Raw genomic sequence first — 144,179 nt, forward strand, 5'->3', positions numbered from 1 at the left:
CTGTTGGTAGGTACTGACCACTACATACCAGGAACACCCCACAAGACCTGCTTTTATATGGGATATGTGAAAAGAACCATTCTTATTTTGCTGGGAAATAAAAAATATTATCATTATCATTATCATTATCACTGAACAGGTGTGCTGTGGAGACCATGCTCCCAGGCAGCGTAATACTCTGGTACGACAGTTACTCCGCTCAGGACCGCAAGCTCTGCAGGAAGCAGTGAAAGCAGTACCGGACATCACAGGCACGCAATTCTTAGCCGCTTAACACATTCACACCACACTATAAAACTTAGAATGCTTGAATTTTATATAAGGGAAGCTTGCTGGTGGGCATCCTTGAGGAATGACTACAGCTTCGTAACCACACTGCGCTATTCTGGCTTCTGGGTCACATGCCCAGCATAATTAATCCGAGGTCCTCGAGTTTGCATTCCTTTAACATTACAACATTATAATATAGTTCATGCTTAAATTAAATAACGTTGGTATAAATCTATTGAAACACCTATCCCAATTCATAATGAACGCAATAATACAAAACGACAGGGTTGAAATGACAGATATTATTTTATTATTTTATTTATTATTATATAGGTTTTTAATAAAACCGTAGTTTGAGTAATAACATTTGGCGTACTTATGCAACACACACGCGCGTCAGCTAAATGTAAATAAATGGCTTGCTTGATCTGGATGAAAGCCGAGCTAGAGCAATGAAAAACGGTGACATTGTTAAAGTCAGCGCCTTGCTATAGCGTTACAGACCGTCGCAGACGTAAAGAGGTGCGTCAGTAAGTCAGTCACGCCGGAAGATGGCAGCCAGCGCTCGCGAAAACGTGCAGCCTTAAGTGAATGTTTGAGGAATGCCCGGATATAATCACGAACAGCAACACTGACAGCAAGGCGATCCAGCAGCAGTCGGCTTAACGAGTCGCCGAAAACAGGTCCTTTTAAGTAATCGATCGTCATTTCTTGTGGGGAAAACAGCAGCACACGCAACGATATCGTAAGTAACAAAATTCAGGTTGCAGCTCGATCAGAGGAGTGGTGTAACCGTAAACGTATGAAAAACGTAGTTTGTGCTAGTAAAGGAAATATCCGCCCAGAATTACCATACTGTTTAGTTTGTTATATCTCCTGTTCATTTAACATTTTGTGTCGTTCAGGTTTCAGCGTGATAGACGGCTGATGGACAGTAACCGTAGCTGTTTCTCGATGTGAGCGTCTCATATTTGCATAAATAGCAAACGATCTCTTCCTATATAACAAATGGCGAGGAGAACTAGCTGTCAGCAGCTAGAAGGTGGTGCGGATCCGCGGACTGTGAGCGGGTCATGTGACCCCAGGTGGTCACGTGACCGTGGGCTCAACGTGCGTGCGGCTGACCTGCAGAAATGATGTCCTGCACCAGCAAACAGCACAGGACCATAACATTTTTTAAGCGAGGAAAGGACAGTCGATTTTGTTGTTTAGGCAAGCAAAAATGAGCTACGGTTACGTGTAGAAATGAAATATAGCTATCGAATTCTTTATTTCTTTATGGCTGACCTCTTCGAGTATAAGTCATATTTATTGCAACGTACATGGATGCTTATTTCACTATTTAATTTTATTTTTTTGATTAGGAAGAGACTTGTGTGCAAGTACTGAACACGATTTAGGAAACCGGAGATACCAAGAGCAAATGTAATTCATATCTCCAGATTCAGATGTTCGTTGCGCTGCTGTTTTTTATGGAGAGCATCGATCAGGGGATGATTGAACCTCAAATATTAGTGACGTCGTATAGTTTTTCTCTTATCTAAACATCTTGTTGTCAGGAATCCCACTGAGGTATTATAGATAGGTAGCCTTTATTGTCCTATAAAGATATTTGTCTTCACAGCCTTTTCCAATACAAAGTACATTACAGACCTCTAACATGTTAAACGTTAGGCGCAAATACATGAAATGGCACACATAAACATATACACATAATATTGTTAGGCTGTAAAATTGAATGTCAGTTAGAGTTTTAGTACCACCGATAAGAGACACGCACATCCTCAACGAAGCAGGTCTGTTAATGAATATATTGTAATTTAAAATTTTCGTCTTTCCAAAAACATCACCCAAGTGTTTTAATGGGGTTTTTCTATCATATTGCATATTAGCTGTATTACCGTATATATTTTTGCGCATGTATTTCCATAGATTTTACTTTTATACTATGTTTCATTTTCCATTGTCATGTCGATTGTTTTTGTTATATAAAAGATTTGGTTTTAATACATATACATGGATATACACATTCTGAACGACAGAGGTGGAAAATTCAGGTCCAGAAAGTTCCAATCCAGACCAAGATTTTGTTTCAACCAACTAGTTGAGCACTTTTTCCACCTCAACTTAATGGTTAAAAAAAACTGCCTGTTCGTTATGTAGCGCGATAGATTTATTTGTTAAAATCTCTTCCCCACCATTTTTTGACTGCCGTGTGGTACAAAGGCTACCCACAGATAGATCACCCTTACAGAAAATGTGATGTGGCACTTTTATTCTGTGAGGTTAGCCACTGTGATTGGCTGCGTAAGGTTGCACGTTGTAATTGAAATATCAGTCAAGCAGGGAAAATACTCGTATTTCATTTGGTTTGTAGCGTCTGTCCGGCTCGGTGTTCGCCATCACCATTTGTCAAAATGATGTACATAAACGTTGGGAGTGTGTAACTGAAAAAAAAAGAAATGTCAACCACAGACTTTGTTGCAGATATATATTAAAACAGCATATCTAACCTGTATGCAGACAGACGTTAAATTACGTCAAGATCAATTAGCATATAAATAGCAACATGCAATCATTCAAATATCGTAAATGTGTATCCTTCTGCATTACAGATTATATATAAACAAATTGGACACCTGTCAGTCCCATAACTCAATATTTACTGAATGTGTATGGCATTTAATTCCACTTCTGTGCCTAATCACCAATGTAGTTTGATTTTTTTTATTTTTTTTGCCGTTTCACCTGTTTGATGTGAAGCGAATGTTTGGTGAGAATCTGATCTCAGTCGAATCGATTTCCTTTTGTTCATTGGCACATAATGGCCGACTCGCCACATGCGTAAATAGTCGACCCGAAGCATGAAGAAAACGCAGCCAGCAGCTGAGCTGTCTGCCCTTTTGAATTCCACCAGCCATACGTACATGAATACATGTCTGTTGTTAAGAGACCTGCTTATGAGCTTTTTCTTTTCCCGTTCCCCCAGCGACACATGGAATCAATATCAACACCCTCTCGTTGACCTGCTTCCTCTTACTGAAATGCGTCCTGTTGTTGTGTTGCCCTGTTTGCTTGTTCATTCTGTTGCTCAATTACTGAAGAGAGGTGAGCTTGTCTACGTCCCCCTTCACTCTCCTTACTTGCCCACTGGCTCAGCTGGTTAAACCTCGGAGAAGCAGGAGATGCTGCAGTAGTGGCAGGGAGTCACGCCCATTTTCTGCTCTCTGCTGTTCTTCAGCGGGCTATTGTGACCATCTGACTTACAGGATGTCTCCTTCCACTTGTAGACCCTCTCCAGGGCCCCTTCCTGTGTCTGTATCGGACCCAATCCTTATTGAAAAGGGACCCTGTCTGTAGTGGAAAACAGCGCCTGCTTTTCTTCACACTGAGAGGTCCTATGGCTGTTATGTCGACTCGTACGCGTGTGTGTATCTGTTTCGCGTGACATGCATTTTAACGGCGACACTGGCATAAATGTCTTTGCAGGTTTGTGGGTAGGTGGGTTGTTTCTGGGGCCTGCTTTTGAACTGTCTTTCGGGGCATTTTGGCCTCTGGCTTTTTGAGCTGGTGCTTTATGAGTCATTTCGGTCCTTGCCGGGGAAATCCCAAGTACAACTTTCACAGTCGTGCTTTGAGAAGCTTTAAGGGCAAGTGATTCTTAAACTGTTGTCGAGCAATGGTATCATAGCTCTTACAGGGAGCAAAGTAAGTATTCGGAACCCTATTGACTGCATAACTGTCTCACAGTTCTACACGGTATCTAAAATTCAGCTAATTACTGAACTGCACGGTGAAATTGGGGATGAGGCCGATGGCACCTTTTCCTTAACCGCCCTCTCCACCACCCACTGAAAATGGAGAAACGCTGCTCTAAATAATCAGCTAGTATTTTGGTGTTTCCCACTTCCTGCAGGTCGGTTAACTCCTTGCAAACCTCAGAAATGCTTCAAATTCCAGTCTTTGCCTTCCATCATTATCTGGTCGTCTGAATCGTTTGTGAGGGAAGATGCATTGAGCATGTTGACCCAGAAAACTGACTGCATGTTGCATCTGCTTCCTTACTTCTTCATTATCAGTAGATCCAGGTCAAGGCTATGTTTATCTTTGATTCATTTTGCATACCATTCTATCCAAAGCATTGTTTGTTTTTGAGAGGTCAGACAATCTTTTGAGCAATTAGGGCCTTGCTCAGGGGCCCAACCCTAAAATCGCACTTCCAGCCTTGTGATTTGAACCAGTGACAGTCCCATTACAGACACAGTATCCTAACCCACTGAGTCACACGCCAAAATAGTCGTAGATCATCGGTGTTTGTGTGTCAATATATCTTTGACTTGTCTCAAATGTTTCCCCACTTCTTTGCCACAAAAAAAATCTGTGGAAAAAATATTTAATTAAGCAATGGCAAATTTGTAGTTTCTTGTATGCATCTGTTATTGGAACTCAACACTTCTTAACTGAAATGTCCTCATCACTTGCAAACTGTATGTGTGAAAATTAGCTGATATGTTTTACCATCATCGTTCTTCGCTGGTAAGGCTAATCTGTCTGTGTGGGCTGGGTAACACGCCTGATTTGAAGCTGTTTTTAACAGCCTTGGACAATATTGTCCAACAGGATGGTGTTTAGTGCATTAGTTGGACCTGCAGGAAGCTCTGTGGGCTGCATGTCACTCTTGTTTTGCTTATAGGGAAGGTTTCACAGTAACTGATGGGAATTACTAATGAGTCTGCTGTACTATAGCTGGATCAGTGCTCTGCCTGTTGGGTATATTACGCTAAGAAGGAGAGCATTAGGGCGCTGCTCCTAATCGACTCTGTTTATAGATCTCCGAAGGATCTCAAATGTGAAACGTTCAGTCGTATTCCCGTTAAATGTCGAATGAGCTGGATTCCTCTCAGAAAGAGAGCGACGTGATCTCTGAAATATTCACAAGGCTGAGAAACAGTGCAGTTACTGGTTCACATCTGCATAGCTTAAGATCCTTGGCGTATTTGTGCAGGAATGGGTTTGGATCGTTTAATGAATGAGCTTATGGCTCATTGAAAATGATGATTTCATTGATTTGAAAACAGGTTAGCAAAATAGTGCAGCTTTAACAATCTGACACGTTGTGAGTGGCTCCATAATGTGCTTTTTTTAGAGCAATTTACATTCTTTTGGTTCCATTTCGTTTGGTTCAATGTAGCTCAAACGACTTATGAAAACACATACAGTGCCATTATTATTTGTGTGGTATTTTTATTAAAGGCCTGGACTTCTAATTTTGTTGGGTATTATTTGATGTTGTGAATGTGCTTGTAACTTTGGCTGGGATTCTTACTGGAAGTGTCCAGTGTATCTTGTGTTTAATCTTGTTTTCTCACTCCGTTAGTGACCATTGAAATAAACACCATCTATTTTCACAGCGTCGCCTCTGGGAAAGGTGGGGGGGGGTGGGCTAAAGCTTGATGGTCACCTGCCGGAGTAGCTCATGGATGAGGAAGAGCTCCAGACTGATGAAGAGGTCGGAGAGACAGTGGCCGATCACCGTTCCATAGGTCATGTGTCCAGTCACCGTGGCCATGAGGCGGGGCAGGAAGTCGCCATGACAATGCACCAGAATGTCATGGCCGACCATCAGGAGGAAGACTTGGGACCTCGGGAACAACTAGGTAACTCACAGGAAATCGTGCTCACTACAGCCTGAGCTGACTGGGTGGAAGGTAAACCTCAGAGGCCAGGCATCCAGTTTTTAGATAAAATAATAAGAAACCTTTAATGGTTCCGATATATGCACAGAAAGTCCTCTTCAGGCATGTAAACAGAACCCCATGTTTTGCAGTGCAGAATAATCTTCCAGAAGTGGCATGGTGTGTGTGTGTTTACAATTATTACATTATGGCGACCACATTTCCCCACAACGTGATAAACAACAATAACTTTTTACCAGTGAAAATGAGAAGGAGAATTCCATATGGATGTATAGAAGTTAATCTGCAGGCCAAGTTAGAGGACCAGTCAAAAGCTCGCTGGAAGCAAACAGTCTATATTTTTCTTTAATTGGTTGTGTAAGATAAACACAGAAACATGAGCAAACAAGATGTAAGGAGTATCCAAGCAGTATGAGGACTGAAAATTATCTCCAAATCTTGGATTCCTCAAACAAGTCACCATTTGTCTCCCGGAGGCCATCGTTTGATAACGGCTTCAAGGCATTCGGTTAACGAGTTTCAGCAAAGAAGCTATTACACAGCCGTTCCCAGAGGGGTGGGGTTCTCTCACGGAGCACTTTGTTCTGAGCCTTCTGTCTAGTCTGACCTGTTCCGTCAGATTGAAGTGTGGAGACCGGATAAGCCTGGTCAGTAGTTCGTTGTCATTTTGCTGCTTTTGACCAACGGTTCCAGCAGAATTTTACGGTCTGTTGTGGGTCGTTGTCTTCCTCAAGGATGAAGGGTCGTCTGATCCGTAGTTATCCTGATGGAATGGCTCACCGTACACTGTCATAAAAAAAGTACCAATTTGTACCTTTAAGGGTACATTATTGTGTCACTGGTATGCCAAAGAGTCTGTCAGTTGTAGATGTAGGTCAATGTACCTTTTTAAGGTACATAAATGGAACATTTTGTACAATTGGGGGTACATTAATGTTGTTTGTACCTTGGGGAACAAAAGGGTACCAGAGCTGTACCCTTTTTTCTACAGCATAGTACCAGAGAGAGGCAGTGGAAGGGCGCAGGGTGGCACCAGCCTTTTTAAAATCTGATTGGCCCCTTCAGCCATCTCACTGCCACGCCCATGCTTGTCAATAGGAGCCACCCACCATCCCTGCATCTTACACAGAGCTTTCAGGCAGGTTTACTCAGAATCAACTAGCACTGTCCATCTGATGGCTCTTAGACCGCGAAGGCCAGAGACACTTGTGAGGAGGTGATGATGTCTTCTAATGAGCCTTATCTCATGACAGAACCCCTCCATGCGTAACTCTTATGCATCACACTGACTATGGTAAATGGTAAATGGACTGTATTTATATAGCGCTTTTCTACTCTTACGAGTACTCAAAGCGCTTTACATTTCATGCCTCAGATTCACCCATTCATACACCATTGCTTTCATCATTGCCTGCTCTTGGACTGACTTGCTTCCTTGTGTTCTGTATTGTGTGTCTGCAGTAGGCACCATCGGGAGCTGTCCATCTCTGTTCCCATCTGGTGACCCCGCCCCTCTCGGACCCAGCCCTGCCTTGTTGGCGTGGCTGAAGGAGTTGGGGGAACACAGTGACCACAGCCTGCTGCCTCTGTCGCTGCACCAGGTGTGTCTATGGTGCCGTCTGTATGTGCGCCGCATCTAATGCAAGATGCACTCCGGTTACGGTGCAGGGTGACTATTCTTTATGCCTAATAACCCTAGGCTTGTGTTATAAATTAACAGTGCACAAATGCACGTTTTTTTTTTAACGGAAACAAATCTATTGTAATGTGTACAAAATTAGGTTTTTTTTTCTCATGGAAATTGGGAGCTCGTCACCGTTTCTGAGATTTATGATTGCTCTGAGTTTAGATTGAGGGGGTGTATATATATATATTTTTTTTAAAAAGACGAAGGTGTTCTGCGATGCTCGTGATTAATTATTAAAATAGTAATACATTATGTAGGAAAAGGTGGTTTATAATTGGCATAGATAATATCGGCATCTTAGATTACCAGAGGTTGTACTTAGTATGTGAATAATTAATGATAAAATTAATAAAATTATATATAATTTATAGAAATAATAGATCCCCAGAAAGGATCAACACATCAGTAAACTAATACTAACAAGATTTTGCCTTCATTAACACAGCATTGGCTGTGATATCCAGTGAACATGTGCTCTGTTTTGAGGACGCTCCTGCCCATTGCTCTCATTGGTCGGCCTTTTCATCAGCATGTCGTCATGGAGGAATTGGAATGCTGTGTGTGGCGACGTTTCTAAAAGCAGAATTCTTGTTTGTCTGGGTGTCCCATGTGTATGGCACCCAGCTCTGTTACGCCACAGCAAATCAGAAGCTTGACACATTCAGATTTTTTCAGAAAATAAACCCTGCCCTCAAGTTGCCGGAAGACTGATAAATGTGTGACAGCTGAATGTTTTGTTTAGCTGGTCACCACCAGCAATGTTTTGAGTCTTTTGGCTGCTGGCATGAGGTCACAGATGATCAAATCTAACCTGCGTAGAGTCATGGTGTGAAAATGAATCTTCAGTTTTGCAGATACTGAAATCCTTTCTCCCTGTTTTGAGAACTGTGATGATGACTGATGATGACTGTCACCAGCTCTGAAAACATCAGTATGCACTACATCCTCTGTTATAGAGGTGCAGTAGGAATTGGAGACCTGGAAACACCTTAGGTTAGGAGATCAGAGTCTATGATTTGAGTATAAAACGGCCTGTTGTGATGGCAGGTATGTGTGTAGATTTTAAACGATGGAACTGGTTTGAAGAAGTTAAACCAGAGAATCTGCTTGGATTAGCTGCTTTATACACAGAGGATGGAGGAGTTCAAGGCTCGCATGCATTTTTTTCTGTGATGTTAATGGTCTCCCTCTCACTCTGCTCTCTGTGCCACGTCACTCTTTCCGTCTGTCCTCATCAAGGTTGTGCTTCAATGTGAAACCTTGGAGATCTGGATGTAACTTGACCTGCTGTGCTCCAAGCTACCATGTTGCTGAGCTGTTCAAAAGCCTGCAGACGACAGTCACACCCAGGGGTGGAAGGAAACCTTGTTACCGAATCTATCCAGCTCATATTTTGCTCGCACAAAATACTTATTTTTGTCCTTTTCAGGTTACTTTCCTCTTTTGTGCGATGAATGGCCTTCATACTGACAGTTGCTATAATACAATAACTTGTGAAAATCCACCATCCTCTAACCTCTTATCCTGCAGTGTCACTGGACTGGGCTGGGGACGCCCCTTATGGGATTCCTGCAGTGACTCATAAATATCCGAAGGTTTAAACTGTCTGGCAATCTTATAAGTCAGAAATTGTGTGCAAATCTATAAGAATTTCACCTAGATTGAAATCTGGGTAGATAAGTTGGTTAGGCTTGTTAATCAGTTTCAAGATCATGTAAATTACATCAGATCATGTTATTGTTACACCACTTGACACTTAGTAATGTGCAGGCGATTGAAACGGTTGTGTGCAAGTGTCACAGCAGCAGCAACGAACAGTGCAATTGGAGGGGCTTAAAATGGTAAATATAACAGTAAGTAGTGTGCAACTTTGAAACGCTAGTTACAGTAAATATAATGGACAGAGTTCAGCATCGGCCGTTTTCCTTCTCCTTTACCTGTAGGTCTTTGGGAGGAGGACAGGAGTACTGCTGTGTTTTTGGCCATTGGAATCCAGCTGTATGCACTGCGGGGCTGTATGCACTGCGGGGCTGTATGCACTGCATTTCTAACGGTGCCTCTTGCTCTTTCAGGTGGCTGAGGCCTTCTTCCTCGAGAGAGATTGTATCCTTCTCATCCACTGCCACAGTGACAGTCTCATTCTCATCCACAGTGACACTTTTTCTTTTTGACCACATCCTTTCATTCCTGCTCTTAGAGGATAGTCACAGTTATCCATAGTGGTTTTAATTCAGCTGTTTTTTTTTTTTTTTTTACCTAAAACTGTTTTCTCATTGGTACGATTAGCTGTCATTCACTGTTTAGTTAATGCTGACTTTTGTATTCGAGCTCTTGCCATGTATATCAATGCCAGGTCATTCAAAAGATCTTGTAGTCAAGATTCAGATTGAGAATACTTTATTCATCCCTGAGGAAATGTTGTGGCGAATAAAGTAAATAAGTAAAAGATGAAAAAGTATGGAGAAAAAAAAGTTTCAAAGTTCAGGAAAAAATGCCGGAGCAGATCGAACTGCACTAAACTTCCAGAATGTGGTCTTCTGCAGGTTAAACAGTACACTAAAGTAAACATGGGAAAACATCTGCCCAGTTGTTGTGGCGTATGTGTCTCTTGGTTCATTTATAGCAGATTGACATAAAGAAAAGAAAGGGAGGTTCTGTTCAATAGACATTAGATCACAATATTACATTTATTTTTAAGTATTAGACCTTAATGTCGGCTGTAATGTTCAGTCTTTCAGTCTTCGGGGTGCATTAGACTCTGTCTTGCTGTGTAACCAGCTGGGCTGTTGGCTTGGAGAAGTTCTGCTAGAAGAATCCGTTAGCAGCTCAGGGCCTCGGGGTCTTGGAAGAAGGCCAAAGTGATCCCAAATGTGGGTTTATAGAGGGTGTGGTCAGGTCTTTAACCTGCGTGCAGAGAAAACTACCCAGTCCTGTATATGATTGCATCAGGTGCAGCGTCTTTGTCAAAACCGAGCGCCGTTCTGTGTCGTGTGATGCATAAATCTGCGATCTTACTTAAAGCAACAAAGACCAGATGGAAAGTAGGAAAGACCAACAGACCAGCGGCACTGCAGAATCTGCCAGCCTCGAGGTTCCCGAGGTTTTGTTAAGAGCTGAGTGTTTGGTCCTGGCTTTCATTCTTTATCTGCTTTCGTATATAATTTCCTCTGCCCAGCCCCCCCAACCCCCCCCCTCCAACATGTGTTCCTTGTTTACTTGGGCGTCATGGAAACAGTCACTGACAGTGTGGCTACAGGCCCTTCGTCTAACGCAGGGCTTTTTATTCCTGTCTGAATGTATGTATGTATGTAAATGCGCTTCTTGCTGCTGTGGTTGTTTGTTGGTTTCTCCCCGTACAGCCTGGGATACCAGTTCAGCCGCTTTTGAAGGCCACACGCTTCGCCGCTCTGGGACACTCGCCGAATGCCTCCGCAGTGCTGTTCCTGGCCCAGTTCTGGTCCAGTTCCTCTTTTTAGGGCGTTTTCCCGTGTTTTCTTTCTGTAGCAACTCGGAACGTGTGGCTGTTTTTGGTGGCCAGCCAGTCGGCTCACGCCTAAGAGCTCAGTAACCCAGCCCCCTCCGAGAGGAACTTGGAAAACGCCTTCTCGAGTTATGGCAGCGTCGTGTCACAGCTGAGCAATGTTTTGCCATTTTTGCTAAACTCCAATATAATAATAATAAAAAAAGTTTCCTTCTTGGTTTTTGTGAGATGTTACTCATTATATTCTGACAAGGTTACTTTATACTCCTCCTCAGGTTGGAAAGAAAAATACTATTAATGTCCTGGTCAGATGATTTGATAGTTACTCACAAATTGACGTTTTTAAGAGTAATTTCTTTTGGTATGAAGCTAAAGGTGATTATATTTGACATATAAAATCCATCCATACATACAATAGCTGCATATTCTGGTCCGGATTGTGCAGTATGTAAAATGTCCATCTGTTCATTTTTCAACAACTTGTCCCGATCAGGCTTTCGAGGGTTAGAAAATGCACGTTTCCTTAGGTTTAAACATGGGATTGGAGTGTGACTCATTTGTTTTAGCCTGTCACACTCTTTCTTCATTTGAAACAACACCTCCTCTGCACCCTTTTCCTTGACCAGACCGTCCCACAGATGAATGGGCAATCCGCTTCATACAGCTGGAGAGGCTGTACCACGAGCGGCTACTCTCTAACCTCGCCGCCCTGCAGGAGCAATGGGGTAACGTGATTGAGTCATTCTTATCATCTATTGCCTATATTGTTGTTCTACACTGTGCTGCACCAACTAAAATACAACACTCCTGGAACTTACACGAAAATATTCTGAGGGCAGAACAAAAAAAAAATGCAAGGCAAGATGACCAATCAAGTTGTAGAGGAGGTGGGTCCAAGCAACTAGAGGAGGCGGGATCACACATCTGATTGGTTGGTTCTGCCATCTGATCAGCATGTGATTGGCTGTCTGTCTGTGCCAATGATTTATTATTATTTTTTTTTGTTTGTTGCTGCTGTTCAAAAAACTACTTCTCTTGAGGATGATTTAATATGTCCATTGCAGTTAGACCTTGTAGTGGCCTTATGGGATTATCATTTCAAGAATAAATGCATTAGCTAATCATGGTCCACATTTGGAAGGGTCATGTTGGGGCTGGTGGTACGGCTACATGGGACTCTCTTTTTTTCTTATACTTCTCTCACTGGCTTTCAGAGAGCCAGCTCAGAACCACTGGGTCACTGGAGGCTTCATGCTCAGAGAACCTGGACACGCTGATCCGCATTTGCAGGACACACCTGAGGTGAGACACTTCCCAAATATATAATCTGGGGTTTCTTACTTGAGTTTCACTTGCAAGTAGGGTTGCCATATTGGGTGAGACAAAGAAGAGAGTGTCCCCGAGGATCATAATTTTAATGAGTTTTCACATTCACCCGCCAATCAGGCAATACTTCTCGTGAATATTAATGAGTTTTCACATTCACCGGCCAATCAGGTAGTACTTCTCCTGAATAAGCTTTCTCTAAACACCCATCTCTAAACGAAAATTTGCATTTGGGGAAACCCTGATGTATGGCAACCTTACAGTTAATTCCCGTTTTACTATCTACACACAATTTGCACAATATAGAACAAAAGTTACAAAACACTAAGCTGTGGATTGTTAAACTTCAGGCAAACAACGAAATTCACTGTTCACATGAAAACAAAAATAGTGTCCAAGTGCCAATGGTTTCCAGAAGCTGACTCACTCATAAGCAGCGTGACACATTGTGCATATTGTTTAATAAACAATTACTAAACATATGTACGAGCCTTGCCCATGCTGTGTGATGATTCCGAGTGGCTGCCGTATATCGAAAAGTGGTGCCTTTTCCTTTACTTGGTACTTCACTGTAACTTGTAACACTGGGTTATATGGGTTGTAGCGCTAAATCCAGACAAACTGCCTTTAGAGGGGCCCAAAAAGAGGACGTGTTCGGGAAAACCCGGACATACGGTAGGCCTACCTGTAAACCCAAATGGTTCCTCTGCAGATGGATTACGAAGTGCCCACATTAAGATTTTAAATGGTTTCCTTCCTGCAGTAAGTAGCTGTGTAAACCTGCTCTTCTGAGCATTGCTGTGAAGACCAGTGTATGAATAATGTTTTGTTTGTTTGTTCGCAGACCTGTCCTCAAAACACCACAGGTAGGGAATCTGTGACCATCTCTACAGAGTGTTGTTGTGCATGTGCAGTGACAGTGGAGAGATTCTGTTCTGTGCTGCGCTTCTTTCTTGTCTTGTTTTGCTGAGATGGGCCTCCAACTTGCCTCCTCAGCATGTCACTGGAGGCAAAGTCCTCGAAGGGGATGAACCAGAGGCCAAGGCACACAGCGCAAGTGAGCACAGCCGTCACTGCGTGGCGGTTACTGGAATCCAGTGCTGCCATACCTTTCACTTATAGCATCATATTAGTAAAATATTCCTATGAAAACCTGTTAAGTGGCAAATGGATTTTTGATTTACTGTATAGTCTTACTTAGTCTTCCGCTTCTGTTGTGTTTCAGCCACTGTCTGTGTTTTTTAGATGGAATATTTTGCAGCAGCAAAACCGATAACTGCCCCTTGGATACCAGGCTAGCTTCAAAAAGTAATAATAAATGGAAAAATAAACGTTATTGGCTTTAAAGCAAATGTCAGCATAGTAACCTACCTCAATCCTATATGCACGTACAGTATTATATGTATGTTGTTATTTTTAATTGTGAGGAATAGTTTTCTCGTTTTCATTCCTTGTTTTTTTCCCACTCGATTGTTTAGCTCATGGTACTATTTTCAAAACTCTTAATTGTGAGAAGTTCCTGAAATTGCTAAACCGTTCATCCTGATAAATTTAATTATAGTTATCCAGTCTTTACTGGCCCGTGATAATTGGTCCGAATTACAGGTTATGGGAAATTTTTGTTCACAAAGGATTCAGGCCGAAAAGGTTCTGTTAAACCCAGGAGTGTCAGGATGTCCTTCCAAACAGCCCCAAATGCATCTTCGCACCTTTGCGGGTCTCCACTGCATGTCGTACTTTTCTCACTGGGTTAGTTTTCGATATCCCTGCTGCCCCATCTTGCTGTGTATGATATGCATTACTCGGGATGCAGTGCCCCCCATCCCCCATCGCCATGCCACCAATAAGCAGGCCTGAGGATTTAACACCTGCTTTTACTTGTACAGCCCCCACCCCTGATCATACCTCCCAGTGGAATGACCATCTGTTGTTGATGTCCATTCTGCAGCTCCTCTCCCAACTCTTTGCCACAGGCAGGCATTTTGTGTTTTCTGAGGTGAAGACCGGTAGGAAATCGAGCACTGCGCTCAATGTGCCATTGGGGGTCGTAGTTTTGGTGCTGGGATGTCCAGTTCTTTCTTGCAGTGTCCTACACAGTGTTGGCTATCCCAGTGCTGTGGAAGGTACAGAACCACGCAATTTGTGGAATTTTCCACCATGGAAGTGTAAGTGGTGGTTTTGTATAAGATTGAGTTGGAACTTTGAACCACTGCTTTCGTTTTGAAAGGACTCTGGACTCTCCCAGATTACAGTTTGGTAATTTATGACTGACTGGCTTGAAAGCTGCGACATCACATCATATCAACATTACTGTAGGTTTTTTTTCCTGTCATATGTTTATGTTAGCTTCAGACACAGTGAGTGGGTTTTAATAGAGCCTGTCAATGAGCAAAATTAAGCCGTTTCTCTGTATTGTCGTATTGTGAAAGCTTGTAGCATCTACACTCAATGGATTTAGCAGTCACATTGTGCGTTGAAATTTTAAGATCTGTCTATAACCAAAATATCACCTCCCGCTAGTTGGTGTTGGTGTCTTTCCAAAGTATGTTAATATAGAATCAGAGATAAAAATCTGCCAACACAGAGCTCAGCCAATCGAGGCCAATTGAAAACTTCCAGTTCCCAGTGTCCATTTTCTAAAAGCACATAGCAAATGTAGTTTAAAATGTCTGAGGGTTACATTGATTCTTTGCTAGGCAAAAGCCTTAGGGCTTGCAAGTTGAAATCCTGAATTAACATAGTGGCAAGTAGCTCAGAATTTTTGGAGAAGGTAACTTGTCACACGTCAGATTGTTATTGTCCGGTGTGAAGCTGTGAATAAAGTTGAGGTGAGTAATCTGAAACCAGCAGATGGAGACTGGAGGGATGCTGGGTGGAGCTGCGGGCCGAAGGCGGAGGAGAAGCCTCGGGTAACAGCACCTCCTTTGTCTTGTAGGCGGCACCGTTGAGATACCAGGACAGCTAAGAGTGGAAGCGGAGGTTTCCCCTGTACAGGCAGAGGGACGGGATGCCATCACATCCAGGCACGAGGAGGAGGGGCCTTGTTCACCCAGCCACACCCATGTTCAGAGAACTGACATGCCCACTACAGCGGTAACTGAAACACCAGCTGGAGTGGCCGGTAATAAGGAAATCCTGCGCGGGGTAGCGGAGCAGGAGGGTTTCCTTGGTGACCTACTCGCGGGCGGCCACTCGCAGCAGCATGAAGTGAAGGGACAGGTGCTCCTACGAGGTGGATCTCTCTCGGCGAATCTGGCAACCGCAAATCACGCCCCCGAGGCAGGCAGCCAGGTGGACGGAACGGAAGAACAGCGGACCTCACGGGGTCACGACGGGCCCTTGGAAGTGGGAGAGGACGCTATGGTGATTAATGGGAACAGTGACAAATTGGCTAGTGAGACAGCTTCCCCTGTGGTCATAAAGACGGACCAGCCTGTGCCAAAGGAACAGGAAGAGGAGGCGGCGGAGGCTGCAGAGGAACAAGCTGAGGTAGAGGATAGTGAAGAGCAGGAGGAAGAAAAACTAACAGATGGCGAGGCTTTAGAGGAGGCCGGGGAGGACGGCCAGGAGGAGAACGGACTCGAAGACGACATGGAGCAGGCAGAGGCAGGACAGGACTCCCTGGATGACCTGGCGAAGCGCATACAGGTGGAGGAGGTGAGGAGGCCTACCGCCTCATTCATGTTCTCCGCCTTTATCCTAGCACAGGCCGAAGCTTTTAGCGTGACTTTATTGTACCGCTGCTGCCGCGGAGAACATTCATGTGTCGTTTGCGTCTCTGATTACACTGACATTATGTAGCCTATAACGCTGTTTTTTTCATTGTGACGGGTTGGAAGGTTTTTATGCATTATTTACTAAGTCTAGGTTAAATTTACCCATGACCGGTTTGTTCTTAACTTCAACTTGGGTTATGTTTAACTAATTTAACGCTTTACGCTGCACTGTTTTGTTCGTTCTCCCAAGCTAAGGTGGTTCTCTGCCTGCATCCCATCTGCACTGCATGCTTTGACTCTAGTCAGCCTCGTCTAGTCCAGGATACAGTTGAGCTTTCTGTGGCACAAATAGGCAGTGGCAATTAATCAACTGCCATTCGTTTTTTTGCACACATTCACCACTGTGCAGTGCGAGGGCACTGTACTGTATGTTAAAGATCAGAAGCGGTCTTATAGTCGGTGTAAATTTATTTAATACAGACCCTCCTCACTTAACGAGCAAGTTTCATTCCTAGGGCTAAGTCATTAAGAGAATTGGTCAATAAGTGAGGAGCAGGTCTTTATTGCTATTTCAAGCATACTGTACTGGTAGTGGGTTTCTTAGATATCTTCAGATATCGTTTCAATATCAACTTTGCACCATTTATAATAGTTTTAGTATGCTTTGTAAGCTTTCTCATTTTCTTTGTTTCATAGCACCGTGAAAGTTCATTCTTTTGCCTTTGCACCTTCGTGAACCATTCAACATTCAGGTTCATACCCTCTAGGTCTAATATAGCTGCATGCACTTTCTTGTACTATGTGCTGCACAGTAAAGTACTAATTTATAGACAAATTATGTAGTCTTGTAGTATACAAACGCTAGCGAGTGGCTCAGCCTCTGTACCTGTGACTGAAAGGTCGTCGATTCACGCCTGGCCTCAGCACATTTGTAGGTACCTGGGCATGGTCCTTAACCCCCAATTCCCGGGGCATGGTCATGTTTGTTCTCATGGGGAGCAAGATGGGGGAGGTGAAAAGAAAATTTCCCCATGGGCATCAATAAAAGTGTCGTAATAGTGTAGTGCATATTGACCGACTGTGGGAACAAGACTGAGACTGAGAAAAGGAGATGAGATGAGATGCTGAGCTGCCATCTCCGTGACCAAAGTTCTCGTACAGCGTACAATACTGACTGGTCTAAGAGCTGGTCATAAGTCCAGGTGGTCGTTACACAGCTAGATCGTTAAGTGAAGAGTGTCTGTATTTAGCAATGTCCAGTGATAGCCCATTTTACTTTAACGTATCGGGAGCGAAGGGGAATTTAATATTTCATTAAATGGCAGAATATGGTTACTAATTTGACTATTTGAAATGTGATTTGATGGTGGAGTTGACATAGTTTAGGGTGGCCGATTGTGAATATTAGCACTAAAGGTGGTGCTGAAGCTCTGGGAAAAGACACAGCTTGAAAAAAATGTTTCTGGCTCATGTGACTGAGCATGTTATGTGTGTGCAAAAAAAAACCATAATTAAATCAGCACCTCCATCCTGCATCTGGTCAGAGTGGAGATTATCAGCTAGACTATGGTGTGTGTGTTTGTGTGATGACAACATAGGGCTCCTGAGGATTAGGGTCAACTCGCCATGCTGTGTGCTTTGCGGCCCACTGGTACCAGAACCATACTACTACGATTATGCTACACTCATGGATTACATTGCTGTGGTCTTTTATCCTTGTATAGTTTAAAACTCGCTGTACCAGAGTGTCCTGCTCCTGATTGGTTGATACCTGGATTTCCCTCCAGGTTTGTGACGCAGTGATTGGCTGACTGTGTTTATTACTCATTAGTGAGCCTGACCAAACATGGGTCTTAAAAGGTTTGAGGAGGAATCTTGCTCGGGGGAATGGTTAGAGAAGCAGTCTGTTGCTACCTGTAGGGAAGAGTAGGCCTTGTTTAAGACAAACAAAAATACCACGCAGGAGTTTACTTGAAGCTAGGTGCTGAATCGTGCTACTTCGGTGAGGCACCTGTATGTTCCCTCCTAGCAAAGGGACTAAACTTGCTCCAGGGTTGAACATGATGTGCGGCTGCCAGGGTAGATTGAGTTTGTGGGGGCCATGACACATTGTCTTGAAAATCCATGACCCACAAAAAAAGCACCGTACTCTACGTTGAAGTGACGACCCACTGAGGCAGCAAGAGGTTTTCATGAGCGTCACAAAGTAGCGCCTGCGTTCGTTTTCACAAGCCGTTGTATTTAACTTTGATATTTAATATAATAAGCTTTACGGTAGTCCGTTCATATGTATGAGTTGTCGGTCAGTCAGCTGTTCTTAACCCAGTGACTGCCTGCATTCAACAAAATACTGTACTCTACACTGACATCAAGTGGTCATAGTTTATCATTGCAGGTATTTTATGCATGTACTTGCAAATCACGTTCATTCTCTAGTGCTTTTAAATGTCTTTGATGTGGTTAAAGGAAGGGTGCCCAACTAATGAAAACATAGTTTGAATCCGTTAATCTGTATTTCACGCTTTTAGCCGTTATCATAACAAACCACAGTATAACAGGTTGCTCTCTCCATTTCTTACCATCGGGTGCTGGTAGCTCCACCAGCTAACACTCAGGTGTTCTTGTCCTTTCCTGTTCTCCACTTTGGCTCTCTGGGTCCTCAGATGGCCCCCGTGGATGGTCTGGTGTCCATACTGAAGAGGAGCCCTTCCCAGGATGGAGGGATGAGCCAGGAAGATGCAGACAACAAACAGACGTCCAAACGCAGAGTTCGATTCCGGGAGCCCGATGATGAACTTGATCAAGGTGGGAGTTACTGTAGGTCTGTGCTTTGGAGGAGGAAGCTGGGTTTCATGGTGTGTGATCTCTGCATCTGCTGGCCATGTTTGGGGCATCAGGGGTTTTGCTGTGAATAATGATTTTCAGTTTTATTTATGCTTGATTGATGCCAAAGTTTTATGCATTCAAACGACATTGTAACATGTTACCTGTTCAAACCAAACTTAAAACAGTAGCATTTTAAAGTTCATTGCTCAACATTCTTATCAGAATTTCCCATTTGAAATCAATAAAGCAGCTGGGCAGATACCATGGCGGGTACCATGTTCATGCAAAGTCTTGGGACACTTGCTCAATGATTCAGTAAAAATAGTGCAAATTTACTAGTTTTATCTCCCAAAAATTGTTACTTTACTCATTTGTTTGCAAAAGAAGTTTAAGCAAAAGATTCATTTCAAGTAGTAATAAACTGACACTCTATAGTTGCAAAAGACCTGTTCTGAGTTAGAAAGTTAATTGACAAGCAGTGATTAAGTGCTTTTTAATTAATAACAAGTTTATGCATAATATACAACACCAGACATTTGTGTTTACCATCCCATTGGGAGCCAGTGACTACAATTTTAATTAACAGCAAGGACGGAACTGAATGAGTCAGTCAAAATTATGACACTTAAAAAGAAAATGTCAGTCTGGAAGATATGTCCAGATATGTTAAACATTATTTGTCAATCGATTTTTGTTATGAAACCAATAAATCTGCAAGATTTTTACAGAATTAAGCAAACATTCCAAGATTTTCTGTGAGCACTGTATACACTAATGTTCAAAAGTTTGGAATCACTGAGAATTTTCCTTGCTTTTGAAAGAAAATCAGTTTTTCTCGTTAAAATGACATTGACTTGGTCAGAAATATATAGTTTAGATATTGTTAATGAATATTATAGCTAGAAACTGTTGATTTTTAATGAAATTCCTACATAGGTGTACAAAGGGCCATTTTCCATAGAATGTAGGGATTTCATAGGTTTTATTCAAGCAGCAACGTGGTACATTAAATGAAGAATTCAGTCAAAGTCAGCCGATCCTAAAACCAACAGACAGAGGGGGGCAGGAGTGCAAATCTGAAGCGTAACATCTCTCTCTTCTCGTGGGTTTGGCTCCATTTGCAGATGAGGTGGGCGGAGCCTCGTTCCTGGTCTTCCTTGTCCTGTGCCTGGCCACCGTGGTAGTCAGCATAGGTGGGACTGCACTCTACTGCGCTGTTGCCGGCGTGACATCCAGCGTGTGCACGGACTTCTCCCATAATGTGGACTTCTACATAGGGCACATGCAGCGAGGCCTGGAGCTAATAAAACACTGGCTGTCCCCTGGCTCCTAGTGAGACAGCAGAAAGATCTACTGTTCCGTGTGTGTGTGTGTGTGTGTGTGTGTGTGTGTGTGTGTGTGTGTGTGTGTGTGTGGCTGATAAAGAACAGTACACCACAGCAGTAAACATGGACCAACCTGAAGCCTACACTGTGCCTGAAGAATACGGACTCTCCTAACTCTACGTTTTCCTCAAGGGGCAGATAGGATCTGCATCCATAATCTCCAAAGGCTCTCCCCAGGGCTTTGGACCAGAGTGGCTGGTAAATCCTGTTTTTCAACCTGAACCACTAATGAAGGACAGCAATCCTCCAAGAGATGGAGCCAAAAGCAAAGGCCCACTGCTGACCCCGGCCGCTGGGCCAGAGAATGATTGTAGCATTGCTGTTTTTAGCTGTCCTTGTCTCACAGAACTACAAGAAAATCCCCCAGGCCATTTTATACTTTAAGATGCTGAAATCTAAAGATGTCCGAACTTCATAATCGCTATGTCTGGGACTGAAGCTAAAGAGGCGTTTTAAAAAAAATAAGCAATCAAAAAAGACAAATGTAGCCTGAAAGTTGTGCTTCCCTGTTTTTTATTTTATTTGACAAGGAACAGGTATGGTGAGGATCACACTGTAGGGACAGGAAAGCAATATGTGAATCCGGCTGTGGTACAAAGAGCACCTCTGCTGCGGAGCTGCAGACAAGTTCTGCACTTAATGGACTCATTACAGATCTGCTTTAGGGTTATTACCTATTCTATTTTATTTATTTACTGGCCTTTTACTATTTTTGGCTATCACCCCGTTCCTAGCCAATTCATTTGAGTCAGATTTTGAGGTTATTTTTTGTGTGTTTTAATTTTTTTGTTTCCAGTTATATTCTTCATTTTTCTTTTTCTTATTCAGGTTCCATTTTCCAACGACTGTAAATGTGATCAAGATTTATTGATGTTGCATGTTGCACATAACCTAGGATTGAATCTGAAACCAAACTCGTTGCAGAACCTGAATGCCACAGGAAGATAATGTATATGTGTGTCTCATTGCTGTTAGGAGTCTTCTGGCTGGATCAGAAGGTACCCTTAATGTTTGTGTGTGTGTGTCAAAGTGTTTATTTCATGTACTATCCAGGAAACTGAATAGGAGAATGTAAATGCTTTGTGCTTTGTTGGGTATGCAGAGACCAATCAGCACGGGTCTTTAATTTAACCCACTGTGTTTGTACCATGTGCTTCTGAAGTTCTTTATGAGAAATGCTTATGGTGTCATTATGATCTAATCATTTTAATGGAAGTGACACGGAATCACGATAACGAGGTCTTCATCTTCAGGGGAGTTTCCCATTCTACCCCTAAGACGACGACTTATCCAAATACATGTGTTATTGCTCAGTGTAGAATCTTGAATTTATATTGTCCTTGTCCACTTTTGTGGAAAATGTGGTGAAAATATAGTACAGCAATCAGAAGTTATGGGTTTGTATTTTGGCTACAAATACCTTTAAACATACATTCTCCAAATGAAATTGTCTGAAAGTGTTGATGTGTCTTAAAGTATTATTTATGGTTGTTTTTGAAATGTTCTTTCTTATTTTAACTCTGGAAAAAAATTGTTATTGTCAAAATATGTAGTTTTGTTTCTATTGTAAAAAAAATATTGTGGGACATTATGTGGATTTTTTCTTCTGTTTCTCCCATTTGTTTGCTCATTTTCACCAAAAACAGTCAGGGTACCACAGCACATTGCACCCAGAAATCAAGAACACTGGATACCTGGCACAAGTGTGTTGGGTTCTGGGAGGGAAACTCTAGGTTCCTAAGAACTAGGTTGAGAAACACTGGTACAGAAAATCCTCTACAAACGAACCTTCAAGATTTGAATGTGCATGTCCAATTAATAAAAATTTGTCAAAATAATTGCAAAATTAAAAATTGTGCCGGAATTTCAAATTTTGTGACAGCGTGTATGTTACTTACTAACCCTGATGCTTGTTTTTGATAGGAGTTGAGGATTGGGGGAGGAGATAGAGGTAGGTGTGAATACGTATTCTTGATACAGTAACGTAGGTTTGCTCGCTAGGGGATCAACTGACTTAAAACAATGGAAAAAATGGACTCGCAGTTGTTGGCTGCTAAAATGCACCCGAAATCAATAACAAAAATTCAAATATTAACTTTTAAAAGCATTTTCTTATGCAGGAATAGCTGCTTGTGTTCACGTTTTGGTAGGAGCTGAGGGTTGGGGGCTGCAGCGCCATCAGCTGGATGCCTAGGCTAACTTTGCTGGACTTGCGAACTTTTGGACTTGTGAACCCACTCAGAACGGAACTGGTTTGTTTCTTGGGGACTTGCAGAATTTCATTTGGTTTTATTATTCAGTAATGCCCTGTGTGTACACCACGTGTCAGTAAGTAACCAATGAACACACACAGAAGACAATTAAAAATTCATGGTGGTGGCACAGTGGTTGACCTTCAGGTTTGGGTAATCAAATCTTGTCTCGGCTCTTTGAGTGATGAGTTTGCATGTTGGGTAGCCCCTACGATGGCTTGCAAAAGTATTCAACCCTGTTTGAAAGTTACAATTGAAAAAGATTTATATACATATTTGTTCATTCAATATTTTTATCGTGAACTCATATGCTGTAACAATACATTTCCAAAGTCAAAATAAACCATTTTTGTTGACATTTAGCTGGAGAAGAAAATGAAAGAAGAAAGCTTATGTTTGCATAAGTATCCAACCCCTACACCTTAATATCTTGTCGATAACCCTTTTGCTGCAATAACAGCCTTAATTCGTTTTGGGTAATAATGTACCAGCTTTGGACATCAGTGATTCTCCCACATTCTTCTAGCCAGAATTCATAGAGATCCTCTACCGACGGTTGGTGGGGCTGCACCTCTGGACAGCAGTTTTCAAATAGTGCCTCAGATTCTCAATAGGGTTTGACTCGGTCATTCCAGAACATTCACCTTTCTGCTTCTGAGCCATTCCAGTGTCTCTTTGGCCTTATGCTTTGGGTCATTGTCATGTTGAAAGATGAATATTCTCCCCAGCAATAGAATCATAGCAGACTGGGATAATTCTGCAATATTGTGTGTTATCTGTTGGAGTTTTAGAAGCCTTTAGTAGACGTTTTACTCTCATGCTTAGTTTTGAGGGATGGCCTGTGTGTAGTAAGGGCCTGAGTGCTGTGAGGGCCTGAGTGCTGTGAGGTCCTGGGGGTAGTAAGGGCTTGGGTGTACAGTAAGAAGGGCCTGGGTATACAGTGAGAAGGGCTTGGGTGCTGTGAGGAACCTTCCAGCAGTGCTTAACGTGTCATTCTGATTCTTTGGTTTTTTTCTTGCCTTGTGCGTTTAAATGCCTCGAACGGCCATTAACAGCATTTAAAACAGCCAAAGGCTGAGGATGATTTCAGCTCCATGCATAAAACAACTGAAATGACAGTTATTGAACACTTGATGTCAGCATAGAGACTGGTTTTATATGCTTAATGTAACCAAATACATACAAATAAATGCAAAACTTGCACTACATGGAGTGTGACACCTACTTCCAGCCTCCGGCTACAAACCTGAAGTTAAATATCCTGGGCGGTTGTAATTCTCAGAACCTTTAGGTGAAAAACATGCGACAAACCAAGCACAACTCCCATGTTTGCCTCAGCTCACATGCTGAGATCAAAAAGAGCAGAAGCTGCATCCATCTGTCAACCACAGTCATCAGTTTTACCATCAAAATAATCATTCTGCTGAACAGCAGGCAGACGGCCATGTGGTGTTTACAGAACAGGGGTTCGATAAACGTGGGCTATATGCTGTGCTAATATTACTTCCATTAAGCTTTAGTGAATGTAGGGAGAGATTAAGTTTTTGATAGTTTTTTTGTGGCTCATAAATTTTCTGGCAACGCAAAAAAAAGAGGAGAGTGATTCAAATCAGAAATGGATGAATAACAGAACTGTCCTGGCATGTCTGACCTCCAAAACATCACGGTGAAACAACAAATTAGTTTTTTTATTATTATTATTATTTTCCCATCACTCCTCCATGTGAGTGTAAAGCCTTGTGTAGATGTACACAGGCATTTTCAAAAATACCTCCGTTATCAACAAAAAAATATCCGTCCACATGAAAATGCTAAAACGTGCCGCCAAGAACATGCCAAAGCAGCAGGTGGTGATAAAGCTCTAATTGTAAAGCCGTGTTGGCCAATCAAAAGCCTTAATTCCACTTCTGCGAGCCTAAAAACAGCCAATGTACAGAGTGCCACCAGAAAGTAGTCACACCCCTTCACTTATTCCACATATAGACTTATTCTAGATTTGAGCACAGTTTTCTTTTACAAAATCTACACAAAATGGCCCATAACGGCAAAGTGAAAATGTGTTTTCAGACATTTTATTAAATTTATTTTAAAAAATCCACATTTAAAGATAAATGGTACATAAGTATTTACACCCTTTGATATGACATTCAAAATTGAGCTCAGGTGCATCCGATATCCACTGATCATCCTTTGGATGCTTCTAAAACTTGACTGGAGTCCACCTGCGGTAGATTCAGTTGATTGAATATGACTTGGAAAGGCACACGTTTGTCTACATAAGGTCTCACAGTTGACAGTGCATATCAGAGCAGAAACCAAACAATGAAGTCCAGGGAAATGTGATCTCCATTATTCGCAAATGGAAGAAGTTTGGAAGCCCCAGGACCTCCCTAGATCTGGCCGCCTGACCAAACTGAGTAATCGGGGAAGAAGAACTCTAGTTAGAGAGGTGTCCCAATGGTCATTGAGGCAGAGTCCCAGTGGTTCCTTGTGGAGATAGGAGAACCATCCAGAAGGCCAACCATAGCTTACACACTCCACCAATCAGGCCTTTATGGTAGAGTGGCCAGATGAAAGCCACTCCTCACTAAAAGCACATGGCAGCCCGCTCGGAGTTCGCCAAAAAGCACTTAAAGGATTCTCAGAATGTAAGAAGCAAAGTCATCTGGTCTGATGAAGCCAAAATAGAACTTTTTGTCCTGAACTTAAAGCGTCATGTCTGGAGAAAAGCAGGCGCCGCTCATCACCTGCCTAACACCATCCCTACTGTGAAGCATGGTGATGACAGCTGCATCACTGCCATCATCCTGACTGTTATCGCTTTCAATCCTGCAGCCTGTCTGCTTTTGTCGGTGGACTGAAATGTACAGTACAGTCGTCTAACCGAAGCGGCGCAATTCAGCATCTAGCCTCACTTCAGATACTGAAGATTAATGAGCTAGAATACATTTTACATTAATAAACTAAATGACCCGATGAAAAAACACCAAAGTGATCAAAAATATTAATTCAGCTGGTCATTAAGTACACAACTGAGAATTGTAACGTTAACCTAATGCCAAGTCGTCTTTGCCAACCTTATTCGTCGTTCTAACCTTAAACCTAATTCTAACCCGAACCCCAATTCTAACTATAATCTTAATTGTAACCAAAATGGCCAGCCTAATTCGGAATTTCTATAATCAGTTTATAACATTTTGCTTTGGCACTAGTCTTGTTATTAAAACTTTTTCGTGTTTTTGATTATTTTCATAGCTTAGTAGTGTCCTTAAAGTTATCAGTATGAAATTCTTCAAATGAAGGTGATTGGCTTTACATTTGGTTTTATTAAAAAATGTGGGGGTGCACGTCATGTAATACGTGCCCTTTTTATTTATTTGGTTCTGCAGTTCAAACAGCAGCTGCATGATGCGTTATTTTTAAACAAATTAATTGAATGTAATGCTCTGATGCATTGTTGAAATTTTTAACAATTGTCAGGGTTGTGTGTTTTTTTTTTTTTAGGGATTTTGTCGAACCATGGACAGCAAGCTGCCGTGTTATATCCACTGTCAAGTGTTCTCTATTCCGGTGTGTCCATCCACCTTGAAAAGGTGCACAAAATTGAATGCTCCGTGGAGCGTAAGCTCCTAAGTCCTCTCAAATCTGGTAGGTGCAGTGAACCGCCAGACTGCCCAGTTGTTAAAGGACAAGATCTGAAGAACAAGCTTCGTGATTCAAAGAAAGGAGCAGAAAATAAATACGTAGCATTAAAGGGGGCTGCGGATAAAGATGTCGATGAAATTCAGTTGTTGAAGGAGACTGTCAAAGATCTTGTGCCACAGCTGAATGAACTCGGTGCCAAATCAGAGGAGGAACTGGAGAGTTCCTGCTCCCTGCTCCACCCAAGTTGCCCTTTCCAGATGAACAGATTGACAACTTGTCCTCTGATCTACATGAATGGACTTGCTCCAACACCCGGCCAGTACGGTTCATAGCAGATCATTTCTGAATTGGGAAGTGGGAAGAAGGTTGTTGCACTTTTCTCCTGTGTTGGGAGCCCAGGAGGTGCACAGGGTTAAGAGAGCATTCCTTCAGGACCTGGCACCCAGCACCCAGCCCAGAAGGGACTGCCACCTTTTCAGACCTGAGTCCCCAGACAGAAGGGGCTGCATCACACGTTCCAGGCATAGAGGAGGTCAGTGTGTTTCCCTCACTGTCAGTGGGTGCCATGCCTGGCTATTATTCCAAGAAGAAGTGGAAGACCCGCTTCACCAACCCGCTTCACCAACCCGCTTCACTAACATCTCTTGTTCCGGGCCGCAACATCTCTAAAGCCCTGCCTGGGGGAGGCTGCCACGCATCCAGAACCCTGGCTGGGGGAGGCTCCTGTGTCTCCAGGGCCCTGTCCAGAGGAGGCCACCAAGTCCGAGTTTTTAGAGTTCCCTCCCTTGCTTTCCCACCAAATCCCATTCATGCCTCGGCCCTTGGGTTCCCCAAGTCCGTCTTTTGGTCCACATTATAGCCCCTGTGCATCTTGTCTTCTCCATGTGGCTCCAGTTCCTGAATCCAGTTTCCTGTAGAGTTCCCCAATATTGTCACCCTGACCTAACTCCTAATGTTCCGCCTGTCTGTCCTGGTGCCCCCTTTGTTTGGTGCCCTACTCCAGTCTGTCCTGTCCCTGGGTGTTGTTGGTTTCCGAATATATTTCTGTGTTGTCATGGTTCATGTTTCCTATTCTCCATGGTCCTGGCAATACCTCGCGCACCCGGTGTTTGTACATTAGATGAGGGGTACGGTCAGGATCAGTCCCTTTCCTGTCCCCTTTGGTATGTCAGTTCCTCATTTAGCCAGCAGGTGTCGCCAACCATCCAGCTATTATTAGCTCCTAGTGGGTTTGATCCTGCATTGCAGGCATGTGTTGCTCTGTGTTTGCTTCGGCTAGATGTATCTTCTGCGTTTGTTCCTGGGCTGTTCTCTGCTTTAGTTCTTGTGTTCAACCTATCTGCCTTTATTAGACCCCTCCTGGTTCCTTTTGTGCATGATTCTTCGGTTTATTTCATAAGAACATCACCAGTCAGTAAAGAATTAGTGATCAACCATGCCCAGGATGAGCAGATGAAAGATGGATGGATATGTATTATGATGGAGATTGATGTGTGCTAAGGAAACATTCCTTATTATTCCTCCAACATTATCATGCTACCAGCAGCAGCATATTTGACATGAGGCAAGATTTGACTCATGGGATCATCCTATTTGGTGACTGAAAGTTTTGTAACAACAACAAGTACTGGACTGGTTATGTGTTATGGGGTAATGTATCAACGAGACCACCATCTGTTCTTTGCATTCATAAAAAATAAAAAAAGCACTGATTTAGAACTGGAAAGCACATCACTGGACAACTGTGGATGTCTATTTGATAAACATCAAGCCTTTGAAATTATATTCTGGGGTACCTTTCATTTATTGGGTGACTGCAACCACCTGGAAGTTAGCCATCTACATTTTTGCTGACAGTGCAAAGCTGAGGAATCAGAGGAGTATCTCTGTGTTATTAGGCCAAGAATGAAAAGTGGACTCAGCATTTGCTTATACGTTGGCCAAAGAGGCATAAATAAAGGTATTATCTACAGCTTTTGTGATTTGTTGATACTTGGAAGCTGTTTTTTAATTACGCATATAATTAATAATAATTTTACACCTTTCAATGTTATGTTGTGGACCCATAGGAGAGCCCTGTGTAAATGTCCTGCAGCATACTAATGTCATGGCGTAGCAAGATGCAAACAGGAAAGGGATGACTGAGTGACTCCAAGACAAAGGTTTATTGATCAAACTGAACAGACTCACATTGGGAAGACCACAAAATACCTGCACCATGAGGGGGTCAAACACGAAATCAGGGAAAACACAACTAACAGGATCATAAATACATCTGCAAAGGTAACTGGGCGTCACAGGGAACAGAACTAGGCAAATGGCCAGAGTAACAACATGCAGTAACATAACACATAGTAACAAGAACACAATGACTGACTGGAGAACAGCGCAGGAGCAGGTACTAATGAGGAGGGTCGGTGTAGAACAAAAGACAAACAACCAAACAGAATAGGAGCTGGCAAGAAGCAACGGGTGGAGAGACTAATACTGTACTATCGAGCATAGGACTAGGAATCTCTAACAAACACTGAAACTAAGAAACACGAACCAGACACTGGGATAGACCACATTAGGATAATTCACATGGAACAAACTTATTTACAGTACAGGCAGGGCAAACCTATGGCAGAAACAAACCAGAAAATAAACAGTGGGGAAGATGGTAACTTCTGCCCAGCCTCAAACCTATGACCAGAATGTTATAGTCTGTTAGTTACACACCCAACCCATGTGGCAATCTGGGCTCCACGAGGGAGGGGGGGACATGGGATCACCAACGATGCCCGCTGGCCAATACGGGGAAATGGTTAACATCATAAAAAGGACTAATCTATTGCAGTGTAAGGACTCTGCTCAAGGACCCAGTGTAGTAGAATCACTCTGGGCATTCACAGGATTTGAACCAACAACCTTCCAGTTGCTGACACAGATCCCTAACCTCAGAGCCACCGCTCCATCCCTAAGTGTGTCTTACTGTATAAACCTTAAGTCATTCAAATAATAGAAACCTTGTTACACAGTTACAGAGTGAGCATCACTTCCTTGTTTGAGGTGACAGAATAGTAAAGACCGCTTTAGCTGGGAGGAATGCTGTCTAAGGACCTTTTGCCTTTGCGTATCTGCCTTTCCGTCCACTGTTATTCATTATGTGAATCCCCTGTGTGCGCAAAGCTTCACTTTCACACCCATAACCTGTGATACTGATGGAAGCTGTGTTCTTAGCATATCCAGACCATCGATCAGTAGCACGCTGCTACTTTTCCTGAATAACTGCAGTTCCTCCCTTCGCAACAGACACAGACTTGACCTCTTCCATTGTGCTCATCCCCTTTAACCTGAGCTGATTTTATAATGTCGGACAGAAGCCCCCTTTATAGCCCTCTAAATATATTCCTGGCTCTTCAGTCATTTCTGTTGGCTCGGTCTCCTTTGAATCCTCTCTGCTGCTATGATGTAAAAGAAAAAGTGACCTTCAGATGTCACTTGGAAATATGTCAACATTTGTACAACCTCCTCAGCATCTACTGCTATTATGTGCTGCAGTGAGCCTGGTGCAAGATGGGCTCCACCTAGGAGGATCTGGGTGCCATTCAGGGTTCCTGTCTTAAAATAGATACTTAAAAGTCAAAATATTTTTCCTACAGTTAGATATAAGGCCTAAAGAATAAGTAATCTTACCCAGAAAACTAGAATAGAATTGATTGCATTATAAATTATTTAGTATAACTTATTTTGGTTTCCCGTTCAGGGCTTAAAATAAATCAGGACCAGGCTAATTCTACTGAAATTAATCCAGACTAAACAACAGGCTTTCTGAGATGTTGCTTAACTTCAGATTAATTAGTTCTAGACTACAGAGTCTCAGATTAAGGTAAACAAGGACAAATGAGATCATTGTTTGGAAACCTGGTTAATTAATGGTGTACATGTGGTGCTAAGGTGAGGTAGCTATAAAAACCTGTGGAATACTTGTGGAATTAAGCAGTGTGTGGAACAGGAGATGCTAAACTTAACCAAAAACGGATAAAAGCGAAAGAAAACGCTCAAAAAATTTGAGAAGACCCTCTTCAACCAAATTGTATCAAAGTATCCTGTAATAAACAAACATCACAAACATCATGATTCAGGTACAGAAAAGGAGAAGAAGGCGGAATGGATATCCAGTTTGATTGAATTCGGCTCAAATGAAAGAGTAACCAAACAGACAGTCCAACAAGTTCAGGTTTTATTTAGTATTGGGCCAGTCTTACAACTCAGTCAATTATAAATGTGTTATGTAACATAACAGGGTGGGACCAACATGTATGTGCACAGAAATTTTACAAAGAATATTATATAGAACTTCTAATTGAATGTGTATATTATCTTTCAAAGGTCCAATGGAAAAACATGAAAATAAACCTGGAAGAAAACAACTGCTGCTGATGATCAAGAGCATTTCAAGACAGGCGGGGAACCCGGTTCCACCAGAGAACCACGGAAGGTTTTCCAGATGATCGTTTGGACAGTTTATGTGAGGAAACTTTCCAAGAGTCATTCGACGGGACACATCTCATTTAGCATGTGACATCTCACCCAACATACTTAAACGCAAGTCATGTCTTGCTCTCGTAATAAAAATAATGTAATGACCTTAACTCTTGAACTGAAACCTAATACTATATTTTTTTACATACAAAGATGACCTGATCTTGACCCAGAATTTGGGGGGGAGGGGGGCTCAGGGCAAGGTCAAACAAATCCAGCAATAGTAGGAGCTTCCTGCAGCAGCAGCATTAGTGAGCATCCAGCAGTCTCTAATCCAGGCAGCAGGCCAATGGGGAAAAGGCTGACCATGTGTGGGACACTTGTCATAGAGTTCCATGAACGCTAATTACAATGTTTAAAAGAAGACCATGAAGTCAGAATGAAAATTCTTTATCTTCAGTTGTCTATGAAACAGATGGAGAACATGAAGCAGCAGAAGGGTCAGTTTTCTTTGGAACCAAACCTCAGTTAAATCACTTTCTGACATTTGTTTCCTGTATATGCCAATCATTTATGTATCACTCAAGACACATTTGTTATGAGCAGTGCTGCAAAGCAAATGCAGACACATGTTCTCATCCACTTCCTCCTACTGGCACTCTTGTGGATAACTTCAAGCTTCATGGGGTTCCAGAGCCGAAAGCAGCGGCTGGGGAACCTCACTGTCATACCCCATGGGCTTGTGAGCAATCCTCACCTGCTCAGCTGGAAGGTTGCTAGCCTGGGCTCAGTGATGCTGAAACGCTGTAAACTGGATGAGTATTCCTATCTTCACTCAATTATAGCATGACTGGTGCTGGATATCCTGCGTTCTGCACCTCACTGGGGCCTCAGTGGGACCTTCAGCTGGTGCTGGGTTTGTGGCTGCTCACTGTTCATGAAGCTTAACTGCATTGTTTGCTTCGTTCATTTCCATTTGCATACCTGAAACGCGAGCAGAAAAGGAAAAGAGTTTCTTTGTGTCATTCCCTCCCTCAGCTTTGTGGAGACTCCAGCCTCCGGAAAAGAATACAAAATCCCGGCAGCTCCGCCCCTCTCCTTTCTTTCTGTCCTTTATGTATCACCTCGCTTCACCTTGGTGACAGTGTATTATTTATGTTCACAGAATCAGATTGCAAAGCCATCAGTCTTTTCTCTCTCAAAGCACGCTGGTGTACTCCCATTAGATCAACGATGATTTAACAAAAGGTCTGCATCTTCTTTCAAAAGGTGTGCTGGCAAGGAGCTATTAAGTGGGAAAAAAATTAATAATATCATCAACTGTGATGTGATGGCTTGCTGGGAACCTGCTATGTACCACCAGGGAGTGATGAGAGCACCACACAACGTTGGCCACAAGGGGAGCTGACGGGACATGGCTGGCGGCCAATAATATTAAATCCCATGCATGGAAGAAGCCCAGGGGAGGGAGAGAGAAGAGCAAGCTAACCGTGCAGGTGCTATTCTGAAGATTGAATGCAGCCATTACCGGAATCATAACCAGTTTTCATTGGTCAAATAAGGAATTTGAATAGGCTTTTGCTCGAGAGCCAAACAAACAAGGAAATAAACGTAAATAATGGACATCGTATAGCATTAAAAAGCAGGAGTGTGATTGTGCAGCGGATGGTGTGAACGAGACGAGCAAAATACATAGTACTAAGTGCATAACATACTGTAATGGGTTATGATTTGCAATTGATTGACGCAAAGAGTCCTTAGCCTCTCAGGAAGGATACAGTAGCACATCACTCTTCAGTCACTCAGTTGCAGCATGTATGTTACTGCGGGGATGATCCGTGTCATTGAACAGGGCCACAGCCTGTGTACCTTTAAATTCTTGTTTTAACAAGCCTCATATACTGGGAAGGACACATAGGAGATATTCATTTTAACTTTCTATTTCAATATATAGTTGTTCTAAAGCTCCAAAAATACTTTCAGGTTTATGGGATTGTTTTGGCTATAGGTGATTAAATTAGGTTAGTCCTTTATTTTAAGTACATCTGTGGTTTTGAAAATAAATATGCTCTCGTTTCTGGGATTTGAAAGTCATGTTAGGTATTCCCTCGTTAGCATGGGAATGATAAATGCTTGTTTGGACTTTGTCTCTTCTGAGCTGGAATTAAAATAGGTGGATCTGAAATATTCCCATTTGTATTGTTGCAGATGTTGTCTGCTTTCAAAGGTCCAATGGAAATGGTTGTCTGTTTTACTAACTGCCTGCAGCAGCTTCACTGTGATGCGAGTAGCAGGGCAGCTGAAGAAAAGGTGTCGCCAAAGCAGCTCTGACCCATCGAGGCATGGACTCCACAAGACCTCTGAAGGTGTCCTGTGGTATCTGGCACCAAGACATTAGCAGCAGATCCTTTAAGTCCTTTAAATTGTGAGTTTGGGTCTCCATGGAACAAACTAGTTTGTCCAGCACCTTCCACAGATGCTCGATCAGATTGAGATCTGGGGAATTTGGAGGCCAAGTCAACACACTGAACTCTTTTGCATGTTCTTCAAACCATTCCTGAACATTTTTTGGAGTGTGGCAGGATGAATTTTCTTGCTGAAAGAGGCCACTGCCAGCAGGGAATACCATGAAGGGGTATACTTGGTCTGCAACAATTTTTAGGTAGGTGTTACATGTCAAAGTAACATCAACATGAATGCCACGACCCACGGTTTCCCAGCAGAACATCACCCAGAGCATCACACTGCCTCCTTCAGCTTGCCTTCTTCCCATAGTGCATCCTGGTGCCATCTATTCCCCAGGTAAATGACGCAAATGCACCCAACTGTCCACATGATGTAACAGACAATGTGACTCATCAGACCAGGCCACCTTATTCCATCGCTCCATGACCCGGTTCTGACGCTCACATGCCCATTGTAGGCACTTTCAGTTTTAGACAGGAGTCAGCATGGGCATCTGACAGGTCCCATATGCAGCAGGCTGCGATCCAGTGTGTATTCTGGCACCTTCCTATCATAACCAGCATTAACTCTATCAGCATTATGTGCCGCAGTAGCTCTCCTGTGGGACTAGACCAAACAGACTAGCTTTCACTCCTCACACGCTTCAATGAGCCTTGGTCACCCATGACCCCATCGCTGGTTCACTGCTCGGCCTCCCTTAGATCACTGTTGGTAGGTACTGACCTCTGCGTACCAGGAACTCCCCACAAGACCTGCTGTTTTGGAGATGCTCTGACTCAGTTCTCTAGCCATCACATTTTGGCTCCTGTCAAAGTCACTCAGATCCTCACACCTAATATGTACTGGCATCCTAGATAGGTGCCATTGTAATGAGATAATCATGTTATTCACTTCACCCGTCAGTGGTTTTAATGTTATGGCTGATTGGTGTATAAATGGGACACCTTTGGAGGGGGCATTGGAGTTTACCTTGCAAGACTCTGTCTCTCTTCTCTTCGCATCTTTACTTTCACACTCAGTGATAAAAAAAGTTAAGCACCCAGAAGTAATGGTCTGATTTGAATGCAATTTGGTACACATGCAGACCAGCGATGGGTATGTAAATGATTCGATTTGCAAGGAGCTGACACATCTAGCCAACAGACACAGAGGACGCCTCCTAGATGCATTAGACGGCATTACCAGCACTTGACGGAGTTCGATAAGGGTCGCATTGCGGGTTTGCAGAAGGCCGGGTGGTTCTATCGTGCAATTCCTTGGCATGAGGAGCATGCAGATGTCACAGTTGCCCAGTGTTGGAATCAATGGGCACATGGAGGCACCCACACACATTGTGAACTTTCTGGTCGCCCAAGATAAACCACATTAAGGAGGAACGTCATAGTCTGTGCCAAGCATTACAGAACCCCATAACATCTGTGCCTGACGTCCGGACATTGGACTCGCAACAATACCCCGTATCATCCTGCACTGAATCTCAGCGACTGGTATTAGCTAGACTACAGGTTCACCGTCCACTATAGGCTGCCATTGACACCAGGGCAGATATGACTGCGTTTGGACTGGTGCCATAGCCAGGAGGCATGGACTGATGATGGGCCATAGGGTATGACATCATGGTGTGAGGAGCTATAGGGTATGACATCATGGTGTGGGGAGCCATAGGGTATGACATCAATGTGTGGGGAGCCATAGGGTATGACATCATGGTGTGAGGAGCTATAGGGTATGACATCATGGTGTGGGGAGCTATAGGGTATGACATCATGGTGTGGGGAGCCATAGGGTATAAGATTATGGTGTGGAGAGCCATAGGGTATGACTTCATGGTGTGGGGAGCCGTAGGGTATGACTTCAGGTCATCTCTGGTAGTGTTTCGGGGACCATGACAGCACAGCGCTATATCAGTAACATCCTGCACCCGCATGTCTTACCCCTCCTGAGACAGCACCCTGGTACAGTCTTTCAACAAGACAACGCCTGTCCACACATGGCACATGTGTCTATGGACTGCTTGCATCATGTTGAGTTCTTCCTGTGGCCAGCCAGATCCCCCGATCTTTCCCCAATGGAACATGTGTGGGATCAGCTTGGACATCAACACAGACCCAGAACCAGTCTGCAGGATCTCGAGGGCCAGTTACTACAGCTGTGGGCCGACTTGCCGCAGGAGAGAATACAACAACTGTACGACTCCCTTCCACACTGTATCGCTGCATGTATCCTGGCCCGGGGGGGGGGTGCCACATCCTACTGACATGGGACCAGCAGTGTGCCCATTCTGCCAACTCTGTTAACCATTTGATCTGATATTATAATCATTGTGATGCAGTCACATGACGTTTCACCACGTGCAGATTAATTTCATTTTCACCACATCTGGGTGCTTAACCTTTTTCCGTCACTGAGTGTACTTTGTCATGCTGTCTTCTCACTATGCGATCATTAGACTGTTGGCTACTTGGACCATCTCTGGAGATTCCTGACAGCAAGTTGAATCGGTGCTACAAGAAAATGAAGGAACACTTTTTTCATAAAAGCCTCCCAATTTCAGAGATCTGCTTTCAGGCTGCTTTGTTGCTGGGAGGCCCTGATTCTGCCTGTGACGTAAATTCCTTTTGCAGAAAAGTTTTTTGCAGTTACCAACAGCATCTCTAAGAACTAGGTTACTAAATGTAGTTGGGTTAGAACCTATTCAGTTGTGTAATTGTGTGAAAGAAGAGACATTCAGTATCTTCAGTTAGAACAGAGCTATGGTTAGTGTTAGATCTGAATTAAATAGAACGGGGTCAGAGTTAGATAGGTAGGTTGATCGTCATAAAAGTGGGTTTGAGTTCCCTTTTTGTATAAGAAAGGAGGTTCAGCATCCCACTTAGGTTTCAGTCCCCCTAAACATGTAGCAAGGTGGGTAAAAGTCCAGTTTAGAGGCTAACACAAGCTGGATTTCCATTTAAGGGATAAGCTGCTTGTGTAAGTACGCAGCACAGGTAATGAACGCATTGGCCCCTCAAGGGGCTCCAGGCCCAGCGGGCTCAGGGTACGTAACCTTTCAGTGCAAGCTCCAGTCTTCAACAACAGAGATGCATTTTAGCCTTCCAGTGTCAGGGGGATTGAACAGACCGTAGCAGATGCCAGGACTCAATTACCTCATACAGTACTCTTCCCGAGGCCAAGAACACTCCCGGTCCCGGAAAGCTGACTACAGCATGTGGAGAGTGAACCAACTGTCCTCTCTGAGGGGCCAGCACGACGGGGAGCCATTATACTGTGTCACTGCACTCCTTCGCACGGCAACTAGAGAAGGTGATAATTATCAATTTACAATAACAAAACACAGAGTGCTACACATCAGGTTTTACATATAAGAATGTGCCGCTAACAGGAAAAATAAATCTCGCGGGTCCTGGCAGGCGGACGCTGTGAAAGACCCCATCCACCCTCTAGCGGGGAGTGATACCTGAAGTATGTGAAGAACCAAAGGGAAAAAAAACAGATTTTTCATGATGCAAATATCTGTGGCTTTTCTGAAGATCTCAATGCTAATACATGGATGTTTCACACATCGCTACTGTCCGCCTACACAGAAAAACAAAGTCACGTACCTCCACATACAGGTATGGGAAGGAGGCAGCGCACACGGTCTGAGCAGATTCAGACCACGCACTCCCTGTTTCAGCATCTGTGTATGGCTGTGTGTGTGTGTGTTTTGACAGAAAACCACACTGCAGAGCCAGAACTTGGGAAACTGAGTAGAGAATGAGGAAAGTCCCACCTATTCCAGCAAGAAGATCTTTCTGGTTTTTTCCCATTTGTTTTCTCTGCAGCCGAAATCAGCAGGTCTCAATCCATCCCATGACACCTACATTCCCCTCCTGACATCACCGTGACTCTTAGCTTTCGCTAACATATTGCTTCTTAGACATACGGTGGATCGCCGCTCATTCATCACTTCTCGGTAAATTTCCCAGAATGTTACTTATGCCCTGTTTTTGTTAAATCTAAAAATACATTTGCAGTTCTTTCAAGGGTTTTAGCAACTTTTATCACTCTACTTTTATTTGGAAAGAAGTAAAGCATCACATGATCTACCTAAATAAAATAAATTAATAAATTATGCAGCCAAATAACCAAAAACAGTTGTCCAGACTGTTCTTTTATCTAAGATATAAAGAATATCACTTGGCCTGTTTTTTTTCCCTCTGCATAGGCTGTTAGGTCCATGCAGTATTACTCTTGATCACCAATGGCAGAAATGCATTATAGTGTGAGATGGGAAAGCACGGCTATCCTGGGTAGGGGAAAAGTCAGGTGACCAGGATGATTGTCCACATTCAGTTTCTCATCCCCATCTTATACTGCTCAGACCCTGATTCCTGCCCCAGTACTTCCACCCACTGCTGTTGTGTGACATCCATGCTATTTTCTTTCCCAATTCACACAGAAATTGCTTTGCATTGTCTTCATTTTCCACATATTTCCGTGACCCCAATGTCAGCCCTGACCCAAATAAAATCCCTGCTCCTTCTTCAGCCTACATTTCAAGTATCAATTTAATTTCTGAAGAAATATGTATTGAGATCCCGACATTTGCTTTCATCAAGTGCTACGTATAGATGTATAGGGTTTAAGGTGACATCACCCTTCCCATTTTAACTTCTCGGAACTGATATTTTCCAAAAGGACTCTATGCAAAGAATTCAGCCCATTCAGGCCATTGCTCCATTAACAGTCTTCATATTCTGCTTAGATAGTCTATAATAAATTCCCGTATTCAGTTTCAGATCAATGAAACTGGAGAAAATCGATGCTAAACAACATAGTCTGGGGTTCCAGTGGAGGAGGGTATACATACATGGCTATGTTCGAAATCTCCACTCGACAACTATGTACTGTAGTCCACTATACAGTGAGTGTGCCATTTTGTAGTACTGTTCAAATTCTCATCTATAATAAATTCTCAACATTTCGACCAAAATGTGGCACGCAGAAGTTATACCCTACTTCGGTAAACAGACCATCATGCATCACGTGACCATCACGTTTGTCACGTGAATGTCGGAACCGTATTTGAAAAACTGCTCAGTCTGAGCTGTAAGCGTTAACAGTTTTTATCAGAGATGGAAAGTTCAGGTTTAGAAAGTAAAAATCCAGACCAAGATTTTGTTCTAATCAACCAGTTGAGTACTCTGTGACTGTCACTCTTTGTACTCAGCTGGTTGGTTGAAACTAAATCTTGGTCTGGATTTTCTGTCGCTCTGTCGTTTGTTTATGCCACAGAGATAAAAAGCAGACAAACGAAATTATTTTTAACAAAAAATAAATTATATTTGTGTATTACAATTGTGTACTTCTTACGTCTACAGTTGAACCGTAAGTGGTAGTTTAAAAGTTAAAAAATATTGTAGACTTACCGTACTTTTAAAAACACGATACTCTTGATACGTCTAGTACTATTATTATTTACATATTATGCCTTCAATGAAAAAAAATGTCAGTGGGTGACATCAAACGGTCAGATTAATTGTTTGTCAGATGGTAGACATGGAACATATAACATGCAAACTTATTCCAGTTTTATTAATGGCCACTAGATGTCATTATTTTCCTGTACTTTCTGGACGTGATTTCATCGGGGTTCATTCTGAATGATAAGTATACGGCAATATCCGGTTTAAGCTAAAATACAAGGTTAATGTCATGAGGAAACTTAAGGTCAGTGGGACACAAATTTTAACATGCCAGCACATTCCCGAATCTGTATCAAGTATAGGTCTAAATTAATTTAGGGTTATATATTCATATAATATTATTATATAATTCATATAATATTCATTATATAATGAATGAATTTAATTAGTTACTGATCAAGCGCTCAGTGCACTTTGAAATCTGCGTCAATCAATGCCTATCGCAAAAATCTGATTGGATGTGCCGGTGAATTTTAAATTAAGCATTTGTGGTTTATTTTGGATTGGCTGAGTGTTCACTAGTTTTGCACTAAGCTGTTGCAGACCCAAGACCCGTTTACAGTACAGTATTGGGTACAAATTTGGGTCGCGACCCACGGGTTGAGAATTGCTGCTTTAGGTCACAGTACAGATGTGACTCAGCCGGTAATTCGTTGCCATATGACCTTAGCTATCCAGACTGTATAACTGCTCTGCTATGTGTCCGATGGGAGCGTAAAAGGGGGGATTAATTAAGTTATCATCCCAATGACAAATGCCTGTGACCCCACACACCCCCTGCGTGGCAAATGCCAATCTGTAAATTAACGCCAACACTATAATAAATTGCCATGTATTAGGACTCCACAAACAACGATACTGAACTAAGATGTTTTATATATATATGCTGTAAGGGAAGGAGATCAGTCACCCTCCACGCCACAGCGAGCCCAGTTATAGCATGGCTGACCTTCACGCCGGCTTCCCGTATTTCCACGACAGTGCAGCCGGTCGCTGAGGCGCCATTCTTTTCCACTCCCCGGAGTCCGATTGTAGGAGTCTCTGCTCACTTTGCCATTTCCCCAGCCTTCCCCGATCGCCGGTTCCTGCACCATTGAGTCCACACACCCTGTCATTCAGACGGGTCTGTGAGCCTTACATAACCTACTCCCAGTGCAGTCCTCCTGCACGCGGCATTATGTGAACTCGCTTAATACCCGGGGGCTTCTCGCTGCATGCAGCATGAATACATGGCAGGGGGGGCGTGTACATGTGGAGTAGCGAAAAACATCGATTAGGAACAGCGGTTCTTTTTCCACACTTTATTTTTTTTATGTAGTCTTTTTTTTCAAGCTGCCGCCTGCTGACTCTATCGAATTGGGTACAATCTCATTCAGCAGGCAGGGGGATGGAAACGATAATGAAATGGGGTGGTGGGGGGGGGGGGGGTTGGTGGTAGAAAATCAGGGTGAGTGGAGGGAGGAGAGCAAGTGAGCTTAGCTGCATGAAGGGGGGGGTCTGGGGAAGAGATACATCCATCCATCCATCCATTTTCCAAACCGCTTATCCTATTGGGTCCGGAGCCTGTCCCGGAAGCAATTGGCACGAGGCAGGGAACAACCCAGGTTGGGGGGCCAGCCCATCGCAGGGCACACTCACACACCAGTCACTCACACATGCATACCTACGGGCAATTTAGTAACTCCAATTAACCTCAGCATGTTTTTGGACTGTGGGGGGAAACCGGAGTACCCGGAGGAAACCCCACGACGACATGGGGAGAACATGCAAACTCCACACACATGTGACCCAGGCGGAGACTCGAACCCGGGTCCCAGAGGCGTGAGGCAACAGTGCTAATCACTGCACCACGGAAGAGATACAGGAGAAACATATTCGAATGACTGAATTAGACTTTAAAAGGAAATGAAAGCATCATAGTTACTAGTAAGTGTGTGGAGCACTCTTGCGTCGCACAGTCCTCTGCCGTTTGTCAGACACACCAATGCACGCTATTAGCGGAGGAGGCTAAAGAGAGCTTCTTCTAAACTTTTACCGAAGTACATTCAAAAAAACACTGACATTCTGCATTACAGCGTAGTCACTAAGATGGCCTGAAACATCATCAGCACGCAATTCGCCAGCAGTTAAGGGGCTCTCACTGTACGCACAAGGCGCTCAGCACCGTTACTGATCTGTCCCACCTCTTCAAGTTACTGCCCTAAGAAGGTGTCATACTGTAAGTTAATTGCCTTTCCCAGTTCTGTTAAATTGCTGAATGCTGTCTAACCCCTACTCCAATTGTTGTTATTTTAATTCACATTACTGCTTAATATGTTGCTATTGCACCTTATTCGTCTGTGATTGTTTATGTTATTTGTTTGTTTGCTTGTTGATTGTGATTAGTGCACCTTACTGTTCTTTGCCTGTCTTGGGCTTGTTTTATCTGAGTGCATTTGGTGTCTCCGGTGGTGCTTGAACAAATAATTGTTAGAGGCAAACCGGCCTAGTTTTACATGGTATTTGTTATCTGGTATTTCTCAGCTTCCTCATCTGAGAAAAATGCTAATTTCCAATTTGCATTTTGGTTCCTGGAGGTGGACAGCAGATATTCTGTGGGGCTGAACAAGTGCGGCAGCAGCAGGGCTAGAGGAAGCCTTCTGCTAATCAGACTGAAGGTCAATGGAGAGGCTGAACTCTCTGCTGTTTCATTTCATTCGCACGGCACTGCACTGTTCGTACTGTGACAGTACTGTCACGAAAGACGACGGGAAGGGAAGCTGTACATATTTTTTAAGGAATAACACCTGATTTTAATTTGATATTAATCTGGATTAAACAGATGGGTGGCAACAGGAAAAAAAAATCAGCAAACATACATACCGGAATAAAAATGTAAATATACAGTATATATCTTTTCTCATGTTCTGTTTAGCATTTGGCTTTGTTTGTTTTTTTTTATTTATTTATAAGATGCCTTTTTCCAAAGCAACATACTTTTTTGCTTGTAGGCCAAATGCTGAAATCACCAACCCGGGGATTTGAACTGGTAACCTTCTGATCACAGGCTAGCCTGCTGAGTCCCACACAAAAACCTCAAAATGAATATTAAAATAAATTTCTTGGTGGCCTTCACCTGTTGATATATTTTTGCTTTGCAACAATTTGAAACATTTTAAAACCCTAAATATTTCTAAAAGAAGTGCATTTCTTGAAGAAAATATTGCTTCATATCGAGGTATTTATTATATGTACAGTATATTAAAAAAATAATTTGATAGGGTGTCCCACAACTAACTACATGTTTCTCCCACTATGTGAAAGCAGAACATTCCTATGAAATCTTTTGTAAGTTGCAATGAAGCAAAGAAGCAATTACCTTTTATTTATCTGAGAATAATGTCTGAGCATTTCCAGACTGAAAAAAATAGCTACCGCATCATACATGCAACACACATGCAATCTAAAGTAACGCAAACATATACAATGTTTGCATATACAATATGTAAGTGAACGTTTGCAAAGCAGAGGATACCTGTTTTCTACTTCATTCAATCCACAGAAAACACAAACCAAAACACTAAGGTGGTTGCTTAGGCTTAGGTTGCAAGCTGGTTGCTATGTTGTTGCTAAGGTAGTTAAGGTGGTTGCTAGGGTGTTGCCATGGAGTTGTTAGGAGGTTGCTGTGTGGCTGTCAGGTGGTTGCTAAGATATCTGTGATGGATGTTGTTGCGTCGCTATGCTACTCAAGGTGGTTGCTAAGGTGTTGCTAGGTGTTTCCTAAGGTGTTGCTAAGGCAGTTAAAGTGGTGGCTAGAGTGTTGCCATGGTAGCTTATGCAGTACACTGGCTGTGGCATTTACAGTGACTGAATGGGAATCCTCTGAAAAATGAATGGAAGTCAAATGCAGGAACAAGTAAAGAAAAAATGACAAGAATGAGTGCAGAGCAATTCAGCTTTCAGTGCATGTTGGGGAGCATAGCCTAGGTTAGGCTGTCAAGGTAGTTAAATGGACAGTGATCAAGTGAGAAGCCACTGAATAATGAATGGAAGTAAATGGGAGGATGGAAGGATGGGAAAATATGGGGGGAAAATGAGTGAGAGTCAATTTCTCCTCATCTGGCTTTTGCTTGACCTGGCAGCATCAGCCCCTTTTCTTTTCCAGCATTCAGTATTAATTGATGGGGCTGGAAAATGCCCAGACAACGAGAAGATGGTGAACAACTGCACGTCTCCAAAAGCTACACACTAGATTAAAAGTGATGGATAACAATTTTGTGAGTGCCGTCCACCATTTGCACCTATGGACAATTTGGAATTTCCACTTGAGGGGAAACCTCATGGTTACTCATGGAGAATATGCAAACTCCACACACACTGAGTGGGGACAGGGACTCAAACCCCAGTCCTAGCGGTTTTGGCTGATAGTACTTACCACTGTACCGGCACACCACCCCTTTATATCGCAAACACAATAATTAACATTTAAATAGGCAGAGTGACGGGCATCATTCAGGAAGCATCTTCTGCTTCCTGGGATTTAGGCTCCAAGCTTCCTAAGGCTGTGGACTGGATAAGCATTTGTAAAAATAATAAAAAAAGATTCTATTTAGATTCATTATTATCTGGTGATTATCAGTTGAAGATCCCTGTGGCAGGAAGAAAAAAAATGGAGATTTTGGAATTAACGATGCGTGTCTGGGACGCAGTTACATTTCAGTTTTAGTGCAACAAAACTCACAGAGAGTTAATTACCAACGGCATCAGGACAAGTCACAGAGGGAGTGGAGCTTTTGTTAATTTCGGAAAGCAGACAGAAAGAAGGAAATTAATTAATGAAATTAACTCTCCTCACACTCATCGCCAGAAAAGCTTTGGGATAAAAACTTCGATAGACACAGACACAGATAAATACACACTCAAACATGCAAGCACAAACAAATATAAACTCTGTATTCAACATAACCATCGTCTTTTTTAAATCCTGGCAGCATTTAGCTTCTTTCAGTTCATGGCTTGGAGGTCAGAAATACAGGGCAAGTATTTTGATGCAATTGTATTTTGATCATTTCACAAACAAATCATTTTCTTTACATGGGCATCACAGGATCGTCGTCATTAGTAGGCACTGCAGGTTCGAGGGTGACGTGCAGCTTCTGTGACAACCGTCGCAAGTGGGGTATGAGTCATCAGACAGGAGCGTGAACGAAGGACGCAGACATGCCTGATGGACTCACGACCTTAATTGCCCCCTGCCCATATGACACTGTATTACTTCTAACAGACATATAGTTTTTTTTTATACCTGAGCTTGTGTGGGATTTTTGGTTATCAAAATCAGCTATATAAAATCTTTTCTGCAGGTGTTAAGTGAATAACTAGGAAAATATAGCTTTCATCCAAAAGAATCTCTGATGTTCTATAAAGACATCTGAAGTCTCTTCACTTGATTCGACTCTGGAAGAACTGGCTAATTTATCATTTAATAGTGACAAGTAACAACTTTGTGGAGTGTTATTTAGATTGCTTTGCTGCCTTGGAGTTCAAATTAACTGCTACTTGCAAAGTTTATCTATCTAGACATATTGTACATGGCATCATAAAATTTCATTTTAGATTGCTGCATTTCCTAGTTATGTTAATTCAGAAATTCCTATAAGAATAGGTATCCATCCATCCGTCCATCCATCCACTAACCAGTTATTCGTTACAAGGTCATGGGGAGATGGCTGGCATACTGTATATTGCAGATAGCACAGGGCAGAGGGCAGGGGAATACCTTGGATGACATCACAGGGAACCCCCAGTACTTTGGGCAATTAGAGAGACCAAGTCAACTCAGCTGCATGCTTTTGAAGAAGAAGAAGACAGAGCATCCGAGGTACATACAGTACAGGGAGCAGATGTGGGGACAAGACTCAAATGCTCTATATATGAGGAAACATTCCACCCCATACATGTCTTTGTATGCCCTTGTCACACAGGATGTCACGTGTTGTAAACGACCATTTTCTGTTTCTCTGGGATACATGCATGACATCACACATAGGCAAAATCCCTCTGTCATAAATCAACATCGGTACATCCAAAGAGTATTTACCTTAAAATGCGATGAAAGGTTGTTAACCATTACAAATTGGGTTACAGGTATAGAAAGGTTGAGAAATTGTTAAAAAAATACCATTGAGTGCAATCAGTGCAATTATTAAAAACATCAGAGGAAACATCAGTTGAAAATTTACCTGAAAGAGGACACTAAAATCTGGGATACATGTCTTTGTATTGCCCCCTCCCACAGTGGGACTTATGGTATGACAGGTAAGAGAAGAAATAACCCAAAAATCACAGCTTCTGAACTGCCTAGTTTGCTTAAATCTAGGTACTTTAATATTTAAAAATCATCTATCATTAGATGACATGATCTATCATTCTAATCTGCATTATCAGAAGCTTTTAGGAAGAGTTTCTCAAAGGAAGCCATTTCTCAGTGGAGAAATGGAAATACGACTGGAAGCGTGTGCTGTGCTCAGATGAGACAGCAAATGCACACTATTGACATGTTAGGGAATCAAAGAGGACTGCATACAAGGACAAGCGCCTGGTTCCCACCGTCAGATATGCTGGTGGATCATGGATGCTTTGGGGCTGTTGTGTTGCAAGTGGCCCAGGGCCCCTTGTGAAGATCAACAGCATGATTTCCAGGAAAGATTTTAGCCAAAAACCTACCTGCCACCGACAGAAGGCTGAACCATGGCTGTGTATGGGTACTTCAACAAATGATCCCAAATGATGCCAAGTACACGTCTGAATCAACACAGAAATGGTTGCAAGGACACAAAATCAAGATTTTGCAATGGCCATCTTAATCTCCAGATTTGAATTTCTCCATGTAGTTGAAAGGGCCGCCCATCAGTGTAAAGATAAGAATATTAAGGGCCTAAAATTCATACTGTATGGTCCAAGATGCAGTCTAGTTAAAAATTACATAAAAATACTCAGTGCTGTTATCCTTGCCAGGGGAGATTTCACTAAATATTAAGCATGTGGTTGCCAATATTTGTGAAACTTGCATTTTCCATTAAAACGGTAAAAAATGGTCTTTGAAAAAACTCAAATATAATGTGAGACCTGCACTATTGTTTACGCTCAAAATATCACTTGTTGCACGTGTGGTTCATCTTATACATAAATATTAATGTTTATCTCATCTTCGTGAGGGTTGCCAATAATTCTGGAATTCACTGTATATCCTTGGTTATATAAAGCTGCTTCAATGTTTTCATAAACAGCTGGACCCAAATGAAACAAACAAACAACGGCCTACCCATGGCTAAAGTGTTGAACCCATCCTTAATTCTAGGTTAGCGGATAGATTATGTGATTGTGTTTGTTTACCAGAGAGGCGGAAAGTTTACTAGCCACTTCCCTTTCGTGAATCAGGTAGGGGGGTTTTTTCTGGCGAAAAATTCCCGCGCAACGTCAAGGAAAACAAGGATGCCGCACGCCGAGCAGGTTTATTAACTTTAATCATCTCAACTAGCTACAAAATGTCAACCACTTCACAAATTGACAGGAAACAGAAGGAGAATTACTATTCCATGCGTCAAGGACATTGATCTCATAGTTGAATCTAGGTAATCATTCCATTATGGTAGGTATTCGTCTTCTGAATTCTAACTACTCAACATTTCAGCGATTTTGGTGTGCATAGCTCTCAGTACAGAAGCAACAGAAAACTTGAGTTAGCAGTTTTTTGTTCAGGATATTTTTTTTTTTCTTTTCGTTTAACCAAGTAACAAACCACATGGGGAGAGTAATCTAACAAGATACAGTCTTTTAAAAAAGTGTCGTCTCTCAGAAATATGCGCCTTTTGACTTATATTGCATTTTTTTTTCATCATAAAGAGCATTCAGACCTTATGATACAGCAGAAAACCAGTCCCGCCTTTTAGCATTTATTCAACATGTTAAATGAACTGCACATTCATTTAAAAAACAGATTTTTGTGCTACAGCCTTGTCTTTTTCATATATTTATTCACCATAGATCATTTGAGTATTATTTTACAATGATGGTCACAGTCTGTAAATGTATATTGACAGGAATAGTGGCACTATTGCAAACCTTAAGGGATATGACTCATCCGGACTGTGTTCTTTTATCTAAGCATGCTGTCAGTTTGCTGCTGCCATGTTGGACCTGTTTTCATCTTTTTCAACGGGTTTTATTTATAAGATTCTATTATCTATCATTGGTCATGCATAACGGACAAATCACATCACTGGAAGTGCAATGTCTATTACAGCTATGTTTCGCCTAGTTGCACATTGTCTAAGCATGAACTCAGAATGGTGAATGAAGGAGAGAAACTGAGGCCGGCTGTTGTTCTGTAGGTGCTTTTTCAATTAGGATAATTTTCAATATTTTATTTCCTCGTCTTTGTTTATCGTTACAACATCAAAATAGGGAGCATGGCAGTAGCTTAATGGACTGACACAGTAGTACTAAGACGATACTAAAATACTGAGAAGGAAAAACAGTTTGTATAGCATTCCTACAATAGTTGTCATCCAGCAAAGGTATACTGTATATATATATTTATAATATATATATATATAAAAAGAGAGAACGAAAACATCACAAGTGAGCAGGAGCCATCAAATCAGCACTATATACAACCTTTGGAAAGAAAGAGAAGGAGCGAAAGAAATTGTTTACAAGGACCATCATTTAAAAAGCAGACAGACGACACAGAACGACATTTACAATGGGGGAGGGGGGTTGATATGTGCATGTGTGCAAACCTATTAGGTAAATACCATGATAAAAGCATATCGACGCTGCTCGGGGAACAGCGCGGGGGGAAAAGCGCGCGACGCTGCAGTTTAGCCACTCCCCAGCATCTTTGTGGCCCGCTGGTTGGCTTCATCAATCCTGGTTTTGTTGGAATCAGCCTGGGGGGGAAGGAAAAGACAGAATGTATTAAGGGATACTGAATATGGCTACCGGATATATGCATACCACTCATTTTCCATAATCGCTTGTTCAATGGAGGGCTGAATGCTTTGGGGAGTTTTATTCACACAATAATGTTCTGAGGGCGAAACGAAAAATGATTGTTTCAGAGAGATAACCAATCAGACTGTAGAGTGGATGGCTCTAAGCAACTAGATGATGCGGGACCAAGACATCTGATTGGTTGGTCCTGCCAACTAGCCTGGACTAACCTCCTCTACAATCTGATTGGTTATCATTCTTCATTATGCCTTCAGAACATTTTTGTGTAAGAAAACTCCTACCAGCGGGCTGAACCTATCCCAGGATGCAGAAGAATCCACCCTGGATTGGATGCCAGACCATACATTACGAAAAAATCAGAAACATCGATTCACTTAAACTGCCTGCCTTTGGAAGATAGGAGGAAAACCTCTTAAAAAATGAAAACATCCAAATCCCATGAAACAGAACCAGGATTGAAAATGTGCCCATAGCCCTAGAGGAGTCAGGCTACAGTGCTATCTATTATGCTATTATGCTATATTTCTGCAGTGTCTAAAGAGAAATGCCGTTTTCCACGTATTTTGAAGGCAAATCATTCCTAAGAAAGTGAACCGCATGTAGAACACACAGACGACCTAAGAAGTTAAAGGAGCTTGAGACATCCTAGCATGTTCTGGGAAAAAGAAACTTTGACCACACAACCCAAGAGTCCCAGGAGCAGAGCAGGTGGTGCCCTGCAAGTGAGCAGCAACAACCCGAGGTCAGCACCTTCTCCATGATCCGGTCGATCTGCCGGTTCTGAGTGTCGATCTCATTGCCCATGTCCAGGGCCATATGGCGCAGGTTGCCGATGATTCCTCCCACCTGCTCCAGGTTCTCATCCATCTCTGATTCTCGGGCATCGTCCGTTACCCTGCCAACGACAGGACAGACATGCGTCGGCTGTGAGGTCCAACGGAGACTCAGTTAATCCTCTGCTGTAGCTTCGCGCTGTAACAGTGTCTCTGGAGATAAAGCTAGGTCACGAACATGGGCCCAGAGGCCCCAGATACATTTACAGCAGGATACTTTGCTCCAGGAAAAATTCACAAGTAGGTTTTCTTGCCAGTGTATTTACACTTCGAAACTAATTATTCGGTTTGGCCGTTCCTGCAGAAGACGAGAGATCATTCCAACAGAGGCAAACCCCTCCCACCTGCGGATGAAGCCTCCGCTGATGGCCATCTGTTCCCGTTCGTCCACAACGCGGGCAGGCTGGCTGGCCACCACGCCATCCTGGTTATTCCCCCAAGCTTTGCCTCCACCACCCTTCAGTCTGAGTGAAGATGAAGAAAAAAATAAGCATCTGACCTCATTATACCTGACCTCACAGGCCTAAGGTCTAATTTATAGTCTTTTTATGTTTTTTTGTTAATTATCTTGTAAGAACTGTGTCAAAGAAGAAACTTATTCAAAGCTAGTTTAGTACACAGCCCTCCACTTCAAAGATGACCTTGCAGATCTAAGTAAACTGAAGTATTTAATATCACAAGTCTACTAAGTTTCCTCTCCATTAGACTGTGACATAAAAACACAGAGGACAGGCTATGGCAGACAGACAACACAGAGAGACGGGACTGTCACACAGTGGGTACACTGCAGGACATTAGCGAAAAACGGAGAGCAAAACAAACAGGATCAGAACTGCAGCTCTCTGTACAAGAAGCATTTCTAACGTATTACAGCAGTAATCAAGCTCATAGATTGATTAAGTCTGCCAAGTCCGGACCATGGCAATGCCAGTGATGTTGCTAACGATGCTTCTGTATGTTACAGTAATATTACATCAGCGCTTTCAACATCTGCGGGTCTTCAGAATGCCCCAAATAACACCGCAATGTAACATGAGCATAGTTGCACGGATGCACAAAAAGTAAGCAATTTGTCTTTGGAAGCATGAAAGGGGAACGCTGCTATTTTTGCTAATCCACAGGAGGCCAAGATGGCAGCTATCCTACATACATTCAAAGAGCGATTCACTTTGCAGATATCTACTAGGCGATATTAACTTCAACATGTAACATCTTGGTGGCAAAAAATTATGGAAAAACGTTAATCAATAAAATGTTTATGTCTATAGACGTACTAACTGGGGGACTCTGCGCTGATCTCTTTGTCCTGCTGAACCTTCCAGCAGATACTTTCACCCACTACCTGATCTTGGTGATGACACTTATTGAGGGTTCAGCTGTAGACCTGTATTCAGTCAGAATTCTTAGTGAGCTCTTGTTAAAGCGTCATCATACCTGCTTCATACCCATAATGCATGTTTCGTTCATTTGGAACTTGCTAAGGCTAGTTAGCAGCTAGGCTAAGATCCGCACCATGGCAACACACAATGAAACTGCCGCTTCCAAAAGCTAAAACGAACAGAAAAAGCATAAACAGCAGACCACAGTCATAAGTCATATCTTTCTGAAACACAGCACAGGGAACAAGGGATGTGCTCAGCCTGAGCTACAGTAACAAGCGCCCCCTGCTTGCGTTTTCCTTTCTAATTGAGCTGCGCGGCAGTTATGAAGATGCTTCAGGCTAACACAGGGTCATTTTATCTCCTCTGTTCTCTTTTCTTCTCTGTAGCATCCTAAACTATGAATTATGAATCTTCTTGCTTGACCTAAAAATGGAGAAGCCTCCTTGCTGTAGTCTAATTTCAGAAACAGAGTGTCATTTGCTTTCCTACTCTATTTTTTTCCAGAGTATCGCACCTCTAAGTCATATGACAGCAGGGAGAATATCTCTTTAGTATAGCAGAAAACATATCAGGTGATATACATTTATAGTATAGGCACGTTTTATTAAACTTCGCCTTCTAAACCTCGATTGCTGTTGTATGAAACAGGGTTGGATTTAAAAATATATAGTTTCTTTGTTTCCCGACTAGGAATTTAATTGTAGTATAACAATAGTACTGTTTGAATGAGTATGATAATCAGATAAATTAAATCAGCCATCTTTTAGATTTTCTGCTATTTAGTCTGTGATGAATGTTAATTTTTCAAAAGCAAGACTTACAGCACTATAGTAAACTCAAATAACAGGGGACAAGCGGTCTGAGGTCTTTTTATTTTCATGGTATATTTATGAATAACCGAGTGAACTAGAGTTTAAGATAACCGGACTAACAGGGAAGATGAATCAGGAATACTTGTATGAAGTAAAAGACTTTCGTTGGAGTTGACCTGGATAGCTAGCTGTTCACTAACTCCTATCCTGCCATTTTGGCATGAGATAGCTAACCTTTGGATTACATATTAAATCACCTAACAAATAAATAAATATCAGAAGCACGAGGAGGTTGCATCATATTGTCCGTTAAATTGTTTACCCTGGGGATATGTGTGGGGAAAATGAGAAGTATTCAGCCTTTACATCATTGTCATCTTAGAATATCACCTTCATCATCCACATCGTTGTCGTATCCGATAGCATGCATTGCATTCAAGGGCACATCTATCAGTCTAACACATAATGTCAGTGAGGTACATGCAACCTGGCATACAGCAGACTGACCACTTCTTTATCAAGATCATCAGAGCTCATGTATGCCACATTCCACAAAGTAATCTTAGTAAATTATGTTTTTTGTTTTTGAATGGAAAAATAGGAACAAAAGATTGCTATCGTATTCCATTTATTTTTGATGTCTACTGTTAAGCAGATTCGCAAACATTCATGATTTTGATCGTTATTTAATTATCAGGTGATTGTCACCTGCAATATGTGTGGTTGTGTTTATGCAAAAATGAAATCTTCCCACAAGCTGAAATGTCACATTCTAAATTTGGCTGGTATTAATATGAGGTACAGTCAAGGTCAACCATATTGTTTTGGGGACTTAGTTTAGCTAACAGATCTCAATCTGCAAACCAACCAAAGTACAGTTATTATAAATGAAAAACAGTTGTGTGGGTGTGAGGTTTTTTTTGTATATTTTTGGAAAAAAGTAAAACATTGTATTTTTAAATTATAATCATCCTTGATTATGATTTAAGGATAGAATAATTACCTAAATACCTAGAATCAAAGGTATAATTAAAACCAAGAAAGGCTAAATGGAGAGATGTGGAGATATGTCTTTGTAATATAATATGTCCTTTTTACCTCAAGCTATAACAGAAACAGATTAACTGTCTGGAACGAGTAGGGATATGAAATAACACTCAATAGTGTTTCAGGAGAGTAATGATCTAATGACCAAAAATAACTGCTGCAATAAGAGCACATTGACCTTGACGATACGGGCAAAACTCTATGTTTGACTGAATCAAATCTGCACACATGTTGAATGGCATGGAAACATGGGCAGGTTCTGTAATTAGGATGGGCCTGCGGCCCGGCCCAGTCAGGTGGACCAGAGCTGTCCGCCCAGGTGCAGTGGCTGCGAGACGGGGCATGTGCTTGGTCGGCCATGCTAGATGCACTGGAGCTCCCCAAGGCGCCCTGTGCCATGTGATCCCGGTGTCCCGGCCCCCCCCAGCTGGTACGAGCCAGCATAAGGGCAGTGCACATAGTTCAGATGGGTACTCTTAACAGGAAGTGCCAAAGAGTGGACCTTTTAAGGTATTCCCCAGACACAAACACCAGCCCGGCATCATCCTGCTTCAGTGATTTTTACATCATGCAGGTGATGCTTGCATTTTATTCTTTAAACTTTGTATTCAAAACAGACAATAAAGCATAAGGCTGTGAGCACTGACCTGGCAGAGCCGGATCAAGTGAGGGGGCAGGAACACCACGTTGATGGTCACACTGCAGCATGCCTCATTCAGACGCGTACTTCCCCTCGGGGCCGTGCTAAAACCTACAGCCGTAGCTAAGGGATTCTCATGCCTCATGCTGGACATGCCTCAACCCCCACCCCCAAGAACATAGTGTTTCCTGATCCGGTCCTTGGGGATCCACAGACAGTCCACGTTTTTGCTCCCTCCCTACTCCTGGTAGGAAGCAAAAATGTGGGGTGTCTGGCAGGGAGATCAGAGGGAGCAAAAACACTGTGGGTCCCCGAGGACCGGATTGGGAAAAGCTGATGTAGAGGGTCGACCCAACTCGAGGAAAGAGAGGGAAGGATGAGGCAGAACAGGGTAGGGGGCTAAGGTGTCCTTTGCTACGACCTCCCAGTATGACTACGACCGCTATCTCTGTGGCAGGCAAGGAGACAGGCAGGCAGGCAGGCAGCACCTACTTGTTACACGGACAGGAACAGAGACCACAAAAATTTCCTAGATTGGTCAAATTCTTTTCTGCTTCCTTCATGTCCTTATTGATTTGGTCCATTCCTTCCTCGATGCGCTCCAGTTGCTCTGATTAAACACAAGCATTCAATCCCCCACAGAACGATGCACGTGAGAAAGAAAGAAAAAAAGAAAGAAAGGAGAAAAGAGAAGACAAAGAAGAGAAGACAAAAAAACTTCAGACATTCACTGTGACAGAAAGAAAATAAAGGTTTGGACGCGACCACATAAGCAAAGGCCTCTGGCACTTGGTCAGTACCTACTTGTTACAAGGACATACGAAAAGGCCACAGCATTTCCCTAAATCTTTTAAATTTTTCTCGGCCTCCTTCATGTCTTGATTGATATGGTTCATGCCATCTTCAACACGATCGAGTTGTTCTGGTCAGGACAAAGGGATGACAGCAGTGGAATGAATCTTACTGGTTCTATCCCAGAAAACACAGTTAATGAGCACTAGGCAGGACAACTAGAATGCACTAAAGAAGGCCGATGTGCAGGTATGGAGTCGGGAAAGCAGAGCCTCACTATATGGCAGTAACAAAATAAGTAAAAAAAAATAAACCATCCATCGGTTAATAATAAGAATAATAAGAAAAATAAATGTGTTAGCCTTGATGTCATGGCATTGTAAGGATGCTTCAAAAATGAAAGAAAGAGAATTCAAGACATGCACAGTGAGGGTGAGGCCTTGTGGGGACCGTGGCCGTGATCGACCGTCAGCCGTGAATCTTCGTGAATCCACTAGTGCTTCTGTTTGTTACATGGGTTTCATCAGTGGGGGGGATGGGGCTCTGGGAATTCTACCATTCTAGTCGATTAATGGAAGCTTTGAGGGCTCCTGATTTATGGTTGTAAAAGATGTGAAGGTGGGGGGGAGGGGGGTGAGGTTGAGGACTGGAAGCTGAAACTCAGTGATGTAGTGTGCACTTATAAGATCCCTGCAGCACAGCGATGCACCACTCAATTACGTGGAGATGCTGTCCTTCAGAAGATAAATATGACTTTGAGATGCAGAGAAACAGAAGGAGCAGGAAGTTGAGGAAAGAAGCCGTCCCTCTGCACTGGGGGTAAGTACCCTGGATCCGGACTCTCATTCCGCCACTTCCCTGGTACCTTCAGGGTTCTGCAGTTTCACGCTGCACTGTCTCCGGCCTGTCAGTCAGCTTTATACTGAGGACAACCTCCTGCTTTACAGCAGTATTCCTGCGCCCAGCTGCTGCTGGGAAAGTGCGCTACGGGTTTTTCTTGTAACTGTGCTCCTCATTAACTGGCCCTTATGGGGTTGTTGTTTAAGCATTTTGGTCCTGTTTCATCGAAATAAATTATTATCAGCCAATTAGTATAATTAATGTACAAAAGTATGTCAAGTAAAACATGTTCCTGTACGGGGTGGCATGGTGCTGCAGTGGTTAGCACTGTAGCCTAACACCTCTGGGACCCGGGTTCGAGTCTCCGCCTGGGTCACATGTGTGCGGAGTTTGCATGTTCTCCCCATGTCGTCGTGGGGTACTCCAGTTTCCCCCCACAGTCCAAAGAAATGTTGAGGCTGACTGAACTTGCTGAATTGCCTGTAGGAATGCGTGTGTGTGCGAATGGTTCTCCATCCTGGGTTGTTCCCTGCCTCGTGCCCATTGCTTCCGGGATAGGCTCCGGACTCCCCGCGACCCAGAAGGATAAGCGGCTTGTAAAATGGATGGATGTTCCTTTGTTGTATCTAATGAAATGTAGTGTCTGGAAACATCTTGGCCCTACTGCAAGTCCCCAGCTATGGGACAGATTTAGACTGGCACTGAAACAGAGAGATGCAGCTGACATCCCCGTAATCCCCGTGATTCCAGGGAAGGGCTGCTAAGCCCCCGGGACAGCAGGCATGGAGAAGTCCGGCGTGAAGCTGCAGTCTACACTCCATTCTAGTTCTATGTTAATTGAACATTCCAGAACTTGAAGCAAAAGATCCATATGGGGAGGGGCCTCTACAGTCATGGAAAAATATGAGCACCCAGATACAGTCATATATGACAAGTACTGATGTTACAATTTAGTAAGGTGCACATGGTGCTGATGTATTCGATTCAGTCTCGTTCTGATCTTGGGATGTGTCTGTTTAGGGTATTAGACGCTGCAGAATGAAGATCACATGGACACAGCCCTGCTGCTTTGGAGCATCTAAAGTGGCATTTGGACAGCAGAATTTAGCTGAATCACTCCTGCAGTCCCTTAATGGGACTGTAACCTCTGTGGTCCAGACAGCATATGGACAGTTATACCTTGCGTGGGCCGTGGGTCGTCTGTGACTGTTCACCAGATTAACAAAGGGAGTTAAATCTCACAGAGAATCTTGCCTGCTGCCATTTCAGTTTGGGCTGGACTTGCTGGGGGGGTGAGGGAGGGGGTTCCCGTGCCTTTTAGGACAACGTCCAGACAGGGGTAAGACAATGGGGGATTCATATGGAGCTTGGGGAAGAAAGTGAGTTTTGTCTTTACCAGCAGAACTGATCGTTTAAGTTTCACCTTCGACACGTGGCCCTGAACTGACTCCCTGCAGGTAACGTACAGGAATGAACAAGCAAAACTGATCAACCTCCTCATTGTGCAGAACATGGATACCTTTTAGCAAAAACTGGGTGCATGTCACTCAGTCACACAATAACATTTCTTAACAAAGGCATTTGTCATGGTTGAATGTAGCACCTGTGGCAGAAGAAGCCTTATAGCATTTAATCGTCAACATCAAAGCATTATTTACAAATGAAACCCTTCCTGCTCCAAATCGTGTGCTTCAAAATATATCGAATTTAATCGGTTTATGTGCTTCACACACTGATTTAAGTACATGGAAATGACGATATATATCAATTTTTCATATTTTTCTACACAAAAATATTCTACACAGAAAATTAGTCTTGTAAGATTCTCAAATATATATATATATATATATATATATATATATATATATATACATATATATACATATATATATATTATACAAAATTTGGAAGGATTTTACTATCAGTTTTTCATGTGTTTTTTTTCGCTTCCTTAAGGGGTTATCGAGAAGAAAGTCATCCCATATCATTATGCAAAGGTGTCAATTCCTGAAACCTCGTTGTTGTCCTACTGTCTGTATGATTTCTCCCCATGTACAGATATGATTGTTTTTGGTAAGTCTTTTAAATATACAGGATGAGGTTGCAGTGCAATTACTGACAGAGGACTCAGCGCGTCGCCGGCATCCACACGTACCTCCTTGCTCATCCAGCATAACCAAAGTCCTGATACCAGCATCTTTACTCTGTCCCCGGAGAATCACAGCAAAGAAAGGTGCGCAGCGACAGGGAGAGTAACGAAAGGAGAGAAATGAGATCAGCAAACACGCAGGTAACGAAGTACAGAGACAGGTTAAGGATTACGCACGGCACACAGCATCGCACTCCGCCATACAACAGTGTCCTAGGAACATTACAAAACAATAAAAGACATTATAGTGCAGAGTACTTGTTATTTTGTGTTAATCCCCGATGGAGATAAATTTCCCTGCTGTTGAGTAAAGTGTGTAAGCGATCGTATAAATCCGTGCCGGAAGCCGTCTGCTTTGATAAACACAGATACAACTTCGCTATTTATAAACACAGTTTTCCAGACTTGCGACTATAAGAAATGCATGGTGTAATACAGCTGCACCTCCCTCTAAATAATAAAATAACGAGGGCACATGACATACGCGACAGCACAGCCTGAAATACGGCCTGATGCACTGCGTGACTTATGATTTGCTTCAAGGTTGTTACACGCAACTGGAATAAGCAGCACGCTGGTTTCTCGGTCTGTGTCCGTCCGTCTACCAAATCTGTGTCCACGGCAAGGTGGGAACACAGCCGGAATGTGCCGGTGCTCATTAGCGGAGCGCTGAGCTACATCGCGACTTCACGAGCATGCGGTGGGTAAATACGAGGAGCTTCTGTTCGGTGCGGGGGAAACACTATGGGTGGGCCACCGCACGGACACAGTAATGAAGGGAGACGCACACCTCGCTAGCCAGGTAGGTATTTTAAGTCCATATTTATGAGAAGTAGGTAATATATTTCTTGCACAACTGTGTGTCTAAGATTTTAATTGACCTGACTGCTTCAGCACTGCGCACCTCACGTAAATGAAGTGAGTTTTATCGCAGCTACAATGAAATCATGTATTTCTGGCTTAGTCATATTTACCGTATAATGAAAAAGAATTCAGGAAATGCTATAATGGAAATTCAACCCACCTAGTGCAGACCCACCCTCTTATAGAAGAAAACTGGGAAAAATGTCTTGGAGATCGAGCAATGAAGCTTAACTCCAGAATGATTTTTGTTATTTTTTTGGTAACACTTTACTTGAGAGGGCACAAGTAACTTAGCAACTCAGTTGATGCTCAATTACAAGTCACAAACAAATATAGTAAATGTTTGAAATACATGGACCATTATGACTGATTAATGATGAACGAACATGGTATGTATTAGTATGTAACTAACACTTAGTTTCAGTTTAAAGAACAGTTAGTAAGAGTGTACTACTGCATCATCTGTGCCCCCTTATGTAAAGCGTTACGTTTTTCATAACTAAAATATTTTGTTTCCTTTGCATGATGCGCTGTGGTCTGCTGAGTCTGCTCTTTCTTCATTTAGAAAAGGCCTATTAGGTGGTATTCTGGAAATTTCAAGGTGCATGTATGACAAACGCAGTGTCCTTCCAGCTGAGATTTGAAGATGCGTCTTAGGGGAGTCATTATAAAGGCGATAGCCTGCACACTGTGAAGCCCCCCCCCCCCCCAAAGTGGCCTGGCTCCAGCCTATCCCTCTGCTTGATTTCCTGTATGGTTCCTGCCCTGACTATGTGAGAAAGGCTGATGGTTGCTGTTTCCCAAACTGCCCACACTCACTATGGAGGCTCTTCACTGTGAAGCCATGCTTCCCTCCCCCTTTCCTAACATACAAAAATAATTTAGTTTAAACCTGTTCTTATAAAACAAGGTTCACTCAACACTAATGAGCACTGTTACCCTTTACTCATATTTATTAGTTATATTCAATTGGTCTACATGATATGTTTCTATTAGTCAGTGTTCATATCGAATTTGATATACCATGTGACCAGGCTTCCATGTTCTCATCCATCTATGCTATAAATAAGATAATGTCCATCTCTGTAGATGAATACTCTGATTATATCCATCCATCCATTTTCCAAGCCTGGGTTTTCTACTGGGTCGCCCGGAGCCTATCCCAGAAGCAATGGGCACGAGGCAGGGAACAACACATGTGACCCAGGCGGAGACTCGAACCCGGGTCCCAGAGGTGTGAGGCAACAGTGCTAACCACTGCACCACCATGCTGCCCCCACTGATTAGATAATACATATAACCTCGGTGTATTCAGCTTCTTGTTCTTAATCTGCTTAGGAGTTGGCTGGAGACATTGGCTGTTCGCAAGCAATGCTGATCTTTATGTCCCTGTATGATATACTGAGGTACGCCCTGAGGTCAGAGGTGGAATTCAGGTCCAGAAAGAAAAAATCCAAACCAGGGTTTTGTTTCAACCAACCAGTTGAGTATAAAGAGTCACAGTCACAGAGTACACAACTGGTTGCTTGAAACGAAATATTGGTCTGGATTTTTGCTTTCTGTACCTGAAATGTCCGTCTCTGCCCGATGTTATTAAACTACGTATGTCAAATCCATGTCCCATCTGAAAATGCAAAGCATGGTAATGTCAAGAACTGGCATGGAAATTAACATCAAGCTATACAGTATTTACGTGCATAAATTCTGCCTGATCTTCCATCAGGAACGCCAATCTGTGGCTGTGTGAAGCATCAGCACTGCATGCCGAGTCCAGCTACACAGTAACAGGTACAGAGCTCAGTGCTCTTCTAAACACCTCGGTCTAACAATATCCCCTCCTTTCATGATGACTGACTGTGAACCAGCAAGTCAAGAGCAATGCTTGTGTCCGTGAGAAGCTAGCAGGCTCTGTATTCTGTCACTGCTGTCCGGCCTGATGTTGCCATAGGCAACGCGGAAAGTGGACCAGGTGGCAAATACTAGCAGCACCTTCTAGAAAGTCAAGAGTAAAATGTGCATTCTGTGCAAGTCGGAAAATGAGGGTTTGCAGTATAGTGTTAGTAGCTGAGTTCTCGTGCACTGTTATAAAAAAAGTACCAATCTACACCTTGATGGGTACAATTATTTGTCGCTGGGGCTGCACCCTCAAGGGTCCAGAAATGGACTCCGAGAAGCTTTTTTGTACCACTGGGGGTACACAAATGTTTTTTGTACCTTGGGGAACAAAACTGTACCAGGGTTGTATCCTTTTCTCTGACAGTGTATGAGCAGGAAAGGTGTGCTAGATATTCATGCTTGAGACACAGACATCTATGCCTTATGTGACACCCCCGGAGGGCTTCAGCAGCCGCATAGTCTCGCTTTCCAGGCTTGTTTCTTACCTCTTCCACCAGCTGCAGCATCCGGCGAGTGCTCTCCAGGGACTGAAGAGGGAAGATGAGAGAAGAGAAACATTTCAGACTCGTATGCCCCCTATGCCGCAAGCAGGTGCCGAGCAGAGTTCTGCACCAAGAACCAGCAGATGCCTTCAGTAAGAATCCCCACCTGTCACCTCAACACTGCTGCTCGGTCGCAGGGAAAATGGACCGAACACTGTCCGGTTCACCTAACTTAGGACTCACGTAAAGAACGGAATGCTGATTCACTTCTCGCGGTATGTTTGGGCGGCAAGAGTTTGTCTTGACAGTACTGCACATAATTTGAGAAAAAATAAAAATAATCCAAAATTTTTTATGGATTACGTATTAGAAATATATCAATAAAATTGTCTTTTTTTTCAGTCCATGCTTTAGAGTCACATACCGTAGCAAAAGTTATGCATAAACTTGAATACTATGTTATACATGCACTTTTAGATTTAAAATTTAAAATTTGATGGTGCTTTCATTAGCGGAAAGGTATTACTATTATCCCACTGTTATAATCCAATGATAGGATTTTGCATTACTCAAATTAGATCAATCTGCTTCTAGAATTAATTAATTTAACCACTGATTCAATGACTATTCTAATAATAAAAACTTCAATTTTTATGGGTAATTCTACACAGAAGGGGATGTTCTATAATTATGGTTCAGGGAAGATGAATCTTTTATTTTCTTTTTGCATCCATTCCCAAACTGTTACAAGTAATGAAATCAGTATTTGCATGCGTTCTCTGCGACTTCATACAGTATCTCTGCAGATTGTGACCCTCCACTCCCGTAGGAAGCAGCATTGTGTTTGAGACATACTGGCAATGTGCCACAATCAGTTAGCATTTCAGAAACTAGCATGTGCTGACTCCGGCTGGAGGGCTGTGCTCCGCACCCATGCTGTGGTGGTACCGGGTGTGCGTGGGGTCGCGGAACACGCACGCAGAGTGGCAGCATCAGTGGACTGCAGTGGGTGTAGAACTGCAGACCCCTCTGCAGCCAATAAGACCGGGCCTCTGCGGGTTTCAGGGACGACAGATATACTGCCAGATCCTCCTGCCAGCCCCCCGCCCGTATGCAGCCCCCCCCCCCCTAACACCGATGAGCACCCCTGGATTGCGTGAGCCAGCTATGAATCTTTCATGAGTCAAACGAAGCATATTCTCCTGCATGAACGTGTGATATGTCCTCCTTGCTTATTAAAAAATAACACGTTTTTTAAAATGTAGACTTTCCTGCGATACATGGCTGCTTTCTCAGCATGCTTCGTCACACAGGTGGTTGAACGGCCAGCCACCTTGCGAACTGGTTTCCAGGAAGTGCTGTTTTTCCATCCGCAGCATGTTTGTATGGTGAGTCATTTTTATCAGTTGATTTGGAAAAAGTTCTCGGGCTTGATTTACATTGTAAGAAATAATAAAGTTCCACTCAAATGGAAACACTGACTGATACACAAAAGTATAATAATTTAGATAACTGGGTTATAGTAGGAAATACTGTATGTGATAAAAATTAAACTGGGATTTAGTTTGATTTAGTTGATTCATTGGGATTTAAATGTAAAAAACATTTAGCCAAAAAGGGCATTGTAGCTAATTTAACGAAAAATAATACCTCTTACCTTATTACTGTTTACTATTTTTCATCCTCCTAATAAATTAGCATTTGAAAATGTGTTGGTCCCTGAAAGCTGAGGAAAACATTAACGTTAAGAAGCTTTTGCGCAGAAGCTTGCGAATCTGTCCAAGCGACTGACATCACCTTAAGTGACAGTAACAGCTTCTGTTCCTGGAGATTAGCCCTAGCTGGCTTAAGGACAGATATGAAGCTCCAAAACTGGGGAAAGATCATTCAGGCATGACAACCTCTGCAACTGACACTCGATTATCTTTCCTTAGAGGTTATACAATCCATAATCTGGTCTTCTTTAAACGCTACCATAGTAACTGGAATGGATCATCTAACACAGTCAGTTAAAACTAATGAATGTATTTTATGTGTGTTTTTTATACGTGTATGAAAGCCCAGCACTGCTGTGTGAAATGTCTACACCAGCGACTGGCTTTTCACTCAAGCCTGACTTTCAGATGCTGCTCTTGCGGAGCGGTGAATCAGCCTTTCGACGGGGGCGACTCCATGCGTGCTTTCTCTCGGGCTGGGCGGCGTAGCCAGCGAAATGCTGCAGCGTTACGTAAGCACAGGCATCGCTCGCGGCCCCCGCCCTCCCCCTGACACCAAATGCACAGCCCGAGCTGCGCAGTGACCGCAGAACGAGCCGCTTATGCCGCCAACTCCTGGCAACCTGGGGAACAATGAAGAGGGCGTCTTCTGCTGCAACGCAGGAAGCCCCGCCCACCCCAGAGGGCACAGTCTGGAGCCCCATCCCGCCCTCATACACTGGAGCACAGTCTGTTGTTCTCAAAGGTCAAATAGATTCTATGTTTCTTTATTTGCTACATTTTGTCATATTTTATGCAGTATAGTGTCCTTGGGGTTGAGCGGGGGGGTGGGGGGAGCTGCCTGGAACCTATCCCAGGGGCTCTACAACATGACACCCTAGTAAAAATGCCAATGGTTTTGCTTTATTCTGAGTATGTATTTATGCTATATAGTAATATTTATAATAAGCATTTACATCATACATTAATGTTTTATATCACCTTGTAACCGTTTGTCAGATTGGGGATGTTTTGTATCATTTCAGCTTGAGCTTAGATTGTTTCGGAGTGGTCCGAGGTGGGCACAGGGAACCCATCTTCCCAGCTCCCCCTGACGCATTCGGTTCGCAGCCCGGCGGCCTCTCACCTCGTCGGCCAGCTGGTCGGCACGCTGCTGCATGTCCGACAGCTCATTGCGCATGTCCGCTTCGTCCGCCATAGCTGCTGGGTGTGCTTATGCGTGCTCTTCACCAGCAGGCGATCGCAGGGTCTACCAGGGGGCACTGGGAAGACTGGAAAGAGAACACGGTGCTCAAGGTCAGTGTCCAGAAACGACGTCATCACAGAATAATCAAGGGGGACGCATTTTGAGAAATACAGCCAAATATAAAGGAGGTCTAAGGGTAATTACTGTGATAAGACCCACAATGCAGTCAATGATTAAACTGTAACGTAACCCTTCTGCTGTACAGATGAATTTTCAGCTCTCGCCAATGGAATTGCTTCATTCTGGAGGAGCATGTCCAATCACCGGGGAGGGATTTCCCATATGTGCCACGCTTATGTCTCCGGCATTGAACAGTCTTAAGCATTGAACAGAAATGCTTTCCATTTACTATGGCCCAACCCAATGTGGACAACAATCAGCAACCCAAAAAATATTGTGTGTGTGATTATCTGGGCATGTCAAGGGCAGAGATAATGTGCACATCTAAGTGACAATGTACGAGTTGCTTGTTCTCCTATGCAAATGGTAAATATCCGATCTATAATTATTCGCTCAACTGATTTTCATGAAAAGCCTGCACACAGAAGCTCAGGCTTGTCCGGGGTAAACAGTGAGAGCAAGAACCGGCCGTTAGGGCCCCTGCCCCCAGCGGGATTTGGTGGCTGCAACTCATCTGTTTTCAAGAGCAGGTAAAACTGGCTCCAGGGAGGCGGGGGGGGGGGGGGGGGGTGGCTGCTCTGACCTCTGCCGGCGACGACGTGCAGGACCGGCACAGCGAAGAATGAGCCACCCTGCTTCGTGTTACATGGCGCAAGCGTGACAGGCGATTATTCCACCTTTTATGCAGCGCCTTTAGCCTCTGGCAGCCACACAAGCAGATTAACCAGAGCAGGCAGCCACTCTGCGCTATGGATCCTAAGTAGGTCAGCTGCACCGTGTCAGGGAATCTGCTTTGGCTTGGAACGACATCAAGCAAGGAAGAACAAACGATCGCCGGTAACAGCGATAGCACCATGTAGGAAAATAGGAGGATGTGTCAGTGTAACAATAAAATGCATATCCTCTCACTTGTCTGTCCTAAGGATACAGCAAAGTACATTGGTGAGTGGGTTGTAAATATTACAAATCCATCATCCCTGGGTAAAAAGGAAAACCAACCTTCTCAATGCTCACTTACTCTGAAAGGCTAGGGCATTGTTAGCACAAATAAAGGCTTTAAAAGATTTGGTGTCGATATTTTTTATTTGTCTCTCTCCTCGAGTGACTGATCATGTGTTGCATAAAATCCCAGAGGTCACTGGCTGTCCTTTACTTGCTCTAATGCATGGAGGAGGGAGGACTGGCGAACAATCCCCGAGCAAGAGAACCATCAGCAAAGAGGTTTTGGTATCCAGTGCATGGACTGCATGAAGGGCAAGGTCATTATGAATTGAGTTCTGGTCCATTCTACTCAGTACATCTATAATACCTTGAACCAGTAAAACATAGAAATGTGAAGGAAAGGTCCATGAAAAAATCCCAAAAATTCCCAGAATGCTCAGGTATTCACCTGACAAAGGAGTCTTTTAGCAACATGCCCAGAATGTTACACTTTGCTGCCTTATTTCACCTATGAGCACAAATCCTTACAACAATGCCTTCAATGTCAGTGATGGAAACCCAAAAAAGTAATGCTAAATCTTTTATGAGCCACTTAAGAGGTATCAAGCTCTTTCTTTTTTGTGGGAAGGGAGGTCTGTAAAGTAGGGAAATAAACTGCCTCCCGCATCTAATGGATATTCCACACGCTGGTCAGAGCTGCAGCAGGTCGCAGGTTGCATCATCCACCTGAAGCTCTCACCTCTGGGACCAAAGGCCCCTGCAGCCTTCTTCATTCTGTAGTTATTTGACTGCTCTCTACCTAATCTGTATAATATATCTGGATGTATTTTCCTTTTTGGTGGAATAATATTCTAACCGTTCTACCACAAATGGTGTTTTTTTCCATCCTTTAATCAAGCCCATTACATAAACATGTGACTCTTTGTCCTGCCCACCACAATACTCCAAGGCCACATGATATACTGTAAGTCCAGTACAGCACACACAAAAAGATAAACGTTTAAACGCTCCAGTCAAAACAAAAACTGAAAATGAAACCATAAACAAAGATGTGGCAGGGTTTGCTATAACTCCAGAGAAATAAAGAATGATAGTAATTTCTGGGACTAATACAAAATAGTGATATGAGACTTCAAATCCCAAACCTCTCATTGTTTTAACTACCAAAGACTTGGTGAAACTCTGGGGTAAAGCCGAGAGGAAATTGTTAGCTCTATTCGATGAGAAGGAAGACCGGAGCAAGGTGACCTGGGGAGTGTGAAGCTCTTATGGGAGCACGGCAGCATGACGTAAAGCTAAATGGATAGAGCTCAAGAGAAGGGCTAACACAGGCGTTATGAAAACACCAGGATGATAGACCGCCTGCAATTTGCTCTTCCACAATAACCTCATAGGACACATGCAAAATTGATATCTCCAATATCGGTATGGCTCCTTCCTCAAAAGCCCTTCTTGCATAAACGGATTGTCGCTCACAAAATGAGCTGTGGCTGTAATATCTACAGTCCCGGGAGGTTTGACGAGGCATGGCGAGGTTCCCTGAAAGGGTGCTGAAAACACAGAATAATGTCTTGTCTTGGATGACTCTCTGGAACGGAGCTTCTTTGTTTTTATTAATGCCATTTTACGAAAGGCGTCTCGCCAATGAGTCATTCTGTTAATGCCGCCTTAGTTCCACGAGGACGTAGGACAAACAAATGCATCTGTAATGCATAATATAAGGGACAGGCACTCAGTGCCAGTTACACATGGCCAATTACCCAACACGGTTACTCTTACCCAGTGCCAAAACACAGCTGAGAAAACAGCCCGTCATTTTAATCCAAAAAGACAAAGGAGGGAATCAACACTGCAATGTTCCAAGTAAATTAATCCTTTCACTAAGTGGACATGGTATTGTATAGTTACAACTGCAATGATAAATGCATTTTTTTGCGATGAGTGAACTAAAACATAGTACTGACTTGGTTGCCAGAAAAATACCTCAAATAGTCAATTTAACATGACACATGTACAATGTGAAGGAGGCAATGTACCAGAATTACCCAGAATTCCTTCCAGTCCTATTCATGGAATCATGGGCAAAACCCCCCCGCTTGACATTTCTGTCTGGCAAATGCTTGTTGACACATGTAGCATTAGCCGCCAACCTCATGCTGTGCTACCAAGCGATCCCGTGCCTGTCATTTTACATTCTCTGTAGGTACACCGTGAACATATGTGCCTGGCTTTCGGCTCTCACCCCTCTGTCGGCTGTCACCACAAGCACCGATTTGGCTTCAGCAGATGCCGCTAGTCTATTTTTGGCTCTTGTGGGTCACATGTTCACTCGCGCCCAATAAGCCTGTCAACGAGCCATGCCTCCACCCATGCCTCCACCCATGCCTGAACTCTGCCCGAAGTGTCCCACCTGTATGAGCATGTTTGTGAACTCTGGCACCATGTAACAGACTCTTGGCCACCACCCTGCCCAAATTCCATCCCCTGAATTTCATTAAATCTGACGTTTTCACCACTAAATCTATCTTCTATGACCCTCTGGTCATTCCTTACCTACTGAGCCAAGCCAAAGTATGTATACCGCAAAGTATTTATACCGCAAAGTATTTATACCGCAAAGTATTTATACCGCTAATAATAAGATGGAAAACTTGGGCGGGGGGTTGCTGCCAATTCAGATCACATTGCAAGAGGCTTACAAGCAAACTATGAAAATATAAAATTTCATGTCTCCCGACATGAAGGTCGCCCACTGATCCTGGCAGCATGTCTTCATGTGAGACATGATAAACACGAAGGCCGTTGTCACACCTTGCCACCTTCTGCTGACACCCAGCATTATATGTATTTCTGAGGAGTGCCTGACTGCCCGCATGTGTTATAAAGGTTTGCTTGGTTCCACAGACATTATTGCATTAATTATTGCGTGTACCCCATTCATTTCTTGCTTCGTTGTTGAAACTACGTACGGGATATTCTGCAAACAGCGTGTTCAAATCGATGGTATAAAGCAGGATTCTCCAAGAAAAGATATTCGCCCTTGCCAAAGAAAAGATGGTTTTTCAAACATTCTTATTCAGCACTGCAGTGTTATTCATTCACTGACCTAAAAACTGGACATGCACAGTAGCTATAATTAAACACTGCCTCAAAAGCACTGTTAAAGTTTATTGAAGCATCCTCCAACTGCTTGTTCGGAGTCGCAGAGTGTTACAATCACAATGACTATATCTGGACAGAAAGTCATCCTTAGCATACTAGGGGGATGGATTGTTAACTAATATGTCTGTGTTGAACAGCCAACGTATGTTCTGTTACATAACAGCTCTTTTGTTTTATCATTCAATACTTCACATGTGCATATCATATAAGGCCTAAAAGGCAGATTTCTTATACACTTTATGCATATTTTCTTCAATATGCATCCATTTATATGCTTGTTTGTTTATTTAAAGAAGCATTTAACATATGGGCCTTTTAGATAATTTATTTTCAATGAAGAAATCTTAGAAGTTGTTTTCGTTGCGTTAAATTGTCTATGTAGTCTAAAAATCAACCTAAAACGTTGCCCTACCACCACTAGGGAATTATGGTGTTGAAGCCACAGATGATTCCTACTTAGTGTTTAAGACCCAGCATCTGGCGTTTCCAGGTTTATCTATCCACATTTCTGACATCAGGAATCAAAGGACGTTTCACAGCCACTTTAAGCACTTCCCCCTGTGATCAGGGCTCATCCTCTCAGGGCGGCCTGCCTGCAGATTACTTCCCTCTCTTGGTCTCAGTGGCGGCCCGCCTGCAGATGACTTCCCTCCCTCGGTCTCAGTGGCGGCCCGCCTGCAGATGACTTCCCTCCCTCGGTCTCAGTGGCGGCCCGCCTGCAGATGACTTCCCTCCCTCGGTCTCAGTGGTGGCCCGCCTGCAGATGACTTCCCTCCCTCGGTCTCATTGGCGGCCCGCCTGCAGATGACTTCCCTCCCTCGTTCTCAGTGGCGGCCTGCCTGCAGATGACTTCCCTCCCTCAGTCTCAGTGGAGACCCGCCTGCAGATGACTTCCCTCCCTCGGTCTCAGTGGCGGCCCGCCTGCAGATGACTTCCTTCCCTCGGTCTCAGTGGCGGCCGGCCTGCAGATGACTACCCTCCCTCGGTCTCAGTGGCGGCCGGCCTGCAGATGACTTCCCTCCCTCGGTCTCAGTGGCGGCCCGCCTGCAGATGACTTCCCTCCCTCGGTCTCAGTGGCGGCCTGCCTGCAGATGACTTCCCTCCCTCGGTCTCAGTGGCGGCCTGCTTGTGCTCTCAGGCTTCTTTCTGAAACCTCTGGCACTGTCCAAGTACAATAAATCAGTCACCCTGATACAACTCTGTAGCTAGACATCCTTGAAGGTTTAGTCCCAAATGGCTCATTACATCCTGTTTTCAATCTTATATCCCACCTTTACTCGGCTGCGCCTACTTAAAGTTACTGAAGCAAACCAGAAATGACACATTAGGAGTGAAAATATACATAAACCGTAATAAATGCAGTACTCCTAATGTCTGGCGGATCTTCTTTTGACTATAAGCGACACCTGACTGGCGTGTTGTGACACTGGAGAAAGACCTTGGTCGTCCACTGATCCTTGCAGCATGCCGCTCTTCCCAGACATCGATTCACCATTTTGCGCTATCTGGCCTCCCCGCTCGCCCCGTGCCCCTGGTTAGGGGAGGGCAGCAGAGGGGCGGGACCTGTGGGCCGACACCCAGCCCCTGCAGTTCTCACATGCACCAGTGGAGTCACTTCACTGACGGGATCGTTAAACACAAGCACCTCCAACTGCACCCCCTCCCCATTCAACCCCCACTCCTCCAGGACCTTGTGCCGACGACCATAGAGTACGGCATGTGAGCCACGCAGCAGCGTCCCGTAACCTGCAGCGGCACCTTCTTATGCTACATCATGAATAACTTTTTATTTAATGGCAGCAACTGGACATAAAGCTGAGCCGGAGCCTCATTTTAAAACGGGGCCCTTTCACTTCTACACAAAACCACAGGCTGCCCTTATCTAAAACCTCTGAGCAGAGCTGCTACAGGAAAAATATCCAATTGTTTGTATGTGTGACCATGCAGACCACAAAGGGGGTCAGGACTGAATAACAGGGGCCCTAAAGCATTAGGAACATAATTAGATTGGTCTGAGATGAGGGCCCAAAAATTATATGCATTCACGGGGTCCAAAATCTCTAGTGTAGTGTATGTGTAGGGTGTGTATGACCCACCCAGAGATAAATAAAACCCATTTTAATCTTAATCTTAACTAGCAAAGTTCCTGTAGTTATTTAGTTGGGCATCTGCTTGGGAATTAAAATGTAATACAGTACAATAAAACAAAACTTTTTATTCATAAATTACTGGTATACATGCATTTTTTTGTTAATATACGTTTTATATTAGCGCCTCATTTCTGAATAGAGAAGAAGTATGAAAGTGATCCCCTCTCTCAGTTAATGACAGCTGTAGTGTATCACTAAATAATTCAGCATGAGGTAAGAGCAAATGCATGAGAACTCAGCACTTACTGGTAAAAGGAGCTGTACAAACAACTGGAGGGAACATTAATGCAGCAGAAATAAGATGTTCGACACTCTCATTGTGTTACAGTCACATAGCAATCGGGTGCATTTACCAAATTTTCACTGCTAGAACATACATTTCAATGTAACAATGATGGTATTACGAACCACTCCTGATTTAACCGACCTCTTACAGTACAGGAATTATTCGCTTGTTTAATAAAAGATGCAAAAAGAAGCACAAATACCAGAGAAAAAAATGTCTGATTATTGTGGGCCAACCAAAAATAGCTGGTATTCTTTATAAAATTTTATTATAAGGCCAGTCTTGAGAGATTTTTTTTTCTAAATGAAAGGAAACAATTTATCTGCTCAGGAACTTGACTGTTGAATGTTTTCAAATGAACCATATATGGTCTCACACTGATTCGTTTGTCCAGATTTGTTCTTGTTGAAATTAATTCTATAATCATTTAGCAAACAAATGAATGAAACTTATACTTTCTGCTTGGTTAGTCTACCTAACCTTGTGACCAGAGCCTGCTTTGTTACAAACTTACCTCCTCTGCATCATCGTGGATTCAGACAGAATTCACCAACACTGTTATTAAAATAAAAACACTTTGCACCACGAGTATCCCAAAGTTTCATTTAGTAAGACCTAGTGGAGGTTTCTGTTACCCCAAAATATGTAGGTTTTAATGTCCGTCAACATTTCGACCACATTTATTTTTGAGTTAATGTCTTCTACCCAAATAATGAGAACTTACTAGTAAAGGTTAGCAGAGGAATATAAGAAGATCTGTTTTGTACACAATTACTTAGATTAGGTCAATCTTTATTCTGGAAGGACTTGTCAATGACCAGTTCTGTGTAATGTGTCGCCTTAAAATAATTATGTTAATGGCCTAAAGTCTTTGTCATTATATTCTGAGAACGGACCATAGTAAATAGCCGGTTTGACTTTACAGTTGATGCATCGAGACAGACACAGGTGCCATTGTGTGCAGTTCTGCAGGGGATTCTGTCACCAGCGCTTTCATTAGCATTCTGACTGAATGGGTTAGACGGCTTACTTGGTCACAAGCTTGATTCTCTACGGGGTAGAACTGCTGTCATTCCCATGAACTGAAAGGAACCCGGGATGTCAGGCAGCCGATATGACCTCAAGCTAGAGAAAAGTATGTGTTTGACAGTCTAGAAGCGAAATGCTTCCAAAAATACCATGACTGCTACATGTAAAAGTTCTCTTCATTCTCAAAGCATCATTAACATTTGCGATGGTCAGAAGACTATTATCTATCCAGAGGATAGCTAATTATATTCCATAATCAATACCTTGTACATCCATGAGGATATTTTTGAATATACCAAACTATAAAAAATAATCCAGCCAGAAAGCTCTTTTGAGTTGCTTGAAATATTCATGTTAATATATTATTAAATATTAAATTACTATTAAATATTTAAATAAATATTGTATGACCAAATTATTCCTCTTGTATGAACAAAGTGACTAATTTAATTAACTTGCAATTTTTATCAGCGTTGTGTCAGATCTTGTGGATTAATCTACACGAATCCATCATTTTGCTGTACTGGGGTATCTGCTTGGGGGCTCATTCTTAATCCAGGAAAATGTGTTAGTAAAGCAAACAAACAAAGCAAAGAAATCCCTTAAGAGGCCATCATGAAAACGGGGCTATGGTCTGTCCTCCTGGCAATGTGCGAAAGCGTTACCTCCTGTGGTGTCGTAGTAATCACTCTGTAACTCCGGACAACAGGATTTCAGGGAGCACTTGGTAATGAAGCTGAACAAGACAAACATATACTCAAATTAAACTGGCTCTGTGTGGTAATTCAGATGGACGTGCTACACGTAGTGACGAGCCTACTCAACGTGAGTTAGACAATCTTCTTATACGATTATTAATCTTCAAATATGAGCAAACGACGAACCTTCAGTTGGTGATTTAGTGTCACAGAAACATTCTCTGTTATTAGAATGATCATAATAAAAATAAATAAATCCCCTATGTTGTGTAACTAGGCTCAGTGACAAGATGGCGATAAGTCAGATGGAACTGCCCTGTGATATGCCCTTCACGGTTAGAACTGGGAGGATCTGTGCACTTTTTCAAATGCTAAAGTAGTGACCTGAGCGCACAAAATTTATGGAGCGCTCTGTCACAGTGGGAGACTGCTTCTTAATGATGATTAACTCGGAATGAGCAGCCATTTTGAGGCAGGCCTGTAGCGGATGTATCTGCCGTGCCCGTTCCCTCTGCAGATCAGCCCCCAGCTGCAGTGCAGCTGCATTTCACCTGGTTTAAATGCAAGATGCAGAGAAGCGACGGAGGTGCGTATTTCTATGATAGAGAATCCCTAGAAACCACCACGATTCCTAGTCCTGAAACAGGAGTGAAAACCCTACATTTCCTGAAAGGGCAGGTTAGTCATTTAAAGCATTTCATTTGATATCCGGTTTTATGGCAACACTGCCTGCCAAACGTACAGCATTCCAGTTGGTAACACAAAAGATAATCATGTACTTCACCAGCTTCATTGAAACGCAATATGCCATTACTGCTGATAAATCCTAAGTTAGTAACTAGTTATGTAACGTAACAGCTAATCGTGATTGTAATTTCACCATTTCTTTCTTAATAGAGAACTCAACGTGCTAAATCCAGTGCATTGTAATTTAGATACCTCAGCAAACAGGATATCTGGAGAAAATGCATATATCCAGGCAGGCTGAAAGAATGTTTTTCTTGTGTTACTTCACATTTACTAAAGATCCACTATTTAGTAAAGCCATAGGAAGAAGAATCAAACTACATTCTTATGTTTATATTTTAAAATATTCTGAATTTTTGTAAGTCAAAGAAGCATTATAAAAAGGGCTTAATAACATTACCTATGACACACAAAACATGTCGATATGCCTTCACAAAACTGAAATTTCTTTTTTCAATACATCGCCTCAGCTATAGGGGGCACTGGAGAGAAGGCAGAAGCACTATAACCCCTTTATTAAAGTCTATTCCATACAGCATTGATCACAGCACTGCGTACCACTTAATCTAAAGAAGAGAACTGATAAGGTAATGAGGACGTCTCGCTAGCCTCCTGCCTCCCGAAATGGCTCCTGACTTCTCCAACATGGTTCAGAAATTGAATCGGGGAAAGACACCCCTAGAGAACAGCGTGCTTTGCCTGGGATACCGGTAACATGCGTGGCAGCAATCATGGTGTAAATCCTACTAATGATCATCTGTACTGAAGCAATCTGAGCTGCATTAAGCTCGCAGAAGAGACTGCCAAGACCCTGCCCGCCTCTCCCACTCAGAGCCAGCAGGCAGTATCCGGGGGTTTCCCTTGGAGGCTCGCAATCACAGGAGCAATTACGCATACATGGGGTTTCACGGCTGGGTTAGGAATTAGGAATCTGTGTTTATTGGTATTAACTAATCTGATAGTTTAGTAAACCTATATCATGGTAAACTATGAGATAGGCATTCAAACTGAAATGTATAAGAAAGTCAGCTTTCAAAAATGCTAAATTACATGCCACAATGCAGATGTATTGTTTAAATGATTTTTAATCTGTTACTTGTGTATCAGTTTCGGAGACTTAATGAACAATGAGCTCGTGACCTAAATATCAGGCTTCTGTCGCAGCCAAAATACCTGCTGATACACACAAACCCCCCGATCAAAGGTCCGCATTGTTAGTCTTCCCGTGTGTCTCCCCCTTGCTTTTCATTCAAATTTTAACGAACGCCACTGATTCGATTCCACTGACGACAATGAAAAAAAATACAAATCGATTAGCACAAAAATTCGTGTTATACACAAAAATCACCAACAACCCCAAGATATTCGTTCATAGTTTTACCAGATTGCTTTAAATGCTCCGATATTTCATAACAATGCAGCATGCAGCATACCATCTTCAAAGAACTAAGCCCATTAAAACGGTCTGACACCATATTGATTTACTCTGCAGGTACAATAACCCACCGGACCCCTCCCAAACAACCCCCACCCATCATTTACCGGGCATGAAAGATGCAATTACCGGTGATCTCATGCCAAAACGCGTCAAGGATGGGGTTATATTGACGCATCTGCTGGATTACCACATAAACCCCGACGCACACAATGAATGCACATTTATTAAATTAGACACTCCGCCTAAACCTTAGCGTCCTCTTATCGCCGCTGCGCTGTGTCGCAGTTTGCATATCGCACGTATCATCGCAGACCCCGCATATCGCTTCCTGTCTAAGTTCGCCTTCATCTGAAATCGCTCCTTCTACTGCAGCGTCGCTTTTGCATTTCGTCGTATATCGCAATTAAGGCTGCATCAAGTGTCCGTGCATAGTGGTTTAATCCCGACATAAGAGGCGGACGATGGCAGGAATCTAATGCCACAACCTGATTTAATCTCGGAGGAGAATAGCTGTCCCTGCGCAAAATCCCAAATGCTCAACTAAATCCCAAAGCCACGCGTAAAACGGCAGCATATCTAAACGCGAATCCCAATGTTTTACAACAAGCAACTGTAAACATCAAAACAAAGGTTGTTTTTTTTTTTAATCTTTTTTTCTCACTGCGCAAACGGCGATCGTCGATGGGTCGCTGTCCAGGGTTCTGAAAAGCAGAATCCGCCCACGCCGCATTACGGCCATGCGATCCGAGAGCCGCTTCTACTGACGCGTCATGATTGCAAAGAAGCCTGCCGGTCCGATTCAACAAACTGAACTCGTAAAAAATTGACAAAATTTCGTATAAACTACGATAAAACATTGTAAAATTAACTGTATTGCATGGCAATTCTCCGTCCGTGACCCTGAAAAAATAACCTTTTAAAACCTCTTATCATTAATGTTGCATTAATCTATAGGTTAAGGTAGCAAAATGTATTTATTTTGTCGCAGTATTTATTAATAATAATAATAATAACAATAATAAAAAGATATTAAACCGAAAAAGCCCATTGTCCTACCTGAGCCGGTGCTGGGTGGTTTGCAGTCAGTCCCGAGGAGGAAATGTCTGCGTATCTCAACCACGAACTAATGTTACCCCCCCTTTTTTCAAGACTGCAAAGGAACTGCGCGTTGCTGATGCCTCATCAGTTCTTCCTGAATGGAGAGCAGCTCTGCCATCGTCAAAGATGGCCACCGCTTCTGACGTCAGCACCTTTTAATAGTCATTTCGAGGAGGGGCGCCAGCGAGGGCTTGAATCATCATAATCCGCTGCAAACGTAGGGGCCGTTTCTACTTCGTAGAGATCGTTGCAAATAATAATAAATAAAATTGTAATAATTGTAAGTGGCAGCTGAGATTTACTAATAGATGTGCTTGCTTTGCTGGATTTATTCCGAAATGCTGCATTAAGGTTGGGGTTTGTGTACTGCCTGCGGGGGGTATCTCTGCAGACCGCTTGGTATGATGTGCAGGTACGCAGTAGGCCTGCTTACAATTCCGGTCTGCAAAATGAAACGCAGCCCTGTCCAGCATTTCATAGTACATGGCTGATAATAATCTACTTAAAAGGAATTTTTAGGAAAAAGGAAAAAATATTAAAATGAGCAAGCATAGCACCACCTCTGCTAAACAGTGTGCTAGAAATATATGAATGTGGATTTATGTACCAAACAACTAACCTTTAGGTTAGTATTAGCATATAATAGCCTTACCATTATATAAAAAGGGATATTTTGTGGTGAACTGTAAATCTAACCTTTTTTTTTTTACCAATTTTGGCACAAAATAATAATAAAAAAAGAATTTCATTTAATTACATTTCCTGTGAACTCTCAAAGGAGACCTCATTCCAGAATATCAATTTATCCTCCCATATCACACCTTGTTTATAACATTTGCTTTTACGCGGTGAAAGACAAGCACTGGTAAAAATAACAAAAGCGAGTGCTTAATGAAGATCATTTTGCATGTGTGATACTTTCACTGGGTTCATACTCTCTCCCTTCGTCTTTGTCTCCTGGATTTTGTCACTATTGTTTCCTGCAGGAGATGAAGGACTATTTATACCGGCACTATTAAAAGTTTCCTTTTAAGTGTGCATTCTCTCACAGTATCGGCTTGTGAACTCCCCCAGACAGTAGCTGTCCGCAGCCCCTGTATCTTCCCAAGCTTCTCTGTGGTCCTTCCTGCACTCGGTCACATGGTGCTGAAACACCAGTCAAATTATTATGCTGCCTGATTTACTGGTTTATTATACAGTGTTCAGTATCAGGAGGGAGTCAGGAGCTACATTTTGAGCAGTTTATATGTCTTTAAACACCCTAAGTGTCCTCTCTGATCTTAGAACATGCATTATTTATTAGCCGTAGATTCTTCCATGTTGCTGCAACACTCATGACTAAGGCTGCTCTCTCTGCCAGTACTTCCAGTTGCAGACTGTGCTCTAATCTCGCTCGTAGACTGTATTCTCTATCAGACTCCCAGACTAAACCCTCCATCATCTCTCCAAGTCTACCTCCCACTCAGCACTCTCTGCCAGTGCTCCCAGTCCCAGACCGCACTCCCAGTATTACTCCCAGACTGTGCTCTCTATCAGACTTCCCAATCTGACTTCCCAGTCTGTGTCCTTCGTCAGCTCTCCCAGTTTAACTCCCACCAGTCTGCACTCCCAGTCAGAACTCCGAGTCTGTTAAGAAAAATCACAGTCTCTCGAAATGAGCGTCTAGCTTCTCCATTCCCAGCTGATTTCTTTGGCTGGGAAGCAGAGTTATGGGGTATGGGTGGAGTGGGGGGGGGGGGTGGGGGGGGGGCTTATGGGAATGCAGCTGAAGAGGTACAGCTGCCTATGTGTCTCCTCTGCCCCACATAATTCATGTGGCCTGTTGTACAGTTCAGCAGAGGTGGGGAGGGGGGTGCTGCAATGGGGGCGACCAGGCAGTACATCCCGTGCTGAGATGCTGAAGGCAGGATGCTGCTACCTCTCTGCCCCAAAAGGTGCCACCTGATTCCACACACAGCATCTACAACGATCCTATGCACCCATTTTCCATGCCCATAAGTCCAAAGAGGGTTACAGGGGTACTTTACACAGCCTACTGGAGGAGTTATAGGTGAAAAGCAAGGAATAACCCAGGATGGGGCATCAGCCTATCAAAAGGCAGACATGTAGGGCAGGCCGGAGACACAAAACCCAAGTCTCTAGAAGTGTGAGGTGAACATGCTAAGCACAGCACCACTATACTGCCCCCAGTGGTAAAATCATGGAAACTAGTGGTGCTACATAGACTTATTAACATGAAATTATTGTTAATGCACTATGACATTGACGTTTTTGCTCATTACCTGATATGACAGGCATTAAATGCGGAGTGTGTTTGTGTGTGCACATTGACTGACACACGACTCCTACAGTCAGTGGTGACTGAGTCTTCCTCCCCAGTTTCCCCGGCCCATTCCAGTAAACACAGTATACACATCGCAGCATCGAATCTGGATGGGAGTGATGTGTATGTACAGTAAGCTGATGTGAAATAGGCTGTGGATTGTTTGGTCTTATCAAGTGTCTTTGGTATCGAGGTGTTATCAGTGGGCTCATCCTGCTGTCGGATCTGACCTTCTGCCTTGTGGGATTGTCTGTCTCCAGCCAAATTTCAGGCTAAATGCTGCAGGATAACACTGCAACGTCCCACTGCTTTTTCGTTTCTCTCTTACCCATATATTCCTTCATGCCTGAGTATGTTACGTCCACTAGACGTCCATGATGATGTGTTTAGCTCTGTGCCTCATCTGCATCGTACCACGTTATGTCAACAAGGCTTCCCAATTCTGCCAGAACCATTAACATAATGGCGGGGCATGTAGATGGACCTTCATCAGCATAAAACAGCTGTCAATTGTTTGCCAAACGCCACTAACAGTGATGGAGGCAGTGGTGGCATATGGTCAGGGATGCCTCCTTGTAATTGAAAGATTGCTGGATTGAATCCCTAACCAGTAAAAAAACATCTGAGGTACCCTGAGTAAGATAGTGCTTCCCAGGTGCTGAATTAGCTGCCCCCTGCTAAGTCATGGTGTCACATACAGGTATGGGTTAGATGCAGCGGACACATGTTGTTGTTGTTGCATGTAATGTAATGTCAACAATTACAACTAAAGCCTTTCCCTAAACTTCATGTGTCTGACAAGGTAGACTTGGGCCATCATTTATTCAAAGAAAACAAAATGTTTCGTTTCACTCACATTTTACAAGCACGCGTAATTTGCTTTATTTGCCCTTCGCAAACTGTTTCTAAAGCTTTTTACTCTGCAGAAGTCTCATGTCATAATATGATCACCCCTGCAACTGAATAAGTTCATACCATACAGAAGTATATATTGCAATCAATTACATGCATTTTACTTACCTCTGTGTTCAAAACCCAATGACTACAAACTCAGTAATTTGATGCAATTGGACCTGCTTTAGTGATTGAAAAGTGTTTGTTCACTTCAATTATCATAGTCCTACCATACAATATCATGCAAAGTATTGTTGTACATAAGCACATAACTGAGAAAATCTCTTCAATATCAGCCAGAATGTGATCTTGTAGATCTTGCAGTTATATATCCATTTTTATTAGTTATACAACAACAAGCAAATCAATAACCATTCAGTTGCTACAAAGTCAAACACATAAGAGAAAAGGTTCTTTTTGAGCTGGGTTAAAAGCATTAGCCATGCTATGTGATGTAGCATAAAAGGGGATGTTACAAACCAACCGCGAATGGGACGGCCACAGTCACACTGCACCCCTTTGGGAATGCAGAGTCATTTACGAAATGCACCCCAACACATGACCGCGCTGACGGCGCTCTGAACGGCTGCGCATTATCCATTGTTACATCACAAAGAGGAAGGAGGCCGATGATGTGAGAGGACTGTGTGTCGATTCAGGGCTGGGGCAGAGTGCCACTCGGAAAGCGGGGAAAGGCTCTGCCGTGCATCTCCGCCTCCGCCTTTTCTCCTTCCATGCAGATCAAGAGCCCAACATGGCAATAAGCTAAAATAATACGTGACCCTTCACACTCGTGCATTAAAGCCGGATCCCTTATAACAGAATGATACACGAACAGCGGGAGATTCGTGTGCCGTTTCCCGGAAAGCGCCTCTGCAGAAATGTCACCGCAATAACTGGACGCAGTAATAACTGTTTTGCCTTTGCCTGAGAACTACACCAGATAAAACCGGCCATGGGGTGGGGGGGCTAGCGGCTGGGGGGGGGGGGGGTGTCACAGACACAGCAACGAGGGCAGGCAGCTGTGCTTAGTGTTACTGCTGCCCATTGAGTGCACCGCTCTTCATAATCAGAGAGGGTTACATATTAAAATTCATACCATCTGTGAATATTAAAAGTGAGAGAAGGCAGCGATGGGGATGCAGGTACCTGCAGATGAAGGGACGACTGGGGGGATGGGTGTGGGTGAATGTGTGTGATGGGGGAGGGAGAGAAAGCTTAAAGCGGAGTGAGCCGGCAAGGGAGGGGCAAGCATGCGGCAGAGACAGATTCTTGCGGCGTCTGTGACTCAGCAAATCCCATCTGAAACCAAAACAAGTCCCCTTTCTTCCTCATGCCAGCCGGTGAGAATACTAATGAGATCTTCACATAGGTGAGCCGACGTTTATGTGTGGTGCGTGGGATCAGTGGGCTTTTCGTAGTCGACACTTGGGGCAAGTCGTTGAATTTTTCTGCCTGCTGGTCATCATACTCAGAGTACATTGTAATGTGATGGTTCTTTACGGCTGGCCAGCTTTGATCATCATTTGACGGTTCTTTATAGTTGGCCAATTTTGAGCGTACACTCTTGCTCTCAGCGTGACCACGGTCAATTTACCTAATGGACACAAGCTCCGCCCTTCAGAAAGAGAGCACAAGGTCATTTCCTGGTACGATCTGGTCCTAGCGATTCCAGCCACCTCGTTCCACGATCGTTCCACTTATCCCCGACAGAAAATCTGCAAAGTCTCAGTAATGACACTGCGATGGGAAAATCCCACTGAGACGTGCAGGGAGATGTGTGACGGGCACGATGGATTAGCCGCGTCCTCCATCTCACTGAATCCCACACTGCTGGTTTCACCACTGCTCATCACTAGTATCCCCGTCAATCAGATCATCCCCATTGCATTTCACTTACATGCGGAATTAAGTCCAGCATTTGCATCCTCGATCTGCATTATCAGTATTAAAACATCAGAAAATTTAAGGGGTATATGACACAGGGCCCTTTCACTGCCATGTCTGCCCTCTGTGCCAGGGATAGACCCCCTGGGTTGCTGTCTGTTTGGCCAGGCTAAGACACATAGCTTGGGCAGGGGCAGCACAGGCAGCCGTGTGCTAACTGGGCTGCAAAGGCTGAGTGGTGGAAGATTCCATCAGAGCCGGGGGCGGGAGGGGGGGCTGACAGTGTGAGGGGTACTGAGCTTAGGAAGAGAGCAGCAGCGCACCTCCCCACGATCCCGGGCCGCTTGGATCGCAGCGCGGTTACTCCTCCAGGCAGCCTGGCAGGACGCGGCACATTAGCACTGCGGGGCGGAGTCACACGCCCTCCGAGACTCCGTATGTGGCGTGTTGATGCGCGTGCGTGCCAAGGGCCAAAGCGCCGAGCAACCCAGCCAGTCCTGCTGCATGAGTGGGCTCGCATCTGTTCACCGAAGGCGGTGTGAGAATTCTCACTAGTAGACAGAAGATTAGCAATCAAGCCAACAGATTCCCATCCAATACTCCGAGCATATAAGTGTTATCGTCATGGTAGCCAATAAAAGCAGGCTATTATTTATAAAGGTAGTAAATGTATCCATTTTCTAACCACTAATCCTGGATAGGGTCACGGGAATTGGAGCCGATCCCAGGCAGCACAGGGTACAAGACTAGGGTACACCTAGGACAGGATGCCAGTCTATCATGGGGTACAGGGTGGGGTACACCCAGGATATGATGCCAGTCTATCATGGGGTACCGGGCAGGGTACACTCAGGACAGGTTGCCAGTCCATCACGGGGTACCGGGCAGGGTACACCCAGGACAGGATGCCAGTCCATCATGGGGCACATGGTGGGGTACACCCAGGATATGATGCCAGTCTATCATGGGGTACCGGGCAGGGTACACCCAGGACAGGATGCCAGACCATCTTGGGGTACAGGGCGGGGTACACCCAGGACAGGATCCCAGACCATCTTGGGGTACAAGGCGGGGTACACCCAAGACAGGTTGCCAGTCCATCATGGGGTAATTGTGTATGAATATGAGCCCTATTAATTAGGAAGTGAATTAAGGGTGGGGGAGGAGGATGTGAAACAGTGGGAGGGAAAATGGAAGCCAAATGAGCAGGTGGGGCAAATGCCTCCTCTAATCACATTTAGGTGCGCGTTCAGAAAAATCTGTCCCAGTACTGAGCGGTGAGAGATTACTGAAAGCTGCACAGCGGACAGTCACAGCCAAGGTGGCCTGTGGAGCCCAGGTCAGCCATTCGCTCTGTGGCTATCCTGCTATCTTATGCTTTTGCCATCATGACAGAAGCAATCTGTGTAATTTCATCCACAAGTGTTCAAATAATGGAGATTTGCCAAATATAAATGCACAAAAGGTACATTAATACTGAAACATAGCCCCTAGTCACCAGTCTTTTTGTAATGCAGTGCAGCTTATTGTAAACATTGCATAGAGTTTGGACTGGCTACAGTCTGATCCTGGCCGATTCGATTGGCTGAAGGGGAGGGAGGGTGTGGCGGCTGGCTCCAGTCACGGGCACCCAGTATCAGCGGCTGGGCGTCCTGCTGACATCGCACTGCACCGGAGCGCCAGGGTCACACGGACGGCGTGTTTCTGCAGGAGAGCGAGATTTACATCAGGCCCCAGACTGGCGAGGCCGCAGTGCTGCACCTGGGGGCACCAGAGGCCGCCATTACAGGGAGGTGTGGGCAGGGGAAGAAGAGGCCGGCGAGCATGATGGGACACAGCCTCAGGATGGTGCGCTGCAGCTCCTTATTGTGGCTGCACTTTTTAGCTGGTCAATAATCAGCCGGCAGGTGCTGAGAGCAGCAATTTCAGCCACAGCCCCCTGACACACACACACACACAGACACACACACAATTCATACCATCATAGATTTACCATCAGGGCAACTTCTGATATGAAACAATTGCAGTCAAACCGATACTATGGAAAGGAGACACTCAGATTGAGTTACTGAGCACGGCAGTGTTCAGGTTGTTTGCTCCACATTAAATAAGACCCTGTCCTGCCTAAGACCTCTATTAAGCAACAAAGACGACCTTCCATTATGTACTGACTCATAAATCAGTATCTATACCATGCAACTATGAGAGATATAATTATTTATCTTAACTTTCTTGGTTTGCAAGGTTAATGACACATTTTTCACAGAGGAATTCATTGTATTGTTTGCGTTCAATGGATTATGGATTATGGGTTATGGAATTGCTACAAAAAAGAGGGATAAGTTAATGAGAAATAGATAATGGGACAAATTACCTGGATGAGGCCGATGCCCACTCTGAGAGACCCTCAGCATCCCGTCTCCCCCACCCTTGCTGTTTACTTGCTCTAACTTATCAGTATCCGTTTCAGCTCAGATTAAGTATAAGATTTAGTGACCCAACGCCATCCACTGAGCCAAATCGCAGGCAGCGTCCCGATCGCGAGTTTGCTGCAGCTGCATCTTTTCCGACGGACATGAATTATGCAGTTTCACAAATCTCTCTCTTTTTTTCCCATGTGCTTTTGCTCAGATCAGGCCTTTGCAGAAAGCTCTCACTGCAGGGATCCAAACAGGCCATGTGTCCTGCACCCCCCACCCAGGTCAAGGTACAAGAGGACAGAAGCCTACAGACCATGGTAAAAGCATGTTCTAGCCTCGGTGTCAGGGGTATGTGCTGTTTATCTAAGTAATGCTATTCACTGGAAGCAGGTCTCCAGTAGTTGAGAAAGAGGTAAGGAGCAGGCACTGAGTACAGTGTGTAAGGAGCAGGCACTGAGTACAGTGTGTAAGGAGCAGGCACTGATTACAGTGTGTAAGGAGCAGGCACTGAGTACAGTGTGTAAGGAGCAGGCACTGAGTACAGTGTGTAAGGAGCAGGCACTGAGTACAGTGTGTAAGGAGCAGGCAGTGAGTACAGTGTGTAAGAAGCAGGCACTGAGTACAGTGTGTAAGAAGCAGGCACTGAGTACAGTGTGTAAGAAGCAGGCACTGAGTACAGTGCCGCACCCACCACACAACAAACCACCTCAGGGATGAGAATTGAGTTGAGTGCAGCCATGTGGCAGGTGATACCTCAGCACCACTCTAGTCCAAATGGACCAGTGTGAGTTTTTTTCTGGTGGCTGGGCATTCCTGGGATTTGACCCACCAACCTTCTGGTTGCTGGCACAGATCCCTAACCTCAGAGTCTCCACTCCACCCAAAAAAACTATTGAATAAACTGACAGAATAATAAAGATGAAGGAAGAAGTTTCTGTACCTGAACCTGAATCATTTTAGTGAATACATTACAGATATTTTTTAGCTGGTACTGTAATAATTGATAACAATAATAGCAGGTTGTGAGTGAGATGCTCTTCTGCAAGCACAACGGGATAGTTGTTTAGGGCCGTGTTTACATAAAGGCTGAATTCTCACGTCATTGTCATCACCAGTCACCACATGCTCTCAGATCCATACAGCAGACTGCATTTGTGAGTCAGAAAGCAGCTGGCAGTGGCCTTGTGGCTGAGAATGTGTTCTGCAGGTCCTCCAGCTCGACGATAAGGAGGGGGGGGGCGGGTGGGGGGGCAGCTGTGAAACTTGCTGTGTTTGACGTGGCTTAACAAACTCACGCGGTAAGCCGCACTGTACACGTACCATATACCTTATTACAGCACACATCGCTGCTCTCTTCTTTCAGAACTCGCCTTCATGTTGCTATGGAAACAGAGCATCCCATCTCTTTTAACAGAAACCCAATTTTATCCGGCGTTTTTTTTTTCCCGACGAGTGAAACGGTAAGACCTGCCGGATTTGTGCGCGACCACGGAAAGCATCGCGCACTCAGGTGTAAAGCCTTTTCGCATCACGATGGAGGTACCAGCATGCTAATGATTCATTTGGCTCCGGTGCCTGGGAATAAGACGCTATGAAGTATTATGAGGCGTGCTGGGACCGGGATGGACAGGCAGTGTGAATGATCCGCAGTGTGGTGCCCCAGAGCTGAAACAAACCGCAGAGTCAGCGGGATGCACGGCGACGGGCCAGAGGAGGAGCGGCGCCAGCCAGTGGCGGGACGAGGCAGGCAGCTCAGTCACCCCATTGTTTGGCCCGCTCGTCAGGGCTCGGGGCACAAAGGGGGGCTTCGGGGGAGGGGGGGGTCCCTTCTTGGCGCGGGCCAAAAAGACATCCGGAGCCGGCACTGGCACGCGCCAAGAACAAATAGTTCTGCTGCAGTGAAACGGTACCCCTGCCCACTACCGGCCAGCCAGGCGCGATCGATTCATTGCACCACCTCCCTGGCACGTGCCCAGGCGATTTGGGTCCACTGCAGTGCTCGCCTTCAGGGGGGCTTCCCCTCACCCCCCACCTCCCAGAGACTCAATGAGGGAGGTGCCACATCTCAGTAGCACGCAGGTAGGCAGAAATCAACACGCTGGCTGCGCATACACGCATGTCTATCTCTGCAGCGCACACGCTAGCACACATGCATTTACGCAGATGCCTGTGCGTGTGTGTGTGTGTGTGTGAGTGCTTCACAGAACAGATGCTGCATTCTCGTTTCATTTTCCCCAGATCGATGTTGCGATGATCGGATCTCCTGTCTCTCCTTGAGCACAAAGCTGAAAAACGATGCTTTTACACCACATGGGCAGCAAGGTCTTTTACTGTTTCAGGAGCACGGCCAGGCCTGTAATAATAAAAAGGCATAGAGCCTTGTTGCTCTTTGCAAGGAGAGATAATGCTGCAAGAGGCAATTGTAGCGCCCAGCTTGGAGTGTGGAGAAAGGAATCTCATCCATTTCCCAGATCTGACAGTCCCTTTGGCTGTGAAGATCAAATAAAGAAATTAAACAGAACCACAGCAAAACTACCCAGACACAGCAGGTCCACGTTATAGTATTTGACTCAGTGTGCACTGCCCATAGCAGCAGTACATCACTATATTTACTTCCTATATTTGCAGAAACTATTATCCATAACAATTTAAACAATAGTTATTTGTATAGCTGAATGGACATTAAAACTATTCAGGTACTTCTAATAAAAGAAAATATCACCTACGAGATGAGAAAGACTCCGAGTCTGTAACACGAGTTCATCATCAACCCCGCTTCCTGTCTTTAAGTTTGCTCATGGCTCAGTAGGTCTCCACACAATGAGCTTAAAATTTAAGTTGACTTCACTGAAATATATTCAGTGGACTCCTTAGGCTACAGAGTCTGCTTCTTTTACAAATTCAGGACGTTCCATGACCATCTGAATCAATGACGACGTACATTTGGGTTCCACCTTCCAGCTGAAGCTGAGATTAGCTTTGGGAACATTGACATGGAATGGCTTTTATGCTGCTTAGAGAAAACTAGAATTACATTTTCAAGTAGAAGTTGGAATTTAATGCTCCATTGATGATAAGCTTCTAATTATATTTTGTGTCTCTGGAAAATAGGTACTTCATTTGAACTCTTTACTTCCACTTGTTAATCTTAAAGGACATTTAAATGATGCAGGCCTGATTAGCATATGCATTGTCTTGAATATTGGGATCCCTATTTGCATTATTTTTTGTGTAAATATTATATTTTAGTTATCCCCAATTCTCTCACAATCCCCAAAATAATAAATCATTCTGTGCAGTACACAATACTCCTGTCACACTCCTGTTATCTCTTTCCGTTCCTGGGCTGCTACGTAAATGAACATTTATTCATTTGGCAGTCGCTTTTGTCCAAAGCGACACACCAGTGAGGCAGATAATGCTTCCTGTGTGATGGGCTGTGTCTGTACGGGCTTGAGGTTTTAACCCCAGGGCTGTCAATTTGTACTGGCACTGCCAAATCCCGCGCATGTGGAATTACACTTGACCTTCTGATGACTTCACATGTCAGCCATCTTGGTCGGCCATGACATCTGCAGTTTTTCGTTAGCTTCTCATTTGAGTTGGAACTGTAATATTGGATATCAAGTTTAACACAGCCTCTATCCGATTGGGTTCAGTTTCCTATTACAGGGTCAATGCAAGCTGGGTGCCATTCTAAGGAATCAATAGCATGATACAGAGGGCAAACTGGACTGGATGCTAATATTCACGATAATTGTTTCACCAAATAAGGATACGTTCAATCATAACGTAATGTTACTTCATATCGTCTCTAAGCAGTAACAGTTTTAGTAAATTACCCCACAGCTGTCTGTTCTCAGACAGGATCTGTCAGACCCTGCAGCTGCCCGATGAAGATAACATTCTAATGAAGATAATAAAGATGTTTCGATGCATGGCCCTTGGCTACTGCTCCTATGCTTTGTATTTACAAGCAATAGTAGTTAAAATACTGTGTCACGGCCAGGCTCACCCTCTATTGACGTACTTAGCCTCACCTCTATTGACGTTGATCAGATGTGCTATTCATCTGTCGACCTCCCACCAGTACATAACAGAATCAGCTTTTCTGGTATTGATTTGTTCGGCCAGGATTTTTGATTTCGCTTTCAAATCTTTGCCTCTGCTTAATAACATTCAGTATTCAGCTTTTCTTCATCTTTTGACTGTCCCATCCTCCCTCCCCTTATACTCTTTTCTACTGAAAGTTTCTTCTGTCCCCACTAATGGATTTTCTGTCTCCAAAATCCCGTTTCCCACATCCTGCGGATAACTTCCCCTCATCGGAAAAAAAAAAGAAAAACACTCAGTCTCCTGTCACCTTTCACTGTGTCTGAAAGACATGGTCAGGTTTCTTCAATCCAGTATTGCTGTCTAATCACATTTCATTGCAATAAATAACTTTTCAGTAAATTACTTAAGTTTTCATTGGAGATTCACGTTGTAAGATTTTAGACCACCTAACACAATCCAGCCCTTCAAAAGTCAGTTTTATTAAGCTTAAATCACTTTTTTAAGTTCAAGTGCAGTGTCATTTGGTCATCTCTTTTTCCTATTTTAAGATGTCCTAGCAAGCTCTTACACCACCTCAAGCTGGTAGATAATAGAGTAACCTATGCTCATAGAGTAACCTTCCCACAGCGTGAACCATGCACACTAACTAACTAATAGCTAATTAAGTGACTGACTGACCAATTAACCACTGACTCAATGACGTAAAGTATGAACTGCATAGTTTACTATTTTTGGGTCAAGATGACATGGAACTCCAAGTATGTGTCTAGAGTATGTAGAGTATGATGAGTATGTAGAATATGATGAGTATGTAGGGTATGTACAGCATGATGAGCATGTAGAGTATGATGAATTTGTAGGGTATGTAGAGTATGATGAGTATTTAGAGTATGATGAGCATGTAGATTATGTAGAGTATGATGAGTATGTAGAGTATGATGAGCATGTAGATTATGTGGAGTATGATGAGCATGTAGATTATGATGAGCATGTAGAGTATTATGAACATGTAGGGTGAAACTTCAGTAAAGCAGCAGCAGCAAGCTGCATGTGATGCATGAAAAAAAGTGGGAATTTCAGCAAGGACGTGCGCAAAGTCCTCTGACACATTATTAGTGTAGATATTGTCATATGGGAGATGGATTTGCAGATCGATAAACTTTGATCTTGTATGGAGGTACCAGGGTCTCAACATGCACAGATTAAATGGAGTAAAATGTAAAAGCAGAAACAAACGTAAACAAAACAACACATGCAACAGAACATACTCAGTAGAGCTGCTACATTGAAAAAGGTTGCATATATTGTATGTGCGCAAGGGTGTGTTAGATTTAAAGCAGTTCTATTTATATAAAGATGACACAACAGCAGGAAAATGAATTCTCAAATATATTATTATCATGATTATTATTGTTAGTATTACAGGCAGTCCCCAGGTTACGAATGAGATCCGTTCCCTAAGTCTGTCTTTAAGTCAAATTTGTAAAGTCGGAACAATAATAATACAGTACATAACAACAATACTACAGTACATAACAATAACAATACAGTACATAACAACAATACTACAGAACATAACAATAATAATACAGTACATAACAACAATACTACAGTACATAACAATAATAATACAGTACATAACAACAATAATACAGAACATAACAATAATAATACAGCACATAACAACAATAATACAGTACATAACAATAATAATACAGTACATAACAACAATACTACAGTACATAACAATAATAATACAGTACATAACAACAATAATACAGAACATAACAATAATAATACAGTACATAACAACAATAATACAGAACATAACAATAATAATACAGTACATAACAACAATAATACAGTACATAACAATAATTATACAGTACATAACAATAATTATACAGTACATAACAATAATAATACAGTACATAACAACAATACAGTACATAACAATAATTATACAGTGCATAACAACAATACTACAGTACATAACAATAATAATACAGGACATAACAACAATAATACAGTACATAACAACAATACTACAGTACATAACAATAATAATACAGTACATAACAACAATAACGATACAGTAACAATAAAAGTGACGACATATGTACTGTACTGTACCTCGAGCAGGTGAACTGCTAAAGCTGCACAATGTTTTCCCGAGCGTCACAAAGTAGTGCGTACGTTTGCTTTTATGATCCATTGTATTTAACTTAGATATTTAATACAAGTTTTTTGGCAGTCTGTCAAGTAGGAGTTGTCCATAAGTTGGACGTTGTTAACCCTAAGATTGCCGGTATTATTATTAATATTACTATTATTGCTGTTATTCGTATAAAGTAACAACAGTCATCATCTTAATCATCATCGTCATCATCACTGGCATAGTAAGTCATACACAGGTGATTCCCCTGAACAGCAGCAGTACTCAGTTCCCTATATATGGTCACACACAAGCACAGATTGTGGAGATAATGTGACTAAATTATTTAAAAAACCATCAATAAAACCGAAAAATCTCCTTCCCAAGTTGGCCATTAATTCTGTTTGCAGGCAGACACAGGGCAGCTTTGCGTCTCACAAGGCATCCTTTATTTAGAAAAACTGCTTCTTCTTTTAGCCACGTGACGCTAATTCGACGCAGCAGGATATAGCCATGGGTGCACTGGGAGAATTCAGACCAGCAGTTCTGTTGGCCCAGCATGACTGCGATGCTCCCCCTGGACAGTGTAGCCTGACCGTGGGCCATGCCTAGTGGACATGGGCGATACTGTGGTCCACGGGAGCCAGAGGCTCTGCCGGAGGGGCCAGCTAGACGAAGAGGAGTGAAAACTCGCCGTCTGCTTCCCGCCAGCCTCCTCTGCCTCTCTGGGATCCACGGGGGCCGGAACTGCTGAGTAAGCAAAGACGGAGCAGAAGCACTGCATTGCCGAGAGAGCTGGGCAATTAGCAGGGAGAGTGGAGAGGACCGACTCCAGGCTAGAGAGGCAAAATGCGCCACTAAACACGTCCATCTGTGTATGACCTCAGACGAGTGTGAGCTCACTCCGATCTGCTGTCTTACATATGTGTGCTATGGCAGGTACAAACAATACATGCACATATAATAACAAATGTCTGGATGATGTTCCTCAAAATCGCAACTTCCTCCAGTTTATAAGGAACAGGATACAGATTCCTGCCAGTTAGACTTTTAATAGCCGCAGCGATATAGCAAAATAAACAGACCAACCCCAAGTCATCCTAGCTCTGAATTTCATAATCACGACTGGAATCTGCAGTGCTGTCTCTCCCGTATCTACATCTACATTACAAGCCTAACACTGCATCCCTATCGGTCTCTCCTTTTTGCATCGAAACAGAGGCTCATAAACACACATACTGTACGCTTAAGGTGAATTTTTGCAATGTTCTGCGGTCGCATTATGCAGTATGATCATTTTTATATTATTTTATGCTGTTTTATATTTTCTGTCCACTGCTTTAGCAGTGCATGGTATGGGAATGACTAATCGTACCTCACTACAATAATCTGAAATCACTCCCCTCAGGGTGCATTCCGCCTCATGTCCAGGAATGGGCTCCAAGTTTGGTTAGAGCCTAGACCGAATAAGTAGTTATGCAACAGGGATGGATGGAAGGAAGGAATAGGCTACAATTATGTGACTGGATAGTATTTGTTGCATTGTTATTAAGGCTGGATACATGAGGGAAGCTACTGAAATAAATTCATGTTATGTCACCCCTTTTATAGCGAAGGCAGTAATTGAATTGCAACCTCGGATCAAATGTCATGAAGTCTTCAGTTGGCATTTTGCATTCTCATTCTCTGCAGGCATATCGAAATGCCCAGACACCGGAACAGTGCAATCCTCTGCCTCTCTCATTAAACAAAACCCACTGTGTATGTTAAATGAAGGTTCACAATTAAACACAAGGCTTTAATTTGCCTACAGTACCTTCACATGCATGATTTAGACACATAAGTCGTAATTTGTTTCAAGGGTGACTTCATTACATTGATTGAGTCCTTACATCACATTACTGCTTCTCAGAGGCCTGGTTTTGAGGGCATTTCCAGTTCTTATTACTGCAATAAAAGAAAAAACATGTAGAAGGGTATGTGACAAATAAATGCATTACGAAACACAAATAAATCCCATGTATCCATTTTATATATCTGTATGTCCTATGCAGGGTTGCAGTGGTCCGAAGCCTATCCCAGAACCAACCCAGGATGGGCCCCCAACCCATCACAGATATATATATATATATATATATATATATATATATATATATATATATATATATATATATATATATATATATATATATATATAATGTAAATAATTGCATATTTAATAATGTAATTTGACCTGATTAATTAGCATTGTGTCTTTGCATATAACGCTTTTTAAATGAATGTCAGTCATTATTATTATTATATTAATAATATATATGACTAAAAAATCTAATATGTCTTTGAACACTATATGCAGAATCAATATTTTAAGTGCATAGTGTGATGATTATTTTAGAGGAAATATGTTGGTTTCTTTTTTCTTACACTTCTTTCATTTACATGGTGATATTAATGCAGGAGGAAGGCCTCTAGAAGATTCCTCAGACTGCTTGGTAAACATATCTCGTCTGTTTTCAATGACTGCCCCCTACTGGGAGAGCAGAGGTATCATGACCTGCAGACAATGGCAGTTGTGCTACTTGAATGGAATATACAATGCCTCCCACTGAATGCAAATTAAGAAAGAGGAAACAGGAGGCAATACTCTATTCTGTGTTGACGTCCAGGCACATCTGTAGCTATGGAAATTGCTAGATTGTATAAGACCTCAGTTGCAAGCCATATAAATTGTGTTATTAAATACGAACGATATTTGTTATGGGCGTTAAAAAGTAATTACAATTTTGCCATGTCTATATGTTATTTTCTCCATGAGTTAATCTGAAATTAATGTAAAACATCACATTAAAACGAAAATAGGTTTATATTCACCTCAAGGCACTTCGCTTAAAATATGGCCAATGATTAGTTTTGGAGCCATATGCTGCAAAATACTAGATGAATGAAGAGATACATTGTTACATTTTTACATGACATGACTAAACCATAGGCTAAGACAAGGTGCAAATCTTAGTGTTCACCGCAGGGAGCGGGAGCTGGTGCCGAACACGGCCTCTGGGACCATCGTTTAGGTCCGTTCGCTGCTGAAGGTGTACAGAGATCCAGTGTCCATAGGTGTCGCCCCCTGTGACGTGGAGGCGCCAGCCAGCGTGTTTATAACAGAAGGTGAGGAGGGGGGGGGCGCAGATTCCGCCAGCTCCCCACAGGCACGGATGCGTCTGTTTGCCCATTCCTCTCTGTTCTCTTCCTTCACATATTTTAGTCCTTTGTTCTAGAAGCTTCTCCACGAGTTTTACGGTTCACAGGCCTTCTTTTACTCAGGACTCTTTGTATTTCATCATGGTCAGCAAAGAATATAATTTCAAAGTAATACAAATAAAATAAGCAGCTATTTGAAATGTGTAACTTACATGCTATCGTGGTGATACTAGTAGTGAATCTTATGCAATCAAAAACTTGAATTTACTCGTGTAAAATGATAGGTGTTTTATTTTGGGTGTTACAGTATTTAAATATTTGTCTCCAATGCCCCTTTCTTGAAAAGAAAAGAAGCAAAATGAACTGACCAGGAATCACATGGCAAATAGCCATGAAACAGAACAGATTGCATAAAACTGACTGAAAAACAACTTCAAATAAGATTCAAGTTATAAGTAATTTTCGAAATAATAAAACCACAGACATGGAGTGACTTAATAGATCATTTAATCACTCCAAACTGGCAAAACAATTTCAATTTTCATTGAAATAAATTCAATTGTAGATTTGGAAGGATTAAACACCATACTTTCATAATAAATTCCATACCTGTGTGTTTTGTTGACAAGATGAAATAAGATGCATAAGCTGGGTGAAGATTTGTTGACTTGGGTGGCCATGGCAGACAGCATGCATTGTTTTCATGCTCACTGAACCACTCAGCGACCACTTGGATGGGGGAATTTCTGTTGAAGAATCCACTCCGGACAGAAATGCTTCACCACGAAATGAATGAGATTTTTCAGAAGAGATTTGTATTTATTGGCATTTACGTGTCGTCAATGGGAGTGACTGGCGATAATCTGTTCCAGGAAAATTAACCCAACTCTGCAAAGGAGACGCCAACACCATTGGCTGTGAGAAACAGGCACTCGAGCCTGTAGGCTTTGTCTGGCTTGTTCCACACATGTACTCATTCCCTCACAAACTGGGTGAAGGATGACAAGTTCCAAATGACTGTTTATACGTGATGAAACTGCCTAGTCATGCTCCATATATTTAATAACTGTGCGGTGGGTATAAACTATGCAAGTTTCGCATCCACAAAGAATAGGGACTGTGGTTTAGAATGTTAATGTTTATGCCAGTTTCTGTACTCGTCTGACCTTAGCCCACTTGTTTTGTCCCTGTTTGGCCAGCAGGTGTTGCTGACCATCCTGTTCCCTCCTCTGTCTTGTAACCCTAAGTCCCTAGTGTGTTTCTCTGCACCCTGGGCTGCTGTGTCGCTCAATGGGTTGAGTGAGCAGCTCAGCTACCAGTTTAATGTTAGCCAGAGGCCTGACTCACCTGTTATTTAATATTTTTTGGTTTACTGTTTTCCTTTGCACTTGTTATTGTCTTTGCTTTGTGCCCTTGTTTGTGGTCTACCCTGCCCATGCCTGGTTTAATTCTGTTCTGCTTGTACTTATGTTCATAGTCTTTACTAGCGTTTACCCTCAGCGTTTGTCAACGTTCCCTAGTTCCTGCGTCTGTTAATTGTAATTCACTCCACCAGTTGCATGTTGTCCTGCACCTTTATTGATTGGTTGATTTTGTTAAGGTGCATACCTGCCCCTTTGTTAGTCCTTGTTTCTGTTTGTATTTAAGTGCCTGCCTTTCTTCATTTCCTCAGCAGGTTGTTGTAGATGGTACAGCAGGTTTGTTACCTGTAGTCATGGTAGTTTCTCCCTGTTGTTAGTAATTGTAGTTTTCCTGTGTTCCACTAGCCTTATTGCATTGGTATTTCCGGTGTTACTCCCTGGCGTAATTTCTGTTTTACTTGTTTAATATTCACCGCTCATGGTCTTTTGATTTTCTGCTTTGCCCTTTCTGCTTCATTTGTGAAATAAACCCCTTTGTCGGAGCCAGTCTGTTTGTTGTCCCCCTTTTTCCTCCTTCGCCACGCCCCACCGTAACATTTTCATGGAGAAATAAGATTGGTTAAAATAATAGGAAGAAAATCTTATCCACCTGTCTTTAAACCACTTAAGTTGCGCAGGGTTTGAGGGGACTGGAGCACAGGCCACAAGGTGGAGATACAACCTGGACAGGGTGCCAGTCCATCACTGGGCACATGCACACTTACTCATAGATTGTTGAAAATCATAACCACCGGTTGGCCTAACAGTATGGAAAGCAGAGTACCCAGAGGAATTACAAGCTACACAGGAAGAACATGCAAACTGCACACACACACAGCGGCGGTTGGGATTCAAACCTACAACCTGGAGATGTGAGGCAACAGTGCTACCCACTGAACCAAAAGTAAGTATTTTTATTCAAATAACCTGTTTAAAACCATACACTTATATTTTTTAAGGAAGTGCGTGTTGATTTTAAATATCTGAGCCTGACTTTGTGAAAAGCTATAATTTAGAGTAGTAACAGATAATAGGATCAGACTGTAAGCTTGTGGGCCATGAGAACAACGAAGGCATGGAGAACTGGAAAGGGCACTGGTGCCTTCAGGGAAGCAGGTGGCCAGTGTTCTTAGGATATGAAACCCAGTCTAAGAAAGATTCCAGTGGACAGTATGCACATTTGTTATACAACAGGGGAAGAGAGATGACCAGGGGGGTATTCCATGAAAGTAGCTAAAAAAGGCAGACTTTCCAGAAAAAGCCAGACTCAACCAACTTAGTGCGAACACCTGCGATATTTAAAAAGCCCAAATGAATGGATGAACGATAGATCAGCCAAATGAATCAGAAAGCCTGCAAAACGAGAGCGGTGTTTGTTTTTCTGCCACAGAACAAACGCTGCTGATGGAGCCGTATGAAAAATACAAAGATGTAACTGCTAAAAAAGGCAATATTGTGGCCATAAACACAGCCAGGGAGTCGGCTTGGCAATGAATTGAAGACAGACTAAATGCGTAAGTTATGTAAATGTTACAAATGCTTAGTACAGTGGCACGGTGGTGCAGTGGTTTATGCTGTCGCCTTACATTGCGAAAGTTCCTGATTCGATCCTCATAGCCAACAGCTACGGGACCTTCTGGGTTAAGTTAAGGTGTCATTCTTACTGTATAATGTTATTCTGTATTATTTGATCTCCGTAAAATACTTTCAATCGCATCTGTGTAAAATAGCCATATCTTGTCTTTGCTATTTTAGTAATAAACTTTCAAAGTAGACCATGACTAAACAAAATATAAAAATATCTATTTTTCAATTTCAGTCATTGCATTTCATGTTTGACCTTTGTAATATGCCTACGCTTTTATTTCGCAGTAAGATCCCGTTATAATGGACTTCAAGGGACCTGGCAAAACGGTCCGTTATATCCAAAGTCCATTATGTCCAGAGTTGCTGTTTGCCCAGAACTACAGGACACCATTTACTCATGCCACACCCCAGCAGACACACTTGTGGTGTAGATTATTATATTGTACATGTAATAATTCAAGTTCATCTGACTAGCTGCGTGACTATTAATAATCCTGACTACGTATCTGCGCTGGATATCACCGGCACGCCACGCGCCTTGTAGGCGGAGCTGCATGTTCATTATAGCAAATAAAACTGCAGCTAAAAGCGGCCATGGGGACCAAATCATTTGTCCGTTATAAGTGAAACTCCGTTATAAGCGAGTGCGCTATTACGGGATTTTACTGTAATTATTTTGGAATTAATTGGAATGCTGAGACGAGATTTTTATAGGCTTTATTATATTGATTATATGTAGCAATCTCAGCTCTGTTCTCCATATTATGGAAGTATCACGCAGAGGATTACTTCAGAAAAAATGTTTTTAATCTTTGCTTTCTCGTCTTGCTTTTTCTCACAGCACTGACTACAGGGTTCCAGTTTTATATATGCCTATATACAAGACTCATTCTCCCGCTAACTCAAACAAAATCACGGTATTTTTGGTACACTACACCTTACAGATTAGCAAAATAGTTCAATCAGATAATGCAAAATATTATGACAGATGAGGACACATAATTCAACAGATTACATGACATTAGTAGTATGATCGCGGAATTTCGTCCGACGGAACGATCTTTTGGAAATCCGTTCCCACACGTCGGGCGTTCTTTGAGACACCGCTTAACTAAGCGAGACGAGAAGGGTCCAGCTGTGGACGCCTGTAGAGTGGAGCTCCACCGGAAATACATCACCTCCACAGGAAACACGTGATCTCAATTTACAGCGAATAAACCCTAACCTTAACCTTAACCCTAACCCTAACCGGAGCTCCACTTTACGTCCTTAAAGATCGCGTGTTTCCCGTGGAGGTCACGTATTTCCAGTGGAGCTCCACTCTACAGGCGTCTGCAGTTGGACCTTCTTGAGCGAGACAGTTAACTTGGTCCGGAACAGACTTGTTCACTCGCCTAAGTCACCATGGTAACTCAGCGGGGATTCATTTAAGACACGTTGATGGAACAGAACTCCCATTTACATGAGCCCAACTTGTCGAAATAAGTCAGACTTTCCCTTAATCCTGCTTCGTGGAATACCCCCCAGGAGTACCAAGAAAGCAACTTCAGGAAGACTTTTGAGGAGGAATTATGCGTGTCATTAGAATATGAAAAAGAAGTTTAGGAATTCAGAAGGAACTAAGAATAGCTAAAATTAAACTCTCACACCACTATTTGAAATTATGCCTTTGTGAGTCAAAAGAACTTTTGGTAACATTTTCCTTAAGGCCACGTTTTTGGTATTTTCAAACACATTCATGTTGCATTATAATGCATTCATAAAGCATTATAAACATGGCTGTACTGTAAATAGCCATGTTAGCAAACTTCTCACTGAAGTTGTAAAAGTTTCATTTTTTACAATATGGCCTGTCTTTAGATAAAACAGCACAATATAGTTCAAACTGAAGTTATTGGACTTATTTGCTCATTTATTTACTTTCAGATAGACATGACATATTGTTACAAACATAGTATCCAAAAGTGCACTGAAAATGCAGTCGCTGTCCATAGTCTATGTATCTATGTATTTATTGTTTTTCCTGAGACATTCAATTGTAATGGCTTTCATTTTAATCTCACAGTGATTCAGAGACCCTACCAATGACCCATCACGAAAAAACTGCTATACTAACTAAACTTAACTAACTAATTAGAAAGTCAAAAACTACATGGAGGCGGATGTTTCCTTCCCTAAAGATATGATTATTGGGCTTCAGCGATGCAGGACTGATGAATGAGTCCTGTAACTGTGGCACACTGATCTGTAGTGTGTGTTCATGTACCCCACAAAGACCTAGCACCCAGGAGCTTCTCCTACCCTTTACCCAACTCTGCCCCAAGGCTCTGCAGTGTATAAGTCATTGGGAGGAATTCTCTCTGGTTTCCCCCTCAGTTCATCCGGACAATGCGAACACCCTTCAAGTTAAGCTTTGTCAGGTTGTAAAAGGAATCTGATCTGGTCATTAAATATCAATCAATTCTGTGATAATCAGTTTACTACGACTCTATTCATGTCCATACCAATATAAATTTTCATACCATAGCTTCGGTCAATACTACTTTTTACTTATTGGTCCAGAGATGTCATGTTAGTGTTGATTATTTGCATATAACCACACAGGTAGTTCCGGCAGCCTAATAACAGTTCTACATTAATGCATTTTAATGTTTCATTAAACATATTATTCATAAATGAACAATCATTCTTATCAGCTTAATTTTCCTTGGTTTTCAAAATGCAAGCAGCTGTTTGTTGATGGTTTCTACGGTTACTTAACGGACTTGCTGCTTTCAGTGAGCAGTGTGACCCGGAGTTTTATCCTTATAGGGACTATATACTTTTAGGAGCACAATGGAACATCACTAAATGTTAATTGAGATAATTTTCTTCTGAAAACTTAAATGCACTTCTAGGTGTGTGGTTATACAAAAATGATCAGCTCCAAGTTGGTTAGCATTGCACCAAGTCGTTCTTCATTATTTTTGTATAACCACACACCTTGTTGCAGTTTATCCCTTACATAATCCATACTGTATGACCTGGGGGGGGGGGTATTTCACAAAGCAGAATCCCCCCATTAGCCAGATAATTTACATTATTTGACTAATTAAAAAATCCAGCTTTGTGGAAAACATCCCTGTTCTAAACATTAATGTAGGAACATGAGCCTGGAAGCGACTCATTGAAATCCTGGGGTTCCCGGTCATTCACCCAACTCTTTACCCATCCGTAACTGGCAGCGGGCGCTGCGATCATTAAGAAACGACACCTACAGAACAAGCTGCAAAAACACTAATGTATTTTGCATAAAACATACCGCAGAATGATAAAGGAAACTGACTAAAAGATACAAGCAGAAATAGGTTCATTTGCATTAGTTGAGCTCTGCCAGCTGTTGAGACATTTCCATAATGTTTCTGTTGAAAGGCATCAGAAAGTCTTCGAAGTCCACTTGATAGGAGTGTCGCTCCCTCCACTCCTCCTTCTTCTGGATAAGCTGGCTGGTCGTCCGCGGGCGACCCCAGACCTGAGACTAATCCAGAAGAGAACCAAAACAGCTGGATAGACAAAACCACAAAGAACACATACATCTAAAAACATGCCCATTTCATTTAAGCAGATGAATCTGAATGAACTTCAGGTTTGTTGGTTCAAATCCCAAGAAGAGCCAGGCCTCCAGATGAAATATACAGAGCTGTATAAATTAGTACCATCTTAAGCATATTTAGCTGGAAAGTATTGGTGATTAAATGCAGTGATATGTTAACTGGTGCATGAAAGATACTTCTGGGTAATGTACCGTTTTGGGCACAAAGCTGATGTCAGGCTTGTTGGCCGCCTGGCTGGTGATTAGAGAGTTGTGGAATATAATACTCTCCTTCTGTGCTTCTCTCTTTACAGGCATTTCTGATACCACGGGAGAGGCGGGACCGGGGCCCTGCAAAGCAGAATTGCAGCGTACTGTAACGTCGCAGCTGATGAGAAACTCAACATTGTCATTACAAAAAGGAGATGTCTGGCTTCTTCTAGAGCAATGTCTTTGGAGATGCGATCCCTGGAGCACCCCTGTCAGAAGTAACTGCACACGCTTTGACTAATTTTCTTGCGATTTGCCCAGCTACAGCGACGCAGCCACCTTATTCTCATGTTTCACTCATCTTCATTTCAGGCTGCTGCTGGGGAAGACATTCATGTGCACTGGGATAGTTTAATAAGCGTAACTGGCAGCGGGCACTGCAGTCGTTAAGAAACCAGACCTATAAAGCAAGCTGTAAAAGAACCATCACAGGAGGGTCCCTGTTACAAAGGGAAGAAATTCCACAATGTAGTATCAGTGGTTATGAGCTTGAACAGAATGTCTCTGGATCTGATGAAGCCTGCAATCTGGAATTATATAAAACTGTTGATATTTTAACTAATAATTTAAGGAATGAGACCATGCGTGGTCGCATTTGTTGTTTTGCGTTTGTTTTTCTTAAATCCTGCGTGAGGGATCTTTGCAGGAATTCCGATGTACTCACACTTCTGTACCTGCGCGACTGGCAAATAAAGTCTCAGTACAATTTAGACCTATAGACGTTACCTTGTCTCTAGTGGAGGCAGCCGATTTGGGCTTGGGCTCTAGATTCCTTCCCTTTCCCTTCTTGTTGTCTCTGGATTTAGGAAGACTGTCAAACTTGGCTTGAATCAGCTCGACTATCCTGAAGTCTGCGTAGGTCTTGGCAATGTCCAAGCAGTTTTGCTCTGAAATGAAATACCAGACACTGAAAGAACGCAGCCGAGACAGAGGGAGAGCAACTGAAGCAGATGGTGACTTTAAGTACTAGTACATGCAAATCAGTGGGTTTGTGTTATTTCTATTCATGTAACTGATTGATCTGAGGAGCACTTCGGAGAAGCTGTCGCCGCGTAACTCCATTCTGCCAAATGTGTATGTTGTTCCTCATTTGTTTTAGCTATTATGAGCATTTGTATATAGGCTGAACTGCTCTAGGGGGTCTATTCTCCCATCAGAGAACCAGCCACACCTTGCTTTAGTAGTGACCTTTAGGTGGTGGTTGTCAGGAGATGGTGCCACCAATAGTCAGGTTCCACTTACAGGAGGAGTGTCACTCCAGCCCAGAAGCTATGAGCACTGACTGGCACTCCCCTTTTCCAGTTAAACCAGTATTCCTGTATATAATACGTTCTTGGAAATTTAAAAAGTAGGTTATATTTTTATAGTTTGTAGAGCAACCCTGGACAGCCTTGTTTGACAGCGAATGATCTGACTCATTATGATATGCCAGTTTTCTCCTCAGGCTTCTGATTTTATTCTATGCCCTGAATGGAGTCTAACCTCTGCCTCCCAGCCTCCCCTCCACCTGCCTCTCAGCCCCCCCCACCTGCCTCTCAGCCTCCCCCTACCTCTATCACAGCCTCCCCCTCTACCTCATACAAAATTGTTCAAAATACGAAATAAAAGTTATTTTATTTTGTTCCAAATGGTGAATTTAGGTGACTTTTCAGATTTTTTTTTGGTTTTCAGCAACTTTCAAAAATGAATTAAAAATACTTCCAGAGGACCTGAACTCTGCAGATTTAGTCTGTCCCCTGTTTTCAGAAAGACCTTTCGAACGGCACTGAGATATTCTGGTTATACTCAATCAGTCTTTAGGCAACATTTAATACATAAATGTAATTACATTTTATGAAAAGACTTTAAAACATAATTGCAAAAAACAATTTAACGACATACTAACATCTTTAACACTGAAAATTCCAAACCATAGCTAAACACAAGCTCATCCACTTTAGGGAGCCTAACAGTAAATGGTAAATGCTAAAAGGTCTGTTATGGTACCTTTCTTGTTCTGTGCCTGTACCTTGGCACCAGCCTTGAGCAGGTAGTCAACACAGCTCAGTCGACAGCTCTCAATGGCCCTCATTAGGGGCGTGGCTCCGTTCCAGGCCGGCGCGTCCACCAAGGCCCCCGCCTGCACCAACAGGTCGATCACGTCTGGCTGCCCTGCGTGGCAGGCATGGTGCAGGGGTGTCCAGTTGAACTGATCGCATGCGTTGACATCAGCCCTGCAACACAGCAGGCAATGAATGCAATATTGATAAGGCGGGGCCACAGTTATTGCTATTTTGTAGCCATGCATAATAATTCCCAGGCTAACTAGCATATTCACACATTTTATCGTAAAACAAAAGTAACATTACAGAGTAAGTACAACGAAAGTTAAAACGACCAAAACACTGATGTTGAAGGCTGAATAATAGTAATAATAATAATAATCACATGAGCTAACCCCAAACTAATCAAGAACTTGGCAACTTCGTAGCTCCCACAAGCGCAGGCAGTTATGAGCGGCGTCTTGTAGTAGCGATCTTTGACGTCCAGCGGCACGCCCTGCCTGAAGGCCAGCAGCAGAGACTCCATGTCCCCCGTCTTCACGCAGTAGTTAACGTTCGCGTAGATCTTCTCAGGTTCCTCGACGTACCAGGCAGAATCATCTTCAATGGCATGCGCTGGTGGGTGGTCCCTGCCAAAGCGGCTGGTGTCAGTGAACTGCTGGTAGCTCTCTATCATGAAGTGGGGCGGACCGCCATCCTCACGCCTTTGGATGAGCTCAGGGGGCAAAGTGCAGATAGGCATGGGGAGGACCAGCTTGCCCTTCTTCTTGCCCTTATTGCCTGTGCTGGATTTCTTCCTCTTGGGGCTGTAGGACGAGATGACACATGTCTTATGCAGATACTTGAGTCCCTTAAAAAACTCACTGAGGTTGATCTGACCATCTCGCTTCTTATCATGGGAGGAAACGACTGCATGCAGTTGGTCAATGTCTACGGGCGCCCCCCTCTTCTGCAGAATGGAGATAAAGGTCTCCTTGGAGACAGTCTCAGCGGAGGTAGCCGTGTCCTCTGCCTCCGCAAACAGAGCCATCAGCACGGCCTCGTGCTCACAGGACCAGTCGTGAAGAGTGACAGTCCACTGCTCATTGGGGTTTACTGCCCCAGGCTTGGAGAACTTGTTGTGGAGCCTTTCCGCCTTCTTCAGTTCGTTCAATGCTTGCTTGTGGCCGTTGTCTTTAGCAATCTGACGGGGCAACAAACCCTCATAGTTCTTCAATTTAGGATTGCAACCTGGAATCCCAAATATAAAATCGCACTTGCTTATTATGGCAAATTAATATTTAATAAAAGATTCCTTCAAATAGTAATAAAATATTAGATAAAACATTGATTTTTGTCCATCCCCTCATTAAATATACAATAGAGAGAAGAAAATGAATCATATTTAACAGTACTAAATAACATTGTTGCATATACACAATCTCGACCAGGATGAGAGAGTAGACAATGGATGGATGGATCGATGGATGGATGGATGAATGGATGGATGGATGGATGGAAAAAATCACAACACAGACAGAACATGGTCTACACATTTGGCACAGTCCATCCCTAAAGGAGGGATGCAGAAGAAGGCATGCCGATGGTGGCCTACCTCTCTGGGCTAGGAACCTGCAGCACTCGGAGAACCCCCCCTGTGCTGCATAGTGTAGTGGTGTGGTCCCATCGGCAGCCATTATACCAAAGTCTGCCGAATACGCCGACAGCACCCGAATGACCTACAGGAGCCAATAATCAATATTCAACATTAATCAAACAAACTTTTCAAACCTCGTCTAAATTAACTCTGGGGATCAAAAGCAGAAGCATAAATGAAACTACAAAGCATGTAGAAATTAATTTATTTGACTGAAATCCTAATTAGAGCTTCAAAGCTGTTTATCTATTGAGGTTCATTATGCATTTTACTTTTACAAAAAGAACTTTGAAAGTTTGTGAAAAATTCAGAAGAGAAAATCATCCTCATCTAGCCCTAAACCTCATTTTTCACACCTTAGCTGTTGATGGGATGGTATATGAGGGCTGAGCAAAGGTGATTGGGGGGGGGGGCGGGGGGCATGATCCACATGCACAAAACTCTAGAAGAGATACCTCGTAGGAAACCCCAATGACTGATAGACAGTTATTGATGGTTCTGGGACATGAGGCTGAACTAGCTGGGGAGCAATTTAGATAAAAAATATATATATCCAAGGGAATCTGCACTGTTTGATGTGTTCTCATTCGTGGTATTAACTACGTTCTTATGTTATAAATAATATATACTAATTTAAAGCCCATTGTTTGCTACCTCAAAGAAGCCCCCCATAGCTGCAAAATGAGCTGCATGCATTCTTTTCTTGTCCAGTGCGTTGGGGTCCCCCCCACTCTGGAGAACGGCCCGCACCAGCTCTAGGGCTCCCCCCCTGGCTGCCTCCATCAGAGGTGTACGGCCCGTCGCCTGGGTGGAGACAAGCAGTTCAGCCGACCAATCACGGCCGAGTCAGCTGATACTGGAGTCACACTGCATGCAAAGCACTGCGAACACATCTGCGACTTTACTCAGCCTCATTAGAATACAGATACAGTGATTTTATTAATTGGACTTGAGTATAAATATGCTACAAAAGTCATAATGAACGTAAAACCAACATGTGGCATAAGATGGTAAAATAAATCTAAGTTAGACTTTCACCCTTATGAAACAGTGCTAAAAGCATTCACTGTATGGTGCCAGTATACATGCATGTGCATAACCCATAAGGCTGTTCTGCAGCACATGGCACTAGAAAGGAAGCGACCTGATTGGTTGCATTTGGGTCTGCCCCTCTCTGCAGTAAAGCGATGCACATGCTCTCACAGTCCCGGGCTTGTTCACAGGCCAGCAGGAGCACAGGCTTCCCCACAAATGACACGTTGTTCACGTCCGCCATGTGGTCGAGAGCCAGATCCAGACAGCGCATGTGGCGCTTAGTAGGAGACAGGCAGTAGAACAGCACGCCTGGAAAAAAACAGTCACGTCACGTGCACAATAACTTAAAGACAGACCTTCAAGGGACTGTTGCTTTGTCAGTAAAATCAGGCATCCTTCATTCTGGATGACGTAATGCACGTTCATGCTTATTCCGTGCAGTACTTTTACCATGCCTGCGGACTGTCACATGATAACTGTCATGTGATACGCTTTAGGGTCACTCAAAGCATTCGGCCAAAACCATCAATACTTAATGATGGACGGCATGCATTCTGATGAGTCAATCGGGTGAGGCATTCGCTGGTGCCGTGGAGAATTCCCCTGAGCCTGATACGCGTGACTGGCTGCTCATGGGAGAGATTCATCCTATAACAGATGGGGAACTTGGCCAACCAGAACATGCAATCTGTGGACGGTGACTGGCAAACGGATACCTCTCCCCTCTGAGTCCACCACCTTCATGTTGGCGTCACTGTTGGCCAGCAGGGCAACGACGGCATCGTGGCCGAGTTCAGCTGCCCGCATGACGGCCGTTCGCCCCTTCTTGTCCTGCACGTCGGGGTGGGCGCCCTGGGACAGCAGGAAGTTCACCATGTCCAGCGAGTTTGCCACCGAGGCCAGATGTAGAGCACAGTTTCCTTCCTGTGGTTCTGTGAGGTTGATCAGCCCAGGAACGCCCCTGTGGACCAGCTTCTCAATCTGAAGCGTGTTGCCCTCATGCACATATTGCAGCAATCTGTACACCTGAAGGACCTCCAAGCGCTCCTCAGCCAGAGACTGGTACATCCTGCAACAGCAGGTACTTCCCCTAGGAAGGGAAGCACATCCTCAATCTACCATTACTGCCCTATTCTCTAGCTATGGCTATGGTTATGGCCTGCTGTATATTGTAGGGCAACACTAGAGATTTTATTAGAGCCAACAGAAGCAGATATGGTCATTAAATTATGACAACCCTATTACCAGAGCAGTGCATATTTATAATGAATAATACAAAGAATCTCATACAATTAGAACAACTAGTGAGTAATACAAATAAAATGTGTTAAGGTTATGCACTAACAACGGTGCAGTCTAAAGAACACTGCAGTAACTAATTTCCTGGTGTAATTCTGGTCTAATTCGTTTTAGTCAAAACAGAACTCAGATAGTTTCGGTTTAATTACATTAATATATCGTATCTAATATTAATAATATAGTATCCATAGTGTATGTAATTAAGAGATACAGGCCCAATAGATTTCTAAGGAATCTACTACTTACCCTGATGGATATATGCGATGGCTAGAATGTTAAAAAAAAAAACTTTTTTTTCGGCATCAAAACATGGGAAAGCTTGTTTGGCTCGCTAAGTTGCTAACTGTAACTTAATCGTTAAGTTGGTAACTATACTATAAGCAAAAGGAATCAGATACGACGAGAGTGATTAAAGATCTCGCAGAGCATGATTTCCAAGCACAGCCCCGGGAGCGCCGGTCGCGCGCTTCGTCTCCTTGGCAACAGAACGCCGCGGGAGCGGGGGCGGCGCGGGTCTGCGGGCAGATCTCGCCGCATTGTGTTCCAGGCTTAGTCTTATTTATTCGTTCGGCGCGGCTTCAATTACTTTAACCGCAGCACTGTTACGTAGCTCGACGGCCATACTTTTTAACCCGGCGTTTACAAACGCGATAAATATTCTCCGGTCCGTGTTCGCACCCGTTCAATATCATGAAATGTATGTTAAACATTATTATTATTATTATTATTATTATTATTATTATTATAATTATTATATCGCTGAGTATCAAAACAATAGCATGCCCATTTTTTATGTCTATTAAAATGGCAAATAATTCATATTTGCCATTCAATTAAAAGTTGGTTAAGGAATAAGAGGGCCATAAAAACTATTGTTATAAAAATGAACAATGTAGCCACAAGATGTCAGTAGTGTTACACCTGAAATGAACGGAAATAATAATAAAAATGGTAGCAATAATAATAACAATTATTATTATTATTATTATCATTATTATTATTATTATTATTATTACTATTATTATTATTGTTATTATTGTTGTTGTTATTGTTGTTATTATTATTATTATTATTATTATCCATCCATCCATCCATCCATCCATTTTCCACACCGCTTATCGTACTGGGTCGCGGGGAGTCCGGAGCTGATCCCGGAAGCAATGGGCACGAGGCAGGGAACAACCCAGGATGGGGGGCCAGCCCATCGCATTATTATTATTATTATTATTATTATTATTATTATGATTATTATTATTATTATTATTATTATAGTAGTAGTAGTAATTAAGTAAGAAGAAAGAATTTCATTGTACTCTGTAAACTGTTCTTTGTACATATGACAATAAAACTTTCAATCCTTGAATTCGTGAATCCCGCTAGTAGTGATGGTAGTAATATAAGGAACACTATATTTACTCCGGGCTTGTCATGTTGACATCAATGACTGATGCACATTTTACTTCTAAGCTAACTGGAGAATGAGTAACTGAAAAGAGAAGGATGAATGATAATATATTTGAGTAACGTGAAACAATGTTACAGAAATACAGCAGCAGCAGAGAGTGACATGAGGGTTAGGCTGTAAAATAAGTTTAGCTGTACCAATGTCAGTGACCCCCCCCCCCCCCCCCCAATCAGGAAACGCCATGGCAGCTTGAGAACCATATCAATTTTGTTGGATGTTCTCTGTCCTCTGCTTCGATTCACACACGACAGCTTGTTAGTAGAAAAACAACAAAACTGCGAGACCGAAACCGACTCCTGACCCATAAAGAAAGCCGTGGTTTCCATTGTTTTATTGCTCTCACTTCAGCCTTTGGAGCACAGAGCTGCTGGGGAATATCGGGCTGGTTCTGTGCAAAGAGAAACAGGAAATCTGATGTTCTGCCATTCAGCCTCAGTAGCCCTAGCATGGAGAACATCTCCTCATCACATTCAGAACTGATACAATGATTTATCAAAAACCGTATTGTTATTCTAAAAACAATGACAGGCACACTAAAAATACACTACTACTCCATCCATCCATTTGAGGCAACAGTGCTAACCACTGCACCGCCATGATATACATTTTTTCGTCATGTGTTTTGTGTTTGCTTAGCTATTATTTGCCTTTTCATGCAATCTCTGTGTCTCCCTAAAAATGCCCTTTGGTGTACTTCAGCATTCCAGTTTAGCAATCACAGAAACACAAAAGCTACCAAGATCTCCATTTCTGCAACGGAATGAATTCTGTCAAACTAGAAGTCTGTCCTGGTCCAGCTGCTGTAGATTTTCCACGTCTTTCAGCTGTGAGAAGGAATCAGTAACTGCATGTGCCGCTTACAAATGGCTGCTTGACAGACAGTGTTTTCCTCATTTTTCTGGAGAGCAACTCTCAGTTCCACTACCAGAACTTCATCTAGTGATACAGGCTATAGACCAGCTCCTGCAGGTGTGGAAAAAGGACAGAGAAAGAATCCTCCATCTTGCTGGGCCTCCTTCCTGCTGACACATACCCAGAAAAAAAATCGGGGCTCCATGAACTTATGGGCTAGTTTCCAAATCGCATTCTTGGATGGGGCTTTGGAAAAACAGAGTGGTTTCGCAGTTTTTAGGTTATTCTATCCACTAGGCTCTATCCAGTGTGTATTGTGCGTATGTTGTAAGTAACATGGCTGCTATGGACCCAGCATTGTGACCTCAAGATGGCAGGTTTCGAAGGAGCCCTTAGTAAAGTCTTAATGGTTTTGTAAGATGCTTGACATTTCCTTGAAAACATATGCATCTTTGATAACAGCCAACTTAACATTCTGTGCCAAAATACCCAGGTGTTGTGAAAGTCTACTCCATGCACAGCAGCAAGTCAACACGTTCAGTACAGTTACTGAGCTCACAAACACACAACATATTTTCTTTATTCAGCTCTGCTTTTGTGAGCCACGTTTTCTAAAATGGCTCCTTGTGTCAGACCCACAACTAAACATCTGTTTGTATTTGATTGTTAATGTCGGTTAGATAGGATCTTGCTGCAGCCTATCAGGAAAAATCAGAAAATGAGTGAAAAGGAGCCGAGTAAAATTAAATATCTTTATTTGAATCACACATAGCGGCAACAAACACATTTCAGATAACTGAAAAGTCATATAAAACAGATTTAACGAAAAATTTACAGCCAATTTCGAGATTGCACAGTGCACAGAAACACTTCACTTTCACCATGTTTTATCCAAAGAATGCTTTTAAAAACAGTTCTGTTTACTGGTGCAAGATATTTTTGCTGTCTAAATATATAGCAAATCAGTGTGGAAACTTGTGTTCGGTCTTGGTTTGCTTCATGCTTTCCACTGAAGTTGGTTTATTATGAGGATGTCAGAGTGCCATCATCTCACCGTAGATCATCAAGGCACCAGTGAGAATGTCTTTGCTCGAGCTTTAGCAAAATGATGCCACATTCAACTCTCTTCATTACTGAGATGTTTGAGATCCTACAAAAGACGGCAAAACCTCAGTCGCATCCACCAAGGGAGTTCGAGCGCGTTAATGGATCCTTTTACGGTTGTTTAAAAGACTTTGTTTATAGTAATCGCACAATCTTCGGCTGTTGGTCGAAAAGCTGTGTGACTAAGGCTCCTGCTACAGCTTTTACGAAAAGATGTCACATATAAAACATTCTTTATTTTTGATTATGATTATAAACACACAACCATATCTTCACATGAATTACTTCACTTTCTTAAAAGTAAGTTTTCAGCTGGAAAAATATTGCATGGTGTTTGAATAAATAGTAAATCATTGTTAGAACAATGATCATCTTCACCCCAACATAAAAAAGAGTTTGACTATGAATCTAAGGTTTGAACGGTAGGAAAATACTTTAGTCAGCCAGTTCTGAAACTTTCCCCTCTTCCGCCAGAGTACAGGGTTTGTTTATTATTAATATTTTTTTTACTGTAAACAGATTAGGGGAACGAATCAGAGCACACAGAAGTACACAGAATTAAAAACTTATTAAAAATATACATTTTTGTTCACAATATCTTGAAAAAAATACTGACACGGTCTTCACTGATTTCTGAACATTTTTGGCTAGGCGTGTTGGGAGATTGCAAGATCATAAGGCTGACTTTGGCAGATAACGCATAACACTTGTATCTATAGTGCATGAAAAAATTGACGATAAAATCCTACAGTGTCAGTTGTCTCAGCTTCCTTTCAGATAAGCAGTTTTTCCGGAAGTATACACATCTTCTTCAGATGTTTCTCATAATATTCGCTTCATACAGTGACACAAGTATTAAATCATCATTATGAGTGAAAACTATCCTCTCTTCTTCCTTCTTCTGTGATCGGGCCAGAAGCCGTGCTTTATGGTCTGGCTGCATCATTTTGGAGGGAGTCTCAGCCTCTGCATGTCAATGCTGTTCCGGCACATCAGGGTGTATTATGCATCTTTATATAGCAGCATCCCACTGAAGATGGTGAGAGGTTCCACAGAGTAGGCCAGCTTGCCCATGACTAGGTCAATACAGACTGTATCTCCCTCCTTCAGGGGTAAGATTATGTTAAAGACAGCAAGGGACCCGGGCGTAGGTTTGGCCTCCGCTGTGGGCTTATTCTCCAGGCCCTCCGGTTGATAACCAGCAGAGTCCACGCGTGCTATACCATAGTTTGACTTGGACAACACAGCCTCGATCTTCTTGTTTTTGTGACCTGTCAAGATGGCACTGAAGAAGTACCTTCCCTCCACTGGTGCTGTGAAGATCCCTGAAGGAAAAGGAAGGAGCACACAGAAATGATATTAATACCCCACGAGCAGGCACTACTTGAAGGACTTCAGGTTCTATATCAACAACAGAAGGTTCTGAAATGACAACAAAATGTACAGTAAAAGCACTACACTAGACACTCCTTTCTCTAGCTCAAGGTTGAACCTCCTTTGACGTGCTACTATGGGTACCTTACCTGTGCTTGCGTCATAGTGACTTCCCTCATTAATGAAGACCTTGTCAAAAATGATGGTTCCTGAGTTGAGCTGGGGGTGGGTGAGGGCAGCCGAGAAGGACAGTCGAGGGACATCGGCATCACTTCCTGGAGACCCTGGAGACAGGATAGTGGTATTGGGAAAACAAAGGATTTGTGCATGTTATTGTGTTGGGTTAACATCAGGAGAGAGAAACCATTTTTTTCTGAGCAAATCACTGCATATGACAGCAAATATTAGCATCCATGAGGATAATAAGAATCATTAAGTGGTATACCTTGTTCACCTCTGAGACCTGAAATAGCAGAAAACATAAATAATGATTAGTGGTCTGATGTGTGCACAGCTGGACAAATCTCCATACTTTTCATTTGCCTGTCATATTCCTTTGTATGAAAACTTTGTAAAATGATGAAGAGACAATGGTAAGATTCAGGAGATGAAGGTCAAAATTCAACATGAATTGGGTGCTGTCAGTATTAACTATAGCTTGTCCAAGGTTATATAAGGTTATCCAGCCGGCTACTGTTTCTGCTATCAACATTAATGTAGAGTGGGAGGTTAGAGGCCAGCTATACCTGGTGGTCCCATACGGCCCGGTAAACCTGGCATTCCTATTGGCCCATCGTTGCCTGGTGGACCCACTGGTCCAGGTGGCCCTACAGGTCCTGTTTCTCCCTGAGGCCCAGGAGGCCCAGGCAGACCTGTCAGAAACAAAGAAGGATTCAGTTCAGAACACTTTACTTGACAGAACACAAATAACATAGTAGTACACTCTTACTTAACGTATTAATTAACCACAAACTAAGTCATGTACTGATCCCATGTTCGTTCATCATTAAACAATCGTAACAGTTCATGTATTCATGCAGTTACTGTATTTGTTCATAGTTTGTACCTGAATAGTAGCTGAGTTACAATGTTACTTGTGCCCTCTTAAGTAACGTGTTACAATAAACTCGTTTGTTTGAATCTCGTCCTTTGGCTTTAACGCTAACATTGTCATGTTAAGTTGCATCAAAAGGTTATATGGAGTTTTCAACAAAATATTTAAATGGCATGTTGCAACAAGGTCAAGATTGAAATGTCCATGTAGACATACATAAAAGTGTTTCCTACCAACAAAGTCTTGGTTTGAGAAATTCAGAAACTCATGGAGGATGTGTAGCATGGAAGAATTAAGGTGCTTGATGTTCCGATGGATTCCATCCAATTGAGTTTTCTGGATTTCGTCGATGAATCCACTGTGGGAGATGACGGTGGTGTTGATATCACTGACACAACTCCAAAGACTGGTGACATGCTTGTTCAGACCCTCCTTGATCTTTTGCAGGTTGTCAGAGACGGAATCCAAGCGACTACAGACATTCTCCATCTTAGACAATCTCTTCTCTAGTCCTTCTCCAGATCGTTTGCAGTCACCCATCTCAACCATGAAGTTGCTGCCAAACCGATGGATCTCCTGACCCATCCGGTCAAAGCGGTTCTTGCTTTCCTCAACATGCTCGCTCATCTCCTGCTGGATTTTGTCAATCTCAGAGATTATCTTGTCCTTGGTGTTGCTCAGATCTGTGATGACGCTGTCATGCTTTTGAACACTGTGTTCAAGCCCCTTCAGTGTGTCGTTGATGGAGCTAAATGTCAGAATAACCTCGGACAGCTCTCCCTGGATGGCCTTCAAATTCCCATGTGATGTACTGCCAATGACACTGTGCCCATCCAATGGCTTTTCAGGACCCAGATCTCCCTCCTCGGTTGGTTGCTCCAAGGTAATTTTGCACTGTCGACTACACTTCTCCACATCCTCCTTCAGACTCCCCACTTCTTCTTGTAGGGATGAGCACACCTGAGAACAAGTACTTTCATCATTGTCTATTCTGTTCCACATGTTATCTATTTGTGTCTGCCAATTGTTAAAAGCCCCGCTTGTGCTGTTTCTCAAAGAATTCACATCATCCTCACACGTTTTACTAAGATTCTGAATCCTTGTTACGATTCTATTGAAATGCTCCCCATTTTCCCCTGTGAGGGCCTTAATCTTGCGAACATCGTGACTGAGGTTCACAATTCTGTCATTCATTGAGTCACCTGTTATACTGAGATCCTTCAGCCTGGTATCAAACTTCTGAATTTCCTCCTCATTAGCAATTATCCTCCACTCCAGTGTCTTCACAGCATCTTCGGTATCATCTCCTCTGCCCGTGCTCTCCTTGGATACACAGGAGTCCGTACAGAGGCTTACTGCTGAGTTTAATTTTTTGTCCATGTAAGATGTTATGTTCTCCAGTTCAACTACACACTTCTCATAGTCATAAACTTTGTTTTTCAGAGTCCCCACGTCAACCTCTAAATTTGTAATTTTGTTGCGATGCTCATTGAAGTGATGCATAAATAAATTCTGGTGGTTATTTAGTTCCTTATGAAGGTAATCCTTTAAGTCATTCTCCATGTAAGCACAATTCTCCTCTGTCTTCTGCACTGTGCTATTCAGCCGTCGCTCCAAGTCATGCAAGTGGCTGTTGAACCTTTCTTCAGTCACCCTTGAGATGCCTCCAGCCCCACTAGTCCCGGTCAGTTCCTTTTCTAAACGGTCACTTAGGACATCCTGGGCCTTCTCAGCTGAGCTCATCTTCCGCTCCATGTCTCTGAGTCTCCTGGTCAAGTCACTCACCTGGTCACAACAGGCTTGGGATCGTGTCGAATCCCTGCGCATGTTGTCCAACATTTGTCCATGCTTCTGGTTTAGGGAGCTGACAAGCTTCTCCAAGGCAAGGATCTTCTCACGGTCCTTCTGTTGTTGCCACTGCAGATCCTCAATGCCAGACTGGCAAGCGGCGCAAGACAGGCTCACTCGGTGCTCCAGCTCTCTCAAGATCTCCTCCTTCATCACTGAGAGCTGACTTCCATCTGGTATTTTCAGGTCATTGCTGCCACCCTTGCCATTAACAAGGTGGTTGTTAATGCTGACCAGCGTCTTGTCATGGGCTCGGGTCATATTGTCCAGCTGATCCAGCTTGGCCTGTATGCTGTGGATGGTCTCTTTTATCTCTGGCTGTGCAGCATCTGCTAGGTTCTTGCCAGTGATACCAGGCTTACGTAGCTCCTCCTGGAACTTCTCGTTCATGCTCCGGAGAGTAGACTGCAAGTCGTGGAGATCTTTGGTTAAACTCTGGATCTTGTCCTCCAGCTGCTTCATCTTATCATAGTCACCTCTCCCTAGAGTAGAAAGGACCTGCAGGTCACACTCACAGCAGTTTATTCTTATAATTTTGAGAAAGTTTATTTGAAATGTACACATCTCTACCTATCCAGTCACCAAATAAATATTGTGTTTAGTACTGGAATAACATACCATAGTAACTAGTGGCATCATATGCAAAAAGCTGACATACCGTCTCGACCAGTTTGACCCGGGTTAGTGCTGGAGCCAGCCTGTCCTGGACGGGATGGCTTGGGCCGAGGTCCAGAGGTCGAGATTTGGGTGATGGATGGCTCGTTCGATCCCTCACTACAATCGTCCCCAGAATAGCCATTACAGCATTTCCACTCCATTTCTGTCACCATCTTGTAGGCCACCTTGTACCGAGGCCTCATGTAGGTCCGATACCTGAAGTCGGCAAAATAGGGGACTGATTCCACATTTTTATATGCAGTAAACAATAAACTCAACTGAAACTGTAAACTCTGCAGAAACCTTTCATCATCCAACTTCAACACAAGGCTAATGGGTGAGCCTGGAGCTTATCCCAGACTGCACTGGGCACCAAGCTGGGGAACACCCTGAGGGAGATATCAATTCATAAAAGGCCAAATGTGGGATCTTATGCCAATATGTCTCATACTATTCGGTAATGATTTGGGGATTGTATAATACTCAGACTTATTTTGTAAATAATTCTGATTAATTATTATTCAGTCATCTGAAATGTACTTAATTAACAAATATTCATTATAATTAGGCTGTAGTCTATTCATTATACATAAGCCTTTTAGGCGTAGATCACAGAGGTGTGTGTAAAGGGTCTGTATAAGCGACCAGGACAGTCCTTTTTGATAAACAAAGTATTCCATGGCAGTTTTCCACTGCCATTTAAAACCAGGTTGCACCCAAGACGTACCACTGAGAGACAGTTTTCCATTGTAAATTATCCGAGCCGTACTCAAGCCATACTCAAGCCATACTCAAGCCATGCTCAAGCCATACCCAACCTCCCACTAGTGTACTATATGTACTATAGAACAGCTGAATAGAAAGGATTCATGATGCAAATTTATGCAAGCCGATACTAATTGTGCTAGCGTTTGATGCTAACCCAACATGTAGATTCCCACAGACTAGTGCAAGCAGAAACACACAGTTAAATAATAATAATAATAATAATAATAATAATAATTGCAGAGGTGGAAAGTTCAGGCCCAGAAAATGAAAATCCAGACCAAGATGTTGTTCCAACTAACCAGTTGAGTACTCTCCCAATGTAACTATTTATATTCAACTGGTTATTTGAAACAAAATCTTGGTCTGGATTAGTCCTTTTTGAAGCCGAACTTTCCACCACTGAATAACTGCAAATAGTAAATCATAATGCACACCGTGTGAAAAATAAACAAGCTTCTCTTCGGTTTTATGTCACTGTTGCCCTCCTTTACCGAGCTGACCCTGCTGCAGTGGAAAACCGAAGTGACCGGGAACTAGTAACTAGTGTCTCTTGGCGATATGGCTTGGGAACAGCCTGGTTCCTGTATGCCAGTGGAAAAGCGGCACCAGTGTACAGCTCCTCAACCATAGGTTTGGTTGAGCTATGAACTAAATGATGGCGCTAAGTCTGATAGTTTTGATAACCCAGTTTGTACTCTACCACTTTGTACTGGTTAACAAGGTCACATCAATCTCATGCATGCCCTGGACACCGAGTAGTCAGGCAACCTTTCTCTGTTTTTTGAGTGGTTACTGCAGTGTAAGGGTTAATGTGATTGGTTGAGAGTATAACACGATGTGTAGACATGATGCGTTGAGAATATACAGGTGTGGAGCACCTGGGGGTGGGAAGCAGCAGCACTGCCCACTGAATTGCCTCAATCTGAGAAACCTCAACCTGTTCCTGAGTTCTACTTGCTATACGGCAGGATTTCTTTCATTTCCAAAAGAAATATAAAGCAATCTCTCCATGTCATAGTTAATGAAGGATATTTCACATTTTTAGACCATTAATAACTTCTCGCTTTGCCTGCTGAAAAGTCATTGTTGGGTGAAGAAAAACGCGGCTTTCAGCATTTTCTGGCTCATTAAGGTCGCGTTTATTTTAAACGTCTTTTTCGGAGAAAAAATTATACGAAAAATCAAAAGCAAACCTAATTTCAGCTCAGACATGCCGTAAAAAAAAAATAATAAAAATACCTGTCTTGTAATATACCTGATCTTGCCATTTAAATTTTAACTTTAATTTTAATTTAATTTTGCTTGGTTTCAAAATGAACATGTACATTTATATACTTATTACAACAACAAACAAACAAATTTATTTTTATATAGCGCATTATCACAACATTACATTGTCTCAAAGCGCTTTACAGTATCCTCACCCAAAGCCCCCAGTGAGTAAGCCATAGGCGACAGTGGCAAGGAAAAACTCCCTAGAAGGAAAATTACCAATTTATATTTACTCTGCGCCCCTAGTTGTAAAGGTTAACAAATAGATTATATATAATTATTTAGCCTAAATTCTAAGCATCACTACTCTGATTTCCATTTCTGACTTTTAAAAAAATGAAAAAAAGCATTATTGCACAACATCCCTATTCTGAAGACCCTGGGCTGATTTTATTTAATTTTTTTTAAGTCAGCTGTTAATTTTTCCTGTTTGCTATGTACAGTGGTGATCTAATTTCGAAGAATTTCCCATTTGCACAAAGAATGACTTATGAATATACTTAAGGCACGTGTACAAAGCAGTCCAGAACTGCATTTTATTTTCACCACAGCAGAAGGAGGATTGTAAAACAAGGCAGTAATTGACCATAACGTTCCTATGACACGCACTTATTACGAATCACTTAAAAATAAAGGAAGCCTCTCCTTTTATCTGCTGTTAGAGAGGAAGAGGTAACGGCATTAGTCACCTGCGTAATTCCTGCAGTGGTCTGACTGTGAATCTTGGAATTGTATGTAGTCTCATTCTTAGCATAGCGCTCACTGTGTAGCCAATCCGGGAATGTGGGATTAAGCACTTACATCTGGATTGTGCGTGTAGGCTGCCATTGGGGATCCGGAGCCAAGCGGCTGTTAACAGAAGACCTTTATGCATGCCCGGAACCCTCACAAAGAACTCTCCATCTGCACAGGTTTCCAGCACTAAAGTTTCTCCTGTCTTACCCATGAAAACACAGCTCCTGTAGAAGAAGCACTGCTAAAAACACTGGGTATTTAGACCTTTCTACATGTTTTTTTTTCCTCTGTTCGGCTTATGTGTCTGCAGGCCAGAGGCTGGCTGAGTGGTGGATTTCATCTGCTGTCAATATTCTTTCTTTTCACCTCCAACCATGTTATTTATGCTACATGACTGTGGTTACATGACTGTGCTACATGAATGTGGTTACATGACTGTGGTTACATGACTGTGCTACATGATTGTGCTACATGAATGTGGTTACATGACTGTGCAACATGACTGTGGTAACATAACTGTGCTACATGACTGTGCTACATGAGTGTTGATAATAAAACATTTCAATAGTAGAAAGCTTTCACAAGTCACCTGCATATTGACGCAGCACTGCTGTTCTCCCATAAAATCATCTGCAGCCATCTGTCTGGCAGCTGACATCCTCATTTACTGCTCACTTTTTTCTTCCCCTCTCCAGTGACAGGATGTGACACGTGCATCAGCAATAAACTTCCTCTCTCCTCAAGCCGCAGCAAGTGGGCAGCTAAGATTTAAACTATTGCTTCATGGCTGCAGCTGTTAATAATTTTGAAGAACCTTTGCAAACCGTTTCTGCCTGTGTATTTATTTAGTGTTATAGAACACCAAGAGGTCTGCAGTGACTAAAACTTTTGATCACACAGTTCCTTCCAAATAATACAATATCGTACAATAAGAGGTATCCATCGACTCACATCCGGGTTATGTTCCGGAAGTGATGACATAAGTCAATTTGGACGTTTCTCAACCAGTAAAGGGGAGAGGTCAAATATACTGTATAATTTAAGATACAATATCACACACATTTGACCAAATGGTGGCACCGCAGTTTGTTTCTTGCTGCATGTCGCACACATGGATGTCTGCTAAGATCCAATATGTCTGCTTCGGATGTCTGTCGGTAAATTTCATTAAGGCTCTCAGGAGATGCAAGTACAATCGGACATTGCTCAATAGGAAGTCGATAGATGACTGTATATAAATAGGACACTTTTTGACTTAATATTTACTTACAGCCACTTACTTACGTGAAAGAGTTCAGTGGATGGATACTTACGACACAACGCGTGTGCACTGACCCTGCCCCCATGAGCAGGGCTGGTAGTCCGGCTTCACGTAGGTCTCCACTCCATCCTCCACTACACAGCTCACTGTCCGCGTCACCACATATGCACACCAGTTTCTGCGGGGATGAGCGAAGGTCAACATGACTATCCAGCAGGTACAGTGGTGGGGCACTTCTGCTTCTCAATAAATCGCTCATTGATTTTTTTTTAAGAACATTGTATAGAGTAATTAAAAACGCAACTAGGCTTAAATGCTTGTCGTGCTCTTCTGGAATAGAAAGGACATATGTACAGTAACTGCATAGCCCTGATTCCCTGCTTCTTATGTGAGTTCATACGCCTCATCTTCCCCACGCAATAAGGTTCATTTGATAATAATGAGTCCGCTGAGACGATGCGACCCACTGGGGTAACCCCCGGCCATCAGCTCAGCAGGCCTTCGTACGTGTTCTTGAGACTGGTCTCAGCATGACAGAAAGAGAGCTGGACCCAGTTAAACAGCGGTCCTAGCCCCTGGGCCATGTGCAAACAGCTAGAGTTGGCAAGCTAACATAAGCTTTGATCAGTGCCCCCTAGTGGCACAGACCTCTTATAACCGCTAAACATTTTGCCGGGACCACCACTGCAAAGCAGCACAAATGTATGAGGGCTTCATTAAGAAGGAAGCATCACCTTTATCCTCCTAAAGAACCACAAACATCTCAATAGCATAAGGGTGCATCCCCAGCCTTATATACTATGCTATCAGGTATAAAGTTTCAAGCTTTCTTGTGACCTTTACCACAATAAGGTTTTAGAAAAGCTTGCTGGAGAAAACTAGTATTAACCGAAGAAGGGAATGTATATTCACACAGGGAGCAAAGGTTAAATCCAAATCTGTAAGCTTGGGCAGTGAGGAGATTGTGTTACCCTCTGAGAGTTATACCATAGCTAATTTTCCATTCCTGTTTCAGAAAGATTATCTCTGATTTACCCAATTTTAAATATAAATCCCTAAAATGAGGACCCTGCTTTTATGTAGTACTTTTTTTTTTTTTACCACAAAGAGCTGAGAAACACTGGTGAAATCACCTTCAATGAATACAATATATTACTGCCAGTCAGGGCACAGTGACCAGCTTCTGTAATTATCCACTCGGGTAATTATGCGACACATCCTAGCCAGTTATCATTTTGCTGTAACACCACGTCTCCATGCTTTCCAGCATTTTCACTAGCTGTTCTGCAGCCGTTATGAAAAGTATTCGCTTTTGACACACTTACAGTCCTCCCTAACCCCATTCACCACAGTGTCAAGTCCAGATGGCCCACAGAGAAAAAAATACTTCTTGGCAAGATTGCCTGTCCTCAGTTTGCTGTCTCTCTGTGCCCAACACAAACTGCGACAACTTAATCTATCAGAGAAACCTCTTTCACGGGCTCCTCTAATCTCCACACAGTTAAAAATGCCGTCCCTTCATTGTCATATTTTCCAAGGAGTCACTAGCACATGTAACTGCCAGAGGTAACCGAGTTCATACTGTGACCTGCAGAACTTTCCAGGGACAGAGAGGCACTGGTTAATGTCTGGTTCAGGGTTCAAGTGACATTAAAGGAAAGCAATACCATGCTTAAGTGGCTAAAGTCTTCAGAAGCCAAGAATTATATTTTTTAAATGTTTGATTCACAAAAAAGAACATGGGTAATGTGAAACTATATGGAACTTATTTGAAAACAGACTGAAAGATTCAGGCAATCCAATGCCTCTAATTCATGTGCCTCAAAACGCATTTAGCCGTTCGTCGTGCAGCTGAGTCATCAGCATTGTTAGATAAAAAAAATAAGTGCCACTATGTCAAAATAAGGATCCCCCATGGGTCCAGTGCAATGACTGTAAAAGTTCAATGAATACAATGAGCTTTCCTGGTGAGATTTTCCACATGATGAGCTTTTTTAGTGGCCTAGGGAGCCATGTCGCGACCCCGGACCTCCTCCGGCTCCTTCAGTGTCCGTTAGGCCAGTGTTTTGACCTCCAAGCCGATATGCATGAAGCGGCACAGCACACTTCTGACAAGGCACAGCACGGCCCGCTGAACGCGAGAGGGGTGAAGGATCCGATTCCCCTAGAGGCCGCACATTTCCTGGAAATTCCTGCAAAGAATTTATTTCAGAACGTGTGACTGAGAAACACTCCCTCTGTACTAAGATCGGTGCGCGTGCAGCATGCCTGAAACTATGCGTTCAGTTCAATTCAAAGCATATTAGACAAATACTGTATGTGCAACATCCTTCAACCAAACGGCTATTCAGACACAATATTCAGAAACAATATTCTCTACGGCCTGGTAATATTCTTTATGTGAAGAAAAAAGAAAAAAAAATCATTGATTGTTTAGGAAGTGTCTATATCCATAGGATAGAAAAGTCCATGTTAAAGAACATTCTAAATAAGGCTGACACTCTTACAGATAAGCTATCAGACGCCCAACCTTTGTCTTGTTCTGTCTTTTCTCACCCTCCCAGAATAAAACATAAAAAACTATATAAATTACATCAGCAGGTCAGAAGACATTTCATTATTTTCATGTTAAAATATATTTCCCCCCAGTTTGACATTTATCATATTGCCACACTGTAAACTGCTGGGAATGTATATAAATTAACTGGAAAAGTGACTTGAAAGCATAGCGAGGTCTTATTCTGGAGTCAAGTCAACGTATTGCCACAATGTCCTGCCAAGCAGTGGAAAAAGGTCTGATTTACCTCCATAACTCTCTCCAACGGTCTGGCTATATGCTGAAGGGGAGAGCGGCCAAAGGACGAAAATAAGGAAAAGCGGGGCTCTTTGTTCCCTGCAGTCACACTAACTTCCCCGCTTGAATGCCTGTTCTGAACATTTCTCATCATTTCCACTCACAGGAACAGTAGCCATTTGTATCTCCACTTTGCACTGCACTGAATTACAGAGATTGCATCTGAGCAGGCTTGGGTTGAACAGCATGTGTGCATTTGTCAAAGGCATTTCTCAGAGGCCCTCTGTCCAGTCAAACAAGTTATAGCTGGGAAGAAACAGCCGGAGTCATGTTTGTGTGTTAAGGTGTTTATACAAGGTTAAAAAAATGATGACTATGATGGTAAGGATGGAAATAAATCAAAATGCAAAGCCATGTGTAGCTCCTAAAACTGGGTTACACGGCTGGCTGCCTGCGGCAGTATGAATAATCACTGCGCTGGTGTGTTGGGTGAAAACAGCCTCAAGCATGAAAGTCGTTTTGGTATCGAAAACGAGCATCAACAGCAGAGAAATGAAAAAAAATTAAACCTGTAACGTTAACCTTTGACAACCGAAACTGACTGGCAGAGGTAAAATAAACCGTAATGATACAGTGACTCCTGCCTCTCTCCAAAAGCTCGTGTTTTAACTCTGCCGGAGAGTTTGCTGCAGGGAGAGTGAAGCTGTGAGCTGAAACATAACTGTGTGTATCCTGTAATCACCACCCACAAGATTCACCATGATATTCCCCATTTGTTTCGGTTACAGTAATGAATGTGAATGTCATTGCCGTCACAGACTCACCATAGCGCCCTGCATCCCCCACATATAGCCGTAATGCTCGGGCTGCCAGATAACAGTAACTGCACCTTAATCTGTCAGCGCTACATCAGCAGCAGGCCGTTTAGTGCTGCAGCAGGCCGTTAATGCTGCCCCAAACCGGTGCCCGATCACCTCCCGCCTCACAACACGCCATCTCATTATTTTTTACAGCACTGTTCCAGCATTATCAGTGTTGCTTAAGCCCACTAGCTCTGTATTTATGCAGCACTTAAGCCGTGCTACTTGCAATTACGACCTGGGAGGTACCACAGTAACCAATAGGCAGCGTTGTGATGTCTGCATCCCCTTCACTCTTGCAAGTAAAACACATAACAGGGAACGGACTCTACATCGGGCAGGTTCAGCTGTCCAAGAGCTTTTAAGACAATTTTGCTATTAATGAAACAAGTAGACAGATATACAAAGGTATTAGTGTTTCTGGCCGCAGGCGTAGGAGACAGTTATCGCTGAGACATTATAAATTATTTAAGTGCGTGCATGAATGTATAATTTATACTTCATAAATTGTTTCATATTTAAATCCATCCATCCATTTTCCAAACCACTTATCCTTCTGGGTCATGGGCATATTTAAATAAGAAGAAAAAACTTTTATCTAAATGTAAATTGAATAAATACAGCCATGCTTCAATATGTACAATTGGACAATGAATGACTTCGGGCATTTTTACAGTTTTCTAAACATTGCCCTAAGAGTTCAGGATTCAGTGCCCATTCCGCTTAGCCAGTGAACAGTAACAGAGCCCTGGGCAGGAGGGCGTCCCAGACGGGATGCAGCACATCACAGGGCACTCAGTCGGGGTGATTTAGGGAAACCCGAACATCAAACTACAGGGTTCCGGACAACAGGAGGAAACACACACAAATACAGGGACAACATGGGGGCTGGGATTCACACTCCTAATCCTGGGGGGGGGTTACTGTGTTATCCACAAAAACACCCTGCAGCACTCATTATAACATGAAATGTATCACTGTAGTGCACGTGTTCTATGAAAAAGGTTAATTGCCAATTAAATAACCAGCACCCTGAGTTTATGGTAATAATCTCTTTAATAATCTAATTATTGAGTGTCCTTTATCCTGCATCGTGTCATGTGGGGAGATTAAATTAACAGTGCCCACCTGGACTGGACTGGACCCCCCCCCCAGCATCCGCCACCCCCCACACACATCCTACGGCCAGCCAGTGGATGTTGACTCTACACAATCTCATTCACGTTTTCTCACAGCCACTGGGGTCGTTTCAGAGCATTTAGCAGGAACTGCTGAGGACCAAAACAGAGGAACCTGGCCGGCCCATTTCTCAGACACCAATGGGCCACTGAAACGGTGCTCAACAATGATACATCCAGCAGACCCAGCTGCTTCTGATTGGCCGATCCATGCCAAGCTTCATCTTAAGGTCTGTCAGCTAAAGCAAACGCCAAAGGGAACTGAGGATACTGGCGTTTGCATTCGAAACATGCAATGAGATGGGAAGCGACATGAGTATTTATTTAGCATTAGGTACATGGTCTGGTCATTGATGTCAGGTATTATTACTAAGGCAGATAAAGGATATCACCGACTGCTTCCATCTAATCCATGTTTTCACTCAAGCTGCAGAACCAAACCATGTTCCTGTCCAAACCACATCAAGAGAAGGAGTCTTCAATGTGGATGTCAGGCTGATTCAAGTGTACAAAGCCAACATAATGTGGTCCCAAGTAAACTCCGGCTAGGCTGCCTTCCAAATGCAGATCACGGGATTCTCGAGAACAAAACAACAACAATATCATATTTATATTGTTATCTGAAGGAAACAACCTTTTTATAAGCAGAAAAGAACAGGCTGGAAGCTGGCACCTTCAGATAAAAACGTAATATCTTGGTCTTCGGCCAAGTTTCTCAAATTAAAACCTTTATACATCTCAGTAAATTAATTTGACCTCAAATGCATGTATCACCTTATATATTTTTGGTACTTTTAAGTATATACATATGTCTATCTCGCCATTTACTATACCGACTTGTCCTAATATGTGTGTGCGTATGTGTGTGTAATGATATATATTCACTTTTAATAATTATTCAGTGTGAGATTATTTCCTAACAATAATACTCTTGAGGAACTTTTTTTTTTCCTACCCAGACCTCACCAATCACTTTTAATGACCGACTCCACTGGTAAATTATTTCAGGATGCTCGCTCATTAAACAGCATATTCTTAGACGAGACAGCCCAAAGCTCTCCTTGCCAGGAGTCCCAATGCTGCATGGTCTGTTAAGCTGCAGTCCTCTGCCATTCCCACACATCCCATAATTCCATTTTAATCGCAGAGCCCCTAAACCAAGAACATGCGGCATTTAGGCATGTTCTGCAGAACGCCATTGGTGGCCTGTGTGCTAATGTCCCTGATTCCTGATGACACTCGCGGCATTGACTGCAATTATGCTGACACAATGGAGGCTTCCAGATAAACTAACTAGATGTTTATGTTTGATACACATTGTATATAATGTACCTTCTATGCTACATTCAGCTATTGTTTACCAGTCAGCGAAGCAGGTTTTAAACACATTCAAACTCCAAAGCATGTACTTATTGTTTTTTTACATGTTATTGCTTTGGTTTACCCAAGTGTCACAAGGTCACTAATCTGCACCTTGTGTGTAACTCTTATCAAATCTCCTCACATCCTTTCACTTAGCTTCGTCCGGCTAACATGCGCTAACTTCTGACTTTTTAATACTTAAGATAAGGACTGGGCTCACGCAGCTGACATCCAAAGTATGGTGTTTATACGCAGAGTGATGAGACTGGGCCCCCAGAGGAGGACAGTTGGACCCTGGGCGCTGCGTCAGGCCGCTGTCGTCGCCGACGAGGCGCGGGGCCACGCGAGCATGACGCCACGAGGGCCGGCCTCTCAGGGAAACCACCGTCACTCTCTGTGGTCACATGTTTCCCAAGAGGGCTTCGGGGAATCCAGCATGTCTCTGAGTTTCGGGAACCGTCCCGCGGCAAGGAGCCAGGTTCAGAGACGCCCATTAGGAGCACAGGGAGTCGCAGACCTTCGCTGTAAACACTGTGACATCCCGTCTGGCTGTGCCTCTTGGCACAGACAGGCCCCCAGCTGAGAGCCAGCTGACGGACGGAGCCCTTGGGAACATCCCCCACCCCAATTCCAGTTTTATGACCGCATCTATCCCCTAAACCAGAAACACTGCTCTGTTTGAAAAATTGGCTGTTAAGATTTGGCCATTTACACTGGTCTGTCACCACATAGAGAACCAAACGACATCTGTCCAACCACCAGCATCTGTCCAGCGTAACAATTAGGTAGAGGCTATAGTACCCTTAGGCTTTATTATCTATCTATCTATCTATCTATCTATCTATCTATCTATCTATCTATCTATCGATCGATCGATCGATCGATCCAACAATTCATCTACCATCCACAGCTCAGAGGCAGCTCCTTCCAATACGTGTCATAACCTTTAATTATAATAATATGATGCTTTTAACTCACTATCCAGATGACTGGATCAGCGACAGCTAGAATTTCAGTTTACTGAGCATACAGGTTGTACGTTATTACCGACAACTGAATTTAATTTCCCATAATGCACTAGGATTTCTGAAATTATTTTTTAATTGTAGAATTCTGTTCAAATTGAAGTGTTAAAACTAAAAAAAAAAAAGAAATGCTAGACTCTAGATGAGCCACCCGCACATCTGTGCAAACAAACGCTCAGGCCGCCACACTAGCAGGACCCGCCTTCTCTGGGCCCTGGATAGGGGGGGGGGGGGATTTGTCTGCTGCTGTCTCCCCAAGTGCCCGTGTCGCAGGACTGGAGGGGCGTCCCACATGACACGTGTGCTGACAGCAGAGGCTTTGGAGTGACATTCCAGGAGGGGGTTTCACAGCGTCTTGTCTATTTAAATTCCATGGAGGTGCTCCCCAAACACGCACGGCACGCACACAAGTTAAGCCTTTCAAACGAGCGAAGTCAAACAAGTCGCACTTAACACTGCGTACAGTTGGCACAGCCTCCGCAGTGCACCACAGCTAATCAAGCCCCGCAGGGCGAGCGTACTGTCACAGAGACCCAGCACAGGCCAGCTAGGCCAGACTTTGTTATGGTTTGCTGTCTCACACAAACCTGCTATTTGAAATTAGTGAAATTACTTTAAAAAACCTTGAGTTGCATAAGCCCAGAGGTCTGGAGGCCCTGATCACGCCACCGTCTGAGAACTTTCCACATCACACCCACTTAATTACATGACACCAGTACATGTCCTCAAGGGACGCTTGTTGGACTGGGGACAGCAGCACATTACATTTAATGCCACAGTTATTCTCCTATAAGCTAAATAGCTAATAGCTTAAATATGGCTCAGAATTAGCCTGCATATATTCCATTATTAATCTGTAAACAAGGTTTTTCATGTCTTCTAACACATGTACAGTTATGTTTCAATCTTTTAATCTACTTCCTGGGTTAGAACCTGTAATCTTTCTGTCACTAGTTGCCACAACACTTATTTGAGCTAAACAAAGTCACGTTTTTTTGTGGAACGGTAATATATTAATGTTTCAATATTTTATCACTATACAGCACATATTCCCCAAAACAACTACAAGATTTTTCGTAACACTTTATAAATTATGACACACATTATAAATGCTCTGTGAAGCGTTCATCTATAATGCCCTATAAATAGCTTCATAATGCATTATAATGGTAAGTATGATGCATCATGAAGCCAGTTATAGTGCAGGACACATCCGGGCATTGATAATGCACAATAAACATGGCTAAAATGTACTATGCCTTTTTCTAAATATTTATAGCCGTAATTTTAATACTTTATGAATGCATTATAATGCACCATTAATGTATCTATAATGCATTTATATGACAGCTTTAATTAAAACGTTATCGCTTTTTGATATACCTGCAGCGCAGACTTGTTTCCAGGTTTATTCTCTTTTTGTTTTATTTTCCTGGAAATGCAGTGAATGATTCGGTCATGTTATACTAGGAAGAGCTTTAAATACTTAACACTTACAACATTTCCTCTGGGGCCTCGTATACTCCGTTAAGGATAGCGATCTGTCTCTATTATGCTCTTTGAATTCCTTGTGTTGTCTTAACATTTCTATTAAAATCTCGTCCTAAAGATCAAAATTGTCACTTGCCAAATGTAATTTTGCCATATTCGCCATAATCACACGAAGAGAGGAAAAACGCTGGACGGATTCAAAAACGAAACAACTTTTCTATCAACTTCTCCCAGTCTCAGTCATTCTAAATAGTTAATAAGGCGCAAGTTCCCGTGTTTTCTTGCATTAGGCAATTTATGTGACAGAATTTTTATGGTTGCTAAATTCGGGAAAGTTTGTAATGTCAGTAAACGTATTTCGATGAACATTTTAACTTATATAGCCAAATGGATATACTTTTACATATTATACTACACAGTACGTACGCGACCTAAATAAAAGCAAATGTTGAAAAACGAGTGTAAATCTCTGATTTAAATTTGTTCAGCGAAAAGAAAAACTTCCAAAAAATACTGTACCTGTGTCTGCTCGCTGCTCTTGCCCCATTCTGCGTCTGGGGTTGATTTTGCGCCCCGAAAGAATTATATCTACTAGGAAAGGATGCGCTCCAGACTGTGCAAGATAAAAACGTAAAAACTAAGAAAAAATACAGAAAAGATACTGCCATCCTTAGAAAAAAAGCTCACACTATAGACTCCAACATACACTAATATTCCAAAAATACCCGTAAAAAATAAGAGATCGCCTGTTTCCAAAGAACACTCCAAGTTTTCCAGATCCCAGAAATGAATCGTAAACGGTAACGTGGAAATCCGTAGTGACGCACGCTGCCACTTTCGAGTACGTGAAGTTCATGCTATTTTTCCATAATGATTTTCTTGCGTACTGTCCAAGGAAAATATTTTATTTGTCTATTTATTGGTCGTTTTATATTCAAAATGATATTTTATTATCTTCAGCAAATAATATGTAGTATGTATGTAGCAAATAATGAGAGTCATATGAAATTATTTCCCATTGATGTAGCCTAAATGACTGAAGACTTCACTCCCAATAACTTCAGTGTTATTCGTACGAAGTGGTGGTAGTACTCACGGAACTATAAAACATCGGCCTTCCTCTATGCTTTAACATATACCCAATCTCTCTCTCTCTCTCTCTCTCTCTCTCTCTCTCTCAGGCATATACTCACTCTTCCCGTCCTCTCTCTGCTCCCCCACCGGTACCCGCTACACTCCTATATCCTACGCTTCCAAAAAGTTCGCCCATGAGGATTCCAGAAAAAAAAACCTCCCACATTGTACTTATCAGGGTAGAGAATCATACACAGGAAAGTTCCGATTATCTAAATGAAAGCAAACCGCAACGTGTTTTATAAAAGTCTTTATTAGATGGGCAGCCTATATCCAAGTCTATTTATTTATTTATTTTTAGGATAAAGCTATGTTTTTTATATTTTCTGTGCTATGACTTCAGTTTAAACATCTGTTTTTGGTTAGACACCCTTTTCAGGGCGAACTGTTGAACAATAAAACTTTCTGTGCACTTTTTGTCATTGTTAGATTATTATTATTTTTTATTTTGTAAGTAAGAACCCTGTTAAAATGCCCTTATCAACTTCTCATGCTTCTCTGTCATGTAGATTTTATGGATATAAGTATGAAGATGGACAGGATATTTTAATCAACCTTTAACTGACCCGTTCTCCTCCGCTTGTTTTCACCGATAGACAGATTGATATTTCCTTCACGCTGCCGTCGCTCTGCCTTACCTCCGCTCACCCCCCCCCCCCCCCCCCCCCCACCCCCCCCGGAGGGTGCTGTGGAAAAATGTCCTCTCCTTTCTGGAGATGCAGATTTCTTGCCGGATAAATGCTCGTGTGCTCTGGTCACATTGCCATAGCTGGCTTATTTTCTCCCTCGTTAATCATGCGGCCCGTTCACCGGACCTGCTTCCTCCTGGCCCTGAGTTTCACTCAAAGCCATCTACAGTATTGTTCAACAGTTGTGACCAAGCATCCTAAAGTGTCACAGGCAAACCAGAGCTGTAGAGAGTAGCACTCATTGCTTAGCATGCAGGGAATCTGCATGTTCTCTCCTGGTTTACTCCAAGTAATCTGGGTTACTCCCATCGTCCAAAGACATGCAGTTAGGCAAACTAGCATCTCTGCATTGCCCATAGTGTATGACTGAGTGCGCTGTGGCAGGTTACGTGTCCAGTGTTGGCATCCTGTCCAGGGTGGAACCCTGCCTTGCGAACACTGCTGTCTGAGTTGGCTTCAGGTTCCCCAGTGAATCTCCTCAGGATTAGTGATCTGATGATTAATGGATTGCTAGGTGGGTAGTGTACAGTACTCCTCTGAAATTTTGCCGTCTTTTCCAGGAGACGTTAAAGTTTGTTCCTCTCCTGACTGTCGCAGTGCCCAATACTTATTTGAAAGATACAAATTCACATGGAATTCTTAAAAAAAGAAAGAAGAAAATCCTGTTTTCAAGCTTAAACTATTTAGCAGAGTAGTTTTTATAAATGGATACTAGAGGCAGTAAGTAATTGAAATTATTAGTCATCAGTCGTGACACGACCTGGGCTGACTGTCGAGGAATACTGACCAATGCATTGCCAATGGACTGGTCGTGCTTTTCAATAAAAATAAAATGCTGGATGCCAGGATACCTCAATAGGTGACTCTGGAACATCACACATGCAGGTTAAGGCAGGGGTACCCAACTCCAGTCCTGGGGGGCCAGAGCCCTGCACATTTTTGGGTTTCCTCTCATTTAACACACCTGATTCAACTCCTTGTGCTAATTACCACACAGCTCTTGAGCTGAATCATTTATGTTGGAACAGGGAAAGAACTGAGCTACACAGGGCTCCACCCCCCCCCCCACCCCCCCAGGACTGGAGTTCGGCATCTCTGGGTTGGGAGGTTTAAATCCTGCCTCCATTCTTTTTGTGGATTTTACTAATTCTCCCTGTGTCTTGCAGGTTTCCTTCCACGTTATTAGGCAATTTGGCATCAATAATTTGCCCAAAGTGTTCCCTGTACAGAACTGGCTTCCCATCTAGGCTGTTCCCCCGCCAGGTGCCCTGTGCTGCCTGGATTCAGCTTCACCACCCCCCACCCCCATCCTGTACGTCATGCATTTACTCCAATGTGTATTTTATAAGTCCATTTAGTCTGCACCAGGATTTTTGGTTGCAGTCCATGCTTTTTCTCTGCTTATCGTCGTAAGAATAAACTGAGTATTTACACATTAGGCCCATTTTAACATGGAGGCAGGGGAGCTGAGATGTTATCTGCCTTGCGACTGGATAAGACGTCTTCTGGCAGCAGAGGAGACGGGTCTCATTCCATGGGCTCCAGCATGTCAGCAGTACAACCAGAGACAAGGACCTGTGTCCCAACATGCAGCCAACCAAAGTGTTTTACAATGAATATGACTAAACATATAGTTACCATTAATAATTATAGCTGGAAACCCTCACTAAGTAATAATCTCCACCAACAAAATGGTGGATTCTTGAGAAATCCATGCTGATTTAAGGTAAATAAAACAAGGCCTCATCATGGGGTATGTACCCTAGGAAAAAGGAATCAAGAGGAATCCATGGAGATATTTTAATTGCAATTCCATTAGCATTCCCAAGCTACTCTCATCCTTAACGCCCCTGTAACATGAAATATAGCTGGAAGCAATATAACTGGGTCCAGGTTGACCTCCCCCCCCCCCCCAGCCAATCCTGGGGGAAGGATCATTGATTTTGATGCCTGTTGGGTCTTGTCAGGGGTGATGGTGACAGAACAGGGATGCAGTGAGCTTCTGTTAACCTGGGGTCAGAGGGTAAGGGGTCAGAGGGTAAGGGACAAGCAGGTGGACGCCTGTGTGACCCACTGACGTCGGGGTTTCCCCAAACGACAAAGCTCACTGTCACGGGACGTGGTGAGCGAGCGCGGCGGAGAGCGGCGATCGTGCGGAAGGAGCAGGCAGGCAAGCGGGATACGGGGAAAACGGGGTTTTATTAGGGGAAACCGGAGCAGGACGGGAAACAGACATTGACAACATCAATGACGGACAACGCTAACAGGTAAGACCAGGACTTAAAACCAGACAAGACTAATCAAAGTAATCAGATACAGCGGGGTACAATCAGGGAAATACACGTGGGAAGGCAGGGGGCGTGGCACACACGAGGAGCGGACGAGCCGGGCATGACACTCACCACGCCGACTGGCCACCCAGCCGTAACAATGTGAGAATACCATGTGTCTTTTAATATATCTTATTATCTCTCATAGTCTGATATCAAGACATATGCCAGCCATTCCAACACAAAGGGAGGTTACCACAGACGCAGGAATTCATGATTTTACTCCACACGAAGGTCTTCAAAAACATGTGTCACTTTTTAGAGGTTTAGTGCACCCAGTCTGTCGCACAGAGTTTTCATGGCACTGAGACACCCCAAATCTGTCTGTGTTTTTGCGAAATTCTATCTGAATACAGTTTAAAAATTGAAAAGCATGCCATGATGTCCACACAGAAAAACACTTTGATTTTGAGGATGAATATATCCATCTTCCAAACTTTTATCCTGGAAACACAGGGAATGAGGCAGGGGAGCACCTCAGACACCCCATAAAACAAACTTAATAGAAATTTATGGTTGAATATTAGAGGCAGTTACAAGGTTTTGTTATTTTACATTTACTCTATTAAAATATACAGGGCCTCAGAGCACTGACAGCCATAATGATCACTAAGGCTTACAATATCACATTCCTCTCATACCACTCATACACACCCCCTTCTGCATGCTGTAGAAATGTGCCCACAGCATGTCTTTGGAAACCAGGTATGGTGTGAGTTACATATACAAACAGCTCCTGTGCTGCATGGATCCAACTGCATGTGGATTTTAATTTCTATGCACAGCTGTACTAGAACCTGAGGGAAAAAATACAACAGTTTTGCTCACCCAGAATTCATGTGGGAGACTAACCACATGACACTGACCATGTGACAGTTTGGCTTTATTGCTTGGAATCTAGGCCCTGCTGAATTTTCTCAGAATTATAGAAAAGATCGTTATCTTTTTTCCAAGTGACTCCTAAGTTTTGCAAGAGTGTGACTGTCAATTTTCCATTTTTATCTTAGTCCAAATATTTGTCCAAAGACGTTCATTGAATCAGGAGATTCAGTCAAGTAACGCACTGTAGCCTCAGTCACAATATGACGATCTGTTTAACTGCATTACGTATGCAAGGTAAAATAATAACATTGGCTAAAAAACATCAAGAGCAGCAAGAAAACAGAAAAATATGCATGAATTTTTATAGATGAGATATGAACATAACACTTTATGTTTATCTTTGTGAGGGTGATGAACTGCTCCATGACCAGGATGGAATCTACATTGTTCCTTCTGGAATCATGCTTCAACCAAGGGGCAGAACCTCCTCTGCAGGACCCCAGTATAGACCTTCTCAGGAAGGCTGAGGAGTGTGATCACCCTGAAGCTGGTACACATCCTATCTTAAAGATTGAGACCACCACCCCAGTCTGCTAATTCAAAGACACTGTCCCTAACCTCCACACAATATTGAAGTGGTGTGTCAGCCCAATGACTTCAAGAGCATTCAGGAACTCAGGGAGAATGTCATCCACCTCTGGAGCCCTACCACCGCCGAGTTTTTTGACTTCTTCAAGTACCTCAGCCTCAGAGATGTGTAAGTTCTCCTCGGAGTTTTCTAGCTGTACTTCCTGCAAGAAAGGTGTATTAGTGGAATTCAGGAGGTCCTTGCTTGGCCTTCTGGTACCTCTCAGCTGCTTCTGGTGTTCCACCAGGCCTCCTTCTTCAGTCAGACATTTCTCTTTACTGCTGGTGTCCACCACTGGGTTTGGGGATTACCACCAAGACAGGCACCAACAACCTAACGGCCACAGCTCTGTACAGCTGCTTCAGCACTGGAATGCCAGGTTATTGCTCAATCAGGCTCAATGTCCCCTGACTCCCACGGGATGCAAGAGAAGTTCTTCCGGAAATGTGAGTTGAAGATCGGCCGAACACGGGCCTCCGCCACAGGCTCCCAGCACACCCGCACTCTGCTTTTGGGTCTTCCAGGTCTTTCCAGCATCCTACCCCACCACCGGATCCAACTCACAACCAAGTGCAGATCCTTTGACAGCTCATCACGAGTTTCCAAAACATATGGACGCAAATCAGAAGACGAGATTACAAAATTGATAGTTAAACTGCTCCCAGAGCTGCTCCGGTGCCAGGTGCACTTATAAACACCCTTATTTTCGAACATAGTGGATAAAGTGGGTTTTACACAGAAGTCCCAAAATAGAGCACTGCTCGGTTTCAGATCCAACAGGCTGTTCCTCCCAATCGGGTTTCTCATTACTCTTGTTACCTGCATGAACATCAGAACACCCCAAACAAAACAATGGAGTCCCCAGAGAGGCTTCCAACACCCCATTTAAGGTCTTCAAGAAGGCCGGATACTCTGAACTGGTGTTTAATGCATATGCACAGATAACAGTCAGAGCACATCCCCCGAACTTCTGCACAGATCATAAGATGAATAACTCGAGGTCATTCTCCCAAGACACATTCCTCCACAACTGTCCAGTTAAAGATCACCAATGGTCACATCTTTCAGTGTTTTTGGAGACGATAAGTGCATGCAGGGCTGCAGGGTGACTGTGAACTTTGTGGACCACTGGGATGATTCCAGGCTCCTCCGAGAGCCAGCATCCTGGGCCAGCTGATAACTCTAACATATAACACATGGCTCAGCCTCTAATTGTGGTAAATATAGATAGTGGGAAGGTCCTGTCCTATAAAAACTTCTGTATTTTTATTTTAATCTTGTTGTTTGGTTTTGTAGTAGGAGATTGGCCACCCACACGTTTCTATGTACTGAAGCACACTTTTTAATAGCTAAATGGTTCACAGTAGGTGCCATTTTTATGGTTGTTGAATTGTGGGAGGTCGCAGGCACAATGGAAGAAGTTTTGCAGTCTGAGGTTGTTGTGCTTTTCAATGAGAAGCCTCTTAAAATCGGAATGTGATTCGTGAAGCTCCTTAGGCCTCTTTATATCGCAATGCCATCACTAAAACAAGCGGCCCAAACATGATTCGGCAACGTGTTTTCACATTATTTGCAGAGCATCAGATGTCGCTTGGGCTTTTCCCCCAAAGGAATCACATCTTTAGGACATATTTTTATGATTTTACCCACATCAGCCCATTCTCAGCATCATGGGCGTTTTTCAGGAGCTTAAATCTCTGTGGCAGGGATGGGATTTGAGGGGTTCAATGCAGAAACAACCTCAGCCCAAAGCAAAGCACCACGTTACAAACAGGATTCGTACCTACATGGGAAAACCCCAGTGGATTTCGAGTCCAACGCCTTAACCTCTCAGCCACTATGACTCTGAATGACGCATGAAGATGATAGGCACACTATGAAGGGGAAGGGTATAAGGAATCCTATTTCACACTACAGTTAAAGAATATAAGTATAATTAGGAGTAAAAGGATATACCAAGAAAATAACAACACACATGAGCGACTTTTGGGTCCAGAGTTCCTCAGGAGTAGGTCTGGAATCTTCGGACAAACATATTGCGTGTTTACAGAACTCCCAGCTATTGCAAGAGCTAGCTTCAAGCTGTGAAACGAGACGAAGGTCCTTTAGTTACCCTGAACACTCAATTAATAGGAACCACAAAATAAATCTCTGGATGTAAGCAAAGCTTTGCGTGTTTTCAAGACCGGGAAAAGGCCCCGGCTCACATTCCAGCTGCTAAAGAAAATACGTTTAATCAAACCAGTATGTCAGCCACCCCCCCGAATAAAACAAGTGCTCTGCAGGCTAGCGGATGGGAGTCACAGCGTTATCGCGATTTCTCCAGCCTTTAACTAAATATAGTCTGCTTTACAGTGCAGAGCGAGAAAGAAAGCAATGACTCTACAGTATCTGCAGGATAGTTCATTTAAACCCTAAGCTGATTTTTAGCAATTACGTTCAAAAACAATATTGACAAAATCTCCTTCCTCAATTTGGACATGGAAAATTTCTACTGAACTGTTTGTAACTTTTAAAGTTTTATATATTTACATATGATATTCTACCTAAACGAAGGGAGCCACAGCAGCTCATTGGCTGATCACCTTACACTCCAGGGCTGGGAGTTAAGCTGTCACCCTGCTCCGTGTTTGGGGAGTATTTATGTTCTCCCCATGTCACGAGTGTATCCTACAGGTGCTTTTATTTCTGCTTGCAGTCTAAGGACATGCTGATATGTGAGCTGGCATCTCTAATTTGCCCATGGTGAGTAATTGTGTGTGTGCACTACAATGCACTTTCCAGGCATCTGCTAGCTGGTGCACCCTCCTGCCTGGGATAGACTCCAGACCCCCGACCCTCCACTGGATAAGCGCTTAGAGCACTGCTGGACAAACTAAGGCATAATCACTTTGATGCTTTCAGGTGTAAATTGACATGTTAGCAGTTAGTTTGTCACAGGCTAGCGACTTACCAGTTTGTAGCACTGACGCTTAGTGGGTGCAACACTAGGAGAGAAAATTTCTCCTTCCAAGAACTGCCAGATGAGAGCACAGGAGGTAACAGCGAGCAACAGGAACCGACCCCAACCGAGGCTGGGAGGGAAGGGAAGCCCAGCAGATTTCTGATGGTGAACTCTGATCATTTCATCATCTCCTACCTCCCAAGTGTTGCCTTTTTGCAATGATATCATCAATCTCCTGACATCAGGGCTGTGTCCGCCGCGGACAGAAATGCGCATTTTAAACGGCATTTAATCCGAAAGCTGAAGGGTCACCCAGGGCAAATATACTTATTTACCCACAATGAAAACCAAAAACTTCGCTGACACATAATTGCTTTGTAAATTTCAGCTGTTTTATGGCTCTCAGAGAATTATGTGGTTCACATACCCTAAAGTTTGGGCTGTGAAGATACTTGGTGGCAATGCATTACTAACCACAGCTGTAATAAATGCCCACACAATTTATAGCCCTTTACACAAAAATGTAAAGCAGGGGAACAAAATTATCTAATTATCTCTTCCTCATATATATATATATATATATATATATATATATATATATATATATATATATATATATATATATATATATAAAATGTTCACATAAAATTGGTGTGTTATTCATTATTGGAATGCATTTATGACAAAATTAAACGTGTTAATTTAACATAAAGTTAATGTAAATAATCCAAAACAACATATTGTACAACAATTAGGGAAACTGGCAAAAAAAATCTGATTTAGTGTAACGAAGAATCGTAATATTTAAAGTAAACCTCTGTGAGATTATGTGCCTCAGGGAATGTGTTTTTCCACTGTTATATATCCCTGTGTTTTATTGTTTTATTGGGGGGCATGGTCACATTAGGATTCATTATTTCACTTCTAAACATTCTGAAGAAAGGTTGTACTTGTGGGTGGCTGAGTCTGCGGTTCCCACACGTGTGAGTCGTATTTCAAAGGGTCTGGGGAAGTGCCTACAGACCGTCAGCCCTCGACTACAGGGATACAACACAAACAAGGAGAGGCCGACACGGCCCACTTCCTGCCACGTGTGGTAACAGGAGTCGGATGTGAACACGGGCAGGTGGCGACAGGGAGAGGGAACCAGCAAAAGAGCATCTCAGCTTTGCCACAAGGTTGCAGGTTGTCATGGGCAGAATTTGAGAAAACAGACAAAATAGCTCAAACAATATTCCATCAGTGAAAAGGGATTCCCGTTTTTTAATGAGAAAGATTTTATTACCAGTAAAAATAACTAACATGGTATGGCTTTGGCCTGTTTCCATTGTCATCTATCCATCCATCTCCCACCCACTTATCCTGGATAGGTTTTGGGATCCACTGTGGTTCAACTGTAATTTCACTATACGCAAAAACCTTCAGTCATATCAATTGTATCAGCATCTGAATATTGAATGTCATAATAATGATCAGAGCGGCTGAGTAAACAGCGACCATGTTGACTGTTCCATTAGCGATATATCTGGCCATTGTGAGCCTGACAGTGAGGGAGGGGTGCTTTCAGTGAGGCCCACCCCAGGACTTTATGTATCCAGGCATGTTTGAACATTGACACCTCGATATCCCAGGGAACCACCAAAGGGGGCAATCTAATGGGACAAGAAGCTAAGAAAGTGGGGGGAGAAAGTGTCATCCCATCCCACCCCACTCCATCAGCACCTCCCCCCCCCCAAACACCCACTGCAGGAGTCAGCAGTACGGCTCCTGGTCACTGCATCCACTGGGAGGAAAGCAATGTAATTCCATACAAGCCAAATACTCAGCCCTTCTGGTTTCACTTTAGGACTGAGCTGGAATTCACTCCGTTTCCCCCAGAAAGGCTCCCTTTGTCTAACAGGCTTCACAGTCTGACTAGAAATAAGTTTTATTTGAGATATTTCCCTGTTTTTGAAACGGGGGCTTTGGATGCTAATCCAAGCCACTATGTCTTGTACCACAGTACAGTACTATGTTTTATGGCACCATAAAAAAGAAAAATTCAAAATTGGGAGAGGAATCCGGGGTCCATCTATGTGGGGCATGGCATCCACAAGCCTTGTGGTGAGGGGCTCGAATCTTCCTCCTCCCTGAGTCGTGTTCTCTGTCAGTTCGGCGCTGGATGGGAACAAAGCCCAGCATTCATGCTCCAGCTGTGGATCGGTGGCCCCGTGAGCTGCAGGACGTCTGGAGGTAGAGTGGCTCCTACACGGGAGGAGACAGTAATGTCCTTTTTCAGTTACACACCAGCATCCCAGTCAGTGTAAAAATGAGTAAAAATAGCAACTAAAGTTCTCCTGCTACATCTCAATGACAGTGTTAGGGAGGTTTGCTTTCGTGCAAGGTATGTATCACTGTCCCGCGCATGTAATTTAAGGGCTATAAATGTTTCCTTCTTGACATTCACCCTGAAAAAAAATGTGCCTCTATAAACTGTGTTATGCATACCAGTTGGTGATTAACTATCTCATTAAACAAGTCTTTATTAATAGGTCAAAATGCCTTCCATTAATACACTCAATGCAGCAAAAGTGTCCAAAGCATATGTATCTGAATTCTTAGACACATCCAAATCAGAAGTAATTAATCAAAGTAAGGGCTCTGCTCCAATCCAAATGCACTCTGACCTCCCTTGCCTCCCTAAAAGAAATGTAAAAGAATTATTATTTCTAAGGTTTTTTTTTTGTGGAAGGATATATATGTTTGTATGATAAATTGTTCACATCAAAGGAGACTTCATAAGGGTGCAATTATCAAAACACTGTACTGATTTATGGCTGTGTGCAAGTGTTTTGACTTCTAAGTGTTCACAGTCTGGATTCTGAGTCAACATGGCAACCTTCATTTTCACAGGAAAGAGAAACACATCAAATCATGCTATCTAGTTACGAAGCTCCTTTTCAGCACATACGTATGCATGAAGTGCACAGAGATCTGCAGTACTTCGCATCCTGTTCATTACCAGTTATGGGAAATGAATGGATGGTCTTATTTGTCATCATGACCTTAAGTTTCAAAAGAGTTCATGAGTTTTTAGTCTGAAATTCCAGGTACAGCATCACACGATCCCTTATCTTATACAGTGCTGTTTGCTTTTTACAAATTCATTGACTGTTGTGGTTCGCTTGTCAGGTGTTGAATACTTGATGATGAACTTCAGTGTGAAGTATTATTAATCTGCTTGTCATTGGTTCCTCCAGCATAATCTCTATCACGGCCTCATTTGACTTTTGCTAAACAGAATTTTGACTGTAGGTTGCGGACACACCGCTTTCAGGCTATTTATTTCGATCACAGGAAGTCTGGGAAGAATTGAGTCCGTGGAGGTGTGTTGGCTCTTCCCTTCAGATTCTGATAACACGACAGACCCTAAATTTCCAAAGCAAAAGGCGGCCAGGGGGCCCCTATCTGTAATAAGCTCCTTGAGCAAAGAATCTGAACTGACTAGCTTTACTCATGATGTCCAGCTGTACAAACAGTTCAGGTACTAAGCTGGGAGCCAGGCACGATAAAAGCTTTTGCTAACCAACTAAATCCAAACTAAACTATTTCCCCTGAACTAGATGAAGTAACTTCCATTTTCACCTTCTGTTTTCAGTTTTTTGAAAATCAGCAGAAACCTTGGTGTCTCCACTTGGAAATACAGTATTCATGTTTCAGGTGAGAGTCATGCCAAGGAGACAAGCCTTTAACGGATCTCCTTGAAAATATTCGTGGAGTGCTGAAGTCTCGAATTTGCGGGTTTAGCACTGCCAAGTCAACTCCACGCCCTGTCATTTTGCACATGAGGTCACTGAATCCAAAGAGGAAATTTACAGACGTCTTTAAAGCTGGACTGTTTGTCTTGGGAAAGCCCACAATGTCAAAGCATGAGCAGCACGGACTGGGAGACAATGGTGTGAGTGTGCGGCTGGGAGAAGACCCTGCATCCTGGCGGCTTTACAACAACATAAACATTTAAAAAGCATTTTGTCAGTACAATGGACAATTCACAAAATAATCTTATATGTATGTGGTGTATTAGTATTATTCTTTTGTAGTGTTCTGTGGTAAACAAACACTGAGAATACTGACTCTTCAGTCTTTTACAGTGTGTCTTCAGTATTTTACCAATAGTTCTCAAATAGCAGTACATATGTTACATTCAAATCACACTGAATTCCTTAAATTGTCCACAGTGCTCCAACAATAATAATACAAAATAATCATTTTCCGACACATGAAATGATGTCCAGTGAAAACTGAAACTATTCTTTAATTCCTGTGAGCTTTTTTTTTTTTTTTACAAAATAACTACAATTGAGTCCAGAAGCTCATTTTATTGAACCATACGAAACTGCAGCTGTCTAACAGCTGGAGACTGAAAAGAAATGCATGGATCCTACATGAGGATAATGGCCATGTGAGCAAGTCCGGGTGCTTATTGTCTTTGACTTGTTCCTACTAATTCTTTTCTGTGATCTGGCAAAGACTCCACCGATATGAAGCATTAAATGAATTAAGGTGGGTGACCAGTAACAATGATACATTTTTTTATAACAGGCATCACATAGACACTGGATATTAAAAAAAAAAAACAGGATCTTTTGATCATGGAAGAATTATAAACTGAATATTATTTAATAAGATGTATGACTCATTTTTCCTCTTAAGGGTTTCTCTTAAAAACAATGGTGGATTTCCCCTTTAATCCTCAGCAGAAACGCAGTGTTCTTATATTACTGGGAACGGGATGGATAACAGTGGGAATTCCAGGCCAGTGGTTGAAAGTACGTCTGGCCAAAAGCTAACCCAGAAGTCTGCTCTGTGAGACAGGCAGCCAGAAGGTAGTGATTCCTGTCTAACTCAATGAGAATTATGTGGCGACATGGGTGGGACAAATGAAGAAGTTATGAGCAAAAAGCAACTAATAAATCACTGCATATAGTCATGCAATTTAGACCTGAAGAATAAGCCAGGAAATTAAATAAAATTTTGACAAACATAAAACTGCCAGTTTGAGATTTTACTACTAAAGCAAAGAAGATGTAGGTATATAGTAGCTTACAGCAATAGCAACCTACCAGTAACATAAAGCTACATCATCACATTCTCACTTAACCTCTATATAACCAATGTGTGCTGATCATCCATTCCATTGACTCATTCAACGCTGAGCACACATATGAAATTAAATACAAAATAAAGTAATAATGGTTAAAACTGACAATGAAAGTCTCATTTATAAGGTTGATGTTCATAATATTTCAAACAATTTTAAAATTTGTAATTTCAACATTTAAAATTTTCATTTATTTTTATTATACAGACACTATTGTCCAAAACAACATGCAAGTGAGGCAGATAATATATTACAATGATAAAGCGTTCAAGGTCAACTTTTCATTGATTGACAACTAACCAATGAAAGATGGTTATGGGAACAAAAGTTAAACAAAACATCAGTCTAAGTGCAAAAGACAGGAGAGCATCCCAAATTGCTAAGTGAAATGCTGTCAGCAGAGCAATGAATGAAGAAAGAGAGCCAGGGAGGATCAGTGGTAGGGTTAGGTTAGGTTAGGTTAGGTTAGGGTTAGGGTTAGGTTAGGGTTAGGGTTAATTGATCTGTGGCCATAAGAAATGGGTCCTAAACTGTTGCTTAAAGGTTAACAGGACTCTACAACTCTACTCTCTAATCGTGTCCCCCAGTAAAACAACAGTATACACTCTACAACTCTACTCTACTTTGATGCCTTGTTCAGGATTCAAACATAAAAAATATGTAGCACAAAACTTGTTTTCATTGTTTTCACAGGGTAGATATCAGACCTGCTTGTGTTCTGATGAGTGGATAGACACAGGTGCCTTTCCGTCAACAGCTCAGAACGCCTGCAACTCTAACGAGATGTGAGCACCTACCGCAAATGGAGCCACCGGAGAAAGACGAGGAGGGCTGTAACACGAGAGCGTCTCGGCTGCCTGAACAATAGATGTGCTGCTGCAGTTTGAGTCATCTGCAGTGGTTTCACAGAACATGCTGACAGTCCTGTCGGTAAAGATTTACGGTGATCCAGTCTGACAAGTGAAGGACAAGTGCTTAGACTGAGCTGTGTGTTCTGATAAATAAGCTATGAGATTGCTGGTGCAAAATCAGAATATAGCAGCTGTAGCAGCAAGGTGAATAGAAAAGGATAACTGGTCATCCGGCATTACCCATAGGTTCCTAGCAAACCTTGACAGGGGCAACATTGGTGATCTAAGCTGTACAGTGATGCCATGTTGAATGGTAGAGTTGGCTGGAAGATAGGAAGCTCAGTCCTTGAGATTTTCCTCGTCCGGGTACGTGGAAATCTGATGGTACTGTCCTCTGGAGGTAAGATCAGAAAAGGCCAGGCCACCTTAGAGTAGCAGGCTGAAAAACAAAAGCCTAGATGAAGTAGAGTGGTTTTGTTGGAGAATCCAACTTTGAAAGAGGACTGAGGAGGACCCAGAAGGTGACTCTGTTTGAGAAATTCAGAAACTAGATTGCAGCCAGCAAAATCAAGAGTCTTAGACCGAAATGAGAAAAAATAATTTTCTTTGAAATAATTTTCGATTTGTGATGGGCTGAGTGTGGGTTTCCTAAGCAGCAGAGTTACTTATATTTCATAAATTTAGTAGGAAATTTACCACTGAGTAGTGTTTTGATAATAAAATAAAAACTAAATAATATAATTAATGATTACACAAATTCCATATCAAGGCTGCTTAAAACTGTATGAGTAACCAAAAGCTGACTGACCATGCAATTTTTTCTACACGTATGAGAGGGTTTTACAGTATATTATGGATCAATGTAACTTTCAGAATCGCATGTGTTTGTCTTCAAATAACTGAAGTTTTAAATCAGATTTTAGAAAAGTAACATTAAAACCTAAACGTATCTGATCTGGGGGAGCGGGCAGAATCTGTAGCTGAACAAGTAGCACATTATAATAACAACACAAAGGTTGTGGGTTCTAAACCCATGGAGCACACCGAAATTGCAACACTTTCCTCTCCCGCAAGTTGCTTTGAAAAAGGCGAATGAATCAACTGCAAAATCAAGGATATTCAAGATTGGATGATTGCATTTCTGGCTGCAGAGATGAGAAAGGGGACATCTTTCTACTCTGCCTTGGAGTATTTTCAGCAGCAGTAATGTTACTTGTTAGTGAGCTCTGCTTTTCGCCAGTTTTTTTCTCGTTATAACTTCCATATGCTGTATTTGCATGATCATGATGTAAAAATTGTAGTTGAGTCACTAAAAAGCATTCCGGATATATTAATATGAATATGAGGAAGTTACATACTTCAGCAGTTCTTGGCCGCTGTACCCCAATGGTTCCTTTTTAATGTTCTCACTTCAACTCACAAAAGGGTTCCACGGAAACTGGCACAGTGACGTGGAATTTAGTGAAAACAAAGCAATTATGGAACTCGGGGAGAACACACTGGCTGTAGGGTGGAGAGGAAAGGCTGGGGTGCAGGAGGTCATGACTTGCAGAGAGAAGCCGTCCCCTGTAATTCCCTCAAAACCACATCTATCTGGTAAGTAAACAGTCTGCGCAGCAGCCGGACCAAGGAAAATAAATAGCACCTCTCCAGAAATAATGAAACTGATGAGGCAGACCAGGCAGGACGGCATAACGCTTCCTCGGCTATTGGATACCCATATTCCAAATGCACTCGTCTTCCCCAGGAACGATAACAAACAGACGGCCTGACTAACTTTCCCATGTTCAGTCCTTGCATGTCTATAGCCATAGGGGTGACACTCCGTCTCTGTCCCCCTAAACACACACAGTACTCACATAACATTGGGAGGTCCCTACTGTGGGGAGGGACCAACAGCAGGTCTCTATTGTCCAGGCTCAAATCTATACGTTTGCTTAGAAGACTCTGCAGACAGTTTTGATGGATGGTGACGTTGCATTTTAGACAGCTCATTGAGATACATTAGCAGTGTCACCAATAAAAATGTCATGGCACTGTGCTGGATCACATCCAACTACCATCAATTTGCTTGTATGCCAATAAAAAACCTTAAATCTTGAACTGAGCTGAGTATGAGAAAGTTTGGTCTGCGAGTGGTACAAACACAATGGCAGCAACAGCGAAGGAAGACTTCTTGTGCCCAGAGAATACTCAGAAGGTCGAATACATACAGCACCCAGTAATAATGGTGGACTAATTGCTAAGAAAAATGTTATCTGGAAAAGGTGGGAGTCCTAACAAATACATGCTTATTAGTCCTGTGTTGGCATTGCTCCATTGGCTTCTGGTTAGGAATCTTACCGATTACAAAGGTGCTACTGCTTACCTATAAGGCACTGAATGGTCTAGTACAAGAGTAAATTAGCAGTTTACTGGTTACATATAACCCCTCTCGTTTGCTTTACTCTGAAGTGGTGACCTACCTGGCATTGCCTAGAGTGGAATGATCTCCTTTCGGTTGCACAGCATTCTGGTAGAGAGGTCTCATGTTCTGTAGTAGGTCTATCAGCAACCTCCAAGACTCAGACTTACAATATGTAAGTCAAGGCTAAAAACTCCCTTCTTTAGACTAGCATATGGTAACAAAGCTGATACCTGTGGCTCCCACCCCCAACTAGGGTTACAGTGTGCAGTGCAGAGTTGGTTTGGGATCAGTGTCATTGATGAACTGGGTGTCCAGTGCTGTCACTCTGGGCTTCACAAGTCCCATGTTGTTGGGGTGCTGGTGCTCAGGGATTCCTCATGCCTGTCCTCCCCCCACCTCTACTTCCCAGTTAAGCTGTCATAGTTCATTAGACCCATCAGAGGCTCCTTATCTCCATACTCACTACAAAATGCCTCATATACTTTCATCTATTTGTCACGCAGTGTTATTAATGCACTGTTCATTTCTCTGTCCTGAAGCTCCTGATGGTGTGCAGTTCCCTGCCTGTCTGCCCAGTCGGGCTACACATCTCCATCCCACCTAAGGAAGCAGCTTCCTCACCTGCCCAGAGAGCTGGACCTTTTACGTCCTGGGCTTCCTCTGCTGGCCCCAGGAGGTTGGGCTCTCCCTCTGAGACTGGCTCCTCCCAAGGTTTCTTCCTACTAGAGAATTTTTTCCTTGCCACTCTTGCCTCTGGCTTGCTTTTTGGAAGCACTAGGCAGAGATAATGCAATGCATCTTGTGACAATGTAATATTGTGAATATGCTCTATACAAAAATTAATTGAACTGAAGAGCAACGAAATGTAATTCAGTACAATTGGCAGTGTTACCAGACCACCACAAGGGGCAGATACCCACACACAACCAATTTAAAGGTGCATGTATTCGGATTGTATTAGGAAACTCACATGACAAGAAGAGAAGAAGCACTCAGAGCAAAGGTGTGAGTTAAAGGGCCAGCCCTGTAGGTGTGAGGCAAGAGCACTGCTCGCTTTAAAAACAGCATTTTCTTTTATCGTTAGCTAACTAGGAGCTTCACCAACACAGCATGCGATTGGGATTTTCATGGGACTGACATTTTCAAATTGGATGGGAGATTGTTGACATCAGTGAAAAACAGAATAGCTAAACATCGTGACATTGTCTTAGGAAGGCAACAGAGTTATATTTGTGTGCTTTTAGATTTTCGATGGACTGTATTAAAGAGCAGCTGGCCCAAAATAATGGTTCTGCAGATGCCCAGTCAAACCCCAAGTGTGGTCCTGCCGGCAACCACAGACTCCTCTTACAGTCTTTCTGGCTCATGACAAAAATGCAGAGCTCACCTTAAACCAGTGTTTCCCAATTTGGTCCTTGGGGACCCACAGACAGTCCACATTTTTTTGCTCCCTGAACTGTCAGGCAGGGAGCTCGGGGGGAGCAAAAACGTGAACCAGCTGTGGGTCTCAAAGACCAAATTGGGAAACACTGGTTTAAACTATCAAGCTATTTTACTTTCTGCTGTTCAATTCCATTCTTAGCATATTCACACATTTAAGAAGACATTTTAGTAGAAAATGAATAAATATTAGCTATCTCTTTGAAGTCTGACCTTTTATTCCAGTGTGTTACATTCACTCTTTGTGTTTATTCAACAATGTCCAATTTTTCCATGTAAAGCTGTCTCTTTAAACAGCGTGTTCATTTTCAGAGCACTAATGTTTATCCTGGTTCAATGACGTGTCAACCAATCAACCAGAAAAGCCAAGAATTGAAAAGGGGGTGGGTCTCTTTTTTCCTGGAGATGATCATTTAGAGACAATCATCTGGGAAAGCTCGTCCCATTCAGATTGTTCCATATTTATTCACTAGCTCCGCTTTGTTGTATTTGGAGAAGTATTAAAGCTCGAGTTAGAGTTGGAAACATCTCAGCTTGGGCATCTGCACCAATCCTAGTGTTCCAGCGTTGGTCCACCTCCAGCTTGTAGCAAATTGCGCCATTTCATAAATGGCAACTTACCATGGAGTCTTTCTTTTTTTAATCACAATTTCCAAGTGGATGTGGTAGGTATTACTAAGGCCATTAGGACAGTCCGGCTCCCACCGCAGTTTGGAAATGCTCAGCTGTGCTGGACTTTCTATAATGCACTCCAGCTTGGGGGCTGTCAGCCCTCCCTGCCTAACCACCAGCACTGCGTACATCCTTCCAGTTCATTTCATGTTAAATCCATTCACGTCTCTTGGATCTCCCACTTGCCCACTGGATGGTT

At 42.9% G+C, this 144,179-nt stretch overlaps 4 protein-coding genes across 7 annotated transcripts; 1 reads left to right on the forward strand and 3 right to left on the reverse strand.

Moving 5' to 3' along the window:
• The first annotated feature begins 824 nt into the window (after positions 1-824).
• cnstb (consortin, connexin sorting protein b) lies at positions 825-22,258 on the forward strand. Of its 2 annotated transcripts, none has more exons than XM_048986604.1 (11): positions 825-1,015; positions 1,176-5,927; positions 7,428-7,567; positions 9,726-9,756; positions 11,773-11,859; positions 12,349-12,436; positions 13,305-13,326; positions 13,457-13,517; positions 15,396-16,117; positions 18,840-18,981; positions 20,127-22,258. In XM_048986604.1, the coding sequence occupies exons 2-11, from the start codon at positions 5,747-5,749 to the stop codon at positions 20,333-20,335; spliced, it is 1,683 nt and encodes a 560-aa protein (XP_048842561.1). In that variant the 5' UTR covers positions 825-1,015; positions 1,176-5,746; the 3' UTR covers positions 20,336-22,258. The 2 variants fall into 2 exon arrangements, with proteins under 2 accessions (XP_048842561.1, XP_048842559.1); XM_048986602.1 differs by having other exon boundaries at positions 826-1,015; positions 5,682-5,927.
• Positions 22,259-46,173: 23,915 nt separating this feature from the next.
• snap25a (synaptosome associated protein 25a) lies at positions 46,174-74,166 on the reverse strand. 2 transcript variants are annotated; one of them, XM_048986150.1, is made up of 8 exons: positions 74,009-74,166; positions 62,261-62,405; positions 59,423-59,464; positions 56,184-56,232; positions 52,889-53,006; positions 48,860-48,979; positions 48,433-48,577; positions 46,174-47,618 (listed from the first exon to the last, which is right to left on the reverse strand). In XM_048986150.1, exons 2-8 carry the CDS (start codon positions 62,330-62,332, stop codon positions 47,550-47,552), a joined length of 615 nt encoding a protein of 204 aa, XP_048842107.1. In that variant the 5' UTR covers positions 62,333-62,405; positions 74,009-74,166; the 3' UTR covers positions 46,174-47,549. The 2 variants fall into 2 exon arrangements, with proteins under 2 accessions (XP_048842107.1, XP_048842109.1); XM_048986152.1 differs by lacking the exon at positions 52,889-53,006 and adding an exon at positions 53,201-53,318.
• A 20,528-nt stretch (positions 74,167-94,694) lies between these two features.
• Positions 94,695-104,265, reverse strand: ankef1a (ankyrin repeat and EF-hand domain containing 1a). Of its 2 annotated transcripts, XR_007383991.1 has the most exons (11): positions 104,070-104,265; positions 103,241-103,614; positions 102,634-102,833; positions 102,144-102,293; positions 101,448-101,571; positions 100,249-101,083; positions 99,798-100,024; positions 98,538-98,698; positions 97,755-97,892; positions 95,315-97,487; positions 94,695-95,128 (listed from the first exon to the last, which is right to left on the reverse strand). XR_007383991.1 is itself a non-coding variant. In XM_048986607.1 (10 exons), the coding sequence occupies exons 2-10, from the start codon at positions 103,590-103,592 to the stop codon at positions 97,329-97,331; spliced, it is 2,346 nt and encodes a 781-aa protein (XP_048842564.1). In that variant the 5' UTR covers positions 103,593-103,614; positions 104,070-104,265; the 3' UTR covers positions 95,231-97,328. The 2 variants fall into 2 exon arrangements, 1 of the variants encoding a protein (XP_048842564.1); XM_048986607.1 differs by lacking the exon at positions 94,695-95,128 and having other exon boundaries at positions 95,231-97,487.
• A 2,613-nt stretch (positions 104,266-106,878) lies between these two features.
• Positions 106,879-126,109, reverse strand: emilin1a (elastin microfibril interfacer 1a). The gene is made up of 8 exons (XM_048985765.1): positions 125,443-126,109; positions 116,266-116,391; positions 112,179-112,393; positions 109,906-112,002; positions 109,365-109,490; positions 109,064-109,081; positions 108,768-108,902; positions 106,879-108,569 (listed from the first exon to the last, which is right to left on the reverse strand). The coding sequence occupies exons 1-8, from the start codon at positions 125,589-125,591 to the stop codon at positions 108,247-108,249; spliced, it is 3,189 nt and encodes a 1,062-aa protein (XP_048841722.1). The 5' UTR covers positions 125,592-126,109; the 3' UTR covers positions 106,879-108,246.
• Positions 126,110-144,179: the final 18,070 nt, after the last annotated feature.

The sequence above is a fragment of the Brienomyrus brachyistius genome, chromosome 19 (genome assembly GCF_023856365.1).
Source record: "Brienomyrus brachyistius isolate T26 chromosome 19, BBRACH_0.4, whole genome shotgun sequence".
NCBI lineage: Eukaryota > Metazoa > Chordata > Actinopteri > Osteoglossiformes > Mormyridae > Brienomyrus > Brienomyrus brachyistius.

Coding starts and splice junctions, on each gene's coding strand:
- cnstb (XM_048986604.1), top strand. CDS start 5,747: ATGGATGAGGAAGAGCTCCAGACTGATGAAGAGGTCGGAGAGACAGTG. Junction 5,928..7,427: donor GGGACCTCGGGAACAACTAG/GTAACTCACAGG, acceptor GTGTGTCTGCAG/TAGGCACCATCGGGAGCTGT. Junction 13,518..15,395: donor GGCCAAGGCACACAGCGCAA/GTGAGCACAGCC, acceptor TTTGTCTTGTAG/GCGGCACCGTTGAGATACCA.
- snap25a (XM_048986150.1), bottom strand. CDS start 62,332: ATGGCGGACGAAGCGGACATGCGCAATGAGCTGTCGGACATGCAGCAG. Junction 59,465..62,260: donor CCGACCAGCTGGCCGACGAG/GTGAGAGGCCGC, acceptor TTCCCTCTTCAG/TCCCTGGAGAGCACTCGCCG. Junction 56,233..59,422: donor TGCTGCAGCTGGTGGAAGAG/GTAAGAAACAAG, acceptor CTCCGGGGACAG/AGTAAAGATGCTGGTATCAG.
- ankef1a (XM_048986607.1), bottom strand. CDS start 103,592: ATGTACCAGTCTCTGGCTGAGGAGCGCTTGGAGGTCCTTCAGGTGTAC. Junction 101,084..101,447: donor CAGGTTCCTAGCCCAGAGAG/GTAGGCCACCAT, acceptor TTGGGATTCCAG/GTTGCAATCCTAAATTGAAG. Junction 100,025..100,248: donor AAGTTCTTGATTAGTTTGGG/GTTAGCTCATGT, acceptor GCTGTGTTGCAG/GGCTGATGTCAACGCATGCG.
- emilin1a (XM_048985765.1), bottom strand. CDS start 125,591: ATGGCAGTATCTTTTCTGTATTTTTTCTTAGTTTTTACGTTTTTATCT. Junction 116,392..125,442: donor AGAGCAGCGAGCAGACACAG/GTACAGTATTTT, acceptor TCATCCCCGCAG/AAACTGGTGTGCATATGTGG. Junction 109,491..109,905: donor CTCAAACCAAGACTTTGTTG/GTAGGAAACACT, acceptor TGTTTCTGACAG/GTCTGCCTGGGCCTCCTGGG.